This window comes from Puntigrus tetrazona, chromosome 25 (assembly GCF_018831695.1).
Source record: "Puntigrus tetrazona isolate hp1 chromosome 25, ASM1883169v1, whole genome shotgun sequence".
Taxonomy (NCBI): Eukaryota; Metazoa; Chordata; class Actinopteri; order Cypriniformes; family Cyprinidae; genus Puntigrus; species Puntigrus tetrazona.
In genome coordinates, this window is record NC_056723.1 from 16,701,095 (window position 1) to 16,845,273 (window position 144,179).

General features: G+C 38.6%; 6 protein-coding genes across 6 annotated transcripts in view; 1 reads left to right on the forward strand and 5 right to left on the reverse strand.

Annotated features, from left to right (window-relative positions):
- Nucleotides 1-487: 487 nt before the first annotated feature.
- Nucleotides 488-101,694, forward strand: tjp1b (tight junction protein 1b). Its single transcript, XM_043227762.1, is given in 36 exon segments — nt 488-511; nt 1,338-1,423; nt 22,779-22,820; nt 22,934-22,959; nt 22,962-22,994; nt 22,997-23,091; nt 71,381-71,437; nt 72,466-72,590; nt 73,769-73,871; nt 74,734-75,067; nt 76,067-76,111; nt 76,114-76,172; nt 76,362-76,530; nt 77,472-77,616; nt 78,830-78,865; nt 82,370-82,497; nt 82,736-82,841; nt 82,937-83,087; nt 84,701-84,809; nt 86,153-86,372; nt 86,464-86,648; nt 86,824-86,919; nt 86,999-87,081; nt 87,201-87,411; nt 87,638-87,738; nt 88,686-89,039; nt 90,131-90,367; nt 93,882-93,973; nt 93,975-94,809; nt 95,254-95,345; nt 95,770-95,991; nt 96,074-96,213; nt 97,213-97,636; nt 97,715-97,932; nt 98,215-98,358; nt 99,766-101,694. Coding segments are annotated over 36 exon segments (5,607 nt in total). The 5' UTR covers nt 488-502; the 3' UTR covers nt 99,861-101,694.
- On the reverse strand, nt 45,994-48,469 carry LOC122330609. The gene is made up of 3 exons (XM_043227765.1): nt 47,897-48,469; nt 46,921-47,053; nt 45,994-46,794 (listed from the first exon to the last, which is right to left on the reverse strand). Exons 1-3 carry the CDS (start codon nt 48,283-48,285, stop codon nt 46,588-46,590), a joined length of 729 nt encoding a protein of 242 aa, XP_043083700.1. The 5' UTR covers nt 48,286-48,469; the 3' UTR covers nt 45,994-46,587.
- Nucleotides 101,695-101,796: 102 nt separating the features above from the next.
- Nucleotides 101,797-111,993, reverse strand: zgc:101540 (hsFATP2a_ACSVL_like domain-containing protein). Its single transcript, XM_043227763.1, has 10 exons — nt 111,133-111,993; nt 106,404-106,616; nt 106,093-106,251; nt 105,881-106,005; nt 104,656-104,850; nt 104,485-104,575; nt 104,085-104,283; nt 103,914-104,011; nt 102,701-102,831; nt 101,797-102,621 (listed from the first exon to the last, which is right to left on the reverse strand). The coding sequence occupies exons 1-10, from the start codon at nt 111,605-111,607 to the stop codon at nt 102,445-102,447; spliced, it is 1,863 nt and encodes a 620-aa protein (XP_043083698.1). The 5' UTR covers nt 111,608-111,993; the 3' UTR covers nt 101,797-102,444.
- Nucleotides 111,994-112,657: 664 nt separating this feature from the next.
- slc27a2b (solute carrier family 27 member 2b) lies at nt 112,658-118,478 on the reverse strand. The gene is made up of 10 exons (XM_043227764.1): nt 117,862-118,478; nt 116,589-116,798; nt 116,345-116,503; nt 115,810-115,934; nt 115,276-115,470; nt 115,107-115,197; nt 114,806-115,004; nt 114,019-114,116; nt 113,173-113,303; nt 112,658-113,067 (listed from the first exon to the last, which is right to left on the reverse strand). The coding sequence occupies exons 1-10, from the start codon at nt 118,325-118,327 to the stop codon at nt 112,891-112,893; spliced, it is 1,851 nt and encodes a 616-aa protein (XP_043083699.1). The 5' UTR covers nt 118,328-118,478; the 3' UTR covers nt 112,658-112,890.
- A 4,129-nt stretch (nt 118,479-122,607) lies between these two features.
- Nucleotides 122,608-141,669, reverse strand: cep152 (centrosomal protein 152). Its single transcript, XM_043228748.1, has 29 exons — nt 141,397-141,669; nt 141,041-141,136; nt 136,674-136,783; nt 136,542-136,602; nt 136,090-136,419; nt 135,850-136,012; nt 135,559-135,699; nt 134,572-134,711; nt 134,020-134,220; nt 133,793-133,940; nt 132,114-132,205; nt 131,861-132,018; nt 131,391-131,604; nt 131,219-131,311; nt 130,319-130,449; nt 130,107-130,235; nt 129,883-130,018; nt 129,017-129,202; nt 128,552-128,803; nt 127,585-127,716; nt 127,148-127,503; nt 125,739-125,940; nt 125,573-125,636; nt 125,347-125,502; nt 124,617-124,710; nt 124,428-124,510; nt 123,837-123,993; nt 123,648-123,754; nt 122,608-123,575 (listed from the first exon to the last, which is right to left on the reverse strand). The coding sequence occupies exons 2-29, from the start codon at nt 141,125-141,127 to the stop codon at nt 122,845-122,847; spliced, it is 4,854 nt and encodes a 1,617-aa protein (XP_043084683.1). The 5' UTR covers nt 141,128-141,136; nt 141,397-141,669; the 3' UTR covers nt 122,608-122,844.
- Nucleotides 141,670-142,877: 1,208 nt separating this feature from the next.
- The window catches only part of cops2 (COP9 signalosome subunit 2), a 5,402-nt gene continuing 4,100 nt past the window's right edge, over nt 142,878-144,179 (reverse strand). Inside the window, exons 12-13 of the mRNA XM_043227706.1 lie at nt 143,700-143,758; nt 142,878-143,611 (exon numbers count right to left, since the gene is read on the reverse strand). Of these exons, the coding sequence (XP_043083641.1) occupies nt 143,467-143,611; nt 143,700-143,758 (204 nt within the window). The 3' untranslated portion in view covers nt 142,878-143,466. The remainder of the gene's footprint in view (nt 143,612-143,699; nt 143,759-144,179) is intronic.

Sequence of the window (144,179 nt, forward strand, 5' to 3'; positions counted from 1 at the left end):
TCACTGCATTGAAATACGACAACGTAAAGGAAAGGGGGGAAACAATAACAAGTAATAATAATACATAATACCTAAATCTCTCAGCGAAAAATATAAATCTCAGTTCATAAAAGAAGCTACTTAACAACTTAAGTCCTGCCAGAGAGAGTAAAGCTGATTGAAAACAATTTAGCCTAGACTAGAGCTCAAAAAGAAGCAATTTTGGGGTGTGTTGGTTAGGCATTATGCAAAATCTTAAAACGTAATTATTTTAGAAATGCATTTAGAAATGCAACCAATGAACGCAATCAAAAACTATTTGTGTAGAAGCTGCAGTCTTGCGGAAGAACACTGCAGCCGGATCTTCTTCTCCGTTCGCGTCTATGGCGAATCACGCAGGTTCCGGACTACTCCGCAGCGGTACCCGCCAGAACCAGCCTAAACAGTCTGAATGTAAAGAGCTATTATAGGTGTCCCGTAGTGATTCAGGACAAGACAAAAACACGCTTTGGAAAATGGATTCATGTACAATGTATGTGTTTTTTGTAAATTCTGAACACAAAAAAATTACAAAATCCAGCTTGAAACAGCCTCAGAATTGAGAAACAGTATAGTGTTGTCAAAAGGTTTTGTACGCAAATATTTTGTTTAATTAACTTTTATTAGTGGTAAACTTTTTGTTTTGAATGGCGCTCTGCATGGCCGCCATTTTTGAGGATCTGCTGTGGGAACAGCGTAAGCAAACAATTGAATCATTTCTGAGGAAAACGCGTTTATAACAAAACTGACTGAAATGGTAGTCTCTTTAAATAAATAAAAAATCACTCATGTGTTTATTAGGCTATGGTAAGTGTAAATTGTTCGTGCATTGATTACCAATTGTATAACCACAGTTTCTTAATACCATGGTTACACTCCGGTAGCAAAACCATGGATCATTTGTTCATTTGTTCTTTCTGCTTTATTTATTGTGAAACCATGATTCATTTTGGTAAAGGAACAATGAATACGATATAGCTGCTGCAGATAACATTTCTAGACTCGGCTTTCTACTTTATTTGTGTTGTGTTCAGTTGCAGTTCAATGCAAATCAGCGTATCTATAATATAATAATATCAAAGATCAATTACAAAGCATTACAGAATTTCCTAAGTTAAATAAAATAAACATAAAACGTCTACACTACCACTACCACCCAGTCTCTATCGTAGTGTCCTTTACTGAATCCTTCCAAAACTGCTAAATGAATCGTTACATTACTATTCATATACTGAAGTCAAAGTAAACTTTTCAAAGGTGTCTGAAAGATTTCGGTCTCCTACAAGTAGCCGTTTCTCTGTGACGTTTCTCCCTCACAGATGGCTCAGCTGGAGGAAACAAGAGGCAAGGACAAACTAAACCAGCACAGAGCCAAGAGAACGCGCTGTCCAAGGGACAAGACACGGTTTGTTTTCTACCTATGTACACAGACCCACTTTTTGACACGAGGTAAGATTTCTCATCGCTTGCGCTGTAATTGCCGCAATCTGTCCCCCCCTAGCTTCCTCGGTGTCGTTTTGCATAATGAATGAGAGCCTGGAAGGGCCTAGTACTCTAGTTCTAAATAAAGCACAACGTCAGGCTTTAAACTGCTGGTTTAATGCAAGTCACTTCTCTTTTTCGCCTTTGATTTCACTCTGACGTTTTGAGCGCAAAATCTCAAAATCAGATGCTAGCTAACGTCTTTCTTAAAACTTTGACTAACGTTCTAGGTTGTCTCAAAGTTACGAGCTTTCTTCCAGTAGCTTTAGTGCTTTTTAACGTCCAACTATGTTGTTTTAGAGCATACAGAGAACGCTCTTTTGACATTAGCTAATAAACATGGCAAAATGTTTATGAAAAGTAAAAAAAAAATGGTTTGAGATGAGGCTTTTGTTGCAGAATGAAAACGCCAGTAAAACATTCATATAGAGCATGACGTCAGGCTTTAAACTGTTTATAGTCACTACTCTTTTGTTGCATTTTTCTTTTAAGCTTACTAGCTTACCATGTGTTTCTTAAAATGTATGAACTTCCTTCGAGTAACGTTTTTTTTCTTTTCCTGAAAAGCTTTAGTTCAGCATTACTTGAGTGCTTTTAAATGTAGGGAGAAGACTTAAAATAACAGCGTTTGCTAAGTGGAGCGATACGTTAGCGCGTAACCGTGTCGGAATGTTTCTGCAACGTTTCAAAATGGTTTTGATTCACGTTCTTGTTGCGTCATGAGAATATTAGTGAAACGTTCGTGCAAGCTGTTCGCGCAGATTGTGTTTTCTATTCCCCTGAGCTACTTTTTCCTAGTCTTCCCGCGTGAACACAAGCCAGTTCGGACGGCGCGCCGCATCCGCCTTACTTTGCGTCGGTACAGTTACGGTGCTCAAGGTCAAAAGCAAAAAAGCCCGCCACGCTACTGACGATACACTTCTCGCCTGCAGCGTGTCACGAATTGCGCTCATGTGACCGCGTTTTGCCGTCCGCAGTTTGTCGATAGGCGTTGGAAACCCATGAGAACAGGCCAAGTGGGAGTTTTTGCTTGTCATACACATTTGGGTAGATAGGCAGAGGTGCTGAGGATGCTGCTGTTTGTCTCTCTTGATGTGTGAATCCCGTCTCATCAGTCTTCTGTATTTCTGGAGCCTCTGGAGACGTTGACCTTTTCTGTTCGGGATGCTTATCAGGCCTGAAGGAATGCCCGCGTTTTTTGTGCCCTTTTCAGTGGCATTTCTTTACTTGTTTAACTGTAGATGTCGTACATAAAAGGCTTGCGGTAATTAGTATAATGCGGCGCGTAGCTGCTGCTAAATAAAAAGTAGCACGGATATAGCTCTTAATAAATAAATCTTATTTCGCACAAGTTGTGAATGTCAGTTTGCAGTCTGTTGTCTGGTACGTGTAATGTTTAGCAATCCCAGTGAGTCATTTTCAGTGCATCAATAAGAAACAAATGCAAACATCCAGTAAATGAGCAAAATACTCTATAATGAGTCATTCTTTTTAGTGAATCAAAAGCCGCACTGTCCTAGTCACAAACTAATTATCCTGTTAACATGAGCCGGGCTTTTAATTAGAGATTAAAAATAAATAAATGCTCACAAGACTGTTTGAATCAGCTCAATAATTCAATCGCTAAAGCTGAACAGAATCTGAAGCGCTTATTGAAACTCAGCGTTATTTTAGATGTCTGATCTTAGGTTTGTTGGCTTAAGTCGAATGGTTGTGTATGGATACATGCATCAGCGAATTAAGTAAAAAGCTTGACTAAAAGAGAAAATTTTTAAATGAAATGGATTCGAGTTGGAGTGCTATAATTACTAACTGAAATAAAAGTAAAGCTGAACTAAAATAAAATATATTATAATATATATTTAAATAATATATTTAAAGTTGTAAACACACTATTATGATGGAAATGTCCATAAATGAAACATGCAGGACTTCTTTCTTGCAGGAAAAAGCTCATTCAAAATAATAACTGTAAATAATACAGTATATATACAATAATAATAACTCTAAACTTTACCATACAAATAAAACAAAATCGATTCCTTCAGGACAGGTTCAAGCGAATGTGTACATATACGTTGCATTCCTTCATTATTTGATTAAATGCAGCTATATTTATTTTTCCCTGCGCTGTTGCCACACGCGTCAGTGTTTCTGCTTTGACTGTGAATACTCGCTGACACTGTTAGAAGTTTGCTTATCTCATCTCTCTCATGTAAACCAGCTTCACCTATCTGTGTAATAGGAAGACAGCGCACCTGTTTGTTGCTTGTAGGGCCGTAATTGGACAGCGCATCAAAGCCTCGTCCCAACCTCTTCTTTTAAGCATGAAGAGCTTTGACAAGCGCCAATGCATCATTTAAGGCTGGGGAAAGTGTGCCGGGACTTTAGATGTGGTAAGCATGAGAGAGAGGAAAGCTGTCCGGAGGCTCTGGCGCTCGTACCGTGGTGTCAGCCTGCTGTTAGATCAGGAGTCTGTAGCTGACAGTCATCGTGTGTGTAGAAGTGAGTGGGACATGAACAGAGCCCGCGGGCCACGGCGTGTGTGTGTGAGGTGTCTGTACATGCAGTGATGGAAGACGAGGTAAAAATAGGAGATGGGGGGCCTTCACAAGTGTTGAGTTAAATAGAGATGGTGTGCTAATTTGAATTTAAGGAATTAGCATGAAAATAGAATGAAAATTTTTTTATTTTATTTTATTTTTTTTATAAATTACTGATTAACCTTATTGTACAATGTGGAGACATTTTACAGAAAAAAACATGGTATGACATTTAATAAGTGTTTTTAAAGGCTACCAATAAGAATGTATTTAATTATATATATATATTGTTTTTAAAGTTTTCTGAATAACATAAGTATGGTTCTGAATTACAAGTTTTTATTACATTCTGTTATAATATGTATTGTATTTGTAAATTCAATGTAAAATGATTTTTTTAATAAAAATAAAAATATTAATGAGATTTATTTTGTTGTAAATATATTTTAAATTAATCATTTGTGTATATTTCATTTTGTTGTTTATATAGTATGTTGCAATTGTTTTTGTAGATTATTTTTTTTGAATTGTAAAATTTTATAATAAACAAATATATGCAACATTTGAAATAACTGTATATAAGTATTTAATATTTAATTAAAAAATATATTGAATTAAAAATAACTATGAGATAAATGTAAAAATGTTAATTTTATATAAATAAATTTAGTTTTAAAATAAATGTATTACAGCTGTAATTAATATTTATTACTTCCATGTAATAATTTCTTTGTTGATTATTTTTTAAAGACTGTGATACAGTATGTAAACAATTATTTGATTATTGTAATATATGATTATTCTAAGATTATTTTCTAAAATATGCAAATATAATACAATGTTGAATAATTCTATATATTTTTAAATAATTATATAAAAATATTTTTAATTCATAATATTATATATATATATATATATATATATATTATTTATTTATACTTATTTATATATTATTTATTTATATATATATATATATATATTATTTATTTATATATATATTTTTCTTTGAATTGCAAACAATATGCAAAATATGTGAAATTATTTATTTTCAATTTGAGTTCATTTGCTCATATTTAAGCTCCTCATTTACCTAATGACCTGAAAGGGACCCGATTCTCATATTCCAGATTTTTTTCCCCAGCCCTAGTCTCACGTATGGAGTCCCGGTTAGTTGTTGCCCTGAAAAATCAGGCTAGATCCAATCTCTGCTCTCGAAATAGAGGACGTGGGTTTGCAGTGGGGAGGACAGACATCGCAAAGATGAATCTCGGTGAGGTGAAGGCACACTCGGGCGTATTGTTCGCTAAAGTAGGCCTCCTCTGTGTCTGACTGACAGCAAAGTCATCATGGAGAAGACAGCGCCACTGGTCTGACCCAGAGCTGGAACACACATCAAACACACAGTCACTGACGTGGCAATATGACAAAATCATTTTGGGTCACACAAGTTACAGACAGACACACACAAAGGCGGACAGTTTGAAAAGCGCGAGACACGGTAGCGGCACACAGCAGAGAGCCATGATCATGGACAGCATGCGTTACGGGCAATACATGTAAGTACAACATTTACCACAATGTAGATGTTTCAGGTTCGAAAGTTCAAGGGGGAGGTCAAGGATTGTTTGAAGTGTGTCGAAAAAAAACGGAAGAACGGTGTTGAATATGCATGATGAAGTACAAGTGCGGACTGCAAGAGCATCTAATTCCTTATGATATTTGATATTTACATATATACATATTTATAAGGTAAAGTTATATAAGCTGTGCAGTATCGTACGTGCTTGTGAGTGAGCCTCCCGGTCGGCTTTTTCTTCCCTTCAGATGGGTTTGTATAGACAGAGCGTCTGATGCATAAGCGCCTGGGGATTGTCATGTTTTAAGAAAACGTGTGTTTTCGAATAGAGAGTAAACACGGCTTTTAGCTAAACAATGTGTTTGGAAATGTTGGAGAATGAGGCTAACAGGGCAGTTTGTTTGTTTGAGTAGTCGTTCTTTGTGGAAGTAGGACACATCCCGCCTCCAGCTCGGCTCTATGACATTTGAATACAACCGTAATAGTGTGTGTGTGTGTGCTTTCTCGACTTGTTTGCCTGTAGTAAGTGTTTGCGTGTGGCTCATGGTGCGTGTTTATAAACGAATTTAAAAACAAAAAAAATCTAAAAGTGAACAACATGGTGCAAATTTTTTGGTATGAAATGTATTTATCAAAACGTATAATAAAAATGCACACAGCGTGACTTGATTACACTTGTTTTGGGATGAGCCTGTTTTTTAATTTTTGATTTGAAGTGTGTGTAATGAGAGGTTCATATTTTGGTTTTGGGAGTTCATGCATGCAAGGTCAAAAAACAATTTCATTGTTTTATGATATGCATTTATATTGATCTTACTTGCTCAGCAAACAATTTAATGATTAATTTTTCCTTTGTGGTATGCTAATCTGCTGTGATTGGTCGATCGGTCTCATTGCATCACTCCTGTATTGTGTGATAAGCAGTGTTTGTGAGCGCAGTGCTGCTTTGTGTACAGCGTTACCAGGGAAACGGATATTTTAATGCTCTTAAAGGAGCACCTAGTGGTGAAGAATTAAATTGCATTTTCATTCAGACCAATGTCTTTATTTTGAGAGACAATAACTTTCAGATTTAAAACTGCAGGATGTTTTCGTTCACTTAGGGCTGTGCTACACACTGCACGAAAGATCATTTTCAAAAAAATCCATAAAAGAGGCGCTTTAAAACTCATTTTGGTATTTTTGGGAGGAAGCAAAGCCATGCGTCGAACCAACATTTATTTCAAACCAAATCATTTGGTAAAATGTCATGCAGTTCGACTCTTCAAAAAGAGATAATTATTAATGAATTACTCTGAAAAAGTTAAGATGTTTAAGGAGATGTACTCGTTCTCAGGACATCCAAAAAGCAATTGAGTTTGTTTCTTCATTCTTTCACAGCAGTCAATGGGTGCCGTCAGAATGAGAGTCCAAACTGCTGATAAAAACATCACAATAATCTACGAGTCTATCCAGTCCATCAATTAACATCATGTGATTTGTAAGAAACAAATCCACCATTAAGACATTTCTCATGTAAACAAAAAAAAGTATACTTTGGATGTGATTAATCGATTAGTCGTTTGACAGCACTATTTTTTGCTTTTCTTCACACTCTTATTTCTCACTTCACACTCTTATTAGCCATTGACCCACAGATCACACACATTGACCACACACACACACACACACACACACACACACACACACTCACTCTCTCAAACTCTTGCCGAATAGAAACCCGACTGATTGATCACCAGCTCCGGTCCGGTGTTGTACGAGAGGATATGGTATTTATCTGTCGGACTCTCACTTTGTCTGTCTCCGTCTAATAGTTTTCAGTTTTTGCTGACTTCGAGCAAACGCGTCGTTCTCAATCACAGGCCAAAGCCGTTCTCCACTGGACCGGCGACCATAAAAGAACCAGGTCTGGCTGGGCTTATCTTGACCATCAACGATAACTACAATAATGATTTCCAATTATAGAGTTCTGTCGCGGAGCTAAAGCATTCAATTAGGTATGCAGTTAGAATAGGTTTTTGCTAGCGTTGTGTTTTTGTAACGCGGTGTGTGGGTTGAAAGTTAGCAAACATATAACTTAATATGCACCGGCTTTGAGGCAGCTGCAGTGAGCAATAGAGATACAGCATTACACAACGTCATCAAAGAAGCAGATGAAGACGTGCGCAAAGCAGAGGCTTTGATCCAGTAACATTTTATGCTACATTTCCCTTCAGGACACTTTTTGAAGCGCTGTAAGCAAAACAAAGCGAAAGATCTTTATTGAAAGAGAGGGATTTTGCTCATTTAGCAGTCTAATGGGTGGAGAAGCAACATCTTACAAACCCTCACATTCACTTTCCAGATCAAAACCGTCTGCTTTCAGTTACGATTTCATGCTACATTTCACTCCGGGGCTCTTTTTGAGTTGTTAAAACCGCTGTAAGTGAAATAAAACGAAACTGAAGCGAAATCTATTTGTTGGAAGAAAAAAGGATTTTGCTTGTTTTGTAGGCTAATGGCTAAAGTCGTACTTTTCGAGGAAACTCTCATGTCTGCTTCGCAGATGCTTTGATCAAAATGTATGGTTGGGGAGAAATATTTAATGCCTTTTTTTTTTTTTTTTTTTTTTTTTTTTTTTTTAAGCCTCCTTTTAAGGTAGTATTGAAGCCACCATTAAAAAGACAAATTAAAACATCCATGTTGAAAGAGAACATTTAAGCTTCTAATCCCTTACGGCTATGTACATAAAAAATTCATATGATCATTTTGTTTATGGTATTATATGTAACAACAATATTGTGTCAAATTACATTTTAACTTTACAAAAAAGAGAGAAAAAAATATATGTGTGTGTTTGTTTTATATTTTTTAATGCATATCTATCTTCTATATTTTATATAACACATTTTTTTAGTGTGGCTTTACATGACGTATATGTCCACAAATGTATTACACATCTATAAACAAGAATATTTGTATCAAATATGCATACATTTATTTAGCTTAAATTTATTCTTATACTTTTTTTCCACTGCAACATTTCTGATTTCATAACAACTTTTTAAAGGGATACTTCACCCATAATTTTAATTTTATTATTATTTAGGCGCTCATAAGTTGTTCCAAAAACAATTTCTTTTATTCTGCTGAACATAAAAGAGGATATTATGAACAGTGTTAGACTTCCGTGGCAAAGAAAAAAAAAAATACTATGGAAGTCAGCGTCTACCAGCAAGTGTTTGGTTCAATATTTTACTTTATTTAAGCTGCATTTCAATTTAAAAAAATGGCTTTGATCAAAATGCAAAGGAGTCAGTCAAAACCATAAAAAAATATTTTTAATACAAAATTTAACTTGAAATATAGTTTTATTAAGTGGTAAATATCTCTTGCATCGATTAAAACGGTCTCTAATCGGTTAAGAAAACATTTTCTGTTATGTTTCACTTCAAGCCTCTGTTAAAGGGATGCTTTTGGTCATAAAACACAGCAAACGTGTTTTACCACATAATCAAACGTTTTCCTTCGCACGTATTTTGCTGATGCTCAACTCGTTAAGCTTTTGGTTAAACGTAATGCTACATTTCGCTTCGGGCCCTTTTCCATCCTGCGAAAAAGCGAGATAAGCTGAATAAATATTTGTTGAGCGTGTCAGATTTTGCTTGTTTAGCAGGCTAACCATCGAACAACTTAATTGCGGCGTAAAACACCACGCAAACGGGAGCTTTTCGCGCGCTTTTTTTCTCTCGCAGAACTGCTCCTACGTCCCAGCCGTGGAGAATTCAGCTCATTACTGGTTAAAAATAACCGGGCTGAAATCCTAGTCTGTCAGGTTAGCAAAGAAAAGAGGAGGAGAGTGAGGAAGATTAAAGCTACGCTCGGCGGATGACTCACCTCAAGGCACACTGGGAGAAAGCACTGCGACAGCGCTGAAGTGTGACACCGAGTGTGTGTTTAAAGAGAAAAGAGAGTGTAGGTTTATGCACGCAGAAGCGGATGAAGTGTTGTTGTTTGAATATGTTGCTGCGTTCGCACTGTTTGAGTTGAATGGGTGTGTGTGTGTGTCGGGTCGGCCGTGTGCATATGAAGGAACCTCCCTCTCCTGTGTCTCTAAGTGTGTCCTCTCTCCTGGTGCAGTGAGCTCATGCGTGAAGGACCGCCTTGTTTTTTTTTTTTACTTCATTTCTCCTCTTTGTTCGCTCGTGAAAAGTCATAAATCACACCGGCCCAGCTGGAGAGGGTTCTTGCGGCACGGGTCCAACTCTTTCTCCTTGGGGAACGAGCTTTGAATCTTATAACCCGCTCCTGGACCCACATTTTTCTGTTTGTGGTAAACCAAAGAAGGAGGGCACTCCTGACTTGTCCTATTTCATGGACAAGCTCTCCACATCACGCTGGTGTAGCTGCTGGCACGCTGGGCTTGGGGAAGAAAGGTCCTTGACCAACTTAGACTGGTGGGCGTCCTGAAATAGATCTGTGAATGTTTGAATTTGTGTCCTATATAGAGGGAATGAGACGCTGTCCCATACATAAAGTGTTGGGGAAAAGACCTGTCTTATGTGTTGAATATGGATGATGCATTTTAAATGGCAGCATTGTAAATAGTGTTAGATGTTTGTTATGGGTCTCGAAAGGTTCGTGTTTTGGTTTTGGGAGTCCCAAAGGATGACATGCATGCACTTTCATTTTCTTTTTTTTTTTTTTTTTTTTTTTTCGATTCCCAAACGATTCGTTTATTGATTCCTTTTTCCAAACCCCTTCAGCGATTGGTCCGTCTCATTTAAAGCAGTGTTTGTGAGCTTTTAACTCTTCAAAAGCAAATAATGAATTCGCATTTTCATTCAGACCAACGTTGGGCGACAGTACACTGATTCATTTTGACTTCTACATGATGCTGCTTGGGACTCGTTTCGATGATTCAGAGTCGACTCTTTCTTTCGAGAGACGAGAACTTCATACACTGTGTACTTTCAGATTGAAAACTGAGCAGGTTGTTTTCGTTCACTTTGTCACACACTGCATGAAAGATAATTCTCATAAATCCATAATAATGGCAATTTAAGGGTTGATTCGATACAAAATGCTCTTAATTCTATGAGATGTGAGATGTCCACACCACAGACACCTTTTTTTTTAATGCAAAACTATGCTGTTCTCTGAGTCTTTCTATTCATTAGCCACTGTAGGTGAATAACTACAAGAATTACAAAGTTCAGTAAATGGGGTTTTGTCTACTTGATCTCGTGGATAAACGCACCTGGGTGCAATTTTTAGCGAGACATGAAATACGTACCAACAAGTACATATCACTGCAGTTTCCAAGAGAAATGAACACTAGAGGCAGTAAAACTCTGACACCTTTTATTCCGATTCACATACATTTACAGAAGTTTAATTAATGAAGCATAATTTTCGCACAATTACTTGAAGAATATCATGTTATGACTTCAAAACAATATTAATATGCTGGGATATTTGAAGAGCGATGCTTTTGAACGTTATACATATCCAGCTTTGTATATCAAACTACGTAAAAATATGCACCTGCGCCTCAGATCATGTGCTTAGGTTTACATTGTTAAAATAAGGCCCGGACAGTTCAAATGAGTCGGTTCAAGTCAATAGATCAAGTGATTCATTAGTGTCATCATTTATGTTTTGTTTCAAATATTTAAATGTATGAGTAATGTATCTGTCTCTCTCTCTCTCTCTCTCTCTCTATATATATATATATATATATAATAACTAAAGAAGGGCAACTTTGCTCTGTCTGGTGTGTGTGTGTGTGTGAGACTCGTGGGATTAACGTGAGATGTATGTGAGTGTGATATTATGGTTCTGCAGTAAAAAGTGTGCCACGCTCAAGATGCATTAGACCTTCAGACTGCAGAAACAGTTAGCATGTCCTTTTATTCAGTTTCTTCAGTCGCACCAATGCAGAATCTTTACACAGCATGCCATTCTGTTTTGTAAAATAACAGTAGATCAATTGCACAAATGCCCTGTTTCATGGGATCCAATACTATTTGCTAACTGCTTATACTGTACAAATACACCCTAAATTCATGTATTGTATAAAAACTTTATTTATTCTTTGTCTTCATTCCGCTATCAGCTACAACGCAAGCCCGTTTTCTGAAAGTCACGGACAAAAAAATGTAATTATCCTTTAATAATTGTAGATGAAGCGCTGGTGCACGAGTCAGTGGGTTGACACCGCTAGAGACGTCACCAGCGTAATTACAATCTACCTCCTCGAGATTCAGCACCTACTCTTTGCGTTGCTTCTAGCCCATTATCCTGCACCTACCCTCCACAATCAATGCTGCGCATTACATCAAAAATAAGAGATTCTTAAGAACCGGGCCATCTGATTTGCGTGTGTGTAAAGCTGTCTGTGTCTTGACAGACGAAGCATCGTTGCAGTCGCGTCCAAGAATAGAATCTGGTTAACTCAGAATGGGAATCGCTGCAAATGAGCTCTGCACCACCGGCCCAGTCTCAGGCTGGCTGGGAAGCAAATTATTCCCCAAACAGAATTTGGCCAAATTGAACGAGCCACACTTGAATCAAATGAAGCTGGCTACGCTCTCTCTGGTTGATTGTGAGCTACAGAGCGAGTGGATGTTGATTGGGTGTGTGTGAATGCCCTCCAGATATTACATTTCTAGATTTCTTTTGGATTTTCATTTGAAAAATGCGCTCAGTGACTACATTTAGATACTTATTTTCAGTGAACGGGGCGTTGCATCACGTTAAATCTAAATAAATGAATAAATAAAACATCTTACAACGCAATTAAACCAACAACAGCAGTAATAAATTGTAATAATAAAATGTATAGTTTCAGAAAATATGTGTTTATTTGTCAGATATTGTATGTTACATAAATTATGAAAAGCAGCGTTTAAAAGGATCTGTTTGAATGATAGATTTGATTTTTAATGTTTGTAAAACTGCCTTAAACGTAATTGAATTGTATATCAACGTGTCTACTACATAATGACCTACTGTATTATTTGGTGGAATAATCATCTATTAAAATAATTGTCACTAAGAAATCAGATCTATTATTTTATTATTTTTATTTGATTACAATTTTTTTTTTCATTGAATTTACCTCGAATTGTTTATTAATTTAAATTTGTATTATATTTGTTATAAGCATTCATTGTTTAAAGTAAAATAATGACTTTTTGTTGTTACTATTATTTTACAGCGATGAGATATGTTATTATTATTATTAGGAAAAAAATCGAACCGCTTTTAAACGTCGGTTTGGTTCACGCTGCTGTCGCTGATGTAATATAAAAGAAACTCGAGGCCAAGCATTACAGTGAATTTACCACAGTTACAGGGGTTATGGCCATTCTGCCAACAACACTGTAAGGCATGGCCTCTTGTGGCTTACTGCTTTATTAAACCCTACAGTGTTTGACCACTATATGAGAGAGCATTTCATTTCAGTTGTAGTGGGGTTGTCCGTTCAAGAACCTTGGCACAGTTTTGTGAAGGTCATTGTGCTCATCCGCTATATATATATATATATATTTGTATAGTTCACATAAACACATAAAAATATAATAACTGTGAACAATATGGCCGTAAGAGATATTTGAAAAGCAGTGGAAACAATCATGGATGCTTTTAATACATAGTTTTAATACATATATGCTTTTATAATGCAGTTTAATAGATTTGTTTACTTATTTTAAAGTTCAATAGCATATTCTTTTAAATAGATGAGTTATTTTTCTACCTTAACTGTAGCTTACAGTATTTGGCATTTAAAGGTATAGTACATCAATATCAGATTTTTTTTTTTTTAATTGGCTTCGTGCAGTTTCAAACCCATATTGACTTTCTGTCTTTGCGGGATACAAGAAAACAAATGTCCTTGCTGTCCTGGTCGTGTGTAACGAAAATGAACGATGACTGAAGATGTCAAACCTTGAAAGCAAAAATAGCAAAATAGTCCTCAGTTGCATGCTTCTTATTTACAGCAATAATTGACATTAAATCATTAATTCAATGGCATTAGTCCCCTGCATGACACGACTAACAAAAATCATATTGTTGAACCAGCGTGACGAGCAGATGAGCGAGCTACTACAGTTTCAGGAAACTATCTGGTTAATTAAATGCATCATTTATAGCAGAGAGTAACGCTGTTGTTCATCCCTTTTGTGAAGTCAATAAAATTAGGTATTGAAAGATTCAGGAGGATGGAGGATGCCATGATTTTTACAATAACTTAAATCTCACACATGAATAGTCATATGGACTACTTTTATGGCAACTGTGCATTGTTTTTAAAGATCGAACGCATAAGTTTGGAAGCCTGTTTCTACCACTAAATAATAAATAAACAGGTAATTGCAAATTTTTGTCTAATTACAAGATTGTTTTCAAGTGTCGAATACACTGAAGTAGTATAAACGAAATCGCAATAATGTCTTGCATCATGTCTTAACTACATATGAATGGATCCTGCGTCCACGACTGTGATTTATGATTTATGATTTTTTTTTTATCTATGTCCGTGACACACAGATATTATGTGACATAGATATGACATAGATATTCCCGTAACATAACAACATCATACAAATTATATAATCTCAGGTGATTGTGTTTTATTCAAAGTCAAACGTGTCTAATATGAGTTTAAATATGTATCCCTGGACCACAAAACCAGTCATAAGTTGCATTGGTATATCTGTAGCAACAGCCAACCATAGATTGTATGGGTAAAGATTATTGATTTTCCTTTATGCCAAATATCACTAAGATATGAAATAAAGATCATGTCATCTTTATTAATTTCTGTAGTGATGATACAAGTAAATTCCCCACTGTAAATATATCAAAACCTTTTTTTTGTTTAGTGAAAATATTGCTTGTCATCTTGTCACATTAACGTGTAGTTAGGTTAATCTCGATATGCGTGTTTATAAATCACAGTTTTTGTGACCTAAATGAAAAAAACTACACTTTTTATTCTGTGGCGAGGCTGATTAAATTATGACAGAATTAAAATTTTTGGGTGAACTGTCCTTTAAGCCACCCCCCCCTCCAGCTCACACACACACACACACACACACACACCTACACAGACTCCCTAGCTACCTCACGCACGGACGCGTGGACGCTGCAGCGCGTGCGAGAGAGAGAGAGAGCGCGCGCGCGAGAGAGAGAGAGAGAGAGAGAGCGCGAGCGCATTCTAAGCAAAGTGGCAGCAAGCGCGAGTGGCGGGAAAAGAATGCCCATCTCGTGACTAATAACGAATGGATTGGCGCGCTTTCCGTTCTTAGAGGTAATACGAGCAGACTGTCATTGTGGTGATGGGTGGCAGCGGCGTGCTCCTCGCGGGAGTGTTTTCCCTGTCAGTGCTGCTACCGCTGCTGCTGCTGCTGCTGGAAATGGCGCTGTGATGTTCAACAAGGAAGACGCAGTTGAAGCCGATGCCAGGGAGTAGGAGGAGAAGGAGGAGAGAATAAATTGTTATTATTAGTAGTACCTGCGCTTCTGGTGCGGATTTTTGTGTTTCAAAAAAGCGGTGAACAGTACCATGGTGAATTACCAGAAATACATTACTGTAATGCAGCTGGCTCTAGGGGTGACTGCCATCAACAGAGAGCGTAGCCTGCCTCCCAGAAAACATATGTGGTGAGTATTTATATATGTGGATGTGTGAGGGGCTGTTCGGCGCCGCAGCTTGCTGGGAAGAAAGTCTATACTAGTGTACGTTTTATTTAATCTATGCAAATGTCTCTGTTTCAGTCACATCCGTGGCGTTGAGAGCAAAGTTTGAGTGTTCATAAAGCTCTTTACCCTGTGTCATTTCATTCATGATTCACTCTCTACTACAAACCCAAGCATGTCTCATCCTCCCTGTGTATGTCCGTGTGCTGTGTTTTTTTAAACGAAATAATAAAATAAAAAGTTAAGGCATGGACGTGTGTTTCTTTGCATTGGTTTGTGTGTCTTTCATTGTCACTGTGTGTGTGTGTGTGTGTGTGTTTTTGTGCAAGTTTCTCATTCATTTCCATTCATAATGGCCACTCCTCCAGCACTAGTTCTTCTGTGGCTCTGTAATGACTTACGGATTACACTTTGAGTTGAATAGACGACACGGTCGGTAATTAACTTGTATCGGTCGGTATCTCCATTTTCGTGCGAGATAAGCGTGAATGTCACCTTTGCGCTCGCGTCGGGTCAGAAGGTTTTCGGTTTTCACAAGGTCAACACGTACAAAATGTTTCCTCTCCATAGGTTTACAGCCGGACTCAGACCTTCTCGGTTATTGATTAGATATTTTCCGTTAACCTCAACCCTCTTTCAGTGGACCACAATGTTTTTTGATGAAGCTGGATATAATCACATTTCATTCTCATGATTGCCCTGTTCCACAGTGTCATCCTCATAGCCCTTTTTATTATTTTGCAGGCTAGAAGTAAACCGGAAATTGTGGCCTTGGTGGTATGTTGTGGTGAGGCTCATATAAAACATGTATTTTAGATTTAACGGCGGGGTTTTCTGGACTCAGCAAGTCTTTAGGCCAAACTTAGCCTCATAATCGGGCGCTACTATGAGGTTAATAGGGCAAAAAGATTCTCTGAGGCTGTTGAAATTACATGCTTTAGAATCAAAGGAAACAGCGCAAGATCAAAAATAGTCTAATGATGAAAAATGTGCAATTAGCATAACAAACGCCAGGGCTTTGTTGTTGTAATTGCATTGAAAAAGAAACCAAAAATTGTCAGATGTTGTCCTTAAAGTGCTTTTATAATAAAAGTTCTGTTTGCAGATGGTCGGCTTGTAATGATTCAACAGCCGTAGGCATTTTATGCCCCTTGGGTCAGTAAAGGCTGCTAATTTGAGTGTTGCATGCTGGGTAATTCATTTGTAACTAATTAGGAGCAAGTTGTGAGTACCCAGATTTTTCATCTTGTTTTCATTGTCATTAAAAGCACCTCGGGCTCTCGTAGCAGTCGGTTAGGTTTATTATTCTGTACGATTTTTCCCCTTAAACGGAGGTCAGCTTATTTTACTTCTCGTCAGCAGCAGCGCAATAGTTGACCCTTAAAGGAGAACCAAAGCCAGGGTGTTCTGTACTACCACGTGTGCTACAACATCAAAGCGGCAAATCAACCAAGCAAGCGAACGTAATTTACAATCGAGATGAGTACTTAACACGCCAAGCTCCAAATAACTAGAAAACCTGCCAAATCCACATAAATCCAAAACGATGACGAGGCACCTTAAACCCCGAGAGACGTCTTTGCGAAGCAATGTTTGGATGGTGCTGCTCAGCTCGTTTGAGTAACGATTAATTATTTATGGATTTTGAAACATGACATCGCTGCTTTTTACAGGAACGTTCTCACCTCGCCGCTCTAGCGGGATTCGGGAAACATGTAAACAAAAGTAGTATTACAGTAAATTTAAACAAGAACATGTCCAGGTCACGTTTCACCCCAATCTCAAAGGAAAATGAATATATTAACGAATACATCTCTGGACAATTCTCACTGCAATAGGCGCTTTAAAAATCATTCTACGATGATAGTTACATTTAGACGTTTATTCAAAGCGACAAAAGTATTCTCAGTGCTCCGAAAATACTTTTCACTTTAATTTCGTCCAAAATTATTATAAAAAGTACTCCACTTGCAGGCCCTCCAAGATGTAAATAGGTTTGTTTCACCACGAGATCATCAGATTTTGGGAATTGTAGCATCTCTTGCGCACCAGTGTGAGTCAGAATGAGAGTCTGAACAGCTGATAAAAAATCACCGTAATCCACAAGTAATCCACTCCTCTCCGGCAATGAAATTGGGAAGTGAAAATCTGCATGTTTATAAAATACAATCATCACGATCCATCACTTCAGGCTGGGGTTTGTGTGCTCTGTCCGCCGTCTCGTCTGAATCAGGAGAGAAGAATGAACAGATCAAGCAGTGTTTACAGTCGGAAACGGTTCCAAACGAATATGTTGTAGATTGTTATGTGAGAGGAACACAGAGAGGTTCACTGGAGGAAGCGTTATTATGGATTCGTATTTTGAGTAGACGCAGCGGTTTGAAGTTAAAACACCATTATTATGGATTGGTTTCTTAAAAATAAGCAACTTTTTACATCCTAAGAATTGAATTGATGGACTGGACATGGTGTTGTTTATAGTGATGTATTTTTCAGCAGCTCTCGTATAATGGCACCCATTCACTGCAGAGCATTCACTGGTGAGCGATTGATTTTAATGCTGCATTTATCAAAATCTTTGGTGAAAAAACAAACCCATTTTGAATACATTTAAATGTTTGGTGAACTATTCCTTTAATCATTACATGTATGATTTTGATAATTAGATAAAATTGGTCATTTAATTCATTTACATAACACATTTTAAGGGACTTTTTTGCAATATGGTAATTAGAAAGATTGGAATTTTGCTTGCAATTATGGTAATGAGAACTGGGGAGGGAAAAATGGAAAATAGGCCTCATTTCCATTTTCATGTGAGATAACTGAATGTCTTCAACTCCTTCATACTTTTCCTTTTGTTTTTTGTATTAAATGAAACCCATTTTATTGACAGTTTAACAGTGGTTACCACCTTATTCCTACTTCAAAATATAACGTCAAGCAGTAGGTTTGTTTATTTGCTATTGTATTATAGTACAATTTCCCCTTAAGATAAAGCAAACCGAGGGACAAAATGTACTTATACTAATAATACAAATAATGTTGCAATACATTAAAATGGTACTGAAAAAGGCTTCACGTTCAAAGGTACTTTGATTTTTGGGGTGAAATGTTACATAGATGTGTTCTTAGCAATCATTAAATGCTGGAAAAAGTATGGATATCAAATTTTGCGTACTTTAGAATGAAGTAACTACAGTACTAGAGACTCTGAAATCTGACCAGAGGATGCTTAAGAATTTCTCGTCTTTTGAGAGTTCCTACATTCGATTTGTTCCTAGGTGAGCCTCCTGGCCTGTGGTTAAATTTCTGTCCACTTTCGCCCTGGAAGACTTCAGGATCAATCCAGGAAAAGAGGTAAAACGAGGAGCATAGTGGAGATGAGTTCTCATGAGGCAAGTGGAGATTGCTTAAAAAAGGGCCCTTGTGGACAATAATGGACAGGCAACATGCTTCGGTTTTTGCTACTGTATGTGATATCAAACGATTTACTCAAATATGAAACATATCTAGTAAATGGATCAGTTGACTCTGTGGGACGTGACTGTAATAAACCCTGTCTCATTTGTCTTTGATCAAAGGAAATGTCGGATGCCTCTACAATCATGAAGACAAACAGTCCTTCAGGGCTTTTGGTTTCTGGCCACCTTTAGCGTTCATTACCAGCGATTCAACAGAAATACCTTTTTTTTAAACCCTCATTTTTGTCCGTGATGAGCGGAAAAAGAGAAGTTCTGAGAACGAAGTCTGTTCCCAGTCCTAGAAACACAGCAGATGGTCTTCTTCCCCCGCAGTCGTACAAACTATTCCAGAGCTTAGCTTTAACCTGGCGTAATAAAATAGTCGGCAGTTGCCCACCCCGAGGCCTCTTTACACGTGTTTTTTTTAGCATTTACACACTCTTAAACGTGAGCCGGGTGTGTGTTTGACTGACGGAAGCCACGGAGTTCAGAAGAAGCGTCTAGGTCACGTTTCATGCTAATCTCTGGGTTTCCCCGCACATTTTTGGCCCCTCCTTTCCAGTAGACAAGTAGAGCGCTGATTGAGACGCTCTGTAAGTACCTCTCTTCCATCAAGCCAAATAAACGTCTTTGCCTTCCACTTTCATCCCCATCCAGAGTGATTATTTACTTCATTAGCGGTTGACGGTCGTAAAGCAAAAGCCTGCTAATAGAAAACCCTCTCTAGTAGAAATTTCATGTTCGGCCTGTGCTGAATACACACGACTGCGTTTCCTGGCTCTCACTGTGGTGCCTTTAGGCCGTTCTGTGCTGGCCGAAGAGAAAGTCATATCAACGTTTGTGATAATGGCAGCAAAGATAATGTTGATGGCAGTCATGGATGGCAGCATAGTGGTCAGCATTGTGTATTTGTCAGAATCTTTCTACTGACCTGAGGGCCAATGTTAACGTGGATATCGACTTGCTGATCAAACAGTATCCTTTGCTTCTGTATCTAATTGTGCCTGATAGCTTTATGAGGCACATAGGATGAAGTCAGGACTGAACGGACTACCCAAGTTGATTATAGACTTTTTGTAGGCCTTTGTTCGCGGCTGTAATGGCGATAAGCATTTTGTTTGGACAGCAAATTTAGCTGGAAACTCAGTAGTATATGGCTGCGTCTGAAAGCTTAGGAAGCTGACTTGTTTCTCGCTAGCTTAGTGGACAGTGACTTTGCAGGGAGCATTTGTGCATGAAGGTACTTCCCAAAACTGATTTCAGAAAGATTTCTGATGCAGCATAAGTTTAATGATGTACAACAAAATAGAGTAAATATATAATTACTGCAACACTAATTTCTCATTCAAAAATGTTTGAATAATTTTGAAATAACTTCACACACTAACCCACAACTTTCATGCACTACACTTTTTATAGCCTGGCTGTCATAGACTTATACTCGGGTAAACCTCACTCCCCTGATCCCAAGACAAGGAGGGGTTATATTGGTGCCGTGACCCGGATGGAAGTGAGGTTTAGGGAGGCCAGCTGATTAAAGCTGTGTAGGTAAAACCTCACTTCCCTGATCCCAAGATACGCTAGCGACTGACAATAAAGGCTGCATTCCTGGAATGCAGGTTTAAATCCTGCACAGAGCGAATGAGGGAAGTACAACAGGATAGGTTTTTTTGGTGCAGTGACCCGGATGGGAGTGAGGTTTTGGGGGATGAATGCAAGACCTGCATCCTATGCTCGAAACACCGGTTTGAATCCCGCCTGCGAGTTAGTGAGGGGAATACAATCAGAGGAGTTATGCTTCAATATCATAGGTAGAAAAGAGTGCCTTCAAAAACGATCAGATGAAGGTATCTCTATTTTGACAGGACATATTGTTAGCCTTCGGGCAATGTCAGCATCATCAATGCTAAACAATTCTCAGTCGTGATTATCATTTTTAAATTTTTTTTTTTTTTTTTTTTTAGAGGAACCCTTGACATGAAACCTTAATGTGTTGCATTTTTAGCGTTGCTAAAAAAATTTCTGCATCTAGTTTTCAGATCAACAACTTTGATCAACTAAAAAATGTTGGGGTGTAAGTTATAGCGATCTACCTCAATAATAACACTGTATGTTTAATGGGACACTTTGAAGGTAACTCCGTCGCCTCCTGGAGTATTAGAGCCAAATTTTGGCTGGTGAGCATGAGCCTAGTGTTCAACTCAACACAGCCTTTTAAAGTATACTCTATTTGATAGCATGCATGAACACTAGAAAGATTCATCCTTCTCTAGTGTCTGCGCTGTTTCTCTCTAAAAGTCAGGAATGACAAAATTGATAAAATCGTAATTTTTATTGGTAGATGATTGCAGCTCTAGTCCTCATCAACATTTTGTCCTCATTTTTGAATATCAAAAAGAGGCGTGCATACAATGCTGCTGACAAAATTTACGTCAATTGCACTGTATGCATACGTGTGAAAACCAAAGTATACTTTGGGCTTTATCCCTGATGGCAGATGTTGCTTCACGTCACAGCTCAAGATAGTTGTTATGTCTATGAATGTTTTCCTGGTGCTATCAACTAATTTGCACTGTCAAAATGTCATGTGCTCGTGAGTGAAGAAATATTAGCATGTACAACCAAGGCATACATATTTCCAAATAGCATGCTGTATTTTATAGGTAGATTGGAATGCTGATGGTTAGCATTGCACGCTTGGTCTTATGGTATACATCTGTATCGTTTCTGGTTTGAAACACTCCATATATGTGCGCAATCACAGCAGAAGATTTGTCCTTGAACTCATTCCCAGATGATTTTAAACGAATTTGAGGTTAACTGAAGGTGAGACCTCACTTGGTTTCCTCAGGACAACATCAACCTCATTGTCACGCTAATGTCTTTGTCCTCTCTTTAGTCTTCTATTCTCTGCCGGTCTCGTTTAACGCTATAGCTTACAATCCAGCGGAGGCGTTTCAGACGCTTCTTCAATTCTTGTTCATTTTATGGTATTCCTCAAAACCAGAAGCTAGCAACAGCCCAGGAGGCTTCCTTAATCTACCACTTAATATGGAAATGAGGTCTCCTATTCATTGGTGCCCCAGTCAGCGCATTGAAACAGAAGATTTGCCGTATTGAATTTCGTTTTGCAGGGGTTTCCAACAAATCCTCTTCACAAACATGGTGCAAGCCGTTATGGTACAAGGTATTCAGATTGCCTGTTCTACTGTACGGGGTCTGTCTTACATCCCACAACAGCTACTGTAAACCATGCTCTCCAGGGGTATTATATAACCTCTCCCCAATGTCTGCAAGGTCAGGGTTCTCATTTTTATCACAAAGAGGCATTTGTAGGTAAATGATGTAAACGAAGAATGTAGGGAAGCTGTGATTTCATTTTAGATTTTATGTAGAAACACTTGGCGCTTTTTTTTAACCGTCAAAGCCATTTCTACCCTTTTTTATTATTAATAGAACTTAAGAAATTTTTTCTTTTATATTTGATTCATTTGGTGCAATGCTTTCCTGTCCTGAAGAAAAAAAAACTAAATAAAATAACGTTATAAAAAAGTATAGTAAGGTACGGTGGTGAATGATATTTCATACGGTGTGCAGATCAACAAATTAAACATCTATATGTTGTTGCATTTATACATCTTTATGTAGTTTTATGGCAGTTTATGTAATAGCTTATATTTGATGCTTTCTTCATTTACTTTTTTTTATATGCCACTTTTGTCATCAAACAGAACTTATTTTAACATTGAGAAAATTAGACAGTTTGCCTCAAAATGAGAATTCTGTCATTATAAATATGAATAATACGAAAAATATTTAATATTGTTAAAATATGTCCCTAAAATGAAAGTCAATGACATAAAGCTAAAACATTCTTTCGAAAAATTGATGACAGAATTGTCAATTTTGTGTGAACTGTCCCTTATACATTGCCATATATTTTCATTTTCAAAGTTGTTGTCATGATATTGAAAGTGTTTCTCTCTTTCTCTTGTGTTTCGATCTCAGGGTCTTCCCCAAACACGACAAAGACAAATACGGGCCTGCAGTGTAAGCATTTTAAACCCCTTTCACTCCATTTCACTCAGTTGGCTGTGCTCATTTTTTAAATGGGGATTAAATTTACGCCACATTCTAACACGTGCTGTCTGTCACTTTCTTAGTTACTATCCCAAGATCCACGGTTTCATCTCCAAGCAGAAGCCCTCTCTATGCTGGAGGAATCTGAGGATCGGGCCACGGCAAACCATCCCTGCGCAGAATCAAGGGCCGAATCCACCGCAGCAAGAGCCTGGACAGCATCGACCTGCTGGACTCCAACGTGAGTTAAAGACTGCATCCACTGCAGTAATGCTTCCGTGTGTGGGGGCCGGGTGTGTGTGGCGTGTTTGTGTGCGTGTGTGTGTGTGTCGGTATGTATTCAAATGAGATTGCGCTCATAGTTGTTGTGTGTCGGCTCTCAGCGTGCAAGTATACATGTATTTGAAAAGCGATTCCATCACTGCGTGTGTGTGTGTCGCGTAACTGTTTGTTTATGAAAATGCACATGTACCAGTATGTCTGCATGGCTGCTCTGGGGAATTTCTGCAAGAGTGAACATGACATGCACAATTGTATAAGTCCACTTATTTCGCAATTATTGCATACATTATTAACGAACACACAGCTGGAGTGAATTCATAAGTGTTTGTAAACGTATAGCAGAAGTCAATGGATACCGTTTAAGGGGACAGTTCACTTAAAAAGGAAAATAGTTTCTTACCTTTGTGTCATTCTTTTGAAAACTTCTAGATTTTCTTCTATTGAACGCTAAAATAAAATGTTCAAACTGCACCAAAAAACAGACATTTAAGTAGTTATCTGTTATCTGGTGCAGTGAAAAGAAACACTGTCAGCAAATAATGGCTTATGTTTGGGTTTATTCCTCACACAAAGTTATCGTGGTTTCAGAGGACTTGTTATATTATGCTCAGGCTGTATATACTACTTTTTTTTTGTTTTTTCTTCACATTTTGCCGATCAGCATGTTCTTCCATTTTATGGAATCATCGCGCATTTTTGTTCCATAAGAAAGTAATCCATGCCACTCTTCTGAAGCCATCTAATAGCACTGTGTGCATAACAAAGCTGAAATTTAAATGAACAAATGTATCTGCCATCTTTGTCACTTTTGGAGCTCAACCGCCCCGGTCCCCACCCACTTCCATACGTATACTAAACACCTACATGTTTGTTCCACGAAAGAGAATAACATTTAGTACTACACGAAGGTGATTAAATGATGATGGAATTGACATTTCTCTGTGAACTGTTCCTTGCATGCTGTGTATTTATCCCAACTCTCATCCAACAAATCTCTAATCTAAAATTCTTTTTAAAATTACATTTCCCGACCATGAATGTTACATGAGTCTGTCATGTTCACCCTGAACAGACTGTCTGAACGCCTCATAGATACTTCATGGACTCATACTTAATGCAGCACCTTACCGAACCTGATTCCTGCAGTGGGATACCCCGGAGTGGGTTTCCGTTTGCATATAAAACACCTGGGATTTGAAGTATGGCAGGATGTCTCACAAATTGCTTCGCCTCCTCTGAGGAAATGCACTCTAACATGATTATTATTGTAATGAGCTTTGAGTGGGACTTCCGTGAGTAAATTCAACTTGTTCGAGTCTCTCGCACTTTGCAATTATGGATGAAATTATGTCTTTCTGGTTGAACAGGGGTTTTCTGAAGAGAAAATCTCAGTTGTCGGATTTTTTTTTTTTTAGGTTAATTAGAAAAATGCTTCTTTTGGGTTCTGTTTGAATAAGTTTGTTTGTACTTGAAACATACTCGCAGTGCTAGATGTGTGAGAGTTTTTAACGATGAGTATCATCTTAGCCTTTCAGAGTTGTCAGAGCTTGCCATGCTGCAGTCGGTTAGATGCTATGTTTGTTACGTATAGTGCATTTCCTTGTGGACTAACCCATAAATGAGATGATTCCTAAAAGCGTGTGCATAAATGTCTTGCTTTGGTCGCTTAAAGGCCAGTTTTACTAACAGCTTGCACCAGACTTTTGGTGTTAAAATAGTACTGTCAGGATTGGCTAAAGCCGCGCAGTGAAGAATTAGCGCCGAAAAGGCGGAACGCAGTTATTTTTGCGCCTGGCCTTATTGAACATCCATTTGTGTGAGTTTTTCCTTTCAGACTTAAAATTTATGGGAGGAGAGTGTTTAAATGAATCGATTTCGAACTCGTTTAACAAACATTCGCGCTCCTCAAATTACTGTTACTATTTGCGACATCATTTATCGCTCGCAAAAAAAGCACATTTTAAAGCAGATGCAAATTTGCCCACATATTTAATGATCCAACATTTTAGAAGCTTGAAAACTGAAATGAATTAAACAGATAATGGTAAAACGACTGTCTGCCCTTGCAAAATTGTGTAACTGCTCATAACATGACCATAAATTGTCATTCAGATTTAATGATTTGAGTTGTTTTGTCACTGCATATCGTTTAATTCAAACCAATACGGGCCTATGTTGTTTTGAAACACAGCCTGGATGTTGATATCGCAGCGACACAGAAACCTCCGGAGCGATTGACAGGCTAAAGGCGGCCGGGTTCGTTCAGTGCCAAGTGACTGAGCAAATGTGCTTTTCAACAAAGCTTCCTCCACAAAGGCTGTCGGCTTTAGTGAAGTGAGTTAGAACCGGTTCATTAAACCCCTTTAAAACGCCGTTGCTCTGCCTGTGCTTAAAATATCTAGCTTCTCCAGAACATCTCGGTGAAATAAGGGGGGTATCACCGTCCAGGTCCCTGCTCTTTAATACTGTACATATTTCTCTCTTAACAGAACACACACCCACACACACACACACACACACACACACACATAGACAGGCCGGAGGAAAGTTGCTGACTGGGCTCGAAAGGCAAGCGCAGCTGATGAGAGTAACGTTCCGGCACACAGTGAGTGATGATTCCGCAGCAACGCTTGAGTGAAGACCTCTCTACTGCTGCCACTCGCTCTGCTGAAAGACAGAACAGAGAGAAACACACAGAACCACCCACTGCAGAGAGAGCAGGGCTAGCCACCGATGCTAATACATAAAACACGTCGCCAGAATGCTAAGCGTGGAGTTCGGTCGCTAGGCTTTTTCGCGGTGTGGATGCTAAAGCGTCTCGGTCGCTGCTAGAGCTTTTCTTGGTGGCGTCTAAGATGAATGGTGGTCGGTGGGCCAAAAAGCGGCGCGGCAAACTTGTTTACGCCTGATTGGTTTTAAAAGCACATAATTGGAGAGATTCTTCTGGCGGACTACATGGTGCAAGGCAAATTATTATTCACGACGACTGCCAATGACGCAACGCTATCTCGCAACTAATTCGTAGGTATTTTACGAGGTGGTTAATTGGATGAATCCGTACAACCTCACTCGTGCGATTTTGTACCCCGGTGATTTAGGAGCGGGGTTCAAATTCATATGAACTGTGCAACATGTAAAATAATGTACAATTTAAAAAGAGTGAGGTACGAATTAGCCACCTCGTAAAATATTTATGAACTGCCTTGGGTTCAGGTTCTCTTGATTTGGGTTTTTTTTTTTTTTTGCATTTTTTTTTGCATTCCCTGCTGTAAAAGCATCATAAATCAGCCTAGATTGGTGTGGTGGTCTTAGCCGATTTTACTTGGTTTTACTCAAGCGTTCACTCAAGAAACTTTGCGTTCCCTTGCAACACTTTTGCATTCCCCTGAGAAATAGAGCCTTCGCTCACAACACTTTTGCTTTCCCGATACGTTGTTCATTCGTAAATCTTTTGCGCTAAATTTAGCATTTGCTAACCAAAAATGTACAAGCTCCCAGGAAACAATGGGTTCACGTGCCAGTCTTTTGCCTTCCTCTGAGAAAAGTCATTTTTATAAAAAAAATTAAACGGTTTTATGATTCTCTCTAAAAATATGACAGTTTCTCTCCAAAATGGCTCTACAGTGATGTGGAGAGACACGGAGAGACTAATATTGAATACATTTTTATTACGGTCGAACCACTGATGTCTGATGGATTATTTTGACAATGTCTTTCATACTTTTCTGGACCGTGACTGTGTTATTCAAGACTCATTCAAAATATCATAAACTCCATTTTGGGGTGGAGTAACCCTTTAATCATGTGAATAACTTAGAATGCATGAGATGGCATTAGACCCCCTCTTTAAAGTTTCATGGGAGACTGCAATACGTGAACATTTTTGTGAGCAAAATGTGCGATTTTTATTTATTTTTTTTATCACCTATTCAAATCTATACAGTTTTAGACTGAGAACAACTGAAATATTAACAATGGAAAACAAAATAAACTATTTTAATCATTACTATTTCTCTAATTTAAGTAGGATGAGCAGATAATGTAATGCAGGATTTGTCGGTCTGTAATAAAGAAAATGCATAATAATATGTAGAATAAGCTGCGTTTGAAGCCTTAATAACACTAGTGTTTTGATTTTTATTTATGCATGTGCATGCAATAAAATTGGAGTGTTTGAAGTCACGGCGCTTGGCAGAGCGCCCACTCCTGCTGTCATTTGTGTTGGCGAGTGCCGGTCTCTCTCTCATGGAGAGCATGAATCAGTTGTTAGTGCATAGGTTGCAGAAAACCGCACAGCAGAGAGAGAGGGAGAGGGAGAGAGAGAGAGAGGGCAAAGGAGAAATGCAGCACCGTGAAATGCATCACATAACTCTGGTCAAGCGAGACTCTCTCTCTTCCAATCATTCCTTCTATCCATCTCTTCATCTCATGAACAGCCTCCTTCCTCTCCTTTTTGCCGATATCAGCTCTCTACTTCTCATCTTCATTCAATCACTCCATTCATTTTTTTTTTTTTTTTTCATTTCACCTTGAAAGCCAATAATAAAGGCACAGGAGCAGAAATTATTATAGGACGTAAATTGATATCACTACCGTTTTGCTGCGCTTCAGTAACCCCTCCGAGGCTTTCCTCGCTTTTTTAGGGTAACTGTAAAAAATATTAGCCATTTTCATAAATGCATATTCATTCATCCTCCTGAATTTCCTTTGAACTAGAGGATAACATCTTTATAAAACGGTATAATTCTACACAAGAAAATGATCCTGTTATTATTATCTCACCCACATTCCATTCCAAATCTCGAGACTATATTTATTTACAAAAGGTGAATTTTTGAAGTGGCTTTTTTTTTTTTTTTTTTTTTTTCAAAGAAATGAAAACGAATGTAAAACACTGGGTAAGCAAAAGTGACCGAAATGTTTTTTTTATATGTTCGTCTTATAGCACATCTTAGCTTTATAATGTATAGAGAGAATATAGTGCACAGGTTTTATGACACTTTTATGGTGCATTTTGTTTCATTTTGAAGCTTTGTTAATGTTCATTAAAGGTATAGGGAAACAAGGCCACAAGTATTTGACGTGTCTTTCTCAACTATTTTAGATATACCTCTTACAACTAAACAAGAAAGAACAAAACAGACTGTAATAAGAATTAAAATGACACCATTAGGTATATTACTTCATGGTACCTTTAAATTTACTTGCTGCTGTAGTTGATACAGTCATAATTTCAGGATATGAATACAAAAGGACACGTACGTGATATATTTTTCAAGCAGCATTTTTCCAGCTCTCTCAGCTGTTCTGCAGTGTGAAAGTGTTTTGCTGCAAAAGCCACATGGAGGTCTGCAAACAAAGCTAATGCTAATCTTTAAGATAATCCAAAGGGTGCTATTAATCCACAATGATTTAGCTAATTACCCTAAAAACATTTGCACCATTGCTCACAAGAACTCACGTGAAACATTTGAAACAGTTGCATGCTAATCTGTTGTTAGCATGCTAACGTGGCCTTTTAGAACTATGAAACATATAGCGACACACATTTTGGGCTGCAGTGTATGAACAGGAGCGCTCACTGTCTTCGCCAAAAACACCAGCGTAAGCACTTAGCGCCCTGCTCAGTGTGGCAAAAGTGCTGCAGCTGCATTTGCAGCGGAGTCGAGACTGCAGTTGAATTAACCGATCTGCATATGTGAGATGGGCTGAGAGAGCTAAGACAGGAATGGGGACAGAGGTGTCCCAGCACGTGAGAGGCGAGGAGAGGGGGTTACCCTTGAATGAGGTGCGCACTCTGAGGAGAGGGGAAAATGCAGCAGCTGAAAAGACACAAAGAGGAGGAGGAGGAGCGGGAGGGGAGGGAGGTGTAGCTCACCTATATGTCATAGAGACAGTGAATGGGAGGGGAATGAGTATAGGAGGTGTTTTTTTTTCTTTGAATTGGGGTGACGTTACCTTGAGTGTCGCTGGAAGCTCAACACTATGGCGAGAGGGTCCCTAGAGCATGATGGGATGGAGAGAGAGAACATTTTGTTCTGCGCGTGCATTGTGTGCAGTGTGTGTGTGTGTGTGTGTGTGTGTGCGCATATGTATAGAGAGTGTGTGTTTCACGTTGATCGGTGAAAGAGGAGAAGACGCATGTTTACTGTCACGGGGCCATTCTGTAAAACAGGTGCTGTTTTTGTTCCTCATATGCATGTGAAAAACCCTTGAAAATGCCTCCAGGTTGTATCAACCCTGTTTTCGTAATATGTACCTTTTTAAAATAATGAACTGTTTCATAAATTGGAAATCACATTCACATTATTTTAAGATGTAAGGACAAGTTGAGATGTTCTTATTTTTATCATTGTATTCAGTCTCTCGGTTTCTGTCTCAAATGGCCCACCCTGTTACCTGGATCTGCAAACATTTTAGATTTAAGAAGTGAATATTTGTAGAAATTTAAACGTGTTATTTTCTTTCTTTCAACCTACCTTGTAGTTCAATGACACTGTACAAAATAAATAAACAAAAGCTTATCTCAAATGAAACCTGTAAAATTGTCAACCCTGTTACATTACTTTTATCACCTTTCAAGGATAAGATGGATATGTTAAACATCTGATAATCTAATTAGAAACATCAGCATTGAATTCAACATTGAAATCATTGAAGTTTATATTTTGTAATCTCAAATTAAATAGAAAAATCAACCCTGTTACTTATCTGAGAAGATAACTGTATTCTAACTTATATTAAAATGTACACATTTATATTGAGTTATTTGAAACTGAATCAGTTTTTACATCCCCAGAAAAGTAACAGGGTTGACAGATGAAATACTTTACAAATCTCCATTTCAAAACTGGAAACTACATGCATTTTAAGTCCATAACTAATGTATTATTTCTATCCCAGCAAATCTACATGTGTGATTTCTAATATCAGTAAATTTCCCCGGAAATGCATTTCAGAGTGTATACTGTATGTGTTCAAAAATGATATTTTATGTTATGTTTGTAATGCACTTACTGTGAAAACCCATTTCCAGAAGTGTGTTGGTGTGTGGTGAAGAGCTATAATATGCCATAATGACGTCATAAAACGTATAAAATAAGCTGTGATTTCAAGCTAAATTCATTTTGATTTAAATGTAGACATAATTACGTAAGTAACAGGGTTGACAGCCTATTTAAAATTGTAACAAAATTGAATTAAAAAAATTAAGAGGTAGATTTTCCCCATTGCTAATGTCATTTTCACCCCATCAGATCTGTGTGTGTGTATTCTGATCAGTGAGTAAACATTAAACAACGTGACTCTGAATGTGCATTTCAGAGTCTAGGCTATACAGTATGTGCGCAGAAATGTGTTTATTTTATTTGTGATCTGTGATGCATGGTGTTGTGCATATTGGATGTCCATATGTTCGGTATAAGTATGCAGTACTGAATTCATGTGTTTCTGGTGGTGTGTGTGTGAGTGTGTGTGTGTGTGTGTGTGTGTGTGTGTGTGTGTGTGTGTGCATGTGCATAAGGATGATTGGTTTATCGGAGCCAGAGGGGCCCCGCTGAGAGCGATCCAGCTGTCAGGTCAGAGTCTGAAAATTGGGAAGTCCATGTGACCACGTGTGCCCCCTCAAGCCTTCACAAACCTCGACATATGGAGCACTTAAAACATTCAGTCTACAGATATTACTCAAACTAATATATATACATCTATATTAATACACAGATATAACTAGTAACGGACGCACATGCTCACTATTGCAGTTCTGCAACGTTATATCATCACTGTTTTCAATGACCTTTCTGTGGTTACTCTTCTTATTAAAACAACACCTGTAGGAACGTAAGGGTTATAGACTTCATGTATCTATTAAATATACTATGACACAAGGTAACAGTCATTACCAAAATGACTGAAAAATGAGAAGCTAGTAGTGGGAAAAGCTACCGTTACTGGCATCACTGTATGGTGTCTAGAAGTTTACTGGTTATAGAATTCATTGTATGTTTTTATTCCAAGATACAGCCTGCAGTTTGACAGCTCTCTAATAGGATCTTGCTGACTCCACTGTCAGTACACATTTATGTCACCATCAATCTGTATTGGCCTATTTTACATCAACTATTAGGATTATGTAATGTGAAAATGGTTGCTGTGATAGAAGCAATTCATGATTTGTTCACACTAGCAGTTTTAAAAGAAACGTCTGTTACAGGAATTTTCCAGCGTGGTCTCATGAAAATATGTATAAATAGTACGCCAGATAAAAACGAAAACTTGTGGTATTGATATGCAAGGATGGATCGTTTGCACATATATGACACGCACAAGGTTTAAAGTTTTATGACTCGTACAGCACTTTAAATAGACCAATGATATGACACTCGATAATAACTTGAATCATTTTAATGAATCAGTTCACTAAAGATTAAAAATGATTCATTCAGCGATGTTACCAGATGCAGTTTTTGTCTTCAGATTGTTGTTTTGATACTCCCAAAAGTCTTCCATCGCATATGTGCTACTCAAACAACCGCGAGTTGATTTGACTGAATCGTTTTAAAGAATCGACTCAATAGAATGATTCATTGGGCATTACAGCGGTAGACACATTAGTCAACTAGCTTGCAGATCAACAGCATTTCAAGGAGAGAAGTAATTAGGTTTTATTGATGCTGAAGCGTCTTATTGACTCCATTGTTCATCTATGCACACCTCCCTTTGTCGCAGCGAGTGAGTTATGTACAGAAAGCCCTACTGGAGTTGAATCCATATAACGCTTTATTGAAAAAATTTAGGTATCTTGCCAAAACCATCACTCTGTGTTCCGTAAGGACATATTCAGATGAACAAAACGAACTAAATAAATGAGTTTTTTGGAGGTTTTTTTTAAATTCTTCAAATTCCTTTTAAACAACACATTGCTTTGTCGACAGTTAATTTCAGTTAATAGAAAAGGGAGTGAATCGATTCCTGATGATAAAATCTAGAGATCCCATCCTTGTCGTCCAGGTTTGCTGAGCGGCACATGTGAAGGTCATCTGCTTCCATTTATCTGTCTCCCGTGAAAAGAATACTTCAATACATACATTACAATAGTGGAGGACAAAAGCTGTAAATTCTAATAATGATAATAATGCATAAATATTAGACATTTTACATTATACAAATAATTGAATAATAAATAAATACATGAGTTAAATATTTAAAATTATATGTCCTTAAAATGTATATATGGAAACGTGACTGGTCTTCATTTCAGTATTTAATTTTATTGTATATTTGATTTAATACTTTTTTTTGTTGTTGTATTCATTCTAAATAGAAATTCAATGCAATTCATTTTCTGAAATGGACTTAAGAGTAAGGTGATTAACAGTCGAGTCGAGGCGATACGGATTGTGTCACAGCAGCTTTACAGGATTAAATAGAAAAATAGAGTAATAGTGTAAAAGACTTTTCTGTTGAAGTCCGTTTGTCATTGATTCAGTTCATCATCATCAATCTCAGTTCAGTTCAATTATTATTTGTGGAATCAAGGTTCATCAAGTGCAATCAAATATAATATAGCTGGGAGTTTAATAGTACTTAGGTTTTTATCAGGGTTAATGTTAACTCAAAAAGAAAATAAATAATTGTTAATTAAAAAATAAATGAAAAACTTTAATAGAAAAATATTTTCTTCAAATATTATGTATGTGCTTTTTATTTATTATGTGTATATATATATAAATAAACACACATACAGTATATATTTTGAAAATATTTACATATTTATATGATCATATTTTATATTATATACAAGTATATTTAATATATAAACATAGCATATTGTCCTAAATGTGTACATGCATGTTTTTAATTTATATATTTATTTATATTTCATTATATATACACACATAATTAGTATATAAAGTATACCCATATGTTATGTAGTAATAACTAATATATGTAAATAAATATACATATATGAACGTGTAAGCTGATTTCACTTCAGATGTTTTAGTTTGGTTTAAACTAACAGCATAAACTATTAGATTACATAAACATGAAAAAAAATCCGATAAAATTGCTGAAACTTAAAATTAAAGAGGAAACAGAAGATAACAGAATGTATTCTAATTCAAAATCGATGAAAATACAGCAGTTAAATAACACCGGCCGTCCTGAACGACCGCCTCTGCCAGTTTCCCACATGCTCTCTGTGACACGCTGGTGAAATACGGGGTCAGCTGTAAATCCCAGTGACCATATTGGCATCCGTGCTGGATTTATGACTAAAGGATTCTGGAATCCGAGCCCAGTTTGGAAGCGGAAGATCAGCTGGGTTCCAGTCATCGACACGTCTCTGTGGCTCAGGTGTGCCAACGCATCCGTCCACAATAAATCCCAATCAAGCCCGCGTGCTTGTGTTTTTCACGACGGTCGTGCACGCTAATAAACGAAATCAATCCAAAATCTCAGATGACTCACGCCATCGATCTGTTATTGACCGGCTGTCAGAGCCGAGCACAAACGGTTCGATTCGGACGCAAATGACTCGGCGGTGCTGTTTTTAATTTCTCAGGTATATCGCTCAGAGTCCTCGTCTAGCGGATGACGGATCTGCTAAAGGCAGTTGGATTTGATGAGTAGATTCTGGTGAGCGATCAGCTAAACGGTTACTACTGACCCCCCACCAGTCGTGCTGTTGTTAATTTGCTCTAATGGAAGGGATTCTGCCTCCTCAGCTGAGTGGTATTAAGCCCCTGGAGATCTCAGACACAAAGATGCTTCACCGCCATGCACCCTCTACTACTCTAGTGCTGTTCTGTCCTCTCTTACTCTACGTGAAGCGGGTTGTCTTTGTGTGGATGCTTACCTCCGATGTTCCCGGACCACATTCACGAAACACATCTACTGAGTAAATCTACTTCTACCAAATTTACACATTCAGTTCAGTCCGACACACACACATATGTATATATATATATATATATATATATATATATATATATATATATATATATATATATATATATATATATATATATATATATATATATATATATATATATATATGTATATGTGTGTGTGTGTGTGTGTGTGTGTGTGTGTGTGTGTGTGTGTGTGTGTGTGTGTGTGTGTGTGTGTGTGTGTGTGTGTGTGTGTCTGTAGGTAGCTGGTTCTGTATGGCTGTTATATTATATATACATTATAACATTCTGATTTATACTAATTTGTACATAATGTAATGTGGAATTTTGTAATATTTGTCATATTTTATAATATTGTAATATTAAAATTTTACCATTACAAATTAAAAGGATAATATGCTGTATTTTGCTCAGTATAATGTAAGGTAATATAATGTAATATGAAAAAAAGTAATAAAAGGGCACACACATGTATGTACATATACCTTTTGTGTTATTAAATATTTCAACAGAGTAATGTTAAATGTTAAACAGGGTAATATATAGACGGTATTTATAAAAAAAATCAATAATAATAATCATAATAAAATAGGCAATGTTATTATTATTATTAGTAGAAGTAGTATTGTTTTTGTTTATCATTATTATTATTATTATTGTTTGTTATTTCAGTGATATTAGTAAGTGATATAAAGAAAAGGTATTTTTTTGGTATTGTACATTGATAAGAATTCCATTTCAATTTTTTCACAATTAAAGTATAATTAAAATGACAAATACATGTGATTTGTGATTTGATGGACTTCATATACACCTTATTTCTGAACAGTAAGCTGTAGTCTGGCATCCGCTCAGCTGTAAGGCAAACCTGCCCTCTAGATATTGGCAGTGGTCATTTCAAAACCCACAGTATATTGGTGGACAGCTCCTAACAAGAGTACTGGCATGAACGCAGAGACGAGCATTTGGTGCACTGCAATTTCGCCTGAGGTTTGTCTGTGTGTGTGTGTGTGTGTGTGTGTGTGTGTGTGTGTGTGTGTGTGTGTGTGTGTGTGTGTGTGTGTGTGACGGACTTTGCTGCTGGACTCAAGCCACAGCCACGTTATTTCATTCACCCCATTGTCACGTCTTTGTTGATTTGATGTGGTGTGTCTTCAGCCTTTGATTGGGTCTGTGTGTAGGTGTCAGGGCGGTCAGCTCGTGTCGGGCCGGGCTTGTTTGTGCTGCGTTTCATGAGTGAGATCTGCATGGAGCTCCCACTGAGCCGCCATATGCTGCTGAGACTGGAGCGTCTCCTCATCCGGGCGAACCCGAACGACTGCACACTCCAAAACACACTCGCGCTTTAGATATTTCCCTCTCCTTTTAGCTTTTTGCAGTTAGTCCTTTTGAAGGACGTACACGTTTGCTTCAAGGTAAAACGCTCATTCTTCTTCTCAATGCACTCCTAGTCTCGTTTTTAGTCGTATTATTATTAACTCTTTTGATTTCAAATATAAGCAGCATAACCTGAAAGTACAATGAAAACACAGATGCATGGGTTGTGATGGTGCCCTGCACCCCTCCGAAGCTCGTTTCTGTGTGACTGGCGTAGTGTTTGTGGAGAGAGGTCATCGCAGCCGTCCTCCTGTAGAGGGCAGAGTTTTCCTATTCAAACAGGCAGAGAGATGTGACCTCACTGCTCAAGCTGTTCTCTGAGGGACGCTGGCTTATAGAACAGCATTAGTCTCACCTTCCTAAAGCAAGTTACGTAACAGAGCTTCTTCTCTGATAGCTGTGAAAGAGCACTACACTTTGTCGTGTATATATACTGTATATAGAGAGAGACTAACGGAGATTGCACTGTATTTATGATGAAGAGTTGTTAAGAGGTTATTCCACTCTAAAGGGATGTAAGCATCATTCATTCCTAAGGTGCATTCTGTATAGTTGCTAATGACAAAATATCATATAAAATCTACAATGTCGTTTTTTTTTTTTTGTGTTGGGGATAGTAATGCATGTTATATGATCAGATGACTTTTTGGTAAAATAAGGCATTATTATTATTATTATTAAGTTATATACGTGAACCTTTATGCCTTTATTCAGGCAGTAGAGAGCAGACAGGAATTCAGGCGGATTCGAACTCGGGTCGCCAAAGGTCAACCATGTGCGTTATTTTTCAGTTACAAGAAAAGTTACTTTTTCAAATAAGTACCGCCAGTTACATTGTTCTCCGTTTATTTACAGAAAGCTCCCTGCCCCCATGTTGAGATAAATCATGAGTATTTAAAGTAAAATAATACATTTACCAAAAATGTTAACTTTTTTTTATATTAAAAACATACAAGAAATCCCAGCCCAGAAAGTATCGCAAAAAAAGTATCGAACGCATTACTTTTTGTGATAAAATTAGTGGTAACTACTTTTTTTCGGGTGTTGTTAACTAGTTTCTAGGCGTTCTAAGCGGTCGTGAGCATGTTCTGGTTGGTCGCTAAGTTGTTGTTGTGTGTTGTTAGCTAGTTACTCTGTGTTCCAAACGGTGAGTGTCTTCTTGAAGGTTGCTAAGTATTCTGAGTGTTGTTAGACAGCTATTATCTGGTTGTGAGTGTTTTCTTGGTTGTCGCTAATTTTTTGGGGGTGTTCTTCACCATTTATTAGTATCTAGACATTCTAAGCGGTTGTGAGTGTGTTCTCGTTGGTTGCTAGGTTTTTCTGGGTGTTGTTGTGTTGTTAGTTTGTTACAAGGTGCTGTAAATGATTGTGAGAGTGTTCTAGGTGGTTGTTAAGGTATTCTGAGTGTTGTTAGATTGTTATTATGTGGTCAAAGTGGTTGTGAGTGTTTTCTTGGTTGCTGCCAATTTTTTTCTGGTGTTGTTAACTAGTCACTAGGCATTCTAAGCGGTTGTGAGTGTGTTCTTTGTGGTTGCTAAGGTATTCAGGGATTTGTTAGCCAGCTAAGTGGTTATGCGCATGTTCTTGATGGTCGCTAAGGTATTCTAGGTGTTGTTTGCCGGTTATGAGGTGTTGTAAGCTGTTGTGAGCATGTTCTTGGTGGTCACTAAGGTCTTCTGGGTGTTGCTGAGTGTTGTTAGCTAGCTTATTGTGTGTTTTAAATGGTTGTATTTTCTTTTGTATATTGCTAAGGTATCCTGGATGTTGTTTTGTGTTGTTTGGTTGCTATGGTGTTATGGCTGGTTGTTGAGTTCTTGGGGATTTATAGGGTGTCTTGGGTGGTTGTTTGGGTGATCTAGGTAACGTATAGCTTGTTTTGCTAGCTGGAAAATACAGTTGCTAGGATGTACTGGCTGGTTGCTAGGGTGTTGTTACCTGTTTGCTTGGGTGTTCTGAGTAATTGCTGCAATCTCTACAGTGATCTAGCTGGTTGCTTCGGTGATCTGTTGCTAGGGTGTTCTGGATAATTGGTCCTATCTCTAGTTTTATGGTTGGTTGTTATGTTGATATTAGGGGTTTCTAGGGCGTTCTGTGTGGTTGCTGGGGTGTTCTGTGTAATTACTAGTATGTTGCTAGGGTTTACTGGCTGGTTGTTATGGCGTTCTGGGTGGTTGCTCCTTTCTCTACAGTTTTCTGGCTGGCTATTAGGATAATATTAGAAGTTTTGGATGATTGGTTGCTAAGATGTTGCTATGTGGTTGCTAGGGTGTTCTAGCTGCTATAGGCGTCTCTGTAATACAATGCTTTCTAGATGTTCCTCCTCCATCAGCAAGATTTTTTTTTTCCCATGACATCAAGCCTTTTTATGTTTTCCACGCATGCCATTTCTGAAAAGGCAAGGTCGTCCTTTACTGTCACTCCGATAGATGTTCATACGAAGGACATTCATGGCCGTATAGGAAAGCATCATTCTTGTTTATGGGCTTGATGAAAACAACTTAAAGCGATTGCGGACTTGAGCCTGTAATTGCTCCGCTTCGATTCAATCTCCAACCTGAAATTCCAGATGATCTATGGAATGACGCGTTTTCTTTTCAGTTATATGCACTTGAATACGTAATTTGTGAGTAAGGACATGACAGGAGGCATTTTCTTGGAATGGGACGTAAGAGACATTTTTAATGCACCTGTCACTCTTTGAAGAATGACTCACTCTGTGTTTACCGCTGCCCTCTGGTGACTAACGTAACCCTGTCGGACGCACACATATATACTTGGCTTCTCATCTCTGGATGGAGTCTGGAACATGTAGACCTTCTCCTTAACCCTCAATGAGAAACACATGGGAATTCAGTGGAATTGATTGGCGACGTAGAGGAGATTTATTACATTGTTGTGTGTGTGTGTGTTTTTTTTTTTGCGCAGTGCGGTAGATTAGCTCCCGGCTGATTTCTCTTCCTTCACCTCTGCGCTTTTACCCCCAACTACCCCCCACGGAGCCGACCGATAGGAGCTTCTTTGCTCCGCCTTTGCCATATTTGTTAATTGTTTTCCTTCACAATCCTCTTAATGGCACCGAGAGTGTGCGTCAAACAAGATGCTGTAAAATCCATCGGTACTTCGTTTGCTGGAAGCATGAGAAATTTGTCGAGATTATAGATGTGTTGAGTGAAGAGTCTGCTGTTGGAAAGACCAACTTGATGTGTTTTAGATGCTGGCAGGGGCACAAATATCCATTTGTCCGGGACTTTGTAACATAAACTTAAGCCAGTTATAAAAAAACCCCACCTACAAACATAAGAGGTTAAAGTAGTTTCAGGGGGGACACTGCAGGCAGAAGCCTTGTTTTTACATGCACCTCTCAAATTTGAGTTTTTGGGTTTTTCAGGTTTTTCGTGAAATCTATTTTCTAGTGGAAAATATTTTTTCTAGACTAGTTGAAAGAAAACATCTAAAAGACAACGATAAGTGTTTGTTGGATAGCACTTTCTCTGTTTCAAAAATTGTGCATATTTCATTAAATAATGCCTCATTTGCATATTTTAGAAAACTTATCAGGCAAAAAATGTTTGCAATTATCAATGTAATCAAAGTAAGGTGATAACTGTTAGTTTTTTTTACCCTATTCACCTGCAGTGTCTCTTAAGTGGCCTGTAAGCCCTTTAAGCATTTTGTGTATCATATTAATATTATGAACGTTACCATGTTATCATTTACGTGCAGTTGTTAATATTATTTTTTACATTGTATTAGGATGTGTAAATAAATAAGAATAAAATACAAGGAATAAACGTATGTAGCATATTGAATATAAATATTGTATATTATTAATATATTATTATTATTTAAAACTTTTTTAAACGTGTGTGGGTGTGTGTTTTATTATATAAAAATATTTTACAGACTGTGCATGATTGCTAATATTTTACCATTTATTATTATATTATATTATATTATTCTGGCCCAAATGCTATTCTTATTTAAACAATTTTAATACAATTTATAATATAATGTGTATGTATGCTGAATTGAGATTGATTTGATTTATTTATTTACTGGAAAGTTAGGTACATTTTCATCACGGCATCGTGTCTTAATAACAGTTTGTAAAAAGTTATTATAAAAAATGCCAGGCTCATGTCTTAAAGTTTGCCAACAAATCCCTCGAGCTCACTTGTACGTTCTGCTTCATTTTCAATGTTATGTCTTTAAAATATTCAGTATTGCATATGGATGGAGGGAAGCATGGAGCCTTGGACCAAAGTCAGCACACTTTCCTCAGTGTCTGCAGAACAGAAAAGCTGCCGCAATTTAAATGAGCTTCCAGTTTGTCGCAGAACAAGCTACAGGCATCTAGCTGGGATGTGCTAAAGGTTATTGTTTTTGTGTAACTATTGTACACTTTTTTGCTAGTACTTGTGGTTATAGAGCACGCCAAAATATGATTCTTTCATGTGGCGCCCCCTTCAGCTTCACCAGAAAGTCCAGTTTAGTTTTTTTCTGATTCGAGGCCAGCACCTACCAGAACGAACTAACTTCAAGAAGCATAGAAATTAATTATATGCCGCCACATCAAAGCGTCTATGTTATCAGAATCACCACGAGGGAGCTAGAGACCGCGTTTTAGCTGTATATCCGTCCTCCAGATCCCTTCGTGCCAGCTTTATCTCCAGCATCCATTGTTTCTCATCTCCCTACCATTTATGAAAAGCTATTGTGTTTACCCAGACTTCCCAGGCTGCCTGGAAGCCGAAGCGACGTGAACGGTATCTCGGAAGGATTATTACTGGTTGGAGGATATGATCTGAACAATGTGCGTTTAAATCGTTTGGCCCCCAGCTCATGAGGCTAATTAAAAGTGCTTAATTAATCTACTGTCACCCTCTGTAGGGTGATGCATTTGAGTCTCGAGCTAACACTGCTAACTCTAACACTGTGTTTAACACTGAACGCCGTGTTTAATTGAGATTTCACTGATTACAATTAGTGTTATTTTTTATTAAAGTTTGGATCACTTCAAACTGGCTTTTTTTTTTTTTTTTTTTTATATTAGTCATTGTTAGTAATTGCTTTTTATTCATATACACTTTTTTTTACTTTAGATTTTTTTTATATTGCTAGTTTTAGTTTTTGTGTATTTACAGGTGCTAATTGTGTAGCTAAAACTTATATTTTATTAAAATAAGTGTTTAGTATTGTTTCTAAAATATTATAGGTTTTACTAATATTTTTTAAACTAGCTTTGTTTTATATTTCAGTTTTCATAAAAATTGTAGGTACACTTTTAATCGTTTTGTTTGTTTTTGTTAGTTTATAATTTTAAATATTACTGTTTGATTCATTTAAAATTGAGTTTAAGATTTAGAACTGGATTGTTCAGATTCAGCTTAAACTTAAGTTTATTTGTATATTTTCCAGTATTACTATTTGTAAAATACATTTTTATATATATATATATATATATATATATATTAATATTTTGGATGAGCTTTATATTTGTATCTATCCTTCTTTTAATTTAAGTGCTTGAACTTAAGTTTATTATTATTTAATCATTCATAATTCAGTCTTTCACATTAATAATTCAGAGTTTCACTTTAATAATTCAGTGCTATTTCAGTATTACTATTTGTGAAATATATATACAAATAATTAGTATTAATATTTTGAATAAATAAATTTTCCATTTTCATTTCGTATTTTAGCTTACTTTTTAGTACTTTTATGTCATTTTGTCATTTTATTAGGGTAGATTTTATATTACAATTTAAGGTTTCATTTTTATTTTTCATTTTAGAAAATACTTTTTATTTGGTATTACTTAGTAGTTTTTGTGCTAATTTTAGATTTTCTAGTTTGTCATATACTATTTGTGTTTTGCATAGTTTTAGTTTTTAGTTAACATTAACGAGCTTTAATAAAACCGCTCTATATTTAACCCGAATGCACTCATACTGAGACATGCGAGGATGGTGCACTATATAGTGAGCAAGCAGTATGTGAAGTGTGATTTCAGACAGGTATAGGTACAGTTCGGAAATCAAATCCGGTGTATTCCCATCCATCAAACTTTCCGCCCATGCTTTCTGAAGCGTTTTTAAATCGGTACAGTTCAACCTTCAACATTGGTGTCATCCGGATCTCCATGCAGGCCTCCTCAAAGTCGGAGTACGTTTGCTCTCCTCTCAGTCTTTCGGACAGCAGACTGCTCGGCGGGTTCGGAGTCTATTTATGCTAGAAAAGGAGACAGAAAGAAGTGGATGCCGACGCATAGATTCATCTGCTTTAAAAGTCACCGCGCTTGTCATCCAGTGCTGCATCTTCAGCCTGATTCTACCGACCTGAGCTGTTTAGATCAGACGTCGAGGAAATCCTCTGAAAGGCCAACGGACCGCCTGCGTCAATAGCAGAATCGTCCAGTATTTATTTCCTGTAGATCGTGGGTGTAAGACAAACCCGGAAACGAGCTGATGGAAAGAAGATCCCCGGTGGAATTGGGGCTAAAAATAATAATAATGGCTAAATCATTCCCCTTTGAGCTATCGACAGGCCAGTAAGCACAAAATGAGTCTTCTCCAGATCAATTGCTTAATTGCTTTACAGAGTAGCTGCCGTATAGGAGCTGACGGGACAAAATTCTGTCTAGTAAGACCTGCTTGTCCAATACCGGTGAAAACACAAATCGAAAAGGGGCAAAAATCGAGTGCGTAAACTTCATTAGTTACCCTCTGCTTTGACTAGACGTTTCTAAAATATTGACGTTTCTCTGAGTCTTAATGAATGGATGGAAACAAGCAAATAAACCACGGAAGATATACGCACAAAAAAGTGTGTTTTGAACCATTTAAAGCTCCTCAAGTGGGCTTCGACAGTGTCTTAAGGCATCAGAAGCATACATGCTGCCTTCTAAGATGTGTACACTTACAGAAGCTAGCCGTGGTTTTATTATAGTAAAAGTGTTGTGACGTTTTTTTTGGTGTATTGATTATCATTTGTATAATTAGCCACCGTTTTGCCACAGTTTTAAACTGGTCGGTGTAGCAGGATCACTTATAGTAAACCGTGCTTTTATTTGTAGCAAAACCATATAGTTATTTCTCCTAAGGGCAGGATGGCTTTCAGCCCAATCGGAAGGCATGCTGTAGGATGAAAGCATAAACGAGCATTGTTCGACGAGTTTCTGTATATAGCGTCATTAGCTTAGCAGTATGCTAACATCAGGCTCTGTGGGAATGAATGTGAGTAAAGGTAAACTTTGCAGGTTGAAAATGTGTGAGGAACCGCTCAAACAAAAGTCAAGATTTGAAGTCTTTGTGGGGAAACCTTTTCACCCTAAAGTGGAATTCCCAATTGCTTGGATGTTGAAATTATTTGCCAGACTGTTTTATGTAGGTGCAACTTGACTTCTGGATGCTAAAAGTTTTTTTTTCCTAAAGGACTGCCTTTGTAAGAAAGCAACCTATGCAGACAGCAAAGTAGTTTAAGGTTTTGCAATAGACATATTAACTCAGATGTAGCCTAGGCTGTACATTTTAAGCATATGCTTCATTTTAGCTAACGTATGGGGACTACTTACGTTTTCAGAGAGTATATCTTATATTATGAATTTTTATTAAGCGTTTTTTCTTACCCCGTTGACTAATCGATTTGATTGTGTTTCTACCAATTGAATGAGGTTTGGGCGTAAAAAAGACGACCAAAACTCTTATAAATGCAATGAAAATAATAAACTCATAATTAATACACTCTCCGAAATCAGGTTTTATTACCGTACACACATTAAGCTTTTATCTAGGATATTTAGCTTTTACTGGAAAAATAGGACGAAAATGTGGTTATAATTAGAAACGATTCCATTTTTTATATCACTTGGGATGTCTGCTCAGTCAAAAACAAGTTACTTAAAAATGAGTCCGTTCTTAATTAGCTGTCTGACCTGAGATGACATTAGCAATCACTACCCAGGCCGACGTTTTCTTGAAACAACCTCATTTCCGCTGTTAGTCACTTCGCTCGGGCCGCCTTCAGGTACACACGGAGAGGCTGGGTTTTGTAAAATCCTGGATTTCTTTTCCCAAACGCTTCCCCAGAGGCTTTTGCTTACTAGACTGTTTTGCGCTTCTGTTTGGTGATTCAGAGCAGCTCAGGGCCGAGCGCCGTAATAGACTTGAGAAGCGCCCAGTAAATGTGACTCACTTTCCATCGTCTTATTGACTCATTCACTGCGCTCTTTTCAGTTTCGTTAACACATCGAAGGATGTTTCGCTGTTGTGGTTGTGCCGAACGGATAAATCCATGCGTTTGAGCCCGATATCATACAATATCCTCCTCTGTGAGGGCGAGAAGGAGCCCAAATCTGTGCGGTAAAGACTTTTAGCTTTCACAAAACCCTTTAATAAAACGCCAAAGGCATCGAATTAAATTAAATAACACCATAAATGCCATCTATAACGCAACCCCGCAGGAAAGGTTGTGACAGCCACTTTGTGCTTTATTGCTCTCAAGCTTCACTGAACAATATCATCATCCAGACACTTAACTTCAAATGCTTCGTATAGCAGACAGCGCACATTTCCGCCGTATAGTCCGAGTATATGATGTATAAACCTTAAAGGGATATTTCATCCAAAAATGAAAATCGCTCCATAATTTACTCACCCTCAAGCCATTCTCGGCGTCGTAAGACTTTCTCGTTACAGACACATCCGATCTGTCCTGGCTCTTCCCAGCTTTAAAATGGCGAGTGAATTTCCATTTTGGAGTCCGATAAAGCGCGTCTATCCATTACAGAAAAGCTCTGGGAGGTTAACAACAGCCCGAAGTGAAACGATGCGTCCGTGTAGGATATATTTCATTTAAAAAGTATTTAATTTACCTCAGGCAAGTCATCAGTGTCTACAGCTCATTGGTTCGCTGGAAAAATGAAGTCTAGAGAAGAGCTTTTCGCGAGACATTACACCATATGCTCATGATATTTTACTTTAGCTGCTCGTTATGTCTTATTTGTTTAATGCACGCTCAAATTAGTGGCGTCAAATGATTAATCGCGAAATTGCGTAACGTGTGCATATTTATTACGTATATATGAATACGAACACATGCATGTGTTTTTAAATTGTTTACGTAGCAAATGTATTTTTGTATAATATAAAGTATAAGACTACGATTATATAAATGTATAAACATTCTCAAAATATATACAGTGTGTGTGTATTTACATATACACAGTACACGTACATATATAATGTAAATAACTTTTATTTTGGATGCGATTAATGGTTCGACAGCGCAGCACAGGACACAAGGAGCCGAGTTTCTGCTGTGTCTTTTGTTTAATTACAGCGCATCACAGCACTATAGTTGTTCATTGTGTTCGTGTGACCTTGTCCCACCCTGATAAAAGTCAAGCCCCCCCTCCCTCCCTCTCCCTCGCTGGATCTCTCTGTCCTCCCTGGTGGAAACGGCACGAGACCATCTTCTCTCTGCAGCTTTACAGGCCGCCACTGGGGAGAGAGGTTCGTTAGAGAGGAGACAGGCCAGCAGGGATTTGTAAGGGTCACAACCGCCCTCTTACGCTGAATGTGCTTACATTAGTGGAGGGTGAGCGCGAGTCTGCAAACTGTCCTTTAGCTTTAATGTACAATATGTAATAATATCTTGGCAGAGGTTTTAAAACTACAGATGTATTTGGAAGTCATGTGAAATTTGCAACACACTCTCGTGGCAGTTCGGTACACTTTTGGCATATTTGTGGCTAATTCTTATGATCGCATTCATATGTTTTGACTAATGTCCTCAGAACTTCTATGATTTTCCAGCAGCACTGATAGAACGTTATCTTTAATCACATTCTCAAAATGTTGGTGAAGTCCGTTTATTGTTTGTAGTTTAGCTCTGGCGTGCTCGGCGTTGATGGCTGAAACGAATGCATCACTGTGTGTATGATACGGAATTGAGAGGATTAGCAATATCTGCATGATCTTGCTTTAGTTCATAATTCAGAATCATCATAATGCAACGTGTCTAACAGAAAATAATGTAGTAGGCACAACCATTTAATTGTAATAACTATATTTGCATGCAATACTAATAAAAAAATATGAAATATTGTTATGTTATTATATAGTATAATACAATATAATAGTGATTTAATATCTACTGTAGATTTTTTGGAGTGTACTGTGTATGCTTATTATGCATATAAATTTACACATTCATGTAATATATACATTTATATGCAAATATATATATATATATATATATATATATATATATATGTATATGTGTGTATATATATGTGTATATGTATATATTTTTATATTTATATATAAAATACATGAAAATCACACTCATACATAAATATAAATATATACATATATTTATATATATTTGTATTTTTGTATATTTCTATATACATAATAAATATACACGGTACACACGCATATATAAACAAACTTTTATTTTGGATGCAATAAATGGTTTGAAAGCCCGATTTAATAAATTTAATTAAATATAAACCACAACAACAAAAAAGTATTACAAATTTAGTTTTGTGTCTGTTAATATTTACATAATAAAGATAAGCAACGTAAATGTATTATTTATTCATTAATTCACTATTTATAATGTATTACCCAGGAATGATATTCATGCATAAACAGTACATTCAGCGGCATCTAAAGTTTAGATAAATAAAATCCGCCTGCCGATGGGTTAGTTTTTCCAGTACTTTCTGTAGCTTCTACTCTTTTGGACATCTCTGTTTGTCACTCAGGAGGACTAGCACATGTCAGGGCCCTCAGGAGCCGCTCTGGATGGCAGGTTAGGTAATAAGCGCTCCTCTCATTCTCTTGATTAAGTCGGTGTCCTTCACAGCCTCCTCCTGGACGTTCACTACATGCTACGTCTTTTTTTCTCGTGTTTGCGGTTAATGATAATGACATGCCAGCTAGATCCCAGCAGCAGCAGCCCTGCGCCGCTCTGAACACTGTACGGCTCGTATTAGTTTTCAGATGTATCATATTTACTAATCACGTTTTATATGCCTTATTAGTGGTTTTATGGTGCTGTAAATCCGTTCCGCTCTGCCCGAAGGATGCAGCAGCTGAAGTGTGCATTCTGGAGAGCTGACTGCGGTGCCACGCGGAGACACAGGTGTCAAGGGCGATTCATCGCGCTCGCTTGCCTTGTTTTTGCAGAGATGTGTCAGGCAGGCTGACTGGGCATCGCTGCCGTTTGGAGCCCAGCGTGAAGAAGTGTGAGGTCTGTCTCTGTGACCGCAGCTGTACAGACCAGCAGAGGACACCGGGGAGCTGTAGGGGGCGCTGTCTGCAACCGACCGCACTGGAGGGCAGTGGACGGATCTGTGCTCGGTGCTTTGGTCCGGGTGCAGAAGAAAAAAAAAAAACATCAACACACGCGGGGCTGCAACGCCTGGTTTAAAAGAGAACGAGTGAAAGGAGTGAAAGGAGTGCGTATCGATCATTTGAGGAGAGGAGTACCCCGAGGTGGTCTGTGCCTCTCTTTCCTGGCTGCTGCTGCTGCAGATAACATCTTAAGTGGAGGGCTGCTCCGTGAGAGCAGAGAGAATCACAGGAAGTTGTCGGAGTAAAGCAGGCGCTGAGTGAGGCTTTCCTGTGAGAGTCACACAGATTCAGACTTACTCATACATATACACTTCTGTTATGAAGAGGTATTAAAGTAAAGATCTATCTATCTGTCTTTCTGCATCTATCCATCATCTGTTTATCTATCTATCTATCATGTTTATCTATCCATCATCTGTTTATCTATCTATCTGTCTTTCTGCATCATCTATCTATCATCTATCTATCTATCTATCTATCTCTCTATCTATCTATCATCTGTTTATCTATCTATATCTATCATCTGTTTATCTATCTATCTATATCTATCTATCATCTGTTTATCTATCTATCTATATCTATCTATCATCTGTTTATCTATCTATCTATATCTATCTATCATCTGTTTATCTATCTATCATCTGTTTATCTATCTCTCTTTATCTATCTATCTATATCTATCTATCATCTGTTTATCTACCCATCATCTGTTTATCTATCTATCTGTCTTTCTGCATCTATCTATCTATCTATCTATCATCTGTTTATCTATCTTTCTGCATCTCTCTATCTCTCTATCTATCATCTGTTTATCTATCTTTCTGCATCTCTCTATCTCTCTATCTATATCATCTGTTTATCTATCTATCTATCTATCTATCTATCTATCTATCTATCTATCTATCTATCAATCTATTTATCTATCTATCTATCTATCTATCTATCTATCTATCTATCTATCTATCTATCTATCTATCTATCTATCGTACAGTGACAAAAAGTCTTGTTTTTGGTCTGTACGGTTTGCTGGATTCCCGCACAATGCCGTGCTCTAATAACCCCGCGCATTCACAAAACCCAGTTCACGAAAGAAAAAAAGAAATCCCTTCACCTCGACGTCTTTTTATAACGCCACGGCGAAGTGGAACATCCCATACAGGGACGCTGCCGCCGTGCCCCGCTCTCTCTCCCGCCGCCACCCCCGGAGAGATGCAGTGGAAATGTCCAGCAGACAGACATGTCACTGCCGCGCCGCCGAGAGGAGAGAGACGAGAGCGGAGCGGAGCCGCTGCCATTGCGGTGAGTCTGCTGCACGGGGCTGAACGCGACATCCCGCAGGTGTGCGACACACCTCTCCGCGGATCTACTCGGCGGGGCCGCTCTGAACACACCCGGTCCTCGCGGGACGGACGCGTCACGTTCAGAGATTTTGTGAATTGCAATCGCTTCATCAGCAATAAGAGGAGATCGCTGGCGGTACATGGCGAACTTTACGCTCATCTGACATGTTGCCGCTCATCTTTAGAAGAGACCGCAACACGCTTTAACCCGACACGCGGACCAGAGGGGGGAAAAACGCGGATTTTATCTCTTCTGGGTTGAGCAAGCCCGTATAACCCTGTTTTTTTTATTTATTTCTTTGAGGCGACAACATTTAGCCTCAACTTGCTTCAGCGAGAGCAGCTAAAGGAACAAAATGTCTGCCCGGGCTGCCTCTAACAAGGTTTGTGCTGTTTTAATAACGTTTTGCGCGCAATGTCAGCGGCTGTTGGAGCTAAAATATGAACTATGATTAAAGCAGAGCTTAAAATGCGTGCGATAGATGCCCGGGGTCATAAATGTGTGCGCGCGTTTAGCCTCGGCTAACGGAGATTCCTCAACTTATGCTAACACGCTAACGCTAGCCGATAGTTTACGGGTTTAATTTAGCACACGACGCTTTAGTTAGCCTTTTAACCTTTGTGTTATAACCGCAAACCCTCTTGTTTTGTTATTTAGAGTTTCGTGTTTTAAATGGACCACGTTTGTTTGCGTGACAGTGACATAAATATGCGGTTACGTGCTTAGCTGAAGTGGTTTCCAAAGTCTGTTGGGTTTCGCGGAGCTTTGTAAATGTTGGATCTTAAACGTTTCTTAACGATCATTTTCAGCATCATCTCGGCTTTTAAACGAACGGCTGACAACGACAGCGCCGTGAGGTACGATAAAAGATAAAATATGCCAGGGAAGGGAAAGCGCTTATGTAAAAATCTCCTTAAGCGGTTATAAAATGCGTTATGTAAAATTTCGCTGTATTTCAGGATTTACGCGTTTCAGTGTGTTTTGTAACCGCTCTCAAGCGCGCGTGCGAGCTGATATTTATTGATGGTGTCGAAAGTGCGCGTTTGAACGCGTCCCGTAGCAAACGGACACAGCTGATGACAGGGATGATGGATACCAAACTCCTCAGGTGATGTGTTTGGGTTTATTTTAGCTCCGCTTGAAGTTATTGTGTCAGCTTTCACTGAAGGCCCATAGAAACCGTAAACGAGTCGAGCTGTCACACTGATACAGTTTCTGTTGGGCGGGTCTTTCCATTGACACCTGTTGAAGCCCCGCCCCCAACAGGTGAGCTCGGTGAAACAGGTGGAACATCTCAGGAATGTGACTCTCCAGCCCTTCCTGCCTGGCATGAGTCACGCTTTCTTCTCTGTGATGTTTGGTTAAGCCGGGTAGCATTAACCTGTTTGACCGGATCAACAGACAGGGCATAATATACTACAATTTTTTTCATGATGCGTATCATAACTTATGATTTGACATACTCTTAAAAAAAAAAAAAAATCAGTAGTGTTACTACTGTGTAGATGTAAGCAAGCAGGATGATTTTTTTTTTCTTCATGCATATGCAAATAGTGGTTGACCATGAGCCGTTATTTATGTGTTTTATTAGGCATGTACATTTTAAATTATTTATTATTTTTATGTAGTAATATATGTAATAAGCGAGTGTGTTTAAAACAATTTAAATATAGAAGGGGATTTAATATTATTACTTTTAATATATTAAATTATTCACAAGTTTTTTTCTTGCATAATTACACAACACACATATTATGTATATATATATATAAATATGCCCACATACAGTATATATTTTAAATGTATTTACAAGTATATATTAATATTCATGTAATTGATATCAAACGTTTAATATATAAACGTGACATTTTTCTGAAATTTAAACATGCATGTGTGTGTGTAATTTATATAGAGATAATAAATGTACACAACAGCACATTCTGGACAAAAAACAATATGCCTTTTATGTTTGAATTTTTAATGTCTGGATTCTTAAAATTTTTATTTTACAACAATAACAACAAAACATGTATTTTATCCCAGTTAACTTTTTTTTTATCTATATAACTGATTTGATTTGATTGTTTTTTTTTTTTTGCCAATTTTTTCTTACTGGCCCTGAAACTATATTTTTCACGATTACATTTGAATATTAGTGTAAAAATATTGAGCTGTTTTCCTAACCACAGAAAGTTTTTTTTTTTAAATACAATTTTTATTCGATTTATTTTTACAATTTAGGTTTTTTTTTTTTTTTACTTTTTTGTTAAAGTTTTTTTGTTGTATTTAATGTAATTAATGTATTTATTTGTTGTTCACATTCTCAGGGGTCAGACTATCTTTTGCCTCGCGTTGCATTCACAAAAAAAGGTGCTCGCTCACTGACCAGCAAGTCCATTATTCCTTCGCCAAAGGCAATTTTAATGCATGCTTGGTGTTTGTTGAGTATTAATTTTTGACCGCGGTTGTCAGACTTGTTTTGAAAGTTAATAACAGCACAGAACAGATGCAGGGAAAAGGGATCGTGCTGTAGTTTGCGTTGTGTGCTAATTCTTCTCCGTCTCATGGCCTGTGACTTTGGGCCGGTCGTTTCACTGGTCAAGTCTCAGTAATCCTGTTGGTCTAATCGCTTCATGAGATCAAAGGCAGAACCACAACACGATTTCCCGTCTAGCCTAAATGGGGGATTTTGTTTGTGCCTCGCTCGATGCCCTTTCTTGGTAAAAACACCGGCCCATTCCCCCTGGCCTACACTGCAAGTTAAATGAAGCTTTAGATGTAGACTTGTTAGGGTAATGCAGTTGGGCACTCGGGCGCCTGGACCCTGACTTCTTTACGAGTCGCTCAAGGTATCTGGATGGACGCTGGGCAACTTTACAGTGGCCTTGATTTCTGTCTGATAAAATCTGTTTTTAGGGAAATAAATCCACCTCCCGTCATTATCGTTAATGGAGGCCAGTGATTTTAATCTGTGTTTAATGTATACAGATGTTTTGGCTGCTTCCTTTCGTAGTTATTCTTGGGTGGCTGGTTTTGGTTTGTGCTGTCTTATGTAAATCCAGACTTTATAAAATTACTTGTTTTCCCATACAGATAAGAAAAAGAAGTATGTTTATTGTGTATAGAGGCCTGCACGTGCGCACAATTTACTAATTCCTTAAATGTTTAAATCGTAAGCACGGTTTAGCAAATCAAGAAAACGAATCAGTTAATCGTGTGCGCAATTTATAAATTGAGGGAACGAAACAGTAGCCCAAGTCGTGCACGATATAGCTTACCATTTTTTTTATTTTTCCCTGCATGTCATGTGAAGGATACCATAATTGTGAAAGAACTACACTTAAAATAATATCACTAATAATTTAGCAAATTTCTTTTTGCCGCTGATAATTATATTACACTTTTTAAATAGAAATAATAATAATAAACATGTTTTATAATATTGTACCCCCCCTGCATTTTTTGTGTGCAATATTTTGTATTTTAATCATTTCTTTTGCTTCAGTATGATACAATAACAACAAGAATATCAATGCATTTTACTTCATTTTGTATCGCACTTGTTGTATTTCTTGAGTTCTGATATTTAGCTTCCTTTGTGTTTTATCAGTTTTCAGGAGGGCGATTTATTTATTTTTTTTGGCCGAGGTTTTTTCCAAAAGTCTTTAACCTACTGGTGTACATATCTTAGCCCCTTTTTGAAGATAGCTTTCTTTCTTTACTTTTTCTTTTTCCTGGGAAGATTCTGGAAAGCTTACAGTGAGAAAGAGAGGAAGACGTCTCCGTTACAGTGTTTCTCTGTCGTTTGTTCATTAGTTAGTGTTTACAGTGAGAGTTGTTGGCATGGTGATTTCTCTTTCCAGCACCCTTCACCCGTTTGTTTAATCTTGTAAAAGAATGTGAAAGCCGTCCTTCACAGCAGCGGTGGGCAAATCCAGGGTTTGGCTGAGGGCACAACCAGAAATTGCTCCATAACTGTCCGCCATTGGTCAGCAAACATAGTCCCGTCCCTAAACTCAAGCCGTTAGTTGACACTTCAGCTTTGACTTATTTACTCCCAATTCTCTACATAACTACGTCAATCTGGAACTTCCTTCTGTTAATCGGCCATTTAGAAGCAATTATTGGTCAATGCAGATACTCTGGAAACGGTCAATTAACCGTTCACTCATTTAATTGAGAACATTTGTCTGGCTGAGTGTTTTTCTTTGGGATTTCGAGCGTTTCTGGTGTGCATGTGGTGTTTAGCTCGCATTTGTGTCCTGGGTCGTTCTGTATAATGATGCATTTGATACGTGGGATTGAAGGGATCAAGGTCAAAGATAGAGGCCAGAGCTCTGTCTCACTCTTCTGTGTGTCAGGTGACCTGCTTTTCTGTGAAACTTGGACGTGGCGTATTCTCTCTCGTGGATCAAGGGATTATTTAGCGTTTGTGGGTTGGACACTGACCCAGTACTTCTGCATGGAAGGCTGTAAGATGCGAGTGGGGTTTGTTGGGGTTTGTTGAGAACGTATAACGAGCAGGGTATCATTAGCACTCAGATTAGTAGTACAATGCTTGGAAATGGAAAACAAGTAGTGGCTTTAGAGAAAAATAACAGTTGATGATGAATAAATACTATGTCGATTGGACAGAACAGAGACGTTGAGATGAAAGTGCCTTATGTCTTTGCGTTCTTTATGCGCTTATAAACATAATCAGCGTGAATTTTCCCTTTAGGACTGTGTGTTTAGTTAAAAATAGTTCAGCTTTTGTTATGCAGCATGCCGTGTTAATTTAATTTTTTTTTCATATCAAGCATTTACAGTAGCAAATAAAAGATGCTGTATGCAAGTGAAAACTGTTATATTTTTGATTATGTCTGCAGTAGCACCACTCCTGGCTATTCTAAAAATGATATTGCGATTATAAATTGTTTTCTGATGCATGCAGGAAACCAAGCTTTCATAGCTATAATAATCAGCTTTTTATATTCGCATTATTGATTTTGTTCTGTTTAAAATTTAAATAATTTAAACTGTTGCTATAAACTGCTATATATTATTAAAAATTTAAAAAAATATATATTTTTATCAAATACCGTTTGTACTTTATATGCTTATATCCTTTCATAATTTTCTTAAAGGTCAAATGAAAGGTCAGAGCAGATATTTTTGTCGTTGTATTCTTAACCATTAAAACTTACCAGTGCAGAAGTTCCATTGAATGTTTTATTTTCAGAAGGCTGGGAAATCTGTGCTTCCTCTCCTCAACGTGACAGTGGATATTGCAGAGGGTTTTTTAAAACAGAGAATGATACACATTACTATCCCTGGAGCACAATATCATTACATTTTCACTCCAGCCAGAAATAGATGTGCTGAGACACCGCATTTAAAAATAGCACTGTCAGAACGTGGAGGCTTCGACTGATGTTGCTAAACTGAGTTTATATTGCATCTGAGTGTATTTGAAAGAAGCAACTCATGCGTGACTTCATGGAGCACTTAGCATCACAGCGTCCGATGGACCGAGCGATCAGAAAATCAGGCAGTGGCTTTGTTTAGTGTTGAAAGCATGTTAACGGTACTTAAGTACAGTACCGGGACAATTTTGCGCAAACTAGTTCCCTTTTAAAGGGTTGCATTCGCACTGCCGGTGGGTACTAAGAAGTGACGTCATTTGCGCGCGGCATCCAGCATGAAAAAACAAAGAATAACAGCATGAGCGACAGGAGGATGGAGGACGCTGTGATTGGAGCTGTGCTGATCTCGCGAGTTTCATAATAAAGGACATGTATGTCGAATGATTAAAAGAACCGAAAGACAACTGGCAGTGCTACGTGTCATTGAGGCTGATGGGAGCAGAAAACGCCGTAGACAAAGTCTTCAAGTAAATGCCATTTATAAAAGAAATAAGTTGATACAACGTTTACGCAGCGTTTTCGTACATCTTCAGCCAATCAGCTTACACTTACGTCACCGATAGCTCCTGGAACTTTTTTAGACCCTGCTCTGAAGTAGGAGCTAATTTTAGTGTCTTCAAACGTAGTTCCTGGAACTGAATTCATTGGTAGCTCCTGCGGCGCGAACACGGCAGAAAGTGGGTGGTGCCACAATTAGTTAAATTCGTTATGTAGTTCCTCCGATGCGAAAGGCCCTTTTGTGCTTGTGGTTCCTGATTCTGGCTGCAGTCTCAGTCCACTGATCTTTCTGCCTCAAGCTTTTTGGCCGTAAGCTGACGTGCTGAAGTTTTTCATCTAGATCCAATCATCTAGATTCAGTGAAACTCTGTCAGTGCAGAGCTATAAAGTAAAAATTTTCCTCACATTAGCTAAACGATTGAAGTATCTCAATCTTAAACGAAATGCCGTTGCTGGTGGACAGATAAAGCATCTAGTTTGTGAACAAAACGTCTTGATTTAAACAAAAGCAATTGAATGAAAGAAACATCTCGTTCTCAAACTGAAGGAAACGGTTCACCTTGTTTGTGAATGGACTAAACGAATTAAGCATCTTCTTTTTGTCCAATGCGTGAAGCATCTAATTTGGATAGATTGAATGAACAAAGCACTTTGTTGAAAACCTGTTCTCAGTCAAACCAAACAAATGAAGCGTGTTTAAATGACCTTATCAACTGATACAACAAAGCTTTTTGTTTGTGAACAAATTTAATGAAATGGTTTGTCTTGTCTATGAACAAAACATCTTGTTCTTGGCCAAACTGAACAAATGAAGCAGATTCTTGGTTAACAGACTAAACAAATGAGGCCTCTCATTTTGAAGTGAACCGAGACCTGTTTCTGAACAAATTAAGCATCTTATTTCCGAAACAATTTGAATGAGAAAAGCACTAAATTCGTGAAAATCTGATTGTGAACGAATTGAGTGGTGCGTTTTGTTCTCAGTCAAACTAAATAAATGAAGCATCTTGTTTGAACGAACTGAACATCTTATTCCTCAGACAACTGATTCATATCGAGACAGACTGGTTCACATAATTCATGAATGAACTCAGACAAACTCAACAGTGAAGCAGCTTATTTGTCAGTGATTCTGAATGAACAAATCACTGGACTAATGTACGCATGAATCTGAATCATTTTAGCGAATAGATTTAAAAAAAAAAAAAAAAAAAGATTCAGTTTTGTTCCGTAAAGGTGGTTCTTTTTTGCCTGGATCTTATTAGCCTTGTTTATTTAATAGCCTATTTCTGTAGTCTGATTAACTAATTCTTAATTCACTTTTGCCTACTTATCAGCTTTGCCTCACCCCTTAACTTGCGGGTACGAGTGTTGCTAAAAAAATAAAGTGCAGAGTCCTGCAGCAGAAATTGGTCCTGAACATCAAAGCATGGGATTTAAAATTCATCCAGCATACTGAGGCCACATAGTCAGAAAGCGTTTGTTGTTTCACTCTCCTCCCTCTCGTTTTGAACCTAACTTACGTAACACAGGGAAAGTTGACATACGTCATTTTGCGCAAGCACAATGTGCCATTACCCATTAAGTTTAGCGGAGTTATATAAGGCTGTGTTCTGTAGTAATTCGTGTGTGTGTGTGTGTGAATAACTGTGGCACGAGGGTTTGTGGCAGGCACGAGGGTTCAAGGGTCAGCTGTGACACCAGGGTTAACGAGTCCTTGGCTTCCTGCTGTCTGGTGTAGTATTTCTCACAACACTATCTCCTGGACGTGAGCCAGATGCTGTAATGTAAACAGTGAAACGCACACAGACGGTGCGAGAGTGCAAGGAGACGCCCCATACCTGACATACCTGATCTGATCGTCGTCACCGTTTCGTTCTGGTGAGCTGTCCAACTGGTTTCGGGAAAACAAGTTTTGTGGATGTAGTGATACGTGCCGAGGCCATCCGGTTTCTTTTTAGGATTTTTTTCCTGACTCGATAAGCATTAGTCTGAATGCCGATACATGCTGCTGTGATCATGTAATGAGTACTGCCGCTGCGCGTATAACATATATGAAATATTCCCCTACATAAAGTGCATAAAATCACCCTGATCTATACAGGTGGAGCTGGGGAAGGAGGAGGCTTTCTGAACTGCGACTTCTACACTAACCGAGTGTTTTAATGTCGAGTAGTTAGCTCATTGGCTGAAATATTCATACATTTTATGTAAGCATACATAACTGTTAGGATGCTACAAAAAAATATTTCAAATAATTCTTTTAATAATTCCATTTATTTAAGAATCTTGTAAAAGTATGTATCATGGTTTTCACTAAATATTAAATGGTGCAACTGATAATTTGACATTAATACATTTTTTATTTTTCTAAAATCGTTCCCAAAAGGGTGGTGTACATTTTTCACGAATTGTGTAAATTAAAATTGAATTATTTACAAAATAAAGTATATTGATTCTAAACATCAGTATATTTGTAGCCTAGATTAATAAAATGTTTCAGGAAGTTCTTTTTTTTTGTTAACTCATGAAGGCTAATGTTATCAAATCCTTTTGAATACCAGTCTATATCGTATAACTTATTTAATTGATAATTCCCATTTTACCCATTTTTATACTTAGTTATTAAACTATTAAACATAATGTTTAGCAAATCTCAAAATGAATGTACATTTTTCTTACTGATCATTTTAATACCGTAACGCCTAAATTCACTTAGATTTTTATTTTTAGATTTTATTTTGAGCTGGTAAAGAATTTTAATATCAGCAGTTTATCAAAATAATTTTCTGTGTGTCTGTATCAGTACTTTGGGCTCTCATTATTGGCCAGAATTGAATAACGGCGCATCCCTATGTGGGAAGGAAGCGTTTGGACCCTTATTAGTGTCTGGAAAGCTCATGGTCAGTGGCTTCATGTGGACTGAGCTGCTTATGGACGCTCGAACAGACTCGTTTTCATTTGGCCACTTTAATTTCGCCTCTGTCAATTTTAGATGCAGCGTCCCGAGACACGTGCCTATTTATACGACTCGAGCACAAGCGCACAATTATTCTGCTTCCCTAAATGAGGCCGTTTTTTACTCTTTGGGATTCATTAAAATAGCATTTCGTCTGTAAACGGTCCAGAAGATGTGCGTGTGTGACGTATTTGCGATTGCATGCTTTCATTAAAGGCTGTTTGCACGAGTTCAGAGCACAACCGCCAGCGGGCCGTGTGTCCTTGTTAATCCTCCGAATTGATTGCGTAAAAACGAGAGCCTGATAGCCGTATCTCGCTGGAGCCGACCCTCCTGCTTTTGTTCAGCAGGGGGACAAGGTGCGTGTTTGTCGGGGGGGTCGAGCCTTTGTCCGGGACAGCTGTTATCGGTGCGTTCCCGTTCCTCTCCGGGCTCCGTGGAGGTCTCTGATAACTCCCAGCATGCACTGTGAGTGTGTGAGGAGTCTGTTGCAGTCGGCTGGATTTAAAGAGTCGCCGTCTCATGTAATAGCTCTGATTATTGATAAGCTGAAAGGATTTGTTTCCTCCTGAGAGTCCCCGAGTCCTGAGATGTCTTAGCCGTTTTCACATTATGACCGATAACCGATAAAAATGTGTAAATCGTGTATTATTTTGATATTTAGAACAGTTCTATATGATCAGTGTTTTTTTTAACCTGGTATAGAAGAAAACGGGATGGAATCTTAATATTTTATCTTTATTGGTTTGGCACATGATAATTTTAATTTTATAAAAATGTGAAAGTATGATTTTGTTTGTTTCTGCCTATTTTAAGTTCTCTTGTGGAATTCAAGCTATTTTATGCATGTTTTATTTATTTTTTTAGTATTGTTAATGCACTTTAAATGAACAAGTTAGTATTTAGTTCAATGAATTAATTTCAGCTTTTTAGACTTGTAGCTTGCAAATGTTTTGTTTTAGTGTTCATTGTTTTATTTTTATTGTGAAATATTAGAATAGATTTACAATATTGCCTGTTTGACAGAAAATATTAATTTGTTTTATATATATATATATATATATATATATATATATATATATATATATATATATATATATATATATATATATACACACACACACACACACACACACACACACACACACACACACACACACACACACACTAATGCATCCCTGTAATAAAATACTGTTCAATACTGTTGTATGGGAAAACTTTAGCACTCATAATATAAGCTTAAATCTCAGTTTTGAACAAAAGAAATCCATTAATTCCCTGTAGCCTGTGGCATCTCTATTATTAAACAGTTCTTTCTTTATAAATGTTGAATATGTGCTGTGGTTATCACATGTGAGTTGAAGCATGTGATTCCATTAAGAGAGCGATCTAAAGTTAGCCGTGTCACAGCGGAATGACAGGAAGTGAGTGATCCCTGACGTGATCTTTCAGGCACAAGTGTGACGTTGCCGGTGGTCTGGCCATCGTCAGAGGTTCCCCGTCTCCCCCTCTGATACCAGCTGAGAACCTAAAATAACTACCTCCCAACGACTTCCCGTGCGTGAGATCCAGCACACTTCAGGTGCAGCAGTCATTTAAAGGGGTAGTTCAACCAAAAATCACATTACTCTCGTCGTTTACTCGCTCTCATTTTATTCCGAACCTGTTTCACTTTTATTCAGTGCGCTTTTCCATGGAGGACGCGGCTTATAAAAGATGTTAAATGTCCTTGAGGAATCAAGGCTACTATAGCAACATCATTTGCTATCATTCAGAAATTCCTCTCTTCTGCTGGATGCTTTTTATAGCCTCTGGTTTCTTTTTGTTAGTCATTTTCGGCCTTGGTGTGAAGAATTTACTCGCACTGAGAGTATTTTAGCATTTTTACAGATCGTGGAAATCCACATTCGTTCAGTTTTTCCCCGATCCTATGTGAATGTCACTGCCAGAGGTCATTGAATGGAAATGAACTACTGCATCCATCTATCCATCCATGCCGTGTCCCCTTGCTCCCGTGAAACCTGAGCCCTAATCATTACCTATGGGCTCTTTATAATACTGTAGAATCAGCAGCCTTCAGCTATATATAGCCTTTTCGATACAGCCGAGGCTTTAGTGGTGTCACGTTTTTTCCGTTTTTCACCCTCAAAGAAGTCCTTCAGCGTGGAAGATGTCAGTCTTACGTACTACTTTGGGATCAGTTCTTACTAACATAACCTTAAACATGGTATCGGTTTCCGTACAGTAGTTGGATTGGGTGTCCTTCCGATTTTAGCGATTCCGAATCCAGTTCCCTTATCGATTCCCAGTTTAGATATAAAAGAATGGAGTCAAGCATTTAGATATGAAACATATTTATTCAATTGGTACAGCGTTCTTTTGCCTACGGTTTTAACAAAAATACCACAGCACAAATAATTAAATTGTAATAATGTTTAAAATCTATATTAGTTAGACAAGTCGAGAGCAAATAAATTAAAAACAGCTGAATTTAAATCAAATTTAAAATAACACTGCATAGGATTTATTCAGTTGAATCAGATTGTGGAGTGATTTATTTAAATTTTTTCTTTTGTTCACCGATAGACAATAATAGCACAGTCAATTTTAAGACCTAATGCACAGATCCTCGTTATCAACTAAAGACAAAACCGACTTCATTCTATTGCCCTGCATCTTACTTTGGCTTTTTTTTATGCAAAAGCATATGTTTGTAAATGAGTACTAATGCTGCCATCACTGGTTCAATCTGTATTTTATGAAGCAACAAGAATACTTTTTCTACGCAAAGAAAATAGAAATAATGTCTATTTTAGCACCGTTTTGGAGAATATCTTTTCTGACCGCGTTCGTTAGTTGTCCGTCAATAGGACAGACACGAGCCTCCCCATTTTCGTCCAAGATATCTTAAATTGTGTTTTCCGGACAAAGTAAACTTTTACAAGTTTGGAAAGACAAGGGGGTAAGACACATGTCACGACGCTGCCGAGTGGCTTTCCCAACGAGATGCAGCGAGCTGGCAGCATGTGGAGATGGCTGACACAACTTTTGCCAGGCTGTCTCGGTGTTGCCGAACCGAGCAAGAGGGTACTTCTGCACTGAACGCACTTTATTAAACAATCGGTAATTCTATGAAATGTGAATCAAATATGCAAGCCTTTTAATAACGAACAAACACATTTAATAACTGTCTTAACCAACTTCAGGACAGTGCTTATGTTGTAACGACATGCTGACACAAACTGTATCCTACAAACACAAAGCTAGTCGGTTAGGCTTCCAGAGGCGGCGTTTCAGCAGAAAGACCTGTTTATTCACCATTTGCCTTCATCAATACCTCACATACTGCATATGAAGAGCAATAAACATGGTATACGAACGCTATTTCTCTGCTGCCTCTGTTGATGGTAAAGGAGTCCCTTGTTGTAGCAGTGCTTAACAGCGTGATAAAGCGAGGAAAGGAAAACGTGCGTGGAATCTGTCGTCACTCCGGGCCTTGCGTTTCAACCTGACAGGCTGTCAAACGAGCTACACGTGCATACTGCATTTCCAACGTTTTCAGGAAGTTTAGAGGCGGGCATGCACACATGAGCTGTTCGTCAGATTGAAGTATTGCTCTTTCAATTTTTGAACTTGAGTTTTACTCAATTAATTTACTAATGAACTTAATAGTTTGTTAAAGGGATAGTTCATCCTAAAAATTAAAATCGTCCTCCTTATGTTCCCAAACGGTGTGAATTATTTATTTTTTTTCTTTCTTCTGTGGAACATAAAGTTGTTTGGTTCCCAGCGTCCATCAAAACATATTCGTTTCTTCTGTGAAACAAAAGTCAAAAAGGTTTGGAACTATATGAGGGTAAATAGATTTTTTTTTTCCACTAAATTGCCATGCATGCAAGACCAAAAAACACTTTCGTTGTCCTAAATGCATTTTTTTCACCTTATTAGCTCAACGACTCCCCAATGACTTTGTTTAACGATGAATTTGTCCAAACCCCTCCTTTACGTGATGCTTATCTGCAGTGATCATTTAAAAAATATTATAGGCGCTCTTTTCTTCTATCCTGGCATATGATTGAAAGTATATCTAAACCTAAGCAATGAGAGAAACCGATTACGTTATAAAGACTTCCAGCCTCGCATTTCTGTGCCCCGCTCCAGCATTGGCATTTACCTGCATGCTTCATAGCCGGCGGAGTACTAGAGGGATTTCAGAGTGTTGTCCTCCTCCCGTGGCACCGAAAGGGTTAACACCGATACAGCACTTTCTACTGCAGATGGATCTGTGCTCCTACTGAGCAGAGCAGTTCTACGGTGAAGCACTGCTGCAGCTCAGTACACACACACTCACACTCACTCGCTCGGACGCTGCCAGGCCACGGGATTTACTTCAGCGGCTCACGTTTGCCGTGAAGAGGTTGGCCGGCATCAACCACGATTCGAACATCACCGTGCAACTTCACTGGAAGTCTGCGGAAGTCTTACTATTTAAAAGCGCCCCTAGCTGCTCAGCAAATCGATGCGGTCGGTGGATGCGCCTCATCTCTTTTTCGAAGCGATTGAACAGTAACTTGCTGTTCTCGGCTGGCCACTGCTTGATATAGGGTTGGGACTCTCTCTCTCTCTCTCTCTCTCTCTCTCTCTCTCTTTTTTTTTTTTTTTGTCTGTGCCTTTCTCCCTCCCTTCCCCCCTCTCTCTGCACTATCTTCCTCCCTCCCCCGCCTCGTGCCGATTGAATCGGGGATCTCGCTGTGATCAGCCGGGTTCAGTATGAGGGCTGGAGGCTTGCTGGAGAGCACACGGGGTCTGCGGGACCCTAGTCTTGGACCATGTGTGTGACTGAAGAAAGCTAAAGATATGCTTCTGGTTCTCCTGAGATGATCTAACGGCTGTAAGTAACGCTCTTGTTGGTCGATGTTTTTGAGATACCGCTGGGATTCTGTCACAAGCAAGCAACTTGCGTTCAAGTTGAGCCTGATTTGGAATGCCGAATGCAAATCTTTGGTGCGTTTTAGTTAGTTTAGAGGAGTACAACAAGTGCTTCAACAGTTGCGCAAATTGAGGGTAGGCTCGGGCAAGCTGTTAGTTTTGGTTTAGCTGCAGTGTTTGGCGTGTCTTTAGCGCCGTAAATCTGCAGTGACGTTGCCGTGGTGCGTATGTGCAGGATGTCGCTACGTCCTCTGGGAACCACCTCCCCTGCTCCTTCGTTTGAACAGCCGGATCACATGCTCCTGGATTGGGGCTTTTTAGCCATCGTCAGCACTTTGAGACACATCTTTCTTCATTTCTGAAGTCATCAGTCATCAGCTCCTACGTGTTACAGACTGATGCCAGATCCAAAGGTGGTGTGTGCGCGTGTGTAAGAGACATTTGGATGTTTTTCCACCCTCCTCATCTTCTTTTGGCTTCTAGTCAACATACGCAATGTTCTCTGGGTGCATTTGTTTGCTCTGTCCAATGCAGCTCTGTCTGGCTCAGCTGACACTTAACCCTTGTTTGATCGCTACCTGATGCTCTATGTACGATTTTCTGTATTTTTGGCAAAATATGTTGCCAGTTGCTTATTCAGATTTATTTTTATTTTTCTTGATTTTCTTTCTTTATAGCTGAATATTCTTGGTCATATTTACCATAGATTATTAAAAGTATATTTATGATTATTTAACTTATTTTAAATATTATTTTTAAATTAGTGCTGTCAAACAATTAATCAGTATACATGCATTATTTAAACAAAACCTTTTTTTGGATGCAATTGAGATCATTTGACAGCACTATTTTGAAATATATTTTTCAGTGCAAAAACTTTTATTTATTTTATAAATACTATGTTTTAGTTGAAGTTGAATCACTAAGCATTTTAAAAGCTAGTTATACAATGATCTGGAGTTTTTTAGACTTATTGACCCCATTGTGAGGACCTGCGGTGGTATATTCATTTCCTATTTATTTCCTGCATAATTTTATGTTTATGCAACTGTTAATTACAATTTCTATAATATTGTTGTTGTTCACTTTTTAATAAATACTTAAAAACCTATTTTTCCTTTTTTATGTAGTGCTATCCCTAGAGAGATTATGGCAAAAACTAAACAAAAAATTTGCCAATAATTGGTGAAAATAGCCCATGGTGACCAATAACGCTAAAAAATACTCATATCAGATGATACTGATATGATTCTAAAGTATTGTGCATGAACACTGTTCTTCTTGTAGCACTGAGAGAAAAGTAGGTCATTTCTCCACAACTTTGTGAATCAAAGCTCCTCTTTTTTTTTTTTTTTTTTTTTTTTTTTTTGTGGCCAACATAGTATCTAATTTGGTACCGCAGCGTTAATTTCTGGATTAGCTCCATATCATCCCAGTCCTGCACATACACTTGCACAGCTTCGTTGAAATTCACTAACAGCACTTGTCGACACCATGAATTAGCCTAATCCAGCTGTGTGTCTCCTACCGTCTCCCCTGAACGTCATCTTCATGTCGTCCGTGGCCCGCTAGTTCCCTGCATCTGAACCCGATGGCGACAACGAGAGAGCTATTTTTAGATCCCTCCCTCTTGCTTCCACCGTTTCGCTCTCTCGATTTCACTCTCCTGTGGTGAAGGATAATGTGCTGCATATCCAGATTTAAAAAGACGCTGAATCCCTGCCTCTCGATTCACACCAGCATAGTAATGACTGTTAGCAGTTAGGAAGAGCTTGACACTTACTATTCGCAATGCCTCAGTCACGCATTACAAAGAGGCCTCTTGGTGGTAAGCAAAGAATCACTCACAGGACTCTGTCACTTTTCCACCCTAATGATGCAGATATCTTTTGCCGGTGTAATGGGGTATCTCAAGTCTGGGCGTTATCTCTGTAAGTGTCTCCAGAGTCAGACTATTAGAAGGGCAAGTTTGAATTTGCGCAAGTTTTTTATTTTTTATTTTTTTGCAAGCCAATTATCCCAGATCCGAGTTTTACCATTCTCCCTGTCAGATCGCCCATGTATAGTTGTCGTTTCGTAAAAAACTACAGATATGTACACCATCTGTGCATCTTCCTATAATTGACTTTTTCCGGCTCTGTCAAAATTGATAACCCCTTCCACCCCCTGTTCTGTATCATTAATTAAAATGACTTGGGTAGATTCCTGTCGAAATAGTTTGGCCCTTACCTCTCGTTATGACTGTGTTCAGCTGTCCGATCCATCTGTGAGAGGGTCCGTGGCTGCCCATGCCTCCAGACCTCTGACAGTATAGAGCATTGGCTGCCAGTCAAGGCAGTGTTCTTTTCTGCACTATGACGATTTGATTGACCAAGGCGTAGGTGAATGTGCAACCTGTCCTTCTGGGAAGACAGATTTAGAATTATAATGTGTGCAAACAGTGGACAGATTTATCCCTTATGAGTTACACTACACTTATAGGCACAATGTCCTCTGAAAAAAAAAACTACCAAAAAAAAACTGGGTTTAAGGTACCACGTGTCCATTACTAGATGTCCAAATCAGAAATTCCTCTTCTGCTCAATAAAATTCTAGTTAAACTTTTAGTGAGGAGTCACCAATTCAGATTTCGATTTCTGATTGCGATTTTTGCAACAACCTTAAAATAATGTTGCCTTAGTGATTCATTAGAGTCTGAGCTGTAGTGATTCATTAGGAGCCTGAATCTGAGCAGTAGCGATTTATTTGAGTCCTTGATTTTTTTTTATTTATTTTTTTTTAACTTTGGTTTAAGTTCCATTAGTTTACATGGATGGAAGGGTTTATGACCTATAGGCTGCAGTCACCCACCAAATATCGATCAAAATTTTGACTTTATTTTCAGAAAGCGTGTGGCACACTTGGTGAAAACTCATTTGATTGAGCACCAATTAAAAGCCACTTTTTAAGTCACAGATTTTTGACCTGCCAAGGCCAAAAACTCTTGTTTTTTGCCAAATACTTTGTGCGTCACTAATTCTGATTCATTAATTGAAAGGGAGCCAATTCTTCATTCAAATACTTCTCGACCATGACATTTAGGCCTGCGTTAGAGAGACAAGTTCACACTAATTCTTAATTTAGATTGTAAGCCGTTGTCTTTTCCATGTAGCCAAAGTGTTACCTGTGATGGACAACAACTACTCTTAAGGTGAATGCTTCGAAAACACCCCAAAAACTGTTAAAAGTGGTGTCATCGACAGCAAATGACTTGTTTCGTAACCTTGTCATCACGACTTTCCTCAGATGAGCAATTCGCTACTTGAGCGGGTTGATGAATTGATGCAATGAAGTTTTATCTCTAGCGTGGGAATCTCTTGATTGAGGAAATCTGTCAAAATGAATCTGGAGCCCAATGGTCTCTCATACGTTTTCCAGCTGCGGCAGGACAGTCGTTACAGTGATTCCCGTCACGAAGGAATCCTTTTATGACACGTATGACATGAGGCGTTTGATTACTGCCTATGGGCATCCTGAAATTTCTGTCATGTTTCATTTTTGACAGTACACGGTGTAAAAGTGAAGGTCGACTGTGCTCATTACGTACTTGCCGGATGTTTTATAGTATGGTAAGAAACTGAGTCTTCAGAAGAAAACAGAAAATGCAAATCTAGTTGTTTTAAATCTTTAAAGGGTTAGTTGATCCCAAAATGAAAATTACGTCATTGATTTCTCACCTTCATGTCGTTCCAAACCCGTAAGACATTCGTTCATAATCAGAACACCAATTGAGATGTTTTTGGTGTTTGTTTGTTTACGAAGACACTCAAAGGTCTTACGGGTTTGGAAAGACATAAGGCGGAGTAATTAAAGACAGAATTTGTATTTTGAGGTAAAGTAACCCTTTAATTATTAGCTTAGCATTAACCATATCTTTTTTTTTGCATGGTTAATTTTGCCTGGAATTTACTGGAAGAAGGTTGATTGACAAATGATTGGTTCGAGACACGGCAGTCAATTTAGAAAATGAGAGAACCTTCTCTTTCCCTCTCACTCCATCCCTTCTGCTTTCATGACCAATTAGTGCAAGTAGCTACAGTGCTACAAATCTTTGCATAGCCTATACAAACACAACCTCAAAATGCTGCCTCGTCAGGTTTTTCCCTCTTTTAGCCGTTAACCAACGTAAAATGGGCCTATTTTTCAGTTAATGCAGCAACATGGAACTTGAACACACAGAATGAGAGTTTTGAGAGTTTGTATTTATTAAGTCGTGAATGTAGGCTAACTGTAAAAGTCAGGAACGGTATTGCCTAGTCATGTTCTACCATTAAAAGCAGAGTGGTGAATCCCTTAAGTGCTTTCCCACTGCGTGTAAACTTAACTGAAACTTCAGAAGAAACTGTGAGCTAAGATTTACTGTCAACAGGAATCAAGTGGTCCCTTTGTTAGCTTTTCGGCTGGCCGATGAAAACCACCCATAAATTCTGACAAAATGGTGCAGGGTATGTTGCATCAGCGTTTTTACAGCGCCGATCAGCCTTAAGATGGGCATAAATCCTCTCAACCTCCGTTTTGCTCTCTAGAGTGCAAACTTTTCCCGGCCGGGCTTCAGTTTTGCACACTTCTGTTTGTGAATATTTAAGATGGTCCGAAGTACCTTATTGTGTTTCCCCTCAAGTGAGGTTTCTGCCGATGTTTCGTGCGCAGAATATCTTTTTTATTTTCTTTACAGCTTATATATTTTTTTTAAAGCTGTCTGGATTCAGACAACTAACCGTTTGTACTTCACTTGATGCTGTGTAATTCCTGCGTTCATTTCTTTTCCTACCCTCCAACTCTGGAGCCGGCTGGCAGCTTGCCTGGGCCGACAGGAGGAACTGAGGGAAGAGTAATCTTGTGGTTAGCAGGATAAATCCAAAGCTCTGTTCAAAACCTCACTGTTTACCTCCTACATGTTTAGCTACCATTTTCGCTGGCGTTATAACCGATACAGAACCTCAAAAGTGTGCGATATCCAAGTGGAGATTGAAAACCCAATTTAAGCTGATTTGAGTTCGATATTAGCACGCTACGTTAAATAGTCTGCTTTTTGCATTGTATTTCCGCGAAGGATCAAATGATTAATCACATGCAAAATGAAACTTTTTGTTTACCTGATATGCGTGTGTGCGCCGTGTGTATTTATTATATGTATGTAAATACACACGCATGCATGTATACTAAGGCGGCTAGAAATCTAGTAAATCACGACCATTATATTTTAGCGTAAAATAAAACGTTGGTGTTCATACCAAGAACGAGTCTTTTATGTCTAGCCCCTCTAGACATAATGAAATAATTCATGTTGTTCAGGACATATGACTGACTTTCTTCTGCAGAAGATTAAAGAAAATATTTTGAAGATGTTGCTCGCTATATGGACTGAAAAGTCCGTATTCTCCAGTACCTGCTTTTCTCATTCAAAACTAATAAATTGTAACAGCTTTTCCATTTGTTAGTGAACTATCCCTTTAAATGCTTCCACAGAGTGTTTAATGCATCTTTCCGAAGAAATCTTGTGAATCATCTTTCTCTTGTGGTATTACAGTTACTCTTGAGGCTTTGACTCGCTGGATTACCGTCTCCCAGTGCTGTTTGCTTTTTCCTGTACTGAAGATTTCTATGATTCAGCCTGTTGTTCCGTGCAGTGACTGTCTAATGCCCCGGCCGGCAGATCTGACAGATCTGGAGTGCACTCGTTCAGTGTAAGTAGCATTAGTTACAGAACACTTGAAATTGGCCATCTCTGGTGGATGCACTGAACGTTTACACTTTTTTTAACATTCAACGAGAGGAAGAGTTTGTACAAGAGGCAGATGGAGTTTCTAATCCACTTCCTTCCACATGAGGAAATGGGCTTGTTAGGGAATGAGCGTAGCGTTGTGGAGTCCCCGAATGAATCGGAGAGGGCCGAGTGACGACCCAGTTCGCTGAAAGAAGCCGTTGTACTCTCAGCGCACAGGTTCGACTCTAGCGTACGTTATGAAATTATGGCATTTTTACCATGTGAATAATTTCCTCTCATCGCATTGAGATGCAGTGATCTTGCTGCATTGCAGGCTCATGGATTAAACCATTGATTGCATTGCTTTGAAACTTATTCCATGCAGATTTCGTTTTTACAACCCATATGTTTTATGCACATTTTGTTTGGGAAAATTAGCAACATTTATTTGATTGCAGTCAAATAGTATTACATTTTAAGTTTTATTATGCTTTAGAACATTATTTCTGCCACACTTTTCAGCATTACTCCGGTCTTTACTGTCACATGATCCTTCAGAAATCATTGTAATATACTGATTTAAAAACAATTGTTCTGCTTATTTTTGTGGCAGCTGTATTACAATTTTTCCAGGATTCAGTATATGTTGGTTTTTCATTTTCTTCACTTTTTACATTTTAGTTTGCATTTAAAATCTAAAACCCACTACTAATATAAAAAAATCAATATCTTTTTCCACATTGTTCATTGTGATGCCAAAATTCACTTTTAGCATTTAAAACAAATGATTTTAGTTTAATGATAAATATACACAGTACACACTCATTATGTAAACAAAAACTTTTATTTTGCATGTGATTAATAGATTGACAGCATTGATATCCATTTATTGATGATAACGATGATGATAATGACAGTACTACTACTAATAATAATAATAATATAATAATAGTAAAAGTATCAGCTTATTAGTATGATGTTGAATATTAATTTCAGTGCAGCCCTATTTTAGTTTTGGCTTTTTTTTTTTTGCTTATTCAATATTAACTCACTATCCACACCATCAGATCAAATGAACAGCTGGATGGAGCAAAACAGAATATAAGTCATACTTTTGCATGCATAATTTTTCTAGAAGTATTAAAAAAAAAAAGAAAAAAAAGCTAAAATTGCAGTTCCATGCTTTCTTGAGCACTGATTCTAGGTTATAGTTGAGTTGACTAGTGAATATATAATAATTAAAATGTCATCTGTCCAAGCTGAGGTCATTGTTTTGGTATAGCTCGTGTTTTCGTGGAGCATCACTATCCGTTGGAGAGCAGCTGTGGCTTTAACAAGCTTCGGAGAGATGCAGGATATGTTAATAGCGGCGATCGATCCCAGCAGCTCCTCATTGCCATGCAGGGCACAGGTGAAGGGTTGAGCTTGCAGTAATTGTCCCCTAGGTCAGCACATTTCCCACAACGCACTGCCCTCAGATTCTCTCTCCTTCCTCCCTCCCTATTATTTCTTGCTCTGGGTTTTACATTAATTCCTAGTCCGTCAGTCGGGTTTCTTTTAGGCTATAATCGTCAACCGGAGCTCGTTTGGCTGATGTGCCCGCATTCGAGTGAGGCCTTCCAGTCGGGGACGGCACATTCAAACCGTCCCAGGTGCAAGTGGTGAATAAAAGACCGCGAAGTGACTCTTTCTGATGCTGCAGAAAGGCTCGGATTAGTGTGCAAGTCGACCCAAAACGACTTGATCTTCTGAATTCATTCACGGGTGCTTTATAAAACAGTTGAGATTAAAGGGATTAGAGTGCGGTCACTTTTTAGCCTTGGCAAGAGACCGATAACCATAACTCTTGCTGTCAGGGCGCAGTAGATGTGTTTAACTAGCTGCGCGCTAACAAGATGTGCCTGGGTCGAGACGGGCCCGATGTGCCGTGAAGCGGACGAGACCTGAGTTATTATCTGAGAGGTCAAAGGCAGCGGACAGATGGACTGAGACTTGATCTCTCAGCTCGTGAAGATGTGACACAGGGACGTCGTTCATCCTTGCTCTATCACCGTGAGGTCAGGAGCCGATCGTTCGGGCTGCTCACAGAAGGCCATCAACCTCTCATCACCGTTTCCATTTAAAAATATGAAGCTGCTCGTCCTAGGATACTGTACCTGTGGGTTTGCAGACATACGCCTTGCTTATGCGTGTTGAAAATCATCTTATTGACGTTTGGGATCATTTCATATAAAGTCTGAAATATAGTCAGAATTTTAGTATCTCATATTTGAACCATTAGGCTTTTATATAATTTATGCATGAAGTAAATAATCCTGTTTATTTTTTTTTTTACTGTACTGAGTTGAGCTCATTAATGTATTATTATTATTATTATTATTATTTTGTTAAAATAATGAAACATTTAACTGTTGTCTAAACCTGTATGACAGTCGTTGAAAAAACATTGCTTTTTGTGTATTTTATTTATAAAAAAAATTAAAGTAAAATAAAGCTGAAATACAACTGAAGAAATTGCGATTTTTGCAACTAACTAAAATAAGCAGGAGTACTAAAATTGAAATAGATCTTAAATAGAATGAAAACAGAATATTCAAAAATAGAAACTAGTTAAAAATTAATTGCTATAATAAAATTAAAATAAATGTAACACTTTTTATATAATGGGAAATGTATAGTATTAGATTTTATTTTTAATATTGGGAAATATTTTTTCCTTAATTTTTTTCAGTATAACAACTATAACAACCTGTACTAAATTAATAACTATATATAGTCTAAATGGAATCAGTTGACATGTGAAAGTTTCATTATTATAACTCATTTTAACTTTGTCAGTTTTAACACTCCAAGACATAAATAAACATCCTTGTAAATTTAGCTTGAAGCTTTAACTAATGTTCAGGGATCTTATACATGGTTTAGTGAAATGAAGAATCTTGTATGAGGAGAGAGTGTGTGTGTGTGTGTGTGTGTGTGTGTGTGAGAGAGAGAGAGAGTGTGAAGTGGTGGATATCCTGCCAGGTGCTGTCTCCGGTCCTGACACCGCTGACATTCCTCATCCTTCACATATTTCCTCACTTGAGGTCCTGCCACGACCGAGATTGAGTGGGCGGCAGGCACAGTGTTTAGAGCTACGACCCACAATCCTTCATGCTAACGGTTTAAACCATGAAGCTCCCGCCTAACCCCTCCGCTTGCTGTTTATTTAGCGCTAAGGTCCGTTATTGCTTGCGTCCGGCTGCGTGCGGTTTCCCCCCCTGATCTTATGGTCGACAGGAGCACGACTGGCGCGCCGAATCTGCTGTCGGCGGCAACTGCATTGCAGAAGCCATGGAGAAATAAATGAATAAATCAGTGTTGGAGCACCTCGGGTGGCTTCGGAGGATGTCGGCAGAGACGTTTTCCTCGGCCCTTTCTTCTCCTCAAGCTCGTAGCATGAGATTGCACCGCCTTTGTTGTTTCCCTGTCTGCTACGTAATGTGTAGGAAGATCACTTACGCACTACGGAGGATTTCCGAATGCTTTTACGGATGTTAAAGCTGAGATTTCAGAACGATAGCGCGCAACCCGTTTGATTTTAATGAATGCACCCGCATCCTTTAGGCCGCGTGAGAACGTAACCAATTAAACTTTGTTGATGGTAATCTAACGATTTGTGCGGTTCTCTATTAATCTCTTTCACTTGTGTTTTTTTTTTTCTTTCTCTCAATACAGAGTGCAGCAATGGAGGAGACAGTAATATGGGAACAGCACACTGTAACTCTACACAGGGTGAGAATCTGTCTAAAATCTCTATTTTTAGAAAAAATCTCCCGGAGTAACGCAATCATATTGTCTTGTTTTACTTATTTTGCGTATCTTATATTATTTATGACAAATGTTTCGCATTGTGGTCGAATTAACAGATTTCTTTTCCCCCACTTTCTTTAAAGACCTCAAGAGATGCAAGCTTTTACTACTAAAAGTCAAGAGTTTGATGTAAAAAAAAAAAAAAAAAAAAAAAAAAAAAGGCTTGTAGTAAAACTTATTTTAATAGGAAGACAAAATACACTTTTGTGAGAATCCTGAAAAACGTAGCTTGTCATGTAAATGTATATTGTATGGTTAGTTTATTTTGTAATATTTAGGGTTAATCCATTTTAGTGTAGACACCTAAATTACACCTCGCCAGTATTTTTCTGCATTACGTCTAGTTGTCATATGTTGCTTTATAATACCTAATAATTAGTGCTGTCAATTAGATTAATCGCATCCAAAATATGTCTTTGTTTGCATAATGTATTTGTACTGTGTATATTATGTAAATATTAATGCACATGCACGTGTATATATTTCAGAAAAAAATATTCACAATATGAATAAGAATATAAATAGACGTAATTGTTTTCAAAATATTCACTACATGTGTATATATGTATGCATAATAAATATACACAGAACATGCATATCATGCAAACTTCTACTTTGAATGCAGTGAATCTTTTGACAGCACTGATAAGTCACACCTGTTAGCTATCACTGTTAAAATTGTTGAAGTGATTTGTTAAAGTACTGCTGCAGACTTGAGGTGCGTTTTTTTTATATATATATCTGTGATAGGATCTGTCTATCTCTCCGCCCTTCTCTGCCCTCTCTCTGTATCTCTCTGACCATCAGCTCCCCTCATTTATCTTCCTCCTCTTCTCTTCCCTTGTCTCTCATCTTATCTTTTCATTCTGTCCCTCTCCAGCTTTTCCTGGCTGTTTTGAATGTTTTGGTTTCCCTCTCGTCTGTTTAACACGTGTTTGTGTGTCTCACAGGCTCCGGGGTTTGGCTTTGGGATTGCTATCTCAGGCGGCAGGGATAACCCTCACTTTCAGAGCGGGGAGACGTCTATCGTCATATCTGATGTGCTGAAGGGAGGCCCAGCCGAGGGCCTGCTGCAGTAAGACTCCTCTCTGACCCTCTTTACCAGCAGAATACCATGTGTATATATATATTTATTGTGTGTGTGTGTTATACAAACAAATATTTTCAAAATATATACTTTATCTGTGTGTGTGTGTGTGTGTGTGTGTGTGTGTGTGTGTGTGTGTGTGTGTGTGTATATATATATATATATATATATATGTATATATATATATATATATATATATGTGTGTGTATATATATATATATATATATATATATATATATATATATATATATATATATATATATATATATATATATATATATATATATATATATATATATATTAAAATATATTAAACACAAAGTCTTATTTTGGATTGAAATTTTGTGACAGTACTAATAATACATATATTTTATGATTTACCAATTTCCCAAAAAATATCAGATTATATACAGTATATTCCATCCATTATATATTAACTTTTATATTCTTCTCAAGTTAAAACTTTTACTACAAATAAATTGTATAAGGTTATTTATAGAATTTCTATTGAAAACATGAAATTACAAAAATTCAAATTTAAAGCATTTTTTCTAGTGCTCTCAGACATATATATTTTTTATATTGTATGAAAGTTTATCTTTTTTAAATGAGAAAATTGACAATTAAATGCATTGTCATTACTGCTCTTAAAATATTATGTTTTGAAGTTGTATAAAAAAATCTTTGAATTAGGAAAGTGCAAATAAAAAGCATTTTCACTAGTGCTCTTAAAATATTCATTCACTTTTATCGAAAACGTCTGTATTAAATTACAAAATTGCAAATTAAAAGTTTTTCATTACTGCTCTCAGACTCTTAGTTTATTTAATTTTGTATTGAAAACATTTGTATAAAATGAGAAAAGTGTACATTAAAAGCATTTTCTTTACTGGTCTCAGACATTATTTATTCATTAAGTGCGTGTTGAAATATATTTTATTTTTCACTTTTAACCCCGCTGGATATTTATTTATTTCCCAGACAGCTCTTACTACTCCAGAAATTGTATCTGTTTTTGTTTGAAATAAGCTGAATACTGCTCTGCTTCTTACCATGTAAACGCATGAGCGAGCAGGGCTGCTGATCAAGCTGTGCTCCGTCTTGCTCTGAGATCAGTTGGAGTGGCACTTTTGCTTACTGCTTTCTGCTCTCTTTGCCCCCGGCAGGGAGAATGACAGAGTGGTGATGGTCAACGCCGTCTCCATGGATAACGTGGATCACGCGTATGCAGTGCAGCAACTTCGGAAAAGTGGGAAGAATGCAAAAATAGTATGTAGGCCCTTTTCGTTTTTTTTTTTCTTTTACTTTAGCTTCTTGCATTAGGCCACAGATTCATCATGTGAAAATATTCATGCCGTGGCAAATTAGCATACGACTGCATAATAACATACAAGGTAATTTACATAGAATGGAAATACATGTTATATATATATATATATATATATATATATATATATATATATATATATATATATATATATATCTAGTTATTATTTATATCATTTGTTTTTTTTTTTTTTTTTTTTTACACATTTGTGTTACATAAGGAAAGGGAAAGCGTGAAATATTTAGACTAGTGGTCTCAGATTTACTTTATTGGTAAGTATATAATTATAGTTTTTAATTAGTTATTTTGCACAAAAATCCATAAAATATTTTTTTTTAAAAACTTAGAAATATGCTTAGAAATTATTTTGTTTAAAATTGATTAAATCAGGAAAGTGATTGATTTATATTTTTTCACAAGTGGTCTAAATTTTATCACAGAATTTTTATTTATTTAGCTCTGAAATTTATAAGAGAATGTTTTAGAGACGCATTACAGATGAAAAATATGTCCAGTTTTTTTTTTTTTTTTTTAATGTAAATGTTTTTTTTTTAATTAGGAAAGTTCATACTAAATATTTCATGAGTAGTCTGAGACCACAAAAATGTGTATATTTTTTATTTTTCTAATTTTAAACATTTGTGATAAATGAGTCAAATGCTTTAAAGAAAATTTCAAGACTCACTTTTATTGATTTTATTTTGCATTAAAATCTCATTGGAGAAGATTTCAGCGACACATTGGAGATGTGCCCCAAAATTGAGAGCGTTACGAACGATCACGTCTGTTTCTCTATCTATCTAGACCATCAGGAGGAAGAGGAAGGTGCAGATCCCGATGGGCCGCCCGGGGGAACGCGAGACCATGTCGGAGCACGACGAGGACGACGACAGCTATGAAGACGAGATCTATGAGGCCCGGAGCGCGCGGAGCGGGCCGAGCGCCTACAGCGGGGGCGGAGCCACGGGCCGGAGGAGCGGCAGGGGCGAGCGGCTGGGCGGGAGGAGGGACCGAGACAGAGAGCGCAGCGGCTCCAGAGAGAGGAGTCTGTCCCCACGCTCGGACCGCCACTCTGTGTCCTCCAACCTCCCTCCGCGCCCAGCCAAGGTCACCCTCGTCAAGTCCCGCAAGAATGAAGGTGAACATGGCCGCTTCAGCCTCCGTGTCTGACCGCTTGTAACACTGTCACGACAAGGCTCAGACTTGTGCTGTGAACTTTGCTATTCTCATTTCTCCTTATAATCATTGTCCTTGATGTGAACAGGCTTTAACACGACGTGACGTTTCCTGCTGGTTTGCACAAAACAACATAATCACATAAAAAGTGTTGAACATTCAGGCCCACTGACTTTTTGCCGTATGGATGATTTTATAATTGTGGGTACATTTGGTGTCATCATTTTTTACATATGATTATGAATTACAAGGTGTTGCAGTCCATAACAGTTTAATAATTTATTTAAAAAGTGTCTTAACTAGCTGAAAATCTTGATTTCTTCTTGTCTGAATTTAGTGTGTTTTTTCAATCAAGTATCAGTGTAAAATCTAAATATTTTGTATTATTTTTTTTTTTTTTTGCAACAGCAGCATTTTATTCATAAAAGCCCTAAATAGTCACTTACTTAATTCTACAACATTAAATTATATATTATATATATTTATTTATTTAAATCTCATGAACATTGATTAAATTGTGGCACCTTTTATCATATTTATTTTATCATGTTTTTTTTTTTTTTTTTTTTTTTTTTTAAGGTATGCATAATTAAAATACTATTGAGTTAGAATGTAAGGACAATTTTTTTCATTTATGATTTATTGTTATTTTTCCACATTGCCCAATTTGTCCGTAACACAGTTGAAAAAAACACCATAAATACATCTTTTTTTTTTTTTTTTCATTAAAACTAAAAAGGAATTAATTTTGTTTTTGGCAAGCACTGCATTTAAAAAATGTAATGTTTTCAGTAAGATACTAGAAAGAACATTTTTTTTCCCCTTAACTTAACTTTCTGAAATGCCAAATGTATCCCCAGTTGTAGTATCAACCGTATCCAGGTTCACGTCAGACAAAAAGCGTCTTTATAGCTAACATATGCTAACATTGTGTATGTGTTTCTGCGGTTTACTCTGTAAGCAGAATACGGGCTTCGCCTGGCCAGCCACATCTTCGTAAAGGACATTTCCCCGAGAGCCTGGCAGCCCGAGACGGCAACATACAGGAGGGAGACGTAGTGCTCAAGGTAAGATGAATGAGCACCTGTAGTCGAGGGGAAACAGATGGAAGCAGAAAAGAGTGTGTGTGTGTGTGAAGCGATGAGCGTGACTGAACTGACGTATTTAGTGATGTGACGAATTATGAGCGAATGCAGACTCCTGCTAATGGAGATGTACGATGCTGACATCTTTTCTTTTGTTTACTCTTCATCTAGATTAATGGCACGGTGACTGAGAATCTGTCTCTGATCGATGCTAAGAAACTGATTGAGAGGTCAAAGGGCAAGCTGAAGATGGTGGTGCAGAGAGACGAGAGGGCGACCCTGCTCAATATCCCCGATCTGGATGACAGCATACCTTCAGCTAATGCCTCTGACAGAGATGGTGAGAGAGTCTCCGTATAGCGCTCATTAAAATGGATTTGATCCTTCTACTTAGTAACGTGAAAGTCAGTTTTGTTTTTACCCCTTTTTATTGATCTGTTTATTTTTATTTTATTTATTTTGTCAGTACAGTAAAAAGAAAGCTAATTGTGTGCCGTATTTTTTTTCTTATTGAATATATTTTTTTTCTTTTAAGTATAAACTTCTCTAAATGATGTTGGGATAATTATTTGAAACACAATTTATACTTAATACCATTTTTATGGTATTATTTCTATATAATAAGTGATTTGGATTATTTAAATTTTTTACAAAAAGTGTGCATTTTTCTTTTTTTTGGTTTGTTTTAAGCTGTGTTAACTATATTTGAAACTTAAAAACAGTCATTTCTTGCCAAATAAAGCAAAAATGTAATTAAATGTTGACCAAATTTGAACAAGAATGTTAAATGTTGGCTTAGCAAGTAATTAAAATAAAACGTGTTTAAGCTGAAGTATTAAAATGAGTAAAATAAAAATAAATGTGCCTATTAATAAACTGCTGTACATTTATTAATTAAATTAAATAACAGTAATAATAATTACCAGAGTGCACAACATCATTAAAACATAGTAGTCATGATAAATCACATCCAAAATAAAAGTACTTGTTTACATATGTGTGTGTACTGCATGCATTTATTATGTATAAATAAAAATACACACACGTGCAGGTATATATTTCAGAGAAAAAAAAAGAGATTTAAACATTAACATTAACTCTTTTTGGATTAAAAATAAATTTGTCTTCATGTATTTATGTAATTTCGGGTGTGTCATTATTTTATTCCATTCGGATCTTTTGAGGAAAGAATATGAAATTCCAATAGAAATACTGCAGGTTCACTTATAACTCTGTAACACAGCACCTGTAATGGTGTGAAATCATTGATCTTTTTGTTAGATATTTCAGACATCCACTCCGTGGCCTCCGATCATTCCAACCGATCCCACGACCGGAAGAGGAGCAGCCGCTCTCGTTCTCCGGACCGCCGCTCCGAGCCCTCGGACCACTCCAGACACTCTCCACCACAGATCAGCAACGGCAGGTCAGATAGCCTTTCTGTTTGCCCCAATTTCTTCGGTTGCTGCCACACGAGATATTTGAGTCAAAATGAAACCAGAGGTCTGATTCATGCAACACAAGCGTACCGCTTATTGTAGCCAAATGGTCAGTTTTTTAGGTTTTCCCCCCTCAATTTTTAGTTCCTCCCATCTTTATAATATTCAACAGATTGAGTTGTATTTCAGCTTTAGGAGCTGGAGTTGCAGGCCTGCTCACCGCTGATATGAGAACAGCTTTGTGACAGGCATATGAGAGAAGCCTCTGTCAGACGGTACTGCAGTGCTTGACAAAACGCTCCTGTAAATTGGAAGTGTCCTAGATAGATAAACAGGGTGTGACAGCGGTAGAGGATGAGACGAATTTCATCTCCTCAATGAAAACCTAAATTTAAAGGTGAAGTGTGTCATTTTTTTCGCCGGTAAAATACATGGAAACATCAGTAGGCGATTTGTAGGTTGACTTATGAAGAGGCTAAACTCTCTGGAACAATGAAAACTGGCTCTGTTTGTTTCTTTTAGCTGCCCAACGGACTGCTTTAAGGCCTGTCCATACTGAAAAAGCGAGGCAAAATGCTTTTACACTGAGCTAGAAACGATTGTTCACCTTCTGCTAATTCATGACCGCATGCTAGGTGGCGCCATGATCTAAACTTGACATTGATTCTACAATAGGCAGTTATGCACTCTTTGTATGTTTAATATTCTTCATAAACGTACTAATATAAAAATACCCCGAGCTGCATAAAACACATACAGAAAATATATCCACATATCTATTTGCTTAGTTTGTGTGTAGAAAATGTCTTCAGAGCTTGTAGTGCCGCCGCATAGACCTTTTGGGTGACATCAGTGGCTCTGGCCATGTGATGTAATACTCAACTCTTATTGGACGCCCGTGTTTTTGCTTTGCGAAACTGAAAAGATTTGTCGGACTAATAGGGAAAAAAAACATTCAGATTTTTGTTGCGTGAATGTCCGTAGGAATCTGTTATTTTGTTCCAGCTTGTCGTCATGTGCGATATTCGTTTTGCGTTTTCGCGCTCAATGTCGAAAGGCCTCTTGGGTTTCTTACATTGGATCTAAGCAAATGAAGAAATCACACACTTCCCACAAGCCAGAATTGACCACACACACGTTTGCAGATGATCAGGTGTGCGAGTTTTCATGAAGTTTCTTCTGATTCTTGTCTTGAATCAGGGCCGCAGGGCCGACGGCTCAGAGAACCCGGCCAGTGTAAGTGTTTGGGTCCGGTTAACGCAGCGTCCTGAACTAACTAACGCATTTGTGAGCTTTGCACTAAAGCATGTGACGTGGGCAATCTCAAAGTTGTGTAACCCAATATGTGTGTGTGTAGTGTGCTGAAATGGTGTTCTTGTTTTACCTGAACTACTTGACGTGTCCATTTCATCATCCCAACATCTCTCATCTCTGGCTGAAGCCTAACAAACCAACTTGGGCACTGGAAATTCATTGGGATTGTATGCCCAATCCCAGCATGCATCTGTGACATCAAACATATCCCTTCATTCTCATTTCTCATGCAAATTCAAAGAACTGGTCTCAGCTGTGTTACCTCTTTTCTGCTGAGTGAAAACTAAAATAGGGGTGTCTGTCGAAAAAACGTACAGGTCTGCTGCTGTCGGTTTGGCAGCACAGGCGGAAACATGCTGCTTTTAACATCGTTTGTAGTAGTTCCTCTCTGCCTCAGAGAGTTCTCTGTATTACTGGCACATCTGCTTAGCCAACCATCCTTGAAAGTCGTCCAATAGGATCGAAGCACCACCTGCCCCGTATGTGAAGAGTCACAAAAAATTGGAATCTGTGAAGGCCGAGACTTTTTTCCCCCCTAAATCCAGCTAGGTTATGATTTGAAACCTTTTTTTTGTCAATGAATTCTTGATTTGGGAACCAATGGGTTTAAAGGATAGTAACCATTGAGAAGCCAGTTTTACATCCAACATCCAACTTTTTTTTTTAGATGCAAAGTGAACAAAGACTATAGAATACCCAAGACGTGCGGCGCTTAAAATGGCTGTGATATTTAGAAGCCCCGCCTTCTAAATAAAATAGCCAATCGTCGATATGGGAAGGTAGAAGGTTCGGGTTGCTATGGAAACAATTAGCATTCTGAGACGTGTGCCTAGACTGCGCATGTGCACTGGCTGATCTCACCTGAGAAATAAGCTTTTCATAACGCCATTTGAGCAAAAGAAACAACTATTATTGCACAGTTGTCAGATTTCATAGGTGATTTCAAATATGAAATTTAATCGTAAGCTTAGTGAACAGTTTGGGAGAATTTGATGTTTCCCAATGCAAAGAGAGAGAACATGCAGCAGAATTTTCTGACACATTGAGAACAAGAGAAAATGCATGCAAAATAGATTAATATTTTTGGTGTTCTCATGTTACTCTTAGCCAATCAGAGGAGTCATACATTTTAATGGTGCCTTTTGTATTTATTAAAAAATTGGCACTGTTAGGTCGGCACTAAATTCCGATGTTAAATTTGGATCCTGATGTAAAACCAGTTAGGGAGTTACTGAATGGCACGACTTACCGCAGACCAAAAAGCTCATCTCGTTCCCATACCTGAATGTAACAGCTCTTTGAAATAGAGTATGATTGGTAACCGCAATTGCTGCCCTCCTCAGCAATAACTATTTTTCTCTCAAAGTCGGTTTTATGAATCATAGGATCCCTAAAAACCCTTGGGCAGACGGTGATGGCTTCAATACTTTGAGGTATAGTGCGTTATGCCACACACTTATCCTCATTGTCATCAGCCAAGGCTTTTTATTAAGCCACACCGTAATTGCTGGGAAAGATATTCGTCATTGTCATGAATAAAACAGGACCACATGTGGCGGACCGGCCCTGCAGAGATGGACAGTTTCTGCAGTCTGTGGATGTCGCCCGCTGTTGTTTACCGTGACAATAAAGGTCACGGGCCGGACCTGTCATCTTTGGCCACGTGCCGAATTTTGGAGTGCCTCAACGGCGGTGCTGCACCTGGAGTCCTTTTCTCTTCCCGTCTTTCTCTCTCTCTCTCTCTCTCTCTCTCTCTCTCTCTCTCTCTCTCTCTGTCTCCTCCATTACTCCAGATCAGATGGGCTGCGCTAAATATAGTCCAACAAAGGAGCTGCAAAGCACAGCTGTGACCTTCAAGACTACCTAGCTGCCCTAGCCACACAATGTCCTCCCTCTCTCCCCATCTACCTCGCTCTCATCTGCCATTTGTCTTTCAGTGTAAACAGTGTTTTATGGGTTGTGTGCTTAGGCTTGATAGTGTGGAAAAAAGCAGTGTTGTTTTTGGTTGTCCTGCTGAGAGCAGAGCATGCATTAATCATCAAAAGCTTTAACCGAGCAGCACAAAAGCTCATTTCATTCCGCACTGTATCGTATATTTTCAGTGTCCTGTATACAGGTGTATTATTGATTGTACTTTCACTTACGGCCTGAAACATACTCTCCCAAGTACGTGAATTAGAGATGGGCGCTTTCGAAAAACACGGCTTTGTGAAGTTTCGAAACCTTTGCAAATCTTTCGTTTTGCATTAACGATTCGAAGCGTGTCGCAAAAAAGCCACATTATTTTAGTAAACTAGTCTTCATTATGCCATAGCTCGTTCAAAATGCCACAATTTTTTTTTTGTTTTTGTTTTGCATTTGGTTCATTTGATTCAAAGTTTTGATATGCTTTGTTGCTCCCGTTGCATTCTCGGCGTCACCACAAGGGACACTCTTCCAGGTTGACTGCTGTCATGACGGGAGCAACTGATTGAAAGTTTTGCAGTGGGTTAAATTTGACTCTTTAATAGCACCGATAACTCTAGAGTACCCTAGATTTGTTACCACCAAAATAATGCACTGTTGCATATTAAATAACCAAGCCACATTTTTCACTCATTTGGCTACTTGTGTTGGGAATGTTTCTGGCCTTAGGAAGAACTGTTTTCACTTTCAAAGTATATTCCAAATGCCTGATTCATTTGAGCACATTTTAGATTGTTTCTCAAATGAATTGGTTAAATAATAATTAGTTTGAATCATCAATGGTTTTTCCAAAATTTGGGCATTTTATGCGTTTTATTTTTTTATTTTTTTATAGTAATTATTTGTAGTATTATCAGTATTATTAGTATTATTTATATACTGGGTATTTGTACAACAGATAACAGTAGTGATTTGGTTTGTTTGGACTGTTCACTGGTTTGTTTATCAATCACAAGTTTTCCAGTAGAGTCTATATCTGGTTTTGTGAGAAAATAAGTATTTATTTAAATAAGACTTTAAGCAGTGTTACTGGTTATGATAAATCAAGTTGTTTTGTTCAATGCGTAAGAGATAGTCAATTTGGAAAATCATGTTAGCAGTTTGGTTCATTGAGACACAGATTCATCAATTATCATTATTATTATCATTAATATATATGTTTGAATTTCTAATTTGTTCCAAATAAACCTATTTTTAAGACTAAGTTGAAAAATCATTCTAAGAATTGATTCTTCCAAGTATTGCGTTGCTTATCTTTCAAACATATCACTATCCTAAATGTTTTACATCCAAACAAACGTCTCGCACACAATCCACTACTTTAAAATGCTTTGTAAATCGTTTTCCACCAAATTATTCAAAGACGGATTCGTTCACTGATTTGCTACAGCTAAGACCGACATTGAATGTGTGCCATCCTAACAGCTTCGCTCTGTTTCGTCCTTTCTCCTTCACCCACAGTCACCGAAGCCGTGATGAAGACCGGGTCTCAAAAGCTGGACCGCTTCCTGTACCTGCTAAGATGGTGGAGGAGATGCCGAAAGAGCAGACGGCAGCCAGAGAAGAGAAACAGCTCCCCCCTCTGCCAGGTCAGAGGTCACTACACATGAACACACTGTGATCGAACATGCGTTATTCCCAGTCTGGGTTTGTGCTCAGGCGGTGACGAGCAGCGGGAGTTTGTCAGTTTTGACAGCGTCTTTACACCTGCTTCGTCCTGCTGGGCGTCTCTGTGACCTCCCGGAGAGCAACACGCTCCCGTGGTGACGTTTTTGTGTGTGTGTGTGCATGCACTTCACTGAAATACGTGTGCTTTGATCTTCTCAGAGCCCAAGCCTGTGTACGCTCAACCCGGCCAGCCCGATGTGGACCTGCCGGTTAGTCCGGCAGACGCCCCGGTGCCCAGCGTCACGCACGATGACAGCATCTTACGGTGCGCCTCACTAACTTCCCTCCAACTCTGTGCTTTAGAGATATTGAGAAAGAAACGTCCTAGATGCCCTTGTGTGTGTGTGTGTCCACCCTCAGGCCGAGCATGAAGCTGGTGAAGTTTAAGAAGGGCGAGAGCGTGGGGTTGAGACTCGCTGGCGGGAATGACGTTGGGATATTTGTGGCTGGAGTTTTGGAGGACAGTCCTGCTGCTAAAGAGGGCCTGGAGGAGGGAGACCAGATTCTCAGGGTGAGACGATTCACTGTAACCACCTCACTGATTAATTAATGCAACTTCTGTCTAAAAGCTGTTTAGCAGATACAGTGCTTCCCACAGGATTTTGTGATACTTTGCATTCAGTTTTGGCACTTCAGATCTCTATGAGCTACTCCACAACCGAATGCCTGATAAAGCTGTTCACGTATTTTCTGTTGTCATACATAATACAAGAATGAGCCAATTTTCTTTATTTTTATCATTTATTTAAAAAAAGTGGAATGTTCCTTTTAAATCCTGATTTATAACCATGTAGTCAATATATCTTACACTAAAAAGCGACTAAATGCTGTGGATTTGGCTATATTACTGTTTTGTCTCAATTGTCTGCTTCTGAGTACAAAATTATGCGCATATTAATAGAAATAAAATAGAAAAAAATGCTTAAGCATAATACTAGTATTAAAAAAAATGTTTCACGAAATACTTGAGGGGCCGTCAATATACCTCATTGAATTCATCATTGTTGCAGAGCAAAAGAACTCAAAAGTCACCACACACTCCCATGAAGCATTACAGTTTCACTCTTAAAAAGCTTATATTTTAGAGCTTTTATATATTTTGAGCTTCTGTTTGAGATTCGATTTGCAGTGAAGGGTTATGAAGTCTGTTTACAGAGTGTTCAAAATTATATTTTCGCTTCAGATATTTCACAATACAAAAAAAAAAATACACAATAATATTTGGTTGAATAAAAATTTGGCCTGGACAGCACCAGAGTATTTTAGTAATGTTGAGATGATATAGTTTATTCAGATTGAAATTATTATTATTATATTTATTTATTTTTTTTTGTACTTTTTTATTTATTTTAATTCCAGTTTAAATTTCCCGTTATTTGGAACAGGCTTCAGGTCAGACAGGTCAGACAGCCCAGAGATGCCTAAAAATGTTGCTTACGAGACAGCTTGATGTTTTGGAGCAGAGCATTCATGCTAACGCTGTGTGTGTGTGTGTGTGTGTGTGTGTGTGTGTGTGTGTGTTTGTGTGTGTTTGTGTGTGTGTGTGTGTGCGTTTGTGTGAATGGCCATTTCTGTCTGATGTTGATACCTGCTTGGTTTATGCTCAAGTCATTTAATCTCTTACAGTTTCTTAGCAGTTGAGCCTGAAGATGTTTGTGGTGGCGTTTAGCTCTTGTGATGTATTACTCGAGTGGGACTCTTAAAGGCCTGTGGGTGAAGGGAGATTTGGTGTCCCGGCTTTTATAACCTTCTGTTTACGGGCTCTTTAACGGCAGTCCTAGTTTTATGGTGGTTCGCGCTTCCAAAATGTCCCTCCTGTGCTGTATAGAAGCTGTTAAACCTCAGTGTGTGAGAAGATGCTTGCCTTCTCTCAGGATGGTTTCCCTGGTGACGTCGGTTTCCATCTCGTTCCTGCCAAACGAAACCTCTTTCACTTCCTCTCTGGGTTTTTCCAACATGACGACTATGCTTTATATTCAGAACATTTGTCACCTTCCCTTTCTCGCAAACCTCACCACACAGTCACACTTTTTACAAACCTGTCTTGAAACTTTCCTTTCATTCGTTAGACCCTTTTAGAGAGGAGTTTTTGTTCTAAATGGCTTTTCATTAAACCCTTTGCAGGTAAACAATGTGGATTTTGCAAACATCATCCGTGAGGAGGCAGTGCTGTTTCTGCTGGACCTGCCCAAAGGAGAGGAGGTCACCATCCTGGCCCAGAAAAAGAAAGATGGTGAGGATCATATGTCGGCTCTTAATTTATGAATCCTTGTTCGTAAAACATTAAGCCCAAAGTATACATTGGCTCTCTGCTTTCCACAACGGTCAACAAACAATGAAGTCCACATTTTCATCCACAATAGTGTCCTGCACACAGACCATAAGTGAACTCAAGCCTTTATACTTTCCTTATGTAGTACATCATTAGAATTTGGGAATCGAAAATCCAATTATATACTGCCTATCAATCTTTTTGTGTGTGTGGTGAAAAGGGGCAGTTAGAAATGTATTTGTCTTTTGAATCATTCTTTCAAAAGCACTGATTAATTTAATCAAAATTCAATGAGATTCTGTTCAGAATAGTGAGAGAAATACAACCTTGATTTAAAAAATTAAATACAGTTTGTACAGAATCGTGCAGCTCTTTTTTTGCTCTTAACGGCTCTTAATCGACTCCAGTTTTTATCTAGCTGGCTGATTTTGAAAAAATTTTTAAAAAAATTTGCGAAAAGAGACTCAGAATAAATATGTTTGACATGTAAATGTTTCTTTTAACCACATTGGAATTGAAACAAGGCATTGATTAAGAATCGGAATCGATAAGAAGATTCGTAATTGGTATTCAAATTGATACAATTCAAATGATACTTAACCTTATACATGTTGCACTTCTGGAAAATGTGACTTGATTTAGGACAGTATTTGGTTTTGGTCAAGATTTTAAAGTTTGTTACAACAATGACTAAATAGCTATTTTTGGTCAAAAAACTAAAGTAGCGTCACTGGACAAGCGTGGTAATAAGATAACAATGATAAGATAATTAAACCAATAACATAATCTAGCTGGTTTCTCCCTGAATATTGTTTTACTCCGAACTGTCCTGATGCAAAATCCTATCCCCAATTTTTAAATGTGTGAAAATGTATCCCTTATTATTATTATTATGCTTTGTTAGCCAGTTTGCTGTATGATAAACTAGAGGTATTAGAAATACCTCCCTCCTTGATTGTAAATTCAAGATGTATCATAATGTCTAGATAATCAAGAGATTTTTAGCACTAGCTTAAGCTAGATTGACTGAAAACAAAAAAAGGGAAATGTTTAATTACAGCGTTTTAGCTTTGTAATATGCAGAAGGTGCGAGGAGATTCTGAGGAGGGATAGGATATTGCACTACGTCATAAATTAAACCTAAAGAATAAACCTTATATGCTGATCCACCAAGATGGTCAGACTGATCTGGTAGACACTTGTCAGACTGTCTGATAAACTAAACCCGATAAGATAAGCAAAATACCTCCTTCAAGAACTGCAAAAAAATAATGCTATAAAAAAAAAATCTGTTTGCTTCCCAGTGTATCGCCGCATTGTAGAGTCCGACGTAGGTGACTCGTTCTACATCAGGACCCATTTTGAGTACGAGAAGGAGTCTCCCTACGGCCTGAGCTTCAATAAGGGGGAGGTCTTCAGAGTGGTTGACACCCTTTACAACGGCAAACTGGGCTCTTGGCTCGCCATCCGCATTGGCAAGAACCACCAGGAGGTGGAACGAGGCATCATCCCCAACAAGAATAGGTGCATAAGCTATTATTGTACTAGTTTGCATTGATTCATGTTTTTAATATGTAGAGTTGAAGTTTAAGCTGCCGTTTTATGTTCTCTGCAGGGCTGAGCAGTTATCAAGCGTCCAGTATACTCTCCCAAAGACTCCAGGAGGAGATCGGGCCGATTTCTGGAGGTTCAGAGGCCTGCGTAGCTCCAAACGCAACCTGAGGAAGAGCAGAGAGGACCTTTCTGCTCAACCCGTCCAAACAAAGTTCCCTGCTTATGAAAGAGTGGTGCTTCGAGAAGGTAGGCCGCTGTTAGTTGCTATGGTTATTTCAGGTTTGAGCATCTATTTTTGAAGCTCAGCTAATCGTTTTCAGTTTTTCTGTGGATGTTTGCAGGTAGTATTCTAATAGACTTGCATTGAAGGACAATGTTGTGTAGATGTCTATTCAACCTGTTGTTTCTCCTGCTTAAAAAGCTGGTTTCTTGAGGCCGGTGGTCATTTTTGGGCCTATTGCGGATGTTGCAAGAGAGAAGCTGTCCAGAGAGGAGCCTGAACTCTTTGAACTTGCAAGTAAGTTCTACGTAATTAGATTTTTTTTTTTTTTTTTAATATTAAGGAAGTATAAAACATCCTTTTCTCTTTCCCTCAGAGAGCGAACCCAGAGACGCAGGCACAGACCAGCGCAGCTCTGGAATCATCCGTCTCCATACCATTAAACAGATCATTGACCGGGTGAGTGTGGACTCGGATAATTTAGTTAACTGCCATTCCATCTGCTCCGCTCTTGAGCGGAGTCTCTCAGACCCTGCAGAGACCCGGCTGGTGTTTCACCATTGTGTTTGTGCTGCTAGGACAAGCATGCCGTGCTGGACATCACCCCCAACGCTGTAGATCGTCTGAATTATGCTCAGTGGTACCCCATTGTGGTGTTCCTGAATCCCGACAGCAAGCAGGGTGTCAAGAACATGAGGACCAGGCTCTGTCCCGAGTCCAGGAAGAGCGCCCGGAAGCTGTATGAGCGTGCTCTCAAACTGAGAAAGAACAACCATCACCTTTTCACCAGTGAGTCGGAATAATATCATTAGTCTTCTATCCTTTTGATTTGTTAGTTTTTTTTAGTCCAGAGAACACAAAATGAGCAATTTTGAAGCATGTCCAGGACAATCTAGTCCATATAATGAATGAGACCTTTTGCATGCTTCAAAAGTGCCATAAAAGCTGTTTTAAATGCAAGCACCGCTTGTGTTCAATTTGTAGTTAACTAAATTCTGGCTCCACTTCCTTTTAGCCACCATCAACTTGAACAACATGAACGACGGGTGGTACGGCGCTTTGAAAGAGACCATCCAGCAGCAGCAGAACCAGTTGGTCTGGGTCTCAGAGGGCAAGGTAAGCTTCTCTAATTTTGTGGCTCATTATCTAAATGTTTCTTATTTATCTAGAGCCCCATTCTCCTATCTCACGATATCTTCATGTGCATATAGTCAGTGAAGCCGCTTCTTTAATTAGCAGTAAATCTCCATCTTAACTGTTTTCAAGTGGAGTGGCAGTTAATACACTGAACCCGATATTTTTGTAGTTTGTCAGTGATCTACGACTCTGTGTATTAACTGCCACTCCACTTGAAAACAGCTGATGGAGATTTACCGCTAACCAAAAAAACGGCTTTACTGACAAGATGTGCGTGAAGATATTGCTCAGTATATTGTCCAGCTCTAATTAGGTATCTGTAATTATAATTGGTGGTTGACTATTATATCAATAAGACCAAATTTTATTATTATCGGCATTTGCTTTTTGAGTTTTTCTGTTTACCTAAAAAGTGTTGGAAACTGAAACCAAGAAAGGATTATTTAAATGCATTTGTAACCTATGTTAACCTATATATAAACAAGGCTATTATTGCCATTGATTGATTGTGTTTGGCAAGGTTGTCAGATGAATTTGGCTTTCTATTATTAAACTGTATAACTGAGTAATAATACACCTACAGTTAAAAAATGTATTCAAATCTGAATACAGCTCTGAATATGATACAATAATTAAAAAAATTTTAATATTGGCTGATAAATGATATTGTACAAATTATCCCTAAAACAATTTCTGCTTCAAACAATATTTCTTGTCGTCATTTAATTCATTTATTTGGTTAGTTCCCATGTAAAACATTCCATCCGCTTACTATATTGGAGAAAAAAAACTTTGACGAGCAAAACAGCAGTCCAAGCGTTTGATGTGCATTAGTTTCCACTCTCACCCATCCATCATTTCATTTCCACTGCTGTGGGTCGTCAAACTCATCCTAACCATCCCTCCCTTCCCCTCTCCACATGCAGGCAGATGGCGCTCCTGACGATGACCTTGACATCCACGACGACCGCCTCTCCTACCTCTCGGCGCCGGGCAGTGAGTACAGCATGTACAGCACCGACAGCCGCCACACTTCCGACTACGAGGACACCGATACGGAGGGCGGGGCCTACACCGACCAGGAGCTGGATGAGACTATGAACGATGAGGTGGGTCTGCCCAGCGAGCCTGCCATCACACGCTCGTCCGAACCAGTCCGAGAGGACCCGCCGGTCATCCAGGACGCGACTGGCTACCCCAGCTACCAGCATGCTGTGCCGCAACCGGAGCCGGTCAACCGCATCGACCCGGCCGGGTTTAAGATGGCAGCGCCTCAGCAGGTAAAGAACATGAGTACCATTGTGTGTGTGTGTTGATTTACTTTTACTGTTTGTTTTATTTGGGTTATTTCTGCTATGCAGGGCTGTTAAAACTCTCTTAACTTCAAAAAAATTTACGTACTTGTGTTGTAATTTACAAAATACTAATTATAACATGTTCACACACTTGCCTGTAAGCGTGATGTACTCTCGCTTTTAAAAGTGCGGCAATTCAGCAACAAGCAGTTGTTTGCTTTTAGTTGGTTTGAGGTTTTATTATATTATATAAAATTGTCACTAGATTACAGTCAGACAGACCAATTAATCTAACAAAACAAATCATAAAATTCTATATAAAATATTCATGCTTGCTGATGTTTGTGCAGATGTCACATCCTGGAGGATAATGTTAATTGGCTTTTTAATTATAAAGATATAGAGAACACTGAAAGAATGAAATGTAGACACAGGGAAAATTGTGAAAAAATATATACATAATAATTTCAATAGATTTTAGTTTGTTACTAGTGAATACTATTTGTCAAAAATAACATCTGCTCAAAAGACATTTTATATTTCTTAAAATAAACCCCTGTAGTTTTGAAATTGAGATTTATTAGGATTTATTATACATGTAAATGCACAATTTAAAAACCAGACAACAAAACATTTGATAGATTTTCTGGCACTTCTTACTAATATGGTTTCAATCTGTTTGAGATTAACATATTGTTTAATAAAATAGCAAATATATATATATCTCTCGATGTACTGCATAGTAGAAATTGCCATATAACTAAACAAAAAAAAAACATTCCTTCCTTTGCTGCATTATGTGAAATGTAAACCTGTATTTTCTGCCCTAATAACATTTTAAACTGCATATGCAGCAGGACTGGACCACTACCTAGTTTCTGCTTCCTGTAAAGCTAAAGACACTATTTTACTCAAATGCACACTTGAGTTTGTATAAGCAGGTGATATTCTTTACCAGACAATCTCTTATTCAGCTGTCAGTAGCTACCAGTTAGCCTGGTTAAGGATGCTTTGGTGGTTGTAGCTGCTAGTGTTAGCCGGTGCTGTGTGTAACCTCTTTGCCCCGTACTCCACAGCAAGCAGAGGCCGCTCTGGCCTCGCCGCCCCCTCCCTCCGCAGCGGCAGCAGCGCCCCCTGCTGTCCAACCCACCGCGCCACTAGCGGGTACGAACCCAGAGGAGCCGTCTGGCACCCCTCAGGCCGACTCCCTTAACAGCCCCGTCCCCGTTGCCGACCCCCAGCCCGAACCTGAGCTCGCTCAGCCCCCAACACACGACCCCCACCAGTTGCTTCCTCCTGGCCCAGATCCAAAGGTACCAGCACCACCGGAAGCTGGACCCGCTCCCGGCCCGGTTCGGCCCGGTTCAGCCCAGCTCTCTTTCTCAACCTTGCCTGTGTCTGTCACTCTTTTCTTTGACTCCTCCCACTCCACTGTCTGCATGAATGCTCCGCCCACCCCAGGTGTGTGCTGCGTGTGTTCCTCTGCAACTGGCACACATGCACCACAAGAGGACGAGGGCCCGTTGCATAAGTAGAAGTGCAGTCTCCTCACATGTTGCCTCGTACTTCCTCTTGCATGGCTCCTAATTTATGACGTTTCTTTCAGCTTGTTCTGTCTGTAGTAGGGCCGGGCGATATACGTGACGGCTATTTGTAACGGTACCACTTTGCGAACGTGTAGCCGTTTTAACGCACTTTTTATTTGGTCGATACATTCACGAACCTTTTTCCTCTCAGTTGTCTCACTATTCACACTTATTTTGGAATTCTGCTTTTATATTTTGCACTTGGGAGTTTTTATTTCTTTCGCTATATACCGTAATGGTAAAAAATATCGGCACCCTTGCAATTTCATCAGAAAATACAACACTTCGTTCAAAACATTTTTCAGTTGCAAAAGTTTTGGTATTCGCAACTTTTTGAGAAAACAAAAGTGGTGTAAAATTCCAGTAGAGATTCCAGTTTTGGGGGGGTTCCACCAAATATTAAGTTAAGGGTGTCATTAATTTTGTCCAGTGCATTTTTTGGGTTCCGTGTGGAATTGTATCAAGTTTGACTTTTTCTTCGGTTATTTTGTGTTGTTTCAATGCAGATAAATGAATAAACATGCGAGTACCGAAACTTTTGCAACTGCAACGATTTTCAGACAGAATTTCAAGGGTGCCGATGTTTTTGGCCATGGCTGTATAAATATAAACTGGGAGGAAAAAGTCCAAATTGTGGAATATAAAATCTCTCAGAACTGTGATTTTAAAATAATGTAAACTCTGGATTTCAAGGTATAAATGCAGAATTGTAGGGCGAGTGTGAGATACAGTCCTCATTTTAAAACGAAAATGATCCCCATCTACTCTGGCGTTTTCACTGTGTTTCAGAAACGATTTTCGTCTACACTACACAACCCAAAACGCATGGCACATGACCATATATGGAGGTGCAACCGTAAATATGTATAGGTAGATTCCCTATTATTTAGATCACGGATGCGTCTACGTGCTTGCTGCGGTTGAATGGGGAATCTGCCTGAACATATCTATGGATACAGGAACGAGCATGCTGTTGTTGTTTACACGGTCGTCAAAGGATACGCAGAGTGAACGCCATTGTTTTCAAGTCTTTATTTTGCTCTGTTTACACTGAAATGCTAATTAAAACAGGATCTGCAGCGTTTTTAAAAGTCTTGCTTGAAAACACAGGAGTAGTGTAAACAGTTATGCGTTTTAAAATAAAAATGTAAACGTAGCCATAAATTCAGAATTGCAAGGAAAAAGTGTTGGCGTTTAAAATGACGCTATGACCTTTTTAATTTTTTTTATTGCGCGGTGCCAAAACAAATCTGAACTGCAGCATGTAAGCTCAAAATTCTGAGAAAAATTAACCTTTAGAATCAATAGAAACGTATATATAAATCAGAATTACAAAAAAAATGCTGAATTGTGAAATTAAAATAATTCTTTTTTTATTCCGTAGTATCAACAGGCTTTCGTAGAAAACATCATTAATAACATAAAAACATAATTATATTTTATATAATTAATCTTTAATTGTGGAATTGAGTTTTAAGAATTTAAAGTCATAAAAATTGTTATTTTCATCAAAACAATTCACTCATAACTAATTCAGTGATTTAATTTTTATCATCACTTAAAATGTTCACATTTTTATAAGATATAGATTTTAAATGTATTAAAATGCTTTGGTAAACTTTTTGCATATATTATTTATTTTATTGTATATTGCTATTGTTTGCACCAACATAATTTCATTGGAATAATTTCCCACTTATTATTTCTGTTTTTAATGTATTATTCATTTAGTGCAGATCACTTTGGGGAAAAACTAAAACCTTGGTTATTTTCACTGCGTTTTATTTATTGAATCATTTGAATGAATGAATCCTATGCTGTTTGAAGTAATAAATATATGAATCTTTTTTTCAAGCTGTATCGCCTGGCCCTAATCTGTAGTGATAGCCGTGACGGTAGCGTTTGGCTTTGACCTGAATCACACCTGTACAGACGGCCGCTAGATGCACTGTAGACGTCTCACTTAATTGCAAACGGATCCTTTCCCTGATTTGCAAGAATGGATTTCTGTAGTTGCATGTTCATTTAACCTGCAGACAGTACTTACAGCAATGTAAAAGGAAAACAACTGGACTAATCCTGCATAATGTCTTCATAACCGATGCTTCTTTTCTTAGATGAAGACGTTATGTACGAGCTTCTGTGATTATGTTAAGTTGTCTTATAGGAGGCGTTTGGACCTTTTACAGCTCTACTGTCTTCAGGCTATACTTTGAAGCTTGAGAAGGAGCCTTTCAAACAATGAATAAGACATCCTTAAAGCTCCACTTGGACCTATTATAAATTTATTAGATTTTGTTAAAGATGAGATGATCATAGAAGTGTAACCAAGTGGAGGTGCTGTACATGTTGAAGGGCTTCTTATCAAACTGTAGAAATGTAGAGCTGAGTAGCAAGTTGGAAGGGTGCTTGTTTTTATTGCATAGTGAATTAATTCAGTTTGTTTCTGCTCAGGATTGAGTTTAATTTCAGTGCTTGCAAGGCATATTTATGTATCCGTCATACATATAACGCCGTAATTAATAATTGAGCACCAATAATTATCATAAGCATCGAATCAGCACATTAGAATGATTTCTGAAGGATCATGAGAATGAAGACTGATAGCCTAAATTTTGCGTCAGAAATGTTTGCAAGTTGAGGGGTAAAAAAATGGAACATGTTTGATTTGTGCTCAAATAGATAAATAGATGTAGTCATGGTTATCACAAGAGACTTCTTGATAGAGAGAGAGAGAGAGAGAGAGAGAAAATTTTCCATTGATTAAAAACGATTATTGATTATTTTTAAAACAATATTTTTTTTTTTTATCTTTATAGTTGGTGATTTAAATTTTATTCATAATATATTTGTTTTTAAATTATTAGAAGGACAGAAATATTAAAATGAGCTTGGTTTTAACAATGTTTTTGGTTCTAACCATATTTATTATATGGTTTTATAAAACAATTTCAAAGCCAAAAACCTGACCTTCCCGAAAATCATACATACCTTCTTTCTTTTTTTCTTTTCTTTCTTATTTTCAAACTGCCTTGCAAGCACTTACGTTTCCTTACGGAAATGCTAATCTAGCACTTAAATATTTCATTACAGCTAATTTGAAATATTTCACCCGTTTAACTACCCTCGAAAACATCTCAGATCTGTTTCGTGAGCAGGTTGCTTTGCACAGCGTTCGTATCTCTTTTCCGAGCCTTTCCGTTCGGCCCGTCTCTCACGGCTGACGTTCTGTCCCTCACAGATGTATAAGAAGGATCTGTACAGCGTGGATGAGTCGGTGCGAGTGAACCACGGCGTGAAGCCTCCCCCTCCCCAGCAGCAGCAGCCTTTAGGCCCCCACCTCGCTCTCCTACAGCCACCAGCCCGTGTACCAGGACCAACAGCCATACCGCCAGTACGAGCACCCGCCTTATGGCTACGACGGGGGCGGCTACGCACAACCAAAGCCTCACAACTTCGACCCGCACCTGCACTACGACAACCGTGTGCCTCACTACAACGAGCAGTGGCCCGCTTACGACCAGCAGCAGACTTCGCCCCAAGCGCCGCCCGCGTCCGGCTACCCTCAGGCCCACCAGCCTCCTCCTCCTCCTCCTCCGCTGGGCTACGAGCCCCGCTCTCCGTACGAGGACGGCCCGACCAGGGATTTCAGCCCCCCTCAGTCCCAATACGATGGCGTGTCGCCGATGGGCTACGATAACCGCCCGCGGCACGCTAAACCCACACCGAATCGCTACGAAGAGCCGCCTCCTCCTCCTCCGCCAGTCTCCTACGACGCCCGCTCGCCCTTCGAGTCCGACCCGCACGGATTCCCGGGCGGTGCACATCGCTCCCCTGATCCCCCGAAGCAGTATTACGGGGACGCTGCGTTGAGGCCCTCGTACAACCCGGGAGCGCCGAGCAGGGCGTATAAAGCGCCGCACGAGCCCATGATGAACTCTGAACCCCCCGCTCCGCCTCCCAAACCAGAGGCCGTCTTGTCTCCAGGAGAACCGCCTCACCCCGTGGCTCCCAAACCATTGCCGCCTCCGCCCAGAGACGACGACGACGACGATGAAGACCCTGCCATGAAGCCCCAGTCTGTGCTCAACCGGGTCAAAATGTTCGAGAACAAGCGCTCCGTGTCTGTTGACCGAGCTAAGGATACGCCGGAAGTCGCGGGAATAAGGGTACGTTACCTTTTGATTCTGTGACCCTGGACCACCAAACCAGTCAGTTTTTTTTAATGCATCATCTGAAAACTGATTAAATGAGCTAGGATTGGACAATTAGCCGAGAGACAGGGTGTAAAACTAACCTTAAAAGTTGTCTAAATGAAGTGCTTAATGCACATTACTAAAGAAAAATGTAATTTCTAAATAAACCAAATATCTTTAATGAACATGATCTTTACTTAATATCCTTATGATTTTTAGCATAAAAAAATCATTCTGACCCATATGGCTATTTCTACAAATATATACCCGTTACTTATCACTGGTTTTGTGCTTCAGGGGCACATTTAACAGAGTTTTCCATTGTTGGTAATAATTTCAGCACGGCTCAATATCGTAGTGTCAACTTTTGCACAGACTAGAGTGCTAAATACTTTGTGGATGTACTTTCATCTTCAGCCCACAGATCTCCCAAAACCTGTGAGCACACCTGGTCCTGTGCTTAAAGCCAACTCTCTCAGCAACCTGGAGCAGGAGAAACCCTCTTACAGGTACAGCCACAAACAGTTTTCAATCCTTGTGATTTGATGTTCAAAAAACATTATCATCATCGGTGTTGAAGCATGGTTATTATAGTAACGAAGACTAAACTACGAAACATTTACATTACTAATAAAATGAACTGAAATAAGTTAAATCAAACAAAAATATTTCAGCTAGTTAATAAAGGGATAAAATTGACAGTTTTTTGAGTTAGTATAACTTAACATGCTAAATTTCGAATTTGAATTGAAAAATGAATTCAAACATTAAAAACAATAAACACATCTAGACATTTAAGAAAGCTATTTTTAAGTAGAAGTGCTAATGTGATGCTGTAGTGCCCTCTGCTGGTTCCGTTCTGTTAAAAAACACATTAGATGTTGCATAACACAGTTAAGATTGCTAATTTGTTTCTGTTCTTTCTGCTCCTAGAGCCCCGGAGCCCCAGAAGCCTCAGCAGCGTGTAGGGGACGACGTGATCCGCACCAACCACTACGACCCAGATGAAGATGAAGAGTATTACAGGAAGCAGCTGTCGTATTTTGACCGCCGCAGCTTCGACAACAAGCCCATGAATCAGCCCAACACCGGAATCAACCGCTTCCATGAGCCGCCCAAACCTCCTCAGCCCCAGATCGCATACCCCTTCACCAGGTACCGGCCGAAACCACACATAACTCCTGCGTGTTGATGACGCTCTTGTGTATATATCTCTTTCACACACTTTCTGCTTCAGGACGGAGTCTGCGGAGAAGGTCAGTCCTGTGGACAAGAGGTACGAGCCCCTGCCGCCCGTCAACCCTTCACCTGCTCCATACAGCCAGTCCACGCCTGCTGCTCCGCCCACATCCCTGCCCAAACTCAGCAACATCGAGGGTAAGAACGAGGCTGGAGCCTTCAGCTGTGGTACCTCTGGCTTTCAGAAGATGCGTTTAAACAGTGATTAAACAGACACTGAGGTGGAAATACTGAGAAATCGTCAGTGTCATGCGTTTTATTCGCTATCTTTGTTTTTTGGAAATTGCCTGACTCTGTGCCTGATTCCATAGCTTTAGTTATCCTAAATACATATGATGTTAAATATACTATATTATTGCATAATTTTAGTAGACAATTTTTTTACACCATAAATAAATTACATTAAATATTAAAAATTTGAAATCAAAAATTATTTATGTGTATCGTAAATGCACATAAATAATATTTACGCACTTGCTGGATAATTTTACAAAATGAAAGGTTTTTTTTTTGTTTGTTTTCTTAGATTATAGATTGTTTACTCCATAAATAATGCAATTAAACACACAAAAAAATTTGGCCAACAAGCCCAACTCCTTTTAAATATTTAACTTTAATATTAATAACCTTAAATAATTAACCTTTAATTATAGCTAGCATTTTATGTATACACAGAAATAAATTTTCACACATAATTGTGGATTACGTATTGTTGGGGATATATGGGCAAACGTGAAAAAATATATAATTTTTAATTATAGATTTAATTAAAGAATAATTTTACAACCTTCTACAATTTTTTTTAATTGCATGTCAAACGTCAAATTGCAGAATGTCTGAAACGAATGCGTTTATGTATAAAAATTATAATTTTGTTTTCAGTATGGTAATCAAGTACATAAACTTTATCTATTATTAAAAGATACTTTCACACCATAAATAATTCAGTAATTTATTACAAAAACAGAAGTAAACAAGTAAAAAAAGTCTAGATCAAATTATAAAATATATATTAAAAAAACATTTAAAAACTAGTAAATGAAAACGTGAATAAGCAGCACTCCCTTGCATAGTGTATATATTGTATATATTGTCCATATATTAAAAAGTCAGAAATCTTTCTCTCTGATCTCACAGTGAACTCGTTGCCAGATCCTCACAGCTCTCCCAAAGCCAAACCGGACCTGTCGGCTCTCAGAGCTCCGGGCCGAGACGACCCCATCCAGACCAGCTACCTGCCCCTCAAGTCTTCTATCAACGGCACGGACGCCCCTCCCAAAACGCTAGGCGTCCCAACCAGCTACAACCGCTACGTCCCTAAGCCTTACACCAGCTCGGCCAGACCCTTCGAGCGCAAGTTCGAGAGCCCCAAATTCAACCACAACCTGCTTCCCAACGACACGCAGTCCAAACCCAGCGTCAACAACAACCTGAAACCTCAGATCTCGCCCCAGCCCCTGGACGCAGACAGCGGCGTCGACACGTTCACCCGCACCATGGACAACAGGCCCAAGTATCAGCACAACAACATCAACGCCCTTCCCAAGGCCGTTCCCATCAGGTACCACGATGAAAGAGCAGCAGCCAGAGCTGGATTTATTGCTTCTGTTCACTAAACCACTCGCTGTCTGTTTTCTAGCCCTAGTGCACTGGATGACGACGAGGAGGACGAAGGTCACACGGTGGTCGCCACGGCGCGAGGCATCTTTAATTGTAACGGTGGGGTGCTGAGCTCCATAGAGACGGGAGTCAGTATCATCATCCCGCAAGGAGCGATTCCAGATAGTGTGGAGCAGGAGATCTACTTCAAAGTGTGCCGAGACAACAGCATTCTGCCCCCTCTGGACAAAGAGAAAGGTCTCCCTCTTTGTTGTAAATTTAACTTAATAGTTTTTTGAGCATCATGTCAGTATATTAGCCTGATTTCTGAAGGATCATGTGACACCGAAGACTGGAGTGATGATGCTCAAAATGCAACTTTGATCACAGGAATAAATTGCATTAAGAAAATTCACATATAACGCAGTTATTTTAAATGCTCTTAGTCTTTCACACTCAAGTATTGAATTTTTTGAGCCCAGACTTTTGAACGCTGGTACAGTTGTTGAAGCTGACTGATGCCCGTCTCTGCTCTTCTAGGTGAAACTCTGCTCAGTCCTCTGGTGATGTGCGGCCCTCATGGTCTGAAGTTCCTGAAGCCCGTGGAACTGCGTCTACCACACTGTGCGTCTATGACCCCTGATGGTTGGTCTTTTGCTCTAAAATCCTCCGACTCCTCGTCGGGTACGCTGTCCTTTCTCTCTGTCCTATGATGGGTCTTTTGGGATCGGGATTGAGGCTGTTTGGAAACAGCGATTCATCTTGTGGTGTCCTTTCATTTTCCGGGTTCTCTGATTTAACATTTCACGCTGGTCACATGCTTTCGCTGTGTGATCTGTGCGCTTGCTTTGCTTCATCGTTTTATCACCGGTCTTAATCGCAAATGCACTTGATGTCTCTTTAGCTGTTGTTCATTCACAATTAACACATGTGATATTGTTAAATGTGACTGGAACAGACACACGTCATTGGGAGACGACCAGGAGCGAGCCCATCTAAAATAGCACTCTCTTTGTGCGTACATGCAGGAGTCACTCCTGATTTTGTGATGGTGGTGATATGGATGTAGATAAGAAATATAATGAACCCGTTTGGCATTTGCGGTCTTTAACAAGCTCTTTCTAGATTGGGTGTGACACCCATTTATAAATAAACTCTGTGTGAACAGAACTGGTTTCTAAATGGAGCAATTGGGTTACTCTCGGGATAGTTTTGGAAGCACATTTAATTTCATTTGCAGGACTGAATCTCTTAAATTATTGTGTATGAATGCAGGAGTCACTTCTGATGGCAGTAATATGGTTTCTTGTGGCTATAAAAGTGAGGTGGATGCCAGCAGATTTTGGTTTTATTTTTGTATCCCTTTTTTTTTTTTTTTTTTTTTTTTACAAGAGTCAATTTGGTTTTCACACCCATAGCCGAAGTGTGTGTGTGTGTGTGTGTGTGTGTGTGTGTGTGTGTGAACAGAACTGGATTAGGTGCTCTAAAGCGGAGCGACTGAATTTGCACGAGCCCCATTCACACCGCATCTAGAGTCAGGGAATCAAAACCATGTTTATTTTAATAGCAAAGATGAGTCTCTTAAATTCGGAGTCACTCCTGATCTTATGATGGTTGACATGGTGATAATGTGGCGTCTTGTGTTTGTAAATGACACATGCTGTTGATTTTAAAGAAACTCTTTCCAGGAGCAAATATATTTGTCACAGCCCTAATTAATCAAACAGCGTGTACAGAACGGCATTGAGCATCCAGAAAATTGTGAATTTAGTATGGACTGCGCGATTACTTTAATTTACAGTGAATAAAAGTTTTTCAAATTTTGATGATATTATATTACATATTTTATTATACTGTGGTAACAAAAGATCCCATTAGTTAATGGTAGTTATTACAGTATTCTTTTTTTGTTGAAGGTAATAAAAATCTAACTGTTCATGTTGGACCCGGAGAAGTAAATAGTATTAACAGATTTGATTGTAATGACACATATATTCAAAAATTGACATCCCCCCCTCCCCACAATTCGTGATCAGATTTTTGTCTAAAAGCATATTCTTCATGATGTTCCTCCTGTTGATATGTCCACAGGTGACCCCAAATGCTGGCAAAACAAGTGTCTACCAGGAGACCCCAATTACCTGGTGGGCGCCAACTGTGTGTCCGTGCTGATCGACCACTTCTGAAGAGAGCAACAGCTGGTCTGTTACTGAACGCAGGCGCCTGGACCCTTCTCCAGTTCTTCTGCTCAGGAGGAGGCATTTGCACCACTTTATGAAGTATTAATTCTTCCCTCTTTTCTTTGATGGGCCGAAGCGTTGTTCCCCAAACAAAACAAAACAAAACAAAAAAAAACACCCCTTTGAGAACAGCACTGACGATGGCACAGTGCTACGGAGCGCTCCTTTTCCAATTCCCTTAGTTTGGTTTTGCCTTTTACTTTACCTTTTGGTGCTTGAAGACTTGCAAAAAATTAATGAATAAATACATTACTGAAATCGAACTGCTAACGGAATGCATGACCTGTGCCACAGACAGTCGGAAAAAGTTCTCCCATTTTTGACATTTAGCAGCGTCGTTTTTTCCGAATAATTAGAAGTCTGGAACGGAAACCGGGGTGGGTGGGTGGGAAGAAAAAAAAATGAAGTAGTTTTACGTAAAACAAGTGAATCCTACCAATGTGCTCCCAAACAGAAAAGTCCATGTACGTAGAGCTTTTTTGTTTGCGAGGTCATGTATTACTCGTGGAACGCTGTAACGGATTCCCGCGGCTCTGGAAAGCATGTTGGTTTGTAGAGAATGAAGAACTATTGAACTTTTCGAAGTGAAGAACTGCTCACTGAAGGAATGTGACTGTTGCACTCATCTGCTCATGGACTTCCCTCTGGCTAAAAATGAAAAAACACACACACAAAAAAAACAAAAACAAAAAAAATGGGCTCTTTTTCCTCTCTCTCGTTTTGAAGCGATCTTTTCTAGCGATGTTTTACCGTAGATAAACATTGACTGTGGTTTTCCGAAACTCCTGCTGTCTAGAGATCTATGCATGTGCTATGACTCAGGTCCAAACGCCTGCTACTAAGTTGAGTACACAAACCTACCCATCATACACTGCAAGCAGTGATGCCTTATCTGCATTTTTTTCTTTTTGTTTTTTTTTTTTTTTTTTTTTTTGTTGGTTACTTTGACCCGAAAGACTAGCAAACGTCGAATTTCTGTTACAGAGGGAAGGACACGAAACTCTCCCACCGTACCGAAGCGGGATATTTAGCACACAAATAATGAACAGGTCTGCTTTTTCACTGCTATGCATATGAAGTCAAAGAATATACAAGAACACTAGGATATGTTTCAATTACAGCTGTATATATTGTGCTAGCATATGGCCTTGGTTCGCTGTAAATGACCTTTTGTACATCTTTGTTATTTTGTATAAAAACGTAACATGGAAAAAAAAATTTCGTAAAAAAAAAAAAAAAAAAAAAAAGAGGAAAAACTATAACATTGGTAATGTTTGTATTCCGGTTATACTTCTGAGCCTTGGAATTTACCTTAGCAGTACGGAGGATAAAAAAAAAATATATAAAAAAATTACGTAATAAATGCAACGAAAAAGGACGTTATCTTTTATACCAACAGCATATATACAAAACACTACGTAATGGCATTTTTAACAGTTACAGAAACATTTTTATTATTTACAAACTAGAAAAGTGCTCGGTTTAAATAATTTAAGGACTCTGTACTTCAGAAGGGTCCGCGTTGGTGGTTGGACCCCGACTTTATTTGTGATACTGGATGCTGTATTGTGTGCCCTGAAATGTATTTTTGTACTAATAGACAGTTTATTAAGGCACATCAGTACGACTTTGTTTTGATATGACGACGCAGCTTCATCCCGGGTTTAGTTTCTTTACTTTTGTGTGGCCACATTCTTTTTATTTTCCTCTTCGTTTCTTTGCAGCGCATTTCTAAGTATACGACTGTATTAATAAATAAATTCATTTTTAAAGTTAAAAACCGATTTGGCTTTCACTACGTCTCGCTATCTCACGATTGCGAAACGACGATGTCGATGACCCCCCCCGGCGTTGGGAACAGAAAGAAATCGGTTCACTCGGGTTTGTGGAAATTGTTTATTTTCGAGCTCAGAGGTTGACGGGAAGGGAGGTCATGGATTTTTACCCTTTCACCTACTTAAAACACACTGCAGCTGATTAGTCAAACTCTTGAGCGGCTGACACGAGGCCATTGAGAAAACCGGCGACAGACTTTCTCGAAAGCCGTTGTGTCAGCAGGATGAATTTTCAACCCGTGAAGTAGTGACTCTCAACTGGTTTGTGGCAAGTGCTGAATTACAGCCGCAATTACTGGGCGACCTTTGCGCCGAAACACCATAGCGTTTGATTGGCCGCAGCCGTCGAGGTTAGCTAAACGCTCTACAGGAAGCCTGTTTTGCTACATTAGTCACAGTTTAGAATCTGTATTTCACATTTAATGCAAGCCAGTTGAGAGTTAAAGTTTGCTATTATATAAAGAGTCTTATTAGAGTCTATTAAACTGCGCTGATTATAAAAGAACATTATTAAGAGGTTAAGCAATAAGGCACACGTTTATGCATTTCAAGTACTAATGTGAAACGGTTGACAGTACTGGTCTGTAGAGGTTAAAATCATTCGCTGTAATCACTTGTTTTCCCTGAGATTAGTGGATATTAACTACTGGTTAGTAGATTTCAAAAGTTGCACCGTTAGCTTATCCTATGGGTTTTTACAGTTTAATTTCCTGCGACATGATCGACTTGTGAATTTCCTGAGAGAGCGGAATGTATTTCTTTTGCGTCAGGTCCAGGAAGTAGAGAGGGTCTCGTATTAAAGTGGGGTCGAAGCCCTCCTCCACCAGCTTGACTTTCTTCATCTTGAAGGTTCCCGTGACTTCCAAGGAATTCTGAAATAAAACATTCGTTGGAGATGAGTTTCAGGGAGAGGGTTCGTCGGGGAGGTACGCGGGAGGTAAGGCATCGAACCTGAATTCGGATGAAGCGAGGTCTGGCGTACACGGGAAGATAGTTCGCCAAAACGCTGCACGTGTTAACGCAGTCAAAGTCTCTGCCTTCATTCAGTTTTACAGCTGCCATACCAATCCTGCCTTCATGACCTGAACATAAAGAGTGGATGCGTATTTCAGTCAATTATTCTGCTGTTGCAAACCTGTGTGCATTTCTTTGACCACGAAATAAGATATTTTGAAGAATGTTGGTAAGCAAAAAGTTGATTTCTGATGACCTTCATAGTATTTTGTTGTACAATGGAAACCGAAAGCATTTGTCTACCCAGCATTCGTCAAAATATCTTAATTTTCAGCAGCTTGTAAATGCTTTTAACAACCTGATGCTGAGTGGACTAGCTTTTCAATTTTTTTATCAGAGCAGTTAAATTAATCAAAGTATTATAGCAAAACTTTGGTTGGTCCATTTTATTGTTAACATTTCCATATTTGCAAGTAATTGACCTGATTTTAAATTTCAGTACCAATGTTGATACTTTTGACAAATTTTTAGCAATTGGAATATTACCTGCTGATTCAAAAGCATTTTTTTTTTGACAAATGAGCCGACAAAATTCTATCAACCAAAAATCATTAATGATTTTTGGTTGATTTGTAATAGAATTTGGTTGATTTGTCAAAAAAAAAAAAAACCTGGTTTTGAATCAGCAGGTAATATTCCAATTGCTAAAAATTTGTATCAACATTGGTACTGAAATTTAAAGAATGCATTCTTTGTCCATTATTTCACACACTCAACAGATCATCTGTCAGTGATTGGTTATAATGATCAGGCTGAAGTATCCACTGACAGGTATCCGTTCTTTGTAGCCAATTAGACACATCTGTTGAGTGCATGCACAACATGGCCAATCAGAGGTGTCTAACAAATGAGAAATGCTGGTATTGTCACACTTAAAACATTTACAATCTAGACAGCACTACAATTGGACAGCCTCCCTGTAGCTCAAACACTAGATCATGGCACTACTGTAGCACCACCAAGGTCATGAGCTTAATTCCCCAGGAAATCAACAACATGAATGCAATTTAAGTTACTCTGGATCTGCCAGATGCATAAATGTAATGACCTTGCTTCCATGAACAAAACTACGGAGAACACTAGACCTTCAAGAACCAAATTAAGTATCCATTCAGTTCCCAACCCTTTAAATTTCTAATTTAAAACCTACCTTCGACTTTGACTCCGTACACATTGGCCTCCTCGATGCAGTCCACCATCGTCAGAATATCTGCTACCTCAGTTGTAGCCACATTTTCTCCTTTCCACCTGCAAAAATATAAAAACGCTCACGCGATGCTTGAAATTCTTAAGTGCTCGAAACCCCCTTCAGCTTCCTTACCTGAACGTGTCTCCAACTCGGTCATGAAAGTAGACGAATTTATCCCTGTCGATCCTCAGCAGATCTCCACTGTTGAAATACAAGTCTCCTTTCACAAACACATCACTGAGTCTCTTCTTCTCGGTCTGCTGCTTGTTCCCAGCGTAGCCGACGAAGGGGGTGTGTTTGGTGATTTTCCCGACCAGAAGGCCCACCTCGTCTACAAAACATTTAGTATCAAAGATTGCGGGGCTAAAGCTGCACATGTAAGATGTTCAGGATTAAACATTAACATTTTTTACGACGGCGCTCTGCTCAAAAGATCAACGTTAAGTCTTACAACCTTCAAATACTAGCCTAAACAAACACCTAGCACTATCTTTACAGACGCCACATAACTATAAAAACTACAAAGCTTTACCTTTTCCAGCTGGGATACACAGACCCTCGGCGTTCCTCACGGGCTCTTCTTTATCAATGTCAAACTTGATGATGGAAAAGGGGAAAAACACCTGTGTAGTGTAAAGGAAATTTAGCTGACTCTGCACACAGATGCTTCTCTCAATGCTAAGAAATGTGTATCGTCGCTAACCTTGCTGAGAATATTGATACGACCGACCACTCCAACTTTATCGGTGTAGTTGATGAAGCCCACATTTCCCTCCGTGGCTGCATAGAGCTCCCGGACATAAATGCGTCCGAAACGGTTCAAGAACTCCTTCCAGACATCTGCTCGTACTCCATTTCCAATGGCAATTCTCACTTTGTGGTCTCGGTCACTGTCTTTCTGCATCATGAAGTGGACAAACATCCTAGTTTGTGTTTCTATCTTTGCACTGGTTTAAATTATTTGCAGATAAATTTAAGGCACAGTAACCTAGTGAGCTGCCTCATAAGGGAATATGAAACCTCACATACATCAGGTCACACTAGAAGTTCTCAAACAGTATGGGCTATCAACACCAAGGTTATGAGTTCGATTCCCAGGGAATGCATGAACAGATCAATGCACTACAAATTTTACATGCAAAGTAAGTCATTTGAATGCAAAAAAAGTGCCAGCTAAATGTGTGAATCAATCGAGTCCCTTTCAAGAAAGTCTGTTCACTCAGCGGTAAAACCTATTTTTCCTGTCTAAATGAATAGGGGGATCCTTGAAATGCTTGCTGAACAAATAAAGCACATTTTTGAAATCAGCAACAAAATCTGAAATCAATCAGTGATTGGCTTGTTCATTTAGATGGCAGGGCATATATTCCTTTGTCATTTCTCATATTCAAAAGTGAACTCTCTTTGTATATTTATTGTCTTTGGTTTCGTGTTAGCATGTTGCTAAGCTAACCGGCGCTATATAACTCACCACTGTTCTGCAAACTTTCACTGGTTAAACGGGAATTCACACGAGCTGCAGTTTAGTAAATTTGACTTTTCAGTATTGAATTAAATATTTATAATCAATTTTCCTGAAATTTTCCTTTATTTTTGCAGTCCATCTTAAATGACTGGAAATTTATAATTGTTAGCATGTTGCTAAGCTAACAACTAACACGCCTAAATATAAATACTGAATGAAATTGACAAATTAAAATTTTAAAAAAGATTTTTGGTTGCAATGCATTGTTTGAGGACTATAGACAAAAAAGCTGAAATTTTGGTAATAATGCTGCAGCTTTAAAATACTAATAATAATTGTGCTCCCTACAGTCTTCGTAGGTCTAGGCAGCTCACTAGGTTTTAAAAGAGCTAATGATAGTTCGAGCCACTAAAAACAAACTATAAATACAAATATATCTCTTATAAAATGCATGCTCTTTTACCTTTGGCGTATTGCAGAGGTAGCGCAATGTTTCTCCAATGTACTGCATCACGGTTATGTTGTACTTTCTGCAGTCATCCCAGAACTGAGAAGCGGAAAACTTCCTCCGCAGAACCACGGTGTTACCTGGAGAAAATATGTGCGCAGCGCTATATATACACACAACCACGAGACAAGAAATATAAAACCAGCGCATAATACAATCCATTAAACCTCTTTCAATGGATCCGACAAGTCCGATGAGGAATCCAGCACTGTGATACAGAGGCAGATTGATGTAGAAAACGTCTTCAGACGTCACTCCACAAACACCCTGGATGAACGATGAAGCCCAGACCCTCTCATGGGTCACATACGCTGCTTTAGGAAGACCTCCATGGACAGAAATACCAATGTTATTTAAGGATCCATATTATATATATATATATATATATATACACACAGCAGTATCGGCCTGCTTTGATATGCTATTGAATACAACAATAAATATTACAGAATCCACTACACGTAGCCTTGTCAGATACCTGTAGTGCCGGACGTGTAGATATACAGTGCTGTAGTCCTGATATGGATGTTGGACCTGAGAGACGGGGACAGAGGCTTATCTGAAGCTTTGGCGATGGCTTGACTGATACACTGAATGCCGTCTGTAGTGCAGGTCTCATCTGACAGGAGGTACACGGTTATCCCCTTCTCTTTCAGGGCCGGCAAGATCTCTTCAACGGCGTCACGGAGCTCTGCAAGAGAAACACTTCACTGCAAAACTACGGTTACTGACGTACATGTATCACAAGATTTCAGAGGGTTCAAATTTAGCAGATTTTCAGTAGTTAGCATTAACGAATGCGGTTTGTAATATCGTGTCAAGTCTTCCAGATATTGGTTCCCAAAGAAACAGTTTTTTATATGCACAGCATGTGCTTGAGTTCTCTAGGCCAGTGCTTCTCAAACTTTTGTCTTATGTTTCCCTTAAACCCATAAGCGAGACTCCAGCTGCTTCATTAATGTGCTATTTTTTTTTTAATATTATCCAAAGTGTATCCAAGTATTTTCAGCTTGACAGGGGGATATTTCATAAGAACATGCTAGACTACTGTATAACTACAAGAATACCAAAGTGCTGTAAATGGTAAACAATTTGGGCTGCTTTTTGTGATTCTGCTAAATTTATTAATAAAGTATTATTAAAAGTGATTACTTTAAAAAGATTACCAGTTTGCAACATCAATTATTTTTGCGAAGTTGCAGAACTGCCTAAATGTTTCAGTTCTGCCTTCTGATTGGTCAATACAGATTTCAAATTCATAAATTCTGTTTTATATGGTTAAGAAAGCAAAGTAGGGGGCAGAAAATACAACATTTACAACAGTTACGCTAAACACCTCGTCATATCACATATCATGTGCAGGAACTGTATCTTATAGAGCAAGGATTTATCAATCAATCAATTTACTAAATAACATGCCTTTTTATCATCACATTTTTTATATGAAATATAAAGTTAGTGCACTGTACCTAACAACATCCTTTAGTTGACTATTTGAGCAATACGTCACAGCCTCTTCGACTATCCTGCGCAAGTAATCTTATAAGATTCTAAAAGTCTTCATTTCTGTTTTTATATATTTAAGAAAGCCATGTAGGGTGTAGGAAAACCCCCTACACTGAAATTTTCAGTTCCTTCTAAACTATGAATATGACATTTTTTTGGCATGAAAATCAATAATTAATGGACATAAAGAGGTGCATAGTCTGCTTAGACCTGCACCACGGACAGGCGCCGCTTTTCTCCAAGGTCGCCCCCATGTCTCGCTTCCGTAATTGCAGTATGATAATGATGTCCTGTCCACCGCGGACTCTGATTCAGAAGCACACCTCCTCATCATGTTGTTGGACATCGTTACTCGCACAGTGGACAACCTGGGGCTGGATTGGTAAGCGGACGTGTACAAAAACCAATCCCAATCCAAGCTGGACAGCGGTTTTCCAAACCAGTCATGCCAGCCCTTTCCCCTTCTTCCCGAATCTCCACCAGGAGGTTTCTAGGTCCTAGAAGCCACCCTTTTCAGCGTGCATTACTAATGCCACATCTGTGGATTTCAGAGGTCTGAAAGGAACTGAGACTGCCCCGATATCCAAAGATGGACTCTTTGGTGAGTCGATTTAATCCCTTGCCAAAGGATATCCTTTTTGGGGATAGGTCTGGACTCCTGCATGATGACGGCACATGTACAGAACACGGACACAGGAGCAACAGAGTTGGCACATAAAATGATTGGAGCGATAAGTTCTCCAATATTTTTTAAAGCACCTGAGCATCTGTCATGTGCTGGTCAGGACCCATGAAGTTGTCGTTCAATGAGGATTCCTAACCGGTCATGCGCCAGCTCAGTGCCAGCCCTCTCCCCTTCTTCCCAAATCTCCACCAGGAGGTTTCTAGGTCCTGGAAGACACCCTTTTCGGCGTGCATTAATAATGCCACAGCTGTGGAGGTCGTAAAGGAACTGAGACTGTCCCAATATCCAAAGATGAACTTTTTGATGAGTCGGTCACTGCTGTGGTAGACAAATTTCAGGCAGCGAAACAGCAGTCTGTTGCTTTTTGCCAACTCGTCCAACGTAGGCCAAGGAAGGCCTCTCCAAACGCTGATGATTTGTTTGTGCTTGTTTTTGTTACAGCACCAACGGGGCGCCCCACGTGAGGAGCTGTCAGGCTCACAAGGACCAGTTCAAGGGGCTTGTGAAAACAGCCCATTTATGACGGCCTCCGAAGCTGCCGTTTCCTCAGTGACAGTGAGGGCCGATATACATCAAGTTGGAATAGATCCTGCCAAAACTTTGCTTCAGGATCCTGTACAACTAAATCCTAGGGTTTTTACAGCTGATATTTTGTTGTGCCCAAAAAAGATGGCAGATTAGGCCCAATATTTATGCTGTTTGAATCTTGCACTCCATCTCATCTATTCTGTCTCAGATCCGATCGGGTGAATGGTTTTTGACAATCGATCTGAAGGATGCATATTTTCACATTCAGATCATCAAGAGACACAGGAAGTTCCTCAGGTTCACTTTAGTTTCAATTCTATGTTCTTCCCTTTGGATTAGCCCTGGCTCCATAAACATGCATGGACACCGTACTGGCCTCGTTGAGGCAGTACGGTGTTTGTGTGCTGAATTATTTGGACAATTGTCTAGTGTTAGTCCAATCACAGACTGAGGCACGCTCTCACCACGACTTTATGCTAAATCACTTAAAAAGCCTGGGCCTGCAAATCCCCAAAAGAGCGATTTAACCCCCTTGCCAAAAGGATATCATTTTTGGGGATAGATCTGGACTCCTGCGTGATGACGGCACATGTATGGAACATGGACACAGGAGCAACAGAGTTGGCACATAAACTGCTTGGAGCTCTCCAGCATTTTTTAAAGCAACTGAGCAGCTGTCATGTGCTCATCAGGACACATGAAGTTGTTGTACAATGAGGATTGCAATCTGGCGAGGAATGTCCATCTGTGGGCTCAAACCAGGTTTCTTTCAATCAGGGAGGTTCACATTCTAGGTCACCTGAACGTGGGGACAGAGCTTGGAAGACGGGGAATGGAGATTACACCCCTAATTGGAGAGCCTCATATGGATCTGTTTGCACCAAGCATGATTACCCATTGCCTACTCCCCGCCTCCTCCGTCACCCCTGGGCTTGGACGCTCTGACCTACCAATGGCCCAGAGTCAACCTGTATGCTTTTCTTCTAATTCGACTAATCTCGACAGTGCTGTCCAGAGTATGTTTGGACAGAATGGAAAGGCTACTGCTAGTGGCTCTGTGGTGGCCCACCCAGCTGTGGTTTGCAGTACTTACCAGTCTGTTAGCAGGCTCTCCATGGAAGATTCACCTCAGGCAGGAAATGCCGTCACAAGATCGGGTATGATCTGGCACCCATGGCTGGACTTATGGGTGTGGCCACTGAGCGGAGTAAGTTCCGGTCTCTCAGCCGAGACTATTGTGACTATCATTAATTCTGAAGCACCTTCCGTAAGACATTTATATGTTTTCAAGCGGAAGTTGTCCAATGTGAGTTGGACCCAGTTTACTGCCCTGTTGGTTCAGTGCTGGAGCTTCTCCAAAGCCGTTTCACGGAAGGAGTGACACCGGCCACTCTCAAAGTATACGTGGCAGGCATATCTGCGAGTCACGCGTACATAGACAGCATTCCAGTGGTTTCTCGATTCGTGCAAGGCTCACAGTGACCGAGACCTTTTCGCCCCGCACAATGCCATCCTGGGATCTGTCTGTTGTATTGGACGGACTGTTGGGACACCCGTTCGATCCCATTGAAACGGTGCCTGAAAAAGTCCTTTTAGTAGACTTATCCTCCCTTAAAATAGCAGGGGATTTGCAAGTGCTTTCTATCTGACCTTCACGTATAGATTTTGCGCAAGGATTGGTAAATGTTTCGCTCCAGCCAAGGCCTGAGTACGTACCAAAGGTATAGGGCTTCAGACATTCGTCAAACCAGTGGGTGTTCCCATAGCCGATTACGTCATCATAGCATCTCTATTCGGGGAACCGTGGGTACACACGGTACATAACCAAGATTTTTGCAACCTCCTCTTGCCTTATGCGTAAGCACCTAGCTTTGAATTGTAAATGAGCATAATCTCAATACGGTCGGCCATGCTGGTTTGTTTACATCTAGCTACCACAATTCATTGGGCTCAGGCAGTTTGGCGTGACTTGCCTGCAATGCTACGAGTCGTGACTTATGGGCTCAAAAACCCTTAATGAATTAAATATTATAACAATTGTATAGTTTAACCCATATATATATATATATATATATATATATATATATATATATATATATATATATATATATATATATATACATATACACACACACACACACACACATACACGGGTTATAGTAACATGTAAGAAATATTATAGCTGAAACACTGCCAAATGTCCATAATTAGTATGCAGTACCCAAAAATATTGTGACAATATTTGTAACATAATGCAACATCTGCATTATTGCACAAGCAACTATTTTTGACAGTTCTAAGCTTTTTTTAAAAATCATTTTGAAACACGTCACACTTCAGTTTCTCGCGTTTAAGAAAGCCAAGCCTTTAGAAAATGGCTGGGAATGAGCGCAAAGGCCTCACAACATGACATTCCGACGCTACAGTATCCCCCACATCCTCGAACAGCGTCTAGCCTCTCTCTAGTGACGGTGCGTGTGAATCTCACCGGCAGCTGCTATGAGCACGTTCGCGCCGCAGCAGGAGAAGCAGTGAAGGAGTGATTTGGCTCTGATATTGAAGTTCAGGAGTGCTGCGATACAGCCGAGCTTAGCCAGGCCGAGCCAGGTCCACACGAAACGGGGCTCGTTCCCCAGGAAAAGCGCGACCGTGTCCCCTTCTTTGAGCCCAGCCTCCGAGCGCAGCGCATTTGCTACTTTGTTGCTCTCCTTCTCCACCTCCTCGTAAGAGTAAGACTTCCCCTCGAAATGAATAAACGCTTTTCGCGGGTGCTTCTTCGCCGCGTCCGCAAAGCAGTCCACGATGCTGTAGAAGGGAGTTTTCCTTTTGTATACGTTTAGTCGGATGCCGCATCCAAGAGCCCTGTACATATACACGCAGTCCTGGAAAAAGTATGGGAAGAAAGTTTTCAGCAGCGCGGGGAGCAGAGCCAAGCCTGCGAGGAGAGTGATCCACACGTACATGTTTACCGGAGACTGGACAGCACTAGGGCTTTGAGATTAACTATATGCCATAGCCTGACACCGCTTTCACTGTCTTAAAATTCACGGGAAACATTCTCGAAATGCAAGTTCAGCCCTTTTGGGGCTCCAGAAAGAGATTATATCATTCTGATCCACCCCCGACTAGAGTCTCATCGGGATGCCAGATCCTTCGTCAAATCGGTTCCAAATGATTTTTAATGAGAAACCAATACATTTTACATAATTAACTGTGGTTTGTGGTTGTTGGTAATGACCCTTTTAAAGGAAACCGTGTCGAATGTTTTGCTGCAGACACTCTTTGCGACTTTTTATTTTTATTTTAAAAAAATCCTCTATATCAGGAATATTTTTATATCAGGTAAGAGTCTATTAGGATATATAAAGTTTTTTTGTAGTTTTTTTTTTTTTTTTTTTTACAAATTGCTTGTTGCAAGAATATTTTAATCTGACATCTGGTAAGTGTCTATTTTTTATTTTTATTTTGTAGGTTTTAGACTTTATTTGAACAAATATTGAGTAGCCTGTTGTATTATAATTTTCTAATTTAAACTCCCCAGTTTACGGAGGAAATCTTTGTTTTATAGAAACTGATATTCAGATTATTTGAATTTTAAAGAATGATTTAAACGTCTATGGCAAATTCATGGACTATTTCTTATGAATTCATGTATGCCTTGATCAAATACTCTCTAACCATTCATATTGAACAATAACATACTAATAATTGCATTTAAAATGTAATTTTCACATTTAAAAATGTCACAGCATTCACTTTTTATATAACTATATTTTTTGAATACAATTTTCCACCTAAATTACAAATAACAACATTTAGTGCAAGAGTGTTTTAAACCACCAACATGGCAACCCTCATTCAATTCAGCCTTTGAGACATGAGCCAGTGGGATGGTTTCTGTGGGAGCCAGTCATCTTACAGCAAACTCTTACGAAACTATTTGTTCACTGCAGAATACAGGGAAACCATAGTATCAAATTCTTAGAGAGCCTCTTTTCAGATTGACAATGAAGACCTTTTAAAACTCGTTTATTATCTTTTTAAACAATCTCGTCATATAATAGCGTGCTACAAGATAAGCCTGTGGACTTTTGAAATATGCACAATGAGCAAAATACTTATTTGCACCAATAAATTTGTCATATTAAATGTAATAATTACGTTTCGTGTGCCAATTGTGATTTAATTAAGTCTGAGCGAATAAAAGATTCGTTTTTTTTCATTATAAATTCTAACATCCAGCTCTTCACAACCTGAAGTGACCGTCCAATATCGACTGATGCGTGTCACGTGTCAAAGGTCTGTAGCTTTTCACCGTCTCATCTAAAACAAACAGAGGGTCGGTGATTACAGCAGGGTTGAAGCCCTCCTCCACCAGCGTCCCTTTCAGCTGTTTGAAAGTGGAAGTCACAGCCAAACAGTCCTGCAATCAGAAACCCTTCGACTTATTTGAGAGACACGGAAGAGCACGTGAATACACTGACGCTGCAAAGAGATCATGTGATCAGAAAGGGCATTGTGAAGTTACCTGGATCCTTATAAAACGGGGTCTGGCATAAGAAGGGAGGTAAGAGGTCACGTGACTAAAAACGGCTTCGGGCTTAAAGCGATGGTCTTTCTTCAGCGTGATGGTAGCCATCCCTGTCTTTCCCTCATACCCTTCAAAGTTAATAAACGATGAGCAGTGTCACTAATGGGGATTGGTAGAAACATTAACTAGCGGTGTGAAGAGTTCACCCAAAAATTCAAACGTGCTAAATACGTACTCGCTCCAAGGCCATTCAAGATGTAAATGAGTTTTTAACGGATCCTCTGCAGTGAATGGGTGCCGTCAGAACGTGAGTCCAACGCTTGATAAAAATAATCCGGTTAACGTGTGATCGGTTTATCATGAAGAATTATATACCCTTGCATCTGGCCAAAATATGATAATCCATAACGTCTCCTCCGGTGAACAGGTTCGTTCTTTTACATTAAAACCCACTAACATTTAGACACGTTTAGAGCTGTTCTGAAGTTTTTACGTTTGTTAATAAAAGGTGCTTGATCTGTGCATATTTCTCTCCTGATTCAGATGAGAACCTCTTTCAGTGGAGAAAGCCGTATTCTTGATAGAGGCGTAATGGATTTGTTTGCTTCACAAGACGTGGGGACTTTTGTGATGGGTGTTTTTTTAACTCTCATTCTGACGGCACCCATTCACCGCAGAGGATCCGTTAGTGAGCAAGTTTACATCTAAACATATGCAAATACATTTATTCATCTGTTCTTACGCAGATTCAAACTCATCTAATGGTCTGAGGATAAGCACATTTTCAGCAAAATGGATATTTCTGCGTGAAATATTCCAAAAACGAGTGAAGTAGCATTAAACCTGGAACTGTAACGCCGTATACATTTGCTTCCTTCACACCCGCTGCCATGGTCAAGAGGTCTGACACTTCATTTGTGGAAACGTTCTCCCCTTTCCACCTGAGATGAAGAAGACGATAGTTATTTCAATCTAATATTAAAGCTGTAACTTGTTTAAAAGTAGAACAAAATTCTGATACTTCCATTTTTCTTTTTTGTTTACATTTTAAACATTAGAAGAACATGTTCACTAAATCTTTGTGTGAATACAAGATATAGTGAAGGCTAACATCCTTATTGTATTCATTCAGTGACTGGAGCATAGGAAACTTATCCAAGATGGAAACGACTTCTCGTCAGTATTATTGAGCAAATTATAGACGTTTTAATGCCTAGCTCTGTTGAACTATTAAAGATGAGTCAATTCCCTTTGATTAAATCAATTTCAACCCTGAAAAATGAACAACTGATTCTTGCAATCGATTCTTGATTCCCAATGCCTTAAAGAAATAGTTCGCCCAAAATGAAAGTCCTGTCAACATTTACTCAAGTAGTTGTGTGAATTTCTTTGTTCTGCTGAACAAAAAGGAACATATTTTGGAGAAAGCTTGCCACCAGGCTGTTTTGGGTCACCATCGACGAAAAAAAATAGAAAAAAAGTCAATGGTGACCCAAAACGTCCTGGTTACAAACTTTGTACAAATGATGACAGGGTTTTTATTTTTGGGTGAACTATTCATTTAAAACTAATTATTTTTGGAATTGATTCTTAGCCCTATAGAACAACAATTTTAATGGCATTTTTTCACCTAAAAGTGTCGCCCACCCGATCCTGGAAGTAGATGAAGTTTTCGTGGTCTATCCTGAACAGATCTCCAGTGTTGACGTAAACATCTCCCTTCTCAAACACATTGTAGAGTTTCTTCTTCTCTGTCTGTTTGGGATCCCTGGCATATCCAGCGAATTGGACTTTCTGGGTAATCTTTGATACCAGTAGGCCGGTTTCACCTGTATTTCAGTCAAAGACGCGTTAATGACAAATTCGTTAAAGTAAAAACACAACATCTGTGCCGTGTGACTGATCATGTGACGAATAAACATTTTACTTGCCTTTAGCTACTTCTATACAAAATCCTTCTGCGTTCCTCACAGGTTCCTCTCGTTCTTGGTCGAACTTCACCAAGGCATATGGTAAGATTGTCTGAAACAACATTGACGTGTTCATTTCTGTACTTCTGGTTTGTCTAATTTGATGAACTGCGTGTGAAAGAGTGTCTACCTTATGAAAAAGATTAATTCTACCGACAGCCCCGATTCTCCCAGCATAGTTCAAAAAGCCCAGGGTTCCCTCGGTCGAGCCGTAGAACTCTTTGATGGCAACATTTCCAAATCTGCTTATGAAGGTCCTCCACACCTCTGGCCTGATCCCGTTCCCGATGGCCATTCTGACGTTGTGTACTTGGTCGCTAACGCGCTTGTAAGGATGAGAGAACAAAGATGAGAAAACAGCTTATTGTGCAGAGCAAACAGAGCACTGCGGACAGTGGAGCGGAGACCGGAGGAAGACATAACTGAGCATTCATATACAGCAGAATGTGATGAAGAGGGTTATATAAGGAGGCATAACAAAAACAATAATTTTGCACGTCTCAAAACAATTAGCTGTGTGGAACATACTACTTCAGGTAGGTTGTCATAGTTACGATAGTATTAATGGCATCAAAATGTTTTAATTTAGCCCACACAACCATCCTTTGAGATAAAAAAATAGAAAGTTTGTGATGCCGTTTGGCTTCTTAATATGTTTAAATACCTTTGGCGTATTGCAGAGGTAGCGCATTGTTTCTCCAATATACTGTATCACAGTGACATTATATTTTCTGCAGTCATCCCAGAATTGAGAGGAAGAAAACTTATTCTTCAGGACAATAGTAGATCCTGAATACAAAAAAATGTATAAATAACAAAAAAAACATGAAAGCATGTGCACGTAAACACAAAAGTTATGCAAAACAAAACAAGCACATAAAAAAAGCATAAAATATCCATAAAAGCACATACAAAGAAGTTTTAAATTATAAAATAAAATAAATAAAAACTAAATCCAATATTAATAAAAACACATACACACACACACAAAGCTAAATTAAAAAACAAAATTCATAAAAGCACATACTCAAAAAAAAGAAAAGAAAAAGTACTACAACAACAACAACAACAACATTCATGAAAGCACATTCACAAAAAAATAAAAGCAAAAAAAAAAAAAAAAAAAAAAAAAAAAAACAAAACACAAAAACTAAAACATTTTGAATTACAAACACAAAATCAAAAGAACAAACTCACACCTCTTTCAATGGCACCTCCGAATCCTACGGCAAAGCCTGCGCTGTGATACAAGGGAAGGCAGATGTACACCACATCATCACACTTCACACCACAAAGGGAGAAAAAGCAGGACGTGGCCCACAGCCTCCGATGAGCGACCACTGCTGCCTTTGGGAGACCTGAGGGGACGCGCTCATGAACTTCACACACTCAACAGATCAGTCCTTTTCCTGACACAGGATTCAGTAATGAAGGTGGTCTTACCCGTGGTGCCTGACGTGTAGATGTACACCGCTGGGCTGCTGGGGGTGATGTTGCTCCTCAGCTCTGCAGGTAGCGGCTCATCCGAGGCCTGCGCTATCTTGTCTGTAAAGCTCTCCATTCCCTCGGTGGTCACATGCTCAGTCAGTATATAGACAGAGACGCCCTGCTCTCTCAGAGCCGGCAGCACCTCCTCAATGGCGTCCTGCAGTTCTACATCAGGGGTTTTAACATACGCAAGGGATATTCTTTATGACTACATGCGAGTTACACTATTTCAATGAGGCAAAGAGCGATGGGAAACTTTACATTACATTAAACTTCCATATGCTTTCGAGCAAAGCTGATTCATAAATTTGGGAGAGTTTCACGAGGAGTGGACCAAAGCTGGAGTCAAGTACTGACCGACATACTTTTAAACTTAACATTGCATAACTTGAACGTTTCTGTTTTGCAGATCCTTTTTTTTTTGATCCATCTTAGATACTGGACTCACTAAGCTCTAATCATCAAAATTAAAATTAAAAAAACGAAAATGCTTGACGTCTTTCTAAATGTTTTTACTATAGATTTAATGAATCTATAGAACATACGAAAGTCAGACGATACTGAGAAAATGTAGAATTTGAAAATAACTCACAATTTGAAAGAAAAAATGATTTGCCAGATGTTTCCTTGCGATTGTGAAACATGTCAATTGCAACATATAGACTATATTGCCAAAAGCATTGGGTCACCCCCCTCCTTCTAATAAACAGGTTTGACTGCTTTGGTAACATTCTAAGGAATTGTGTGCTTCTTATGTTATTGCAACATAGATTTGCAATATAGATGTAAAAAATGTGAATTTTTTAAATGCACAGCAAATTAAATGCGCGACACAGCGAAAATAGGCTTATGATTATTACAGTAATAAACAGGGAACGCAAAAACACGGTCACTGAGGTGTTACTCATCAGGTAACATCAAAGCGTCTTCTTTTCTTTTTAAGAAACATAAAAACACTTAAGAAAACATCACACAGCTTAAAACGAACATCAAAATATGCACAAGAATGTTTGCTCCTAAGAACTTTTTCCTTTTTAAATTGACTGCATTTATGGAGCCTCTAAACGGTTCATACAGGCTACTTCCACTTGTGTTACTAATAGTAATGTTGCTGAAACAGGGGACAAGGTCTTCTCAGACCCTGCGCAATAGCTTTACAGTGAATACAGTTACTACTTCAAACAATGATTGCATTTGACAAATAAAACTTTGAACTGAAAGGCATTACCTGCACCAGCTATGAGCACGTTGGCCCCAGAGCAGGCGAAGCAGTGCAGAAGCGATTTGGATCGGATGTTGTGATTGAGAAGGGCAGCAGCACATCCGATCTTGGCCAAAGCCAACCATATCCACAAGAACATGGGCTCATTTCCTAGAAGGAGCGCGACCGTGTCTCCCTCGTGAAGTCCTGCGTGCTTCAACAAACTCCTGGCGATTTTATTACTCCGTTTATCCGACTCCGCGTAAGAGTGCGTTTCATCCTGGAAGCGGATGAACGCTTTGTCGGGGTTCTTCTGAACCGAATCCGAGAATCGGTCCACCAAGGTGTAGAAGGGTTTGGCTTTGAAATATTTAGTCGTACGATACATATTTCTTGCTACCAGAAAGTTGTGCTTGACATCCGCGATAACGTAAGGATAACGCAACCTTAAGGCAAGTAAAATTAAAACGGCACTTACAACAAACCAAAACATCGTGAGATCCGATTCCTTTTCCGTAAAAACTACTTACTCGAGAACGCAATAACATTTATGTAGCTATAAAGTTGAGTTGTAGGCGGTGCTTCGTTTTGTGGGAATGGACGCAGATTGGAGCTGATAGTTATTTCACATCATGCACTTACAAATTCACACCCCAGCAGTGTCATGAAAGACCTTAAAGTACTTAACGTTCCACCTGCACTTAACAGTTACATTACAAATTAACGCAGTGATGTTTTTTTTATTAATACGTAATTAATTGCGTTTTATGCAATCGTGTTCAAAGGAATTTAATGAAATCTAAATGTACTTGATGTACTTTCTAAAGTAAATGATACAATGTGCACCAAACTGGCTAGTTCTTTTAGAATCTTCTTTTAGAAGAATTTCTCACATTTTAAACGAATGAAAGGTCTTTAAATTGTACGACCTGTTAATAGATTTAAAAAAAAAACTCTGTAGGAAAGGAAATGGGATTGCTAGACTCTGGAGCTCGATATAAAGCAGTATAAACTCCAGAAGTGTCGGTCAGGACACAAAGAATGAGGTTTCAAAGTGTTTTGAATATTAGTCGAAAAATGACAAAACATAGCATTAGTATAAAAATGTGCACCTATTCACAGCCGAATCAGTTATTAACCATTTCTAAATAACAGTCAAAGTTCTAAATATGCAGGTAATATGCAAGATATAACGTTTTTAGTTTGGTCATATGAAACGACTTTAGTGGTAAAGGAGTCCATATACAGGCAATGCAATTTACTGAATGACATCCACGATAAGGGGAATAATACTGGTTATTTTGTATGGCATAATCAAAGGTTAACAGATTTAAAATCAATTTAAACATTTAAACCTAATATTTAAATCGCTACATGTCCGGGAATGCCCAAAAGCACAAAGTTAAACAATGCTATCCAAACATACCCAAGGATACACATAAATCAATGAAAACTTACTTTAAGGTCATGTACTAACACCAACGCACATCCAAACTGCAGGCAGGAAGATACTTTTAGGCGAGCGAGGTGTTTCTGTAACAAGGAGTCATTTCAGCAAAGAATTCTCTCAGTTCTCTTTCACCGCCTATGAGGCTAGTTCCTTGGTCTGTTCACAGTTCTGCTGGGGTACCCCTTCGTACCATAAACCGCCTAAGAGCCATCAGGAAGTAATCAGAATTCATGCTACTGAGGAGGTCCAAGTGTACCGCTCTAGTGGTTAAACACTTGATGACCCCCCCAGTGTTTTTCTGTACTTCTTGCAATTTTAATCAGCATTGGCCCAATGCAGTCTACACCACATGAGAAAAAGGCAGGTTTATGGAGACAAAGACGAGCAGGAGACAAGTTGGCCGTCTTAGCCGACTTTGCTCTCCAGCGCTGACACTCAGAAAACCCAAAATTGGTGCCAGAGTTTGGCAAACACATGCTCAGCTCCTGGATGATGTGCGTCTAAGAGGGGGTGTAAGGTGGTTTCATCAATGTACTCAGTTCTCCTCAAATGAAGTCCTAATCTGATTAAATCACTACATTTGTCCAGTTCAGGAGCTAAGGTAAAAAGATACTTGGTTCTCTTTCTCTAAACATTAATTGGCGATAATCATCTGTTTCAGAATAGGAAGTAGAGGTAGGGTTTACCTGAAATTCTTTGGCAATGGCATCCAGGAGTTCTTGCCAAGTATTATAGTTCAAATTATTAGGGATAATGGATTGGGGTGGTACTGTTGTGGTGCCGCAGAAGGCAGACTTCCATAGCTCTTTGGGGTCATCGTTAGGGTTTATTCTTGGCATTACTGGCCAGTAGGAAGAATCTTTTCATCTCAGTAAGGATATCAAGTGAGGTCTCTGGTGAGGTCATCTACTGGATTGTTAGCAGAAGCCACAAAGCACCATAAACAATTCTCGTTAATTCCTGGCTTTCAGCAACTCTGTTGCAAACAAAAATTTTGTAGTATCAGGATTCAGATCTGACATCTGGGTAAGGACGGTGGAAGAGTCTGTCCATAATACTGTGGATTCTATTGGCAAGGTCAGTTCCTTCTGGAGCAATTTAGCTAACTGCATGGCCACAAGAGCTCCACAAAGTTCTAATCGAGGAATTGACTGAGAACGTTTGGGAGCCACTCGGATCGAGCTACCACGAAAAATAAATACTTGGCCCCTATTGTCAGTGGTCCTCAAGTATGCCACAGCTCCATATGTCTGTTCTGAAGCATAGTATGTGGACTTCCTGGGAGACACCATCCTCCTTCACCTCAGGAGGGACATAGGTCCTAGGTAGGGTGATGTTTGGTAGGTACTGAATTCTCCCTTATGTGCCTTGACCGCAGGAGTTCTGATGGTAAGTTTGAGTGATCCCAACCCCACCGTTTATTCCATAGGTGACTGATTTGGACCTTTGCTCTGATGGAGTAGGGCAAAAGAAGTCTAAAAGGGTCATATTGCGTAGCTAGGCCCTTGTAAATGTTCCTGAGAGTGGGAGTCTCATACACTACAGGTCGGTGCTTGAATGTCAGGGTGTCAGTCTGCCAGTCCCAGCGCAGGCCTAAGGTTGACGCTGAAGGTTGTCTTGAGCTAACCAAAATTCCAAGCACTCAGGGGTGGCCAAACTCTGAAGGCAGCTGTCTACATAAAAACATCTCTCTACTGAGAACCTGATGGACTCAGTGGCACAGCATGAACTGCATGTGGTGCCAAATGGCAACATTTGCCATTCAAAGACTTTAGGGGGCTCATCCACTTTCAGTGACAAGTGTAGGGCCAAGTTGCAGATGCTGGTTGAGACTCTGCCCATGATATTGGTGGGAACAGCTGAAAACAACACAAGATTTCCTATTATGACTGACGATGTGGTGAGGTATATACCAGCATTCATTAGAGTCAGTTGTCTCCTCATTTACCTCCTGGACAGCTCCTGTCTGGGTTCAATCGGGGTAATGAAATGTGGCTGATCTGACCCAATCAGAAGTAAAGGTTGAGCATCATTCACCGGCAGGATGGGAAAACCACGTGAGTGTTGACTTGTTCCATAGGATAAGACTGTAATGACAAATTGAGGCGATCGGCAGTGAAGGCATGTTCAATTTGATACAAACAAATTGCAACAAAACGCCTATTACTGGATGTTTCTCTTTAAATGATCAAAATAAAAGCCTATCAATAAAATTCTTCTCCGGGGGCCTTTTATACAAACTGGAGTCAAAACCATTTTGTAAATAACTTTGTATTGTAAATTCCATTTTTTCATCTTTGACCTAGAGTGTGTGTGTGTATATATATATATATATATATATATATATATATATATATATATCATTAACATTTTTAAGCCTTGTACATGTGCAAATCTGCAAATAAAGAAATAACATAAAATAAAAGACATACAAATATAGGATTTATATGCGCTTTTAAACTGTTAACATTTCACCATGCTGTTTTTCACATTTTTCCAAGTTCTACATTTTATCCTTAATCCTAGTTAATTGGAAGTTAATTTTTAGTCCACCTCCTAAACTAAAAAGTCTGTCTTGCAGAGACTAACTAAAATTAGCTCTAAAACTTACTGCCAGTGTCTGGAAGATAAATTCTTAGTACAAGATTATGTGGTGCTGGTCCTTCAAGAAACACTTGTTTGTATAGCCTATAAAAAAAAAAGTCTTCATTCACAACACATAAAGGACAGTTTCTGAAATAGTGCCGCCATATTTATTTCAAATTAAATTCAAGCACTTTCAATGAACTATGTTTGTTTTCAAGTACATTCAAGAACCGTGGGAACCCTGTAATTAGTAATACAATACGTTTTAAGAAATCAACCAGCTATCACCTTATCATTTTTCCTCATAAGTTGAAGGTGACAATTTCGCTCTCACGTCCTGCAGAATATCCTAGGAACACAAACAATGTTAGTTGGAACTAAACATTGTTCATAAATTGTCCTCACATTTTTTGTGAGTGGAACGACACGAGTAGGCCAGATAAATGTAAACCCTGTTACCATTCGTGATGTGTATATGTGTGTTTTTGATGTGCATGATTAATCTCAATTTTGTGCCAACAAAACAACAATCTTACAAATTGCCTCATCTGACCTACAAAGTTAACCATTTCATAGAATGCCTCAGATGTTTAACAATAAGTGTCCTGTTTGATTTTTGACCTCATCTTATCTGCCATTGGACTTTGAGTGGAGACTGAGGAACCACACTCATGTGTCTGGAATATATAATAACCATATACTGTCAAGATGTAGAGAGAAAAAAAAAAAGTTTTATAATAGTGAGGTTTTTTTTTTATTCAATATAATAAATATAGCCTAAATATCTAGGGTGACAGCAGATAACAGAACAATAGTTTGATGTAAAACAAGCTTGCTTTATTAATTTAATGTAACAAATTCATTGCATGGACAGTTCAACTGCTAAAAAGAGTACAAAGACATCTGGCTCAAACAACAAACAAATAAACAGTTATAAAAAAACCTGTTTGCTCAGGCACAAACAAATAAAATCTTCATTTCTGAAGCAGTGCCAATGGGCTGTCGAACCCACTGTCCTGCTGACGCACTTTCAACTCTGACAACTTTGGACATATTTTCCAGACACCATGCCCCTCAGATCCAGGGATTTGCTCTCTGCGTTTCTTTGTTTTCCTATCCACACACACGCCGGGTGGAGGGTAAGACGGAGGCTTAACGATCTCCTTGTATATGGTAACATCAGAGTTATCTCCGATGGAGCTTCCAAAGTCCAGAGCGCTGTTAACAGAGAGCGGCTTCCCAGGCTCCGGATAGGAGGAGGTCAGGTGGACGTTGTTGATGAAGACGGAGCCATTACTGGTTAAACTCCAGTCGCTGTGTCCGTCATCGCGCACGGGAGCTTCTTCGATCAGGAAGGGCTGGACGGATGACGGTTCTCCTAAACCCTCCATATACATTTCCCTGCTGTGCTTTCTCAGCGTGACATTAGGAGTCTTGATATCGCTGTTAAAAATGCTATCATGTGCAAAGTGTGTGTGCTTCTGAGTTACCTCACCAATGGTAAAAGAGTCTTTGGAGCCATATACCACTGCTTCATTGGCTTTAGATTTGACGCCTCTCTGTTGAGCTGTCATGGATGTGTAGTTGGTATCCGTTAAGTTGTAGATCTGATGGATCCGTTTGGTCTTCCCGACCTCGAGGGCTTCGGCGCCCAGCACTTTAGCAGGAGAACCGCTGGTTTCAATGTCCGTTTTCTCAAGCCCACCTAAACAATATCAATTTTCCCAAATGAAAGTACAGTATGATGCTACAAACGAAGGCTGAGTTGAGGTTTTACCTTGAGAGATATGGGTTCTGGAAAGCTTGCGTTTAGCCACTGGGGTCTCGAGGACTTTGGCCATGGCAGCTAGTTTGCTAGCAGCGTTTATGATTTTCTTCTCCGCTCTGCAGAAAGGAAAGGCGAGAATGAAGACCATAGAGATAAAGACAGGCCATAAAAACAGAGGTGATTAGTGGTTCCTCATACCCTGCGGCCTGGCCTCCGTCCTCCAGCAGCTCCTGCAGGCAGGTGAGGTAGTATCTGCGCACACGTCTGGCTGTGTCCTGTCTTTCCCTTAGGACCTCGGTCCTGATCAGCTCGGCCGCCCGGTCCTTACTCTCCTGCAGGTAACGCAGCATGTCTCCTACAAACATGTTGAAAAATTTATTAAAGTGCAAGTAGGCCTGTCACAATAATCAATATCTCGACTTATCGCACAATATATGAACATGACCTCAATTTTTGGTGACCCATTATATTTACATACAAAAACTTTATAAAAACACACAATTTTTTTTTTTGCATTCCACTTGTGCAAATGAGCTGCTATTCCCTGCCCCCTTTTCCAAAATAGATCCGCACCATTACAGCTTGTACTTGCTAAAACATCTGTTTTTGTTCTGATTGTCATGTTAATTGCACTGCTAAATGTTTAAAAACTTTTTCTTGTCTTTTATTATCTAGACCATTTTAAAAACTAATTATTACTCCTCAACAAAAAACAAAGAATAAGAACATGAAACGAGAAATGTGATGTGAATATAATTTGATGAGTTATGTAAAGGATGTCGAATTCACCTCTGATTTTCTCCACCGCTTTCATGTATTGCTCCTTCATTTCCTCAAGACCTGCTTGAAGATTCTGTTGGTCGACTGAAGCACTGAAACATTGATGAAGACTCTTAATGTTTCTCTAAGACCGCTGCACTCATAGTCAATGATGTGCTCTCATGAAAGAAATCGAGCAATCTTCAAGTGTCAACAAACCTTGAAAGTGCTTCTGCATTTGACGCTTGTTTCAGTTCCTCAAGGACTTTGAGATGACCCTGCTGCTCCTTCTGTAGGGCTCCCTTGTGCTCGTCTGATTTGAGAAATAAAAACAAAAATCACAATCACTTCAACTTCCATATGTTGTTTGCTTCTTACAGCAGTCCATTTGTACCAATAATTGTCGCTAAACTGGTAAATTAATTTCTAAGAATTAAAAAAATTATATTTTATTTATCTTTTATATTTAACTGAAGAGACATCACTCAAGAGAACCACCGAGAGAAAAAAAAAAAAAAAGCGACTTTATTCTTGCAATATTTTTTGATGTAAACTTGCAATTCTGACTTTTTTTTCTTGATTTTTATTTAATAATTAAAACTAATCACTTTGCAAAATAAAAATTATGAAACAAATTTACTATTAAAATATACAACATATTCAGTGACAAATGCAAAAAAGCCTAAAACAAAACTACCTGAAATGAGTAATAATATTATTAAAATAAATTAAAACAAATTCATATGATTAATTCGCTCAAATTAACCACCTCCTAAAAGACGTATGAATTGGTCATGAGACTGTGTTGAAAGTAAATAAAATGACTAAAAGCTAAAACTGAAAAATGCAAAAACAAAATAAAGCTAATACATAATAATGTGTGTCAAATAGTGGGGAATTTCTTAATGCACTTAAAAGACTTCAGATGGTTGTGAATAATAATCAGCACCTTTCATCTTCTGCAGGGTGCTCTTGTGCTCTCGTACGGTCCTCTGGAGCTGCCGACAGGCCTTCTCTAGATGTCTCTGGAGCTCTTGATTCTTCTTCTGGAGTTGGGCCAGAGACTCGGTGCATTCGCCCTGCTTCCTCTGAGCCGCCAGACCTGCTGCAGAGCGAGGAGGCGTGAGAACCCATGACCCGACGACCCAGCAGTGTGTGAGGTGACGTCATCTTACCGATCTCTGCCTCGTGGCGCTCCTGGGTTTCCTTCAGCACACGTCTCAGCTTGTCTTCGCTGCTCTGGAGTGAGAGAAAGAAAATATTTGTGCGTCTCTCAGGGAGGAGATCGATGATCGTCTAGACACCGGGTGTTGCAGTGACGGGGGATTTTCAGTTACACACCTTCTTCCACTCCTGCTTGGCTCGGTTGAGGGTTTGACTGAGAGAGTCTCTGCAGATCTCCCAGACTCTGGATCTGATGGTTTCTGGTGCACTGCTGAGCTTCTGTTCTTCTCCACTCCTCCTCCTCTCCTCTCCCTCCTTCAGAACCTCCTTCAGATCACTGAACACCTCCTTCAGCACCCGCTGCCTCTCCTCCTGCAGTCTGCAAAACACACATTCATTAACTCATGTTTAGAAGCCACAAGACGTAGCTTCGATTGATTAAAATGTTATGTAAAATCATCAGCAGCTGTGCTTCACTATAAGTAAATATCTATAGTATTACAAATATATTCACATAAAGCACCACAAAATATGTAAACTAAAATTAAATGTTGCAGATCAATGCATATTTATATTATTAGAAATTTCATATAAATCCATTTCAAGTTTTTTTTAATTGTGTTCAAAATGTTTAGAAATTTAAATGTATACTATACAGAACTGTATTGTATATTAATAACAAAAATGATATATTTTAAATGATTAAATGAAAATATATACACTGATTATTAAAGTTTAACATTAAATACTAAACAAACCAATATACTATACTATTTTGGGGATAAAGCTTAAATAAAATAGAAAACCTAAACTTAAAAGGTTTTACAAGAGCAATATTGCCATTGTATCCAACTGAAATTAAGTACTAAAACTATTAAAAGCAAAAAGACACATTAAACAGAATGGGGAAAAAAGCTTTAAGTAACAAAAACACAAAATTACTAAAACAAATGCAAATGGAAAAAAAAGCCCAAAATACTAAAAAATATATAATACAGTAGAAATGTATCTCCTATTGTATTATATAATAGCTGGTATTTTGAATGGGCTTTTTAAATAAATACACAAACAGAAAATGCACTAAAAAATATATTTGTAGTGCATCCTACATATGTGACCCGGAGCACAGGTATATTTGTAGCAATAGACAAGATGCTATAGGCCAAAATGATCGATTTTTTCTTTTATGCCAAAATATAATAGAATCTTAAAGATCACGTTTTGAAGAAATGTTGTTAATTTCCTACAGCAAATATATAAAAATGTAAATTTTGTTTAGTAACATGCACTGCAGAAATCTTTATTTGGACAACTTTAAAAGGTATTTCGTTTTTTTTTTTGCTCCCTCAGATTCAAATATGGTCTAATCCTAACACGCCAAACATCAATCGAAGCTTTTTTATTCCACCCAATTGAAAAAACTGACCCTTATGACTGGTCACATATTGTTTGCACTTGGAAGGTAAGGTATTGTAGGTGGCTTCGCGTGTTGTTTTCTGGCTCGTGTCAAAAGGGCTCTGCTTAAGCAGCATTCTGTTCAATGTGGCCTTAGCAAAACCCTCTTAATTACAGCGATTATCGCGAACCTGATCTCTTGTTGATCCCTCCACTCCTGCTCCTTTTCTCTGAGAGTCTCCTGTAGCTCTGCGTCTCTCTGTTTGTCGGTTTGCTCCAGGTTCTGCTCCAGGACGGCTTGTAGTTTCTGCTTCTGCTCTCTCTGGAGCTGCGCCCTGAGGCGGGACATGTCCTCGTCTCGGCCTGCAGCCAGCTCTGCTTTCACGAGGGCGGCCTGCTCCCGGCGCAAGTGCTCCAGTTGAGCGCCGAGGGTAAGCGCTTCCTCCCGGAGCTCCCCGTTTCTCACGTTACACAGCTCCAGTTCAGCACATTTGGTGCGGAGCTTGTCCTGCAACCTTTCCTCCACTGCCTTCACAGCTGAGGACACCTGCGATCAGGAGGTGAGTGTTGAGGGCAGAAAATAAATATTTTGGCAAAATGATTTCAGAATGATCACTAGAATAAGCACCTGTTCCTGGACATGCTGCCGCTGAAGTCGTTCCCATTCATCTTTCTCGCTCCGCAGGCTGCTTTTGTATTCTGGGAGAGAGGTCAAGTCCTGGAGCCATCGAGAACGAGCCCTTGATATCGCACCTTCAACCTAGAAGCAGCAGAAATCATTACTAACCCCGTAAAACCTCACATATAAAATAAAAGGAACATATTTGTGGTACTGGAGCACAAAACCAGTCATAAGTAGCACAGACATATTTGTATCAATAGCCAAAATTATTGATTTACTTTTATGCAAAAAATCATTAGGATATTAAGTACAGATCATGTTCCATTAAGTTTTTTTTAATCAGTAATATGCATCGCTAAGGACTTTCTTAAATCTTTAGATTTCTTTGCACCCTTTTGGCCACCTAACAAAATCCTGTACAAATCCTAACAAGTTTCTGAAAAATGTACCCTTATGACTGGTTTTGTGCTCCAGGGTCCAGCAAACAAGACATAATAACAGTAAAACAAATAAATAATAAAAAGGAAAAAAAAAGTTTTTACTAGTTAAAGAACCAACCAACTTTAGATCATTCTGAAATCACACAGTATAGGAGTGCTGCATTGACATTTTTGGTTTCAGTCAAAATAGTTTTGGAGGGCTGAAATCATTGTGCAAACCAGTAGGTAAAATATATATTTTCTTTGTTTACATAAAACATGTGTACAGTGTACATTATGGATATATAAATACACACGCATATATATAAGAAAAATATTTATAAATAAACTATATGAATATGAACAAATCTTTTCTAAATACATACTGTATGTGTTCTTCACATGTGGCAGGTGGCAAATGTTTCAAACAGCATGTCATAAAAAAAAAAACTATGTCATAAATGTCACAGTTATCTCTGGAATTTTTGAGAGGGGTTTTTTTGTGCACTATATTTCATATGAATGCATTTGTTTTGACGTGAAGAGCATCACACCTGGAGTGTGATGTCGTCAGTGTGTTTCTGCTGCATCTCTCGCTGCGCGTCTCGTACTGCTTCCTCCACGGCTCTGGCCTGTGCCGTCGCAGCCTCCTGCTGCAGGGTGTCCTTCTGAGCGCTGAGCCGGACCTCAAGCTCCTCCACCGAAATCAGCTGAGCAGCCGTCCCAGAGGAGCTGGTGTCTGACTGCCTGGCCTTCCTGACCTCTTCCTCAGCCTCCTGTAACCGCTGAGCCCAGGACTGCTCCGACTGCCACAGACAGACCAGAAAGTTCAATCAAAGAAAGGCAAAAAGCACAGTGAAAAAGACAGATAAACAACAAATAATGTTTGATCTTTTGGGTGTAATTATGTCGCAGTTTGCTTTATTTTGCAATCCTCACTTACGTAAAAGAACTAGAGAAGGGGTCTAAAAACTAACTAGTAGACAGATCATTGATGTAAACAGCCCATCATCACTAACCATGTCGTGCTCCTGCTGCCAGCTCTTCCTGGCCGTTTCCAGCTGCTCTCTGACCTGCAGCTCGATCTCAACCTGTGTGTCTGTCTTCCACTGGGCTTTGAGCTGAGACACGTCCTCCTGATGCTGACGCTCTAAATCAGACCTTAGACTGTCCAGAGCAGCCTTGTTCTCCTCTCGTCTCTTCAACTGAGGCGACAAGGCAAGATAAAATATTAACAGTCTCAGATGGCCAGGTTTGACTCATTTATCCCCTAATTAGACATACCCAAGAGACTAACCCAAGGAGAGGAGGAAAGAAATAGTAGTAGATGTAGTAATCATAATAAAAAAGAAAAAATACATCATAATAATAACAACAACAAAAAAAAAAAAAAAAAAAAAAACAGTAAAAATTAAATCAATCAAAATGTATAATTAAAGAAAATATAAAATCACATTAATACACATCAAAATAATTTAATATACATTTTTGGATTAAATTATACACACACATTTTATATATTTTATATCTTATAACATATAGATAGACAGACAGATATAGATAATTATATAATAGCTCCCACAGAATGCCATTACAAAAAAGAAAATAAGAATTAAAAGTAAATAAAATTCTATTAAATTAATAAAACTAAATCAATAAATTTCAATATCAACAGACAGGGAGGTTTTCTGGGACAAGGATAAAAAATATCAAAAAAGGTAAATAAATGAATGATTGATTGATTAATTGATTTAATAAGAAACATTAAATAAATGAATACATTAAAAGTAAAGAGATTTAGAAATACATAAATTATATACATATTAAATGATTAAACTAAAAAGATACATAATTTTATAAAATCAATCAATTATCTAGTACTTACCTCATTTTCTTTGAGCCCCCTCAGTTCTTCAAGCTTGTTTTGGAGATTTTCCTCCAGTTTGTCTTTCTCTTTGCAAACAGAAATGTAGCATTCCTGCACAGCTAACACCTCCTGACTGAGTTCAGCCAGCTTTGACCTGTGGATGGACCGGTGTTAATAAAGTCAGCTTCTGCATACTTTATATTCAAGTCGTATTGTTTAAAGGTGAAGGTGTGGTGCGGTACTCGAGCTGCTGGAGGTGCTGCTGATGCTGGCTGGTGAGCTGCTCTATGTGAGCCGTGTGATCCTGCGTGAGCTCTGTCCGGACACGATTCACCACGTCATCCCTGAACTGCCGCTGAGTCCTCTCATCCCTGCACACAGAGCACTTCACCGATGAAACGCAGCACCAGAGAGGAAATAACTCTCACTTCAGCAGAAAGAACGATTGTGTGACCTCTCTGCAGCTTCCTGCTTCTCCTGGTCCAGCTCCTGGATCATCTCCCTCATCTTGGTGCAGAGCTCCGAGTTGGCTGCCTTCACCTTCTCCTCACTCTGCTTCAGCTCCTGATTCCTCTTCTCCAGAGCCTGCCAATCACAACTAGAGTTGACTAGAGGAACAGCTACCTGGTACCTGAATCATGACTTTTTAAAACATGGATTCAGATCCAGATTTTTTTTTTTAAATATTATTTAGAAATAATCAGAAATCTATCTGCTTTTTTATGTTCTTCTGTCTTTTTTTTCTTCTGTCAAACAATTAAAAAGTATATATTTTAAAATTTTACAATTTTTACTGTAGTACTTAAAAGGAATAGTTCCGTAAATAAGATATATCTGAAAGTACTTTGTTGTAAAACTACTGAACTCAGCGTTCAGTCAATTACGTTATAATTTAAATTTTTGTTACAAAAACCCATGGATCTGCTTCAGAGGACATGATAACCCCTCGGAGGTGTATAGGGTAATTTTAGGTAGCAGTACTTGCGGATATAACCCACTTACAGAGGTTCAAAATAATGGTTGCTATCAAGGAGCATTACCAATCTTGGATTTGGATTAAGAAACTCAAAACTATGTTCGCCTGAAAAAAGAAAGTCATATACACCTAGAATGGCTTCGGGGTGAATAAAACATGGGGTAATGTTCTTTTTGGATGACCTATTCATTTATATATACATACACATATATATCCAAGCTAAATAATTAGCGCTGTTTTAATAATTAGTATTTTTAATGTAATTTTTTTTTTAATTGTTTGCTCAAACAGCTTTATTTCACATTTTCTATAGTGTTTTGTTTCCCCACAACACTGATTCAGACAGTCCTGCAACTCAGTGACTGAACCGACACTGACCTCCACTTTCTCCTGCAGTCTGACGAGGTCTTTCTGAGGAGCGGCAGTGGAGTGAGATGTTTCCAGGTGTTTCTCCAAGCTGCTCTCCCTCACCTGCAGAAAACGCACAAGGTGTAAGTCCAGCATCTACTACAGCTCTCAGGTTGATCCGACGAGTTGCTGTAGGTTAGACCTTAGAGTCTTGTAAGGTTCTCTCAGCCTGCTCCAGCTGTGTCTGCAGCTCTTCTGCTCTGCTCTGGGAGCGTCGCAGCTCCTCCTGCAGCTCAGATATCTTCAGACGCTTGCTCTTCAGGTGACTCAGGCAGCGCTGCAGCTCGCTTTTGAGCTCTCGCACGATATCCTCCTTCAGCAGGTTAGAGTCTCCTGCTTCAGCAATAGGAGGTTTGCTGGAAAACAAAAGTTATTGTGAGATTAAAAGAAGCTAGAAATAGAGTCCGACCAATATATATTTTGGAGGGCCGATACCGATACCAATATTAGGGACAAAAAAAAAAAAAAAAAAAAAAAAAAAGACCAATACCAATATATATCTACAACAGGCTCATATCAGCTGATAAAAACCCCCCACAAAAACAGCAAAACAATATATCAGTCAGGCTCTAGCTTGAAATATGCACATGATAGCAATACAGTTTGCATTACCTGTGGATTCGTCCATTTCTCCACTTGGACTTCTTGATGCCCAGGTCCATGTAGGACTCAGACAGCTGGTTCTCCCAGTCTCCATTAGACTCCAGGGCTCCATGTTTAATGGCAGACTCGTACAGATTTATCTGCTCCTTCAGTTCAGTCAGCTCCTCCTGTTGAGAGGACAAACACATGGCCTCGATTTCATGGACATCTTTAACGTTTGTCATTATTAGATATGCTGTCAAACGTCAGCGGACTGCCTGACCTGCAGGGCTTTGCTGAGGTCTTCGCTGATAGCGCGGGCAGACTGGGCCTGCTGGAGCTTCAGCTGTAACTGACTCATCTCTTGAATAGAGCCTGCAGAGAGTCAAGGAGCTTTGATAAAGACAAGGGACACAAAACTTCAACAAATCCATTAAAAGAGACATTGAAAACATGATTTTTCTTATTATAAAAGAAAATGAAAATGATGAAACCAAGGGTATATTCACACCAGTAAAAGTAAGCTAGTTGACTTGCTTTGGCCCAGACCAAATGTAATGTAAATTTTTTGGTGCGGATTGCTTTCACACTGCCCTTTTTGCAAGTGAACCAGAAACTGTAAACAAAACCACATATATGCGGTAAGGTCTGCTGATTGGACAGAAATTCAGAAACATGCAAAATGCATCTTTTGCAGTGCATTTGTATTCTTTTACTGGTGTAATCAGATACTAAACACACACACACACTTCAAATATTAGCATATCAAAATATTAGTTTAAACATTTAACCTAGATAAACGTGCACTATTAGGCACATATCCAATAGTTTGAGTGTTAAAAAAGGTAAGAATACAACATCATCAGAACTGGAAAGTCTATTTTTATTTTTAGTTTAGTGCACTCAACAATAGAGAGAAAACATTGTGTTTTTAATTTCCACAAAAATTAACCGAAACTATCAATGATTCTTACAGACATGATAAATATCTATAGAAAGCTTTGAATTACTACAAAACAAAATAATTCCTATCCAAAACAAAAACTCTTTAATTACGTAAATTGTAAAGATGCATTTCTTTCTGAAGACGTGCGTCCAACGAGGAGATGGCAAGTCAAGATTTTTAACTTCATTTTTATGAAACTGACTCGAAAAACTATAATTACAATGTCTCCTTACCATTTCCCCCAAACACATTCATTTGAACTTTTGCTGGTGCTTTGTGGCAAGCTTTAGCCTATTAGGCCCCAAATTGTAGAGATGCACTGATTGACCGGCCATAAATGAGAATTTATAATGTGCAATCAGCAGGGTACTTTTTGTCCTTTTTTTCAGCCAATTTTTTCTACATTGTATTCATTTGGAAACACGTAATTTGTGCATAACAAACACAGATACCAAGAATCAGACATCCGTTGGTGTACTGGTGCACAAAAACGAGTCGCTTTTATTTAGTTCAGCTAATCATGTGTTGGATTAGAAATGAAACAGCATTCAATAGCATTAGCAAAAACAGCTGATGGAGAATTACCACCAATCAAAAAAAACGGCTTTACTGACGAGATGCGCGTGAAGATATCATGCGATATAATGCCCAGCTCTAAATAGCATGTGCCTATATTTGATTTCTCATCGCATCATTGTTCGGTATAATTTATTTGGTCTTTTCTGTTATCTGGCCGAACACCGAAAGAGCTTTTTTCGCTGCCAAACATTGGTGTGGACTGTGTTGTTTGGATTGTAACTGTGCATTTATTGCCTTTAATTTCACAAAGCTACAGTTAATGTTTAAATTTAGGAACATTTTGTGTTTTTTTTTTTAATTATTCATAGAGTCATTGTAGTTTTTCTGAAATGTTTAAACTGTGTTAAATGCCAGAGAAAAAGATGACTGGGCCATGCGATTACCCATGAGGCAGTCACAACAGTAAAACAAAGAGGAGCACATGGGATTGCATATACCAGTTTGGAGCAGTTTGGCACACTGTTGCTGGCTCTCCTCCAGGCGCTGTGTGAGGGTGTTGATGACGGTGGCTCTGTCCACCTGATCCTCTTCCCTCTGACGCTCCAGCAGCCGGACCTGATCCAGCAGCCGCCGGCCCGCCTCCGCCTGACACACACACACACAGTGAAACCACAGGCCTGCACTGCCCTCTGTTGTAAGGGGTCAACACCCGCACGCATCTGACCTGCTCGTTCAGACTCTGTGATTGTGCGTCTAGCTTCTGCTGAAGGGTGAGCAGTCTGTCTTCGTGCTGCTCCCGGATGGCGGCCATGTCTCTGTCGTGCTGCTCGCGCGCTCGTGTCAGAGTGTCTGAGCGACACAGATCCATCATCTGCTGCTTCATGCTGTCCATGGCCGCCTCGGCCACGCGCTGCTGCTTTACGCTCTGTGTATGCAAACATTTCCTCTCTTGTAAGCGACCACACCATCTTTAAGTGTTAGTTCATACCCAAAATGAAAATGCTGTCATTAATTACTTACCCATACCGATGTATTCACTATGTTTGTGGACCTGACTCATTTCAGTTGTGTTTCTGTCTATGGAGGGCCAGATAGCTCTCAGATTTCATCAAAAATTTGTGAATTTGTGTTCAGAAGATAAACGATGGTCTTAAGGGTTTGGAACAACATGAGGGTGATTAAGGACAGGATTTACATTCTGGGGTGAACTAAGCTCCAAATGCACAGGTTGACTTGGACTTGCTGTGTGACTGGTGAGGAATTAATGAGCTTGTACCTCTTGCTCTCGGTCTGTGAGAGACTGGATCTGTTTCTCCAGAGATCTGACTATCCCCTGCAGCTGTGCTTCTCTCTCTTTGGCCTCCTCCACTAGTGCACTGGACTCCTTCAGGGATACAGTCAGACCGTCTTTCTCATCTAGACAGAAAGCAACACATGGCTCAAATTGGCATTATTCATTCATATTAACTTAAAAAAAAAAATATCTATATCTCCTTTCACATTCTGGGTCAGATTCATCTAGAACTTAACTTTTTTTTTTTTTTTTTTTTTTTTTTACACATACATGAGTTACATCTAAATATTACTTACAAATACACATTTAAATTTATTTTCATTTTAATATTAGGGATGGACCAAAATGAAAATTCCTGGCCAAAGCCGGACAAAATTAAACAGAATACTGAACTCGGTTTTGAATTAATCAAATAGCCAAAATGTACTTTTTACTGTTTTGTCTAGCTTTTCAAAGAAAAAATGTTTTTTTAACAATTTAATAACACCATTTACTTAACACTAATTTCTTTAAAGCACAATTTAACTTAAAATCAATACATTTGAGAACTCCTTCTTGAATCAAACATGTATTTTTTTACTGAGAACAAATATTACAAATATTCGTCTTTTCTTTTTTTTTTTACTTTGAACCCTGTCTGAAAGCAGATACACCGCAAGCTTGTGCAGTGCTGTTTGAACACATGCAATCTGTGCACATGTTAGAAAACACGGCGGTCTGCAGTTTATTTAATAATCATCTGCCATTCTAGAATTCAGTAATCAGCTACAACCACACTTCCTCTTCTCATCGGAGACATGAGATGCAGCGACACTTTCTTGGACACTTTTAAATGCCTTTACACTGCCAACATGTTTGCAGCATTAGCTCGCGACTACATTTGATCACATCACGTTATTGTTCGGCATAATTCAAAAGTTTTTCCCTTTTTGAAGCTAACATTTCAGAGCTGAATCTAGGGAATCTGACCTTTGACGATGGTGAACTGGTGCTCCAGATATCTCATCCTCCTCCTGCAGTCCTCTAGTTTCTGTTCCAGCTCCTCGATCTGTCTGGACTGAGCTCTGTTTAAAATCTGAAGCTGAGCCAACTGCTGACCGTCTGCTGTATCTTAACAACATTCATACAAACACACCTCAGTATCCTAAAATACTAATAACATAGTAACATAATAACATAAGCGCTGTTCTTTTCGACTTTTTATTCGTTCAAGAAAACATCAAGAAAACTGCAACATGGTAATGCAAAATAGCTTCTTACTCTGTGTTGAGTCCAGGAAGTCTCTCTGAATCTGGTCGAAGTGGCCATTCTGTTTAGTCACTTGAGGATTGAACATCTTGGGCTGGTTTGAAGGTTGATGTGGATGGTAACTGGCCTTGTAGTGGCCAGTGGGTTTGTTCCCAGTTCCTCCGTTATCAAACACCTTTACCACATGTGCAAAATTAATAAGCATGCATACAATGTTCAATAAAAAAAAAAAGACTGGCTGCAGACATGCACCTGAATGTGGTGTCTGATGTCGTTATGCTCTCCATGGGCTTGTGCCTCGTCTCCATGATAGCCTGCCTCGGGATTATTAGGGTACACGTCCAGTTCTGCCCCGTCCCCAGAAGAGAAATCAGTGGCGTGGGACTCATCCGTGCCTGCGGATGAGTGTGCATAGTCTCCGTTCTGGTACTGATAGTTCTGTCTGTTCTGCTGGTCCCAGCCGGTGGGTAAATGATGCTCTGTCCCGGTCTGGAGGTGATGAGGGTGACTGCTGGTCTGAGACGTGTGACTCCTATAGCTGTAGTCTTCACGGTAAGAGCCTTGATCGTACTCCTCATAGTGCTGCAAGACAAAGGGGGTATATTAAATCATTAAATGCACCAAATCTAAGACAATTTTCATCCTTTAATGACCTTCATAATTAATGAGGTTGTTCTTGTTGCATCTAAAACAAATAAACTCACTTCCTCATGTGAAGAAGGTCTTGGATGCTCCCACTGTGGCACATTCCAGGCATGCTGCTGTCTGGAAGATGTTTTTATTAAATAGGTATTTCAGGTGTGTGTTGGATAAGGGTCTTTTGATGTGTTTTGTACCTGTTGCTGTCTTCTGGGCGACTGCAGGTGGAGCGTTCGAGCTCAGGTGAGGAGCAGTCGGCGCTGTCATCTAGCATATCATCAGGGAGATCAGTCAGGAGCTTGTGGAGCTAAAAACAAACAAACAAACAAACAAACTTTGGCTTAAGCCACTTGGATCTGAAAACCTGAGGTCCAACCTGAGATATTAGCATTACATTATTGATATAAGAAGACCTGGGTTTTAGATGATTTAAAATTAAAATGTCTATTACTGAATGGACCACAGAAGATCTAGACTAACCTTCCATTATTTGCTTACAGCATAAAAAAATATATTATTGTTTAAAACAAATACATATTCTCTGTCAATCAATGCTTTGATTTTGGTGCATTAAGCAAAAAGAATGAGGTGTGGGATTTTTGATAAATTAAATCTAAAATGTAAATTAACAGATTTTTGAGATGTATATACACATACATATACATACATACACACAAAAATATGAAGTATGATCAATCTAAGGTAGTGCTGACTAAATTCACTTTAGCATGGTATGAAAAATGGATAACTACTCATTTTAAAATGAGAAAAATGTCCCTATAATGTATGAGGAATTTCTACTGCAGAAAACAGAAGATTACATTTTCTAGTGCGATTCATTAAAAATAGCAAAGTTAATCAAAAACCCACAATTAAAGTTGATATTAAACTACTGATACAGACAAACAACAAAGACATAAAAAGAAACCACTAATATTAGACATTATATATATATATATATATATATATATATATATATATATATATATATATATATATATATATATATATATATATATATATATATATATATCATTATGTACTATAATGCGTCTCATTTGTACTAAATGCTACTAAATGACTAAATGCAAATGTGTGTGTGTGCGCGCTTTATAGAAGTAAGTAAGTGTCTGACAGGCCAGCTTTTAGAGAATGTAATTTTCCTTTGGACTTTCACAATGCAATAATACAACACTAAGCTAATGGGAAACCCACCGAAACTACGAGAAACTAAACAAGCGCATGCAAGCAACCGATTCACCGCAGGTCCCATAGCAACCATTTACAAAAACACACCCGCCCGGTTACAGACATGCTGAACTCTCACACAAACACCAACACATGGCCCTGAGGCATCTTAAAAGGAGCCCGAGCGCTCCTAACTTCCAGCAACTTCATGATAAAACACAGCTGATGTCTAGGAAACGGAGGGCAGACAGTCAGTCAAACTCACTCACCCTCCATAATTCCCGCCGGATGACCCGCACATCCTGAAACACTCCCTCGCACAGAAAACTTTCCCGCATTTACACTCTCACGACAGCTGCTGCTGGAGCTCTCGGACTCAGTGACATACTGAAGCGCTATTGTGTGCAATGCTGGAGTTCAGCGGCGTGACTCATACGAATAACTTCAGAAAAGAAAGCAGAAAATGAGGAACTAAGCCGTCCTCGTTTGTCCAGGCTGAGGTCGGCCCATTGTGGGGGTCAGAATATACATTTCAGTTAACTGGAGCAGAAACATTCCTCCTCTGATGGAAAAAAAAAAAGACTAACAGCCTGCGAATATGACGGCGCATGTGATGCACATCAAAATCTTACCATTATTTGTACTAATATCGGATTCTACTCTAAACTGAGAAGTGAAGTTTACCCTTCCATTCAGAGCAAAGGTTTGTGAAGCTGCGAGTATGAAGGGCAGGCAGTGGAAACATAGCAAACACACCTGACTGCGTTAAACGTGCACCAATGACAGCAAACGCTCATTCATTCAGCCGATAGCTGTGAGGTGAGTCACAACAAAGCCTTCTGATTGGAGAAGATCTGCCCTTTAAAAACAAACACTCTTACTGCTTCTGACTGGAAACAAAAGAATATTTAACTGAAAATAACCACGAGAAAGCAAACAAGGACTTGGAGAATTGAGTAAATTGAGAATGAAAGCTAGCTCGTGCAATGAAATTAAATCCAAGCTCATTTATATATCGCTTCTTATGATACAAATCATTGCAAAGCAGCTTTACAGGAAATTACGTTTCTACAATACATTTATATATTTAACTTACGGCAAAACTTGGTAACTCTTGTATGATGCACAAGTGCAAAAACAACAACAACAAAAAAAGATGAAATCAAACTCTTGTTTCATTATACTGCAGTTTTTAATAGTTACACTGGACTGTTAATCAATAACCGCAGGCCATATTAAAGAACGGCCCTGACAGAGGCGTTAGCATTACAGGTCCCAATATTAAAGCTACACAGAAAACACTGAAAGGTCTAGTACCAAACATGAATCGGATGAAACTGTATGCACCTGCTTTAACAAGACACACACAAAACCGGTTTAAAAGAATGTCTTTTAATATATCCAGCAGAAACAGTAATACAATATGGTTTTTCTTAAAATGTACATTTTGTGCACAATTTTTCTTTAGTATTTAAGATATAGAAGTATATGTAATTAAAATGCTGAAGAAACATAGCATTTGTTCATCTAATAAAAATAGTTAAAATCGAGAGTAATATTACATAATAAATGTGAGAAGAGAAAGCGTATTTTCTCCCTGTTGTGATGTATATCCAATAATGAGCATCCAAGTGACAGGTTGCTGAAGGTTACTGTCTCACCTCCACATATATCATCACAGAAGAGATATTGCTAAGGTAAGGTAATTTTTAATGTATATATATTTTTTTATATTATAAGGGCTTTGTGTTTTGTTTTGCTATATATACACACAATATAAACATATAGAATATAGAAGTCACAAGTTCTTGCTACTAGGCTTCTTCAAGGTTCTCTTGTTCATTTACATGTCATCTATAGGATCATTCATTGAGAAGAACAGCTTTTCCTATCATTGCTATGCTGATGACTCTCAGCTCTGATCCGACGTTAGCTGCTCACATTGCAGCCTGTCTGACAGACATTACTGACTGGATGAAGGGTTATCACCTTCAGCTCAACCTTGCTAAGACAGCACTGCTCGTGGTCTCGGCCAAGCCAGCACTTCATCACAGCCTCTCTATTCAAACAGGTCCGTCAACCATAACTCCATCCAGGACAACCAGGAACCTTGAAGCTGTGATAGATGATGGGTTAAGCTTCACAGACCACGCTGCTATAACGGGCATAACTACCTCAATCAAACCAGTCCTTTCCCAAAACCATCTGAAGACACATCTTTCTCGCCATCTACCTCTGGTCTAGAATGAGACTCTAACATTAAAAATGTTACATATCAAACATTTCAATTTTGAAAACAGTTGCTATGTCATGTTTTTGCGAAAACCATGGTGCACTTTTCCTTCTGTCAGGATTATTTTTTTCCCAGGATTTATTTGGAACTAAAAACATCTGCATCACTATAAATGTCTTTACTGTCATATAAGAGTAATGTATGCTTGCTAAAACTATACACTGTTTGTTTAATCATTGTTTCACTTTCTGTCTCTGTATATACCTGTATATGTGTGTGTGTGTGTGTATGTGATTTTATGCCATGAGGACACAAATTTGTATAATGACACAATATAACATGGGTATTACAAGGTGACTTTTCAAGACATGTCCCCACTTTTCAAAACGCTGAATCATACGGAGTTGAAAAAAAACGGCTGTAAATTTCCTCTAAGCAGCACTAATATATATATATATATATATATATATATAAATATCAAATATATGTGTGTGTGTGTATATATATATATATATATATATATATATATATATATATATATACATACATATACACACATATATTTGTGTATATATATACACACACAATGTAAATATTTCAGAAAAACATGTTTTATATAAAATATTTATATGTACATAAATGTAATTTATTTAAATATATGCTGCATGTTTATTTTTTATATACATAATATGCACAGAAGACACAAACAAAAACTTAATTTGTATGTAATTAATCGTTTGTCAGCAATAATTATGTTGCATTAAACTATAGTATTATACACAATTTAAAAAATCCCTACCACCCACTGTTTTAATAAAAAACGTCTAGTTTAGAAGCAACATCAATGGTAATGTTCCCCAACAACAAAGAGGGCAATGTTAAAATTAATAAACGTTTATTAGAAGGTGTACAATGTTTAGTTTTTGGGGGGTTTTTTTTACGTTGTCCCCAACTTCAATCATATTTTAGCCTTTCTCCTATTCCATTCAACAGTCATCCGCTTAAATAAATAAATACATTAATAAACAAATAAACCTAAAAGTAAACAATGTGAACTCCAGACAGACAAACCGATAGTTAGATATGACATTTTCATTTATTCGGCTGTGCTTGTGTATCGGTGTTGAGTAACCAGACAGATACCTCTTGCTCTCTGGCGAAGTCTTCCTGATCATACTCCTCTTCCTCCTGCTGGGTCTGTAAAGCTGCACTGTCAAAATCAATAGACATCCTGCTGGTCTGAGAGGAGAAATGACACACTGAGACAGGAAATAACCAGCAATCATATCCACTTACGCTTCATTTAACCGGTCCTACTGACAAAACCGGCAACAGCTCATTAAAGCATATCAATGAGCATCAGCAAACACAGATATAGATACAGGCGGTTTCTTAGCAACCCATAACACGTTTCACACCAGTAACTCCTTCATTTAACGTTAGTTTACAAGCTTTAGTCCACAGACAAGGCTGTGCGAGTCCAAACACTCTCTCCTTACCTTTAAAGCTTTTATAAAGTCTCCACAGCCCTGAAGTGACACAATAATCCCAGGTGAACCGTTTCTATGCGATACATTGCAGCGTCTCTGAGACAAACACACACACACACTCCGCAACAGTATTGATATAACACGCCTAATAAAGTAATAAAGCGTCAGCAAACGTTTGCTCGTCCGTCACAGACGTTAAAACTCGTTTGATGGGGACTAAAATCGATACTGCGGCATAGATTTCGATAAAAAGCGCCTGTGCATTGAAACATGGCGCCCTAAACAGCGGCAAAAGTCCTGGCTTCTGATTGGCTGACGGGAGAGTCGGCGTCACGTGAACGTTACAGCCAATAGGGAGAGCCTATCATGTGTCAACTACAAACACACCTTCCTTCAGTCACTGAACTGTATCAGTAATAATACAATTATTGATGTTTGCATTTTATTTATTTATTTTTACAGTATTTATTTTGTTCATACAAATAAATGGACGATTATGCAAACCATATTTATATTAGCCTGTGTATGGTTTACAATTAAAATTCTGTTATTATTATTATTATTATTATTTTAATAAATACGTTTACGCTAAACCTATGTTGTTATTATTATGAGGAGTAATATTAACGGATTTGGTTTCGGCGAGAACGTTTAGCCATACATGTATGTGTATGGGTGAAAACATATAATGCATTCTTATTCGCTATCGTCCTTTTAGTGTCCTGTATTGTATGCACTTTCAGTTGTAAGTTTAATTCAGTGAAATAATGTCTGTAGTTATATAGTTGTGTGTTCTTGACCAAATAACAAATAAATAGTTTATCACACATAATATATATATGTCATATAAACGACCAATCTTGATTAATCTTTTTTTCGTTAAATAGTACATCATTTATGGTAGTTATAAAGCAGTATAACACACCACCCATATATATATATATATATATATATATATATATATATATATATATATATATATATATATATATTATATTTATATATATATATATATATATATATATATATATATATATATATATACATATATATATATATATATATATATATATTTATACATATACATGTGTTTATATATTAAAATAGATTTCTAATATAATTATGAATATAAATACACAAGCAAATGTCTAATTCAAAATGTGTACTTATAATAAAACATACATTATGCAAAAACTTTTTTCTATACTATTAATCGCGATTAATCATTAGTTACAGCACTAATTACATTTATAGAAATATACATATATTTCTGAATTTCTTTCTCCCTCAATTGTTTTCCTGACTTTCTACACATAGGCTACATACAAAAAGGAAACAAACTCAACAACTGTTCTACACTCTTCACATAACTACGTGTACATCTTTGTATTTGCGCAATTGTCTTATGTTTTGTCTCACGTACCGCATTAAAATGTTTAAAATAATTAACCGTTACCAAGCAAACAAAACGTACATTCATTAGAGACACATTTTCCGTTGAAGCAAGTTTATTTTTGTAGTTGAAAAGTGAAACAGAACAGCGCAGACAGCATAACGCCTTCAACAGATCTGTAATATTTGGTGAGAGGAATTCTAGCAATGGCTGCACGTTTAATACGCATGTGCTGCGGTGCAACGGCATAAAACCCATCACCCGAGTTCTACGCAAACCAAGTAAAACATGCTGACCCTGACAAGAGACAGTTCAACAAATAAATGATTCAATTTCACACGGCATGTCTCCTCGCTTTCCATTAAAGACAAACGTATGCCTTTTAAATGTCTGCCAAGTGCCAATATGTGCTATTAAAGAAACATTTTTTTTTAGATGACGCAAACATGTTCGCATTAGAGACCTATGACAATTCCGTACAGAAGACATCCAACTTCTGCTCTGTTGAGGACATTTAAAACTGACTTAAGTGACTACAGCTGTAAAAATACAAACTAGCCAAATTACGCTCCCCCTTCTGTGACCGGTGGAGTAAAGGGCTTGGAAGTAGATAAATGTCACTGACAGCCTCGAGTCGAGCGGCCGTCCGATGGGTCAATTTGTTTTGCAGGATCGTCAGTGTCAAATCAAGCCAGTTTGCTAACAATGGCCTGGTTGAGAGAGTTCAGCTGATTGGTCCATTTGTCCAGGGCGGTGTATCGGGCTCCGCCTCTTTTCTGGTGATCCAGCTCCAACAGCTGATTGACTTGATCAATTCTACCGTTGATTGTGCTAAAAGAAAGACTTGCGTCAGATCAGAACAAACCTTAAAGGAGTTGTTTTAGCGTGAAAATCTGGATTTAGAGAGTATTCAACTTACTTGTCTAAAATACACTGCACAAGCAAGCTTTCCACATCTGCAACATCAATATTCAATTCCTAAACAAAAACAGGGAACATTATATTAAAAATTGCATAACAAATACATTATAACATAACATAATTATGGCTTTTAAACTATTAATTGCATACAAAATAGGTTTTTTAATGTGTGTTCAGTCTATCTGACACATATAAAAATGAACTAAATATTGAAAATACATATTTATAAATATAAACATTACATTTTTTCTAAAAAAAAAATATATATATATATAATATATATATATATATATATATATATATATATATATACACACACACATATACATATACATATATACATACACACATATACACATATATACATATACATATATACATATATATATATACATATACATATATATATATATATATATATATATATATATATATATATATATATATACACACACACACACACACACACACATTATGT

What these genes read in the sequence shown, in the direction of transcription:
- cep152 (XM_043228748.1), bottom strand. Translation starts at nt 141,127, where the DNA reads ATGTCTATTGATTTTGACAGTGCAGCTTTACAGACCCAGCAGGAGGAA. An exon ending in AGAAATGGACGAATCCACAG is followed by an intron (nt 131,605 to 131,860) that starts GTAATGCAAACT and finishes TTTGTTTTCCAG; the next exon opens with CAAACCTCCTATTGCTGAAG. An exon ending in GAACCTTACAAGACTCTAAG is followed by an intron (nt 131,312 to 131,390) that starts GTCTAACCTACA and finishes CGTTTTCTGCAG; the next exon opens with GTGAGGGAGAGCAGCTTGGA.
- zgc:101540 (XM_043227763.1), bottom strand. Translation starts at nt 111,607, where the DNA reads ATGTACGTGTGGATCACTCTCCTCGCAGGCTTGGCTCTGCTCCCCGCG. An exon ending in CGTGCTCATAGCAGCTGCCG is followed by an intron (nt 106,617 to 111,132) that starts GTGAGATTCACA and finishes TTTCTCTTGCAG; the next exon opens with AGCTCCGTGACGCCGTTGAA. An exon ending in GTGTATCCCAGCTGGAAAAG is followed by an intron (nt 104,284 to 104,484) that starts GTAAAGCTTTGT and finishes AATGTTTTGTAG; the next exon opens with ACGAGGTGGGCCTTCTGGTC.
- LOC122330609 (XM_043227765.1), bottom strand. Translation starts at nt 48,285, where the DNA reads ATGAGCGTAAAGTTCGCCATGTACCGCCAGCGATCTCCTCTTATTGCT. An exon ending in CGTTATAAAAAGACGTCGAG is followed by an intron (nt 47,054 to 47,896) that starts GTGAAGGGATTT and finishes TGACTCTCACAG; the next exon opens with GAAAGCCTCACTCAGCGCCT. An exon ending in GAGGCACAGACCACCTCGGG is followed by an intron (nt 46,795 to 46,920) that starts GTACTCCTCTCC and finishes CCCGGACCAAAG; the next exon opens with CACCGAGCACAGATCCGTCC.
- slc27a2b (XM_043227764.1), bottom strand. Translation starts at nt 118,327, where the DNA reads ATGTTTTGGTTTGTTGTAAGTGCCGTTTTAATTTTACTTGCCTTAAGG. An exon ending in CGGAGGTGCCATTGAAAGAG is followed by an intron (nt 115,935 to 116,344) that starts GTGTGAGTTTGT and finishes TTTTGTATTCAG; the next exon opens with GATCTACTATTGTCCTGAAG. An exon ending in ACCTCTGCAATACGCCAAAG is followed by an intron (nt 115,471 to 115,809) that starts GTATTTAAACAT and finishes CATCCTTACAAG; the next exon opens with CGCGTTAGCGACCAAGTACA.